We start from the raw sequence: 144,179 nt of genomic DNA on the forward strand, positions 1-144,179 counted from the left end.
AACTAGGTATTGAAGGAACATACCTCAAAATACTAAAGCTATCTATAAAAAAAACTGCAATCAATATTATACTGAATGGGCAAAAGCTGGAAGCATTTCCCTTACAAAGGAGCACAAGACAAGGATACCTTTCTCTCACTACTCCTATTCAACACAGTATTGGAAATCCTAGCCAGAAAAATCAGGCAAGAGAAAGGAAAAAAGGACATCCAAACAATAACAGACAATGCTAAACTATCCCTGCTTGCAGATGACATGAATCTATATCTAGAAAACCCTATAGCCTCATCCCAAAATCTCCTTAAGCTGATAAACAACATTAGCAAAGTCTCAGGATACAGAATCAACATACAAAAATTAATAACATTCTTATACACCAACAACAGTCAAGCCAAGAGCCAAATTAGATATACAATCCCATTCACAATTGCCACAAAAAGAATAAAATACCTAGGAATACACCAAACCAGGGAGGTAAAAGATCTCTACAAGGAGAACTATAGAACACTGTTCAAGGAAACCAGAGATGATACAAACATGGAAAAACATCCCATTTTCATGAATGGGAAGAATCGATGCAGTTAAAAAGGTCATATTGTCCAAGGCAGTTTATAGATTTAATGTTATTCCTACTGAACTATCAGTGGCATTTTTTCCAGAACTAGAAAAACATATTTCAAAATTTATATGGAACCAAAAAAGAGTCCAAATAGCGGAGGCAATCATAAGCAAAAAGAACAAAACTCTAGGTATCACACTACCTAACTTCAAGCTATATTACTGGCAGTAAGCAAAACATCATGGTACTGGTAAACACATTCATATACACACACCCATCCCCCATGGAATAGAACAGAGAACCCAGAAACAAGGCTACATACCTACAACTAAATGATTTTCAACAAAGCTGACAAAAACAAGCAACTGGGAAAGGACTTCCTATTCAACAAATGGTGCTGTGATAACTGGCTAGCCATATTCAAAAGATTGAAACTGGACCCCTTTCTTCACCATATACAACAATTAACTCAAGATGGATAAAAGACTTAAATGTAAATCCTAAAACTATAAAAACCCTAGAAGACAATTTGCCTGTGCCATTCTGGACATAGAAACAGGCAAAGATTTTACGACAAAGATGCCAAAAGCAATTGCAACAAAAGCAAAAATTGACAAATGGGATCTAATTAAACTAAATGCCCATCAATGGTAGAGTAGATAAAGAAAATCTGGCACATTCAGTAACATTACAAATGTTCAAATTCACGCAGCATACGTGGGATCCTTTGAGCACTGTTATTTAGGTGTTACTAATTGTCCTATGGAAGAGAAAGAGGAAGAATTCTTAAATGACAGTTAAAATTTTTTCATTTGAATGCTATGTAGTGATAAAAAAGAAGATATGTTCTTTGCTAGAACATGAATGAAACTGGAAGCCATTATTTTAGGAAACTAACACGGGCACAGAAATTCAAATACCTCATGGTCTCACTTATAAGTGGGAGCTAAATGATGAGAACACATGGACACATAGAGTACACTGTGGAGTATCAAACGGTGGAGGGTGGGAGGAGGGGAAGGATCGGAAAAATAATGAATGGATACTAGGCTCAATACCTAAACGATGAAACAATCTGTACAATAAACTCCTATGATACAACTTTACCTATATAACAAAGTTGGGCATGTACCACTGAACTTAAAAGTTAAAAAGAAACCATCTGAATTTTAGTAAAAAAGAAATTTTAGAAATTTGAATAGCATGAAAATCAGGTGGAAATGACAAAATTTCAAATGATATTTTAAAATTCCTCCTCTTTCTCTTTCTTAGGGAAATTAATAATACCTAAAGGATGGTGCTCAAAGGATCTCACATATGCTTGTGGATTTGAACATTTGCAATGTTACTGATAAATTTTCAGGTCACTAAAATTTGGCTTAATAATTGGTGTTTCTTTGGGAATACATATGACATCATAATTCAAACCAAATTTTACCTAGTGATGTATAACTAAATTAGCATTTCATTTTATTTTGTATACTCACCTATCTGTATTTTTCTCTCTATTTTGTTTTTTTTTTTCAGGAATGTCACAAATTTCTCAGCAGTGACCTGTTTTCATTCCTATTTCATACCTATTCCCATGAAGCCCTGGAGATATTTTCAGAAGCATCTTATGGATTCTCTTCTTTTCCTTCAGGCTTTTCTTTTTACCATACTTATTTACTCCAGGTTTTATTACACTATTATGTCCATATGACCTTATAAGCAATATTTACCCATTCCCTCCTGATTCTCTTGTTAAATATTCTATTAATATTTTCCTCCCACAAAGATCTTGCATATTCCATCTACTCCATGTTTCTATTGATGATGACTGCCATTATTCTATTTCTTTATTTTCATGTTCTTATCTGTGCCTTGGCTTCTAATGTTTGCATTAATTGAAAAATTCTGTAGTAGAAAGGGTGCATCTAGAATTCTCTTCCTTATATTATTTCCTGCACTGACAAAATAACTGTGTACTTGCTGTCAATTAAAGGGCCAATTTCCTGAAAGTGCCACGGTGAGAATTATTTCCCAGACAATAAAACAATCGCCATGGCACAATATACATTATATATATTAGTTCTTTCCATATGCTGTGGGAAGAAGTCCTGGATATCAGCTGGAAGTGTCTTGAATGAGTCTTTATAGAAAGCCTAAGACATATATAACACCTAACTAAACATTCAATGTGTTTAGAAATGTATTCTTCTGCCAAAGTTAATTAAACAGAGGAGAGTTACCTGTGTAAAGGACATCAATCCTGATAACCATGGTTTTCTTGTGCTGCCTTAGCACAGACAAATGATACTCTAGTGAAGAATTTAAATAATTTGTTCCCCAAATGAAGGGAAAGCAAACAAAATGACAAGTTATTTCATGTACATATGGAAAAACAGAAATCAGAGAGTCATCTGAATTATATGGTGAAAGAGTTGGAGAATAGCTCAATGATCCATAGAGCCAACATGTTCACTGTTAACATTGAGTAAAGAAAAACAAGACTTAGAGTTAAAAATAATGTAGAAATTTCATTCCTAACTGTATTAGTGTATATGGCTGGCATATCCAAGTACCACAAAGAGAGTGGCTTAAAAAAACAGAAATTTATTGGCTTATGGGTCTGGAGACTAGAAGGTCTCAGGTCACTGCAACCTACACCTCTCAGGTTCAAGCAATTCTGCCTCAGCCTCCTGAATAACTGGTATTACAGGTGTGCACCACCACACTCAGCTAATTTTTGTATTGTTAGTAGAGATGTGGTTTCGCCATGTTAGACAGGCTAGTCTCGAACTCCTGACCTCAAGTGATCCACCCGCCCTGGCTTCCAAAATGCTACAATTGCAGGAGAATTGCTTGAACCTGAGAGGTGTAGGTTGCAGTGACCCGAGACACACCTCCACACTCCAGTCTGGGTAACAGATTGAGACTCTATCTCAAAAAAAAAGGTACATAAATACATAAATAAATTAGGAGTTAGACTCATTTCAAAAAGCTAGTCATTATTAGAATTAGATGAGGGATCTTTAGAAGGACATATCACTATGCCCCACTCCCAGAAATTGTTGTTTGGGTAGTCATCAGTGGGACTTGAGTGTGTATATATTTTTTAAATTCATTGAATTATTCTTAAATGCAGGATATATAAGAACCACCAGGCTAAAGAAATATGAACTATTTTAATATCAAAGGATCTGTTAGTTTAACATTCCATTATCTCTAACCTGATGCTATTTTCCTATGTCTGAAAGTTTTAAGTCAAAGTTGCACCACATATTCTGTTGAATGTGGTTAGTTCTTCTAAGTTTACTGAATTTACAATTTTATTTTTTTCTTTATCTTTCTCCAAATTCCTTGACTCTGTTATTTATTTAATTTACTTACATTTTACTGTGGATGGCATTCAAAATATTCATTAGTTGGTGCAGCAGAGGTACTGACACATCAGAATAGACACCAGGCTGATTAGTAAAGGTCATAAACACTGAGACAGCAGTCCAACATGTGCCGGCTGAATTTCTGTGAGTGTGTTGTCTCTGCCTGAGACTGGCACTGGTTTCTCATATTACTGATTTATTGATTTTTGAGGGAAAATATTATTTTTGGGCCACAAAACCAAGTAAGATGCCATTTGGCAGTTTCTGCTCCAAATCTTGATGCACCACCCTAAAGAAATTATATTTTTCACAAGCCATGTTTATCTAATTCAAAACTCTTAGGGAAATCTAGTTATTAAAAATAGTTTTAGTCAAAATAGTTCATTTATTTCCAATGGGTGAAACAGGCTACCCATGCCCCACACTGTGCTCTGCTTCATAGATCCTCCTCTTTATATTCACTGTATAATTCAGTGGTGAATGACAGGAGTGAAGGATTTAATGGCTAAGGAATATGGAAACCATTTGTAGTTACAGCTCTATCATCAGATGCAACGGTTTGAAAATTGTTTCAATTCCCTCCATTTTCATTGATATAAATCAAATGACAATTCCAGTTAATCTTTATAAAGTTCTTAGGTAAATTAGATAGGCAGGAGTAGCCTTACAAAAACTATAAAATGTGCTAAGCTTTTCTCTTCTATTCATGAGAGGAATTCTTTTTTCTTTTACTAGCTCATGAAGATATATTAAAACAGTTTTTAATAAGGTGAATTTGAATGATGTACATGTTGGTATAAGGCCAAAAGATTTTGAGAAGTTACATTTTATTGGGAAAATTATGATTCTCTGACCATGAAATCTCTTCAGACTGTTGAACATGGAAATGGAGCAATCTTTCTTTAAAATAGCTATAAAGAGTAAGGAAAGGTGAAATAATACATTCTCTACCAATTCTCCAGGAAAATGTAGACGTACTTTATCTATAAATTCAGCTCAAGGGAATAGTTTAGTGCTATTTCTACAATAGCACTCTGTCACAAAGATCATCAAATCTGAAAGAACCTAGCTAAAATCTCTAAAACTAGGTGCCTTATTGTAGTCTAAAAATGCATTATCATGGATATAAGAATCAAAAATTTCCTTCTGCAGCGTACTGTCCCAAAAAGTATCATTATGGTCCTTGTGACATTTAATACCTAGGAAAACTTAATAATTTTTATAATTCATAATATGCCTGCATCATGAATTAATTCCTTCTATGCAATAATGTTTTGCTGAATCTTTGCCTAGTATATGGAACATTGCAGGTATGTCATATACTTTTGAGTAAATTACCTCTGTCAAATCAGGAAATAATCTGTATTAGTCAGTTCTGACTGATACAACAAAATAACCATAGACTGGGTAGCTTAAAAAGCAAACACATTTCTTACAATGGAAGTTCAAGATCAGGATGCCGGCATGATTCAGTTTTCTCTTTCATAAAAAAATTCAACTTTTATTTTAGATTCGGGGGTACATGTGAAGTTTTGTTATGCGGGTATATTGCCTCATGCTGAAGTTTGGGCTTCTATGGATACCATGACCCAGGTACTGAGCACAGTACCCAACAGGTAACTTTTCAACCCTTGGTGCCCTACTTCCCTCCCCACTCTAGTAATCTTCAGTGTCTATTGTTCCCCTCCTCACGTCAAATGTGTACCCAATATAGAGCTCTCTCTTCTAGGTGGGAACATGTGAGATTTGGTTTTCTGTTACTATGTTAATGTGCTTAGAAAAATGGCCTCCAGCTTCATCCATGTTGCTGCAAAGGACATGATTTTGTTTGTTTTTATGACCTACATAGTATTCCATAGTCTATATGTATATTTTCTTTACTGAATCCAACATTGATGGGCACGTAGGTTGGTTCTATGTCTTTGCTATTGTGAACAGTAGTGCAATGAACATACAAGCGCATTCATTTTTTTGGTAGAATGATTTATTTTCCCTTTGGTGTATACCCAGTAATTGGACTGATGAGTTGAATAGTAGTTCTGTTTTACGTTCTTTGAGAATTTTCCATATTGCTTTCCACAGTGGCTGAACTAATTTACATTTCCACCAGCAGTGTATAAGCATGTATAAGCATTTCCCTTTCTCTGCAGTCTTGCCTGTAATTTATGTATTCATACTTTATTTCAGAAATAATTAAGTTACATGAAAAGGAAGTAAATATTTCCAACTTTAGCAGATAGGTTGGTATTTTCTCCCAATAGCTGTTACCTAATTCCTGCCAAGTGACTCGTCGTGCCCACTATCATGCATTATGATGTACAAAGGGTCACCTTATTTATATATTTCCACTTCTGCTCTTTCAACAAAGATCACTTTCTCTGTGCTAACAAGGCTGCAGTAAATTGCTATTAAAACAAAGTCAGTCTCTTAGTTGCTACCATCTTGCCCTTAGGTAAAGTTCCAGGTACTGTATCTTTGATTTTCTACTGGGCACTGAACTTTTTTGGATATCTTTCCTGGATCTACTTTCCAGTACTTTAATTATGTTTTGCTGAGCTAAATTGGGAAACTATTGTGTAGGAAAGTTTTCTTTTTTTCTCTCTCTCTCTGTCCAGTGTCTTGGTATTTAACTTTCGGTTTTTCTTTCTTGATGTTCAATATTTACTTTACAGTTTAGTAAAACTATAAAGTTTTAGTTAGGGGTGTGTGTGTGTGTGTGTGTGTGTGTGTGTGTGTGTGTGTGTTTGCATGACTTTAAGCCACACCTGATATTTTTTTAATTCCAGTGTTTGAGAGCCTGACCTCAACCAAGATCTTATGTCTTGCTTGGCTAAGAGGTTGTTAAGATGAGCTGGAGTCAGCTAACCTAGACATGTGAAAACCAAATGTGCACATTTTGTTTAGTATTTTTATTGTTTCATAATATTTATACATATTTATAGGGTATGTGTGATATTTTGTTGCATGCATAGAATGGCTAATGATTAAGTCAGGGTATACCTCTAGTATTTATCACTTTTATTAGTTTAGAACATTTCAAGTCCTCTCTTCTAGCTATTTTAAAATATACAATACATTGTTATTGACTATAGATACTCTGCTCTGCTATTAAACTTATTTCTTCTATCTGTTTGTTTACACTCATTAATCAACCTCTCTGTTTCTCTCACCCCCATGACACACCCTTCTCAGCCTCTGCTATCTCTCATTCTACTCTCTACCTCTATGAGATCAACTTTTTAGTTCCCACATGTGAGTAAGTACATGCAATATTTGTCTTTTTGTGCCTGGCTTATTTTACTTAACATAATGACCTCCAGTTCCATCCAAGTTGCTGTAAATGACATGACTTTCATTCCTTTTTTATGGTCAAACATTTGATAGAAATGTAATTAATATAGGCACTATGGAAAACAGTATGAAGATTTCTCAAAAACTAAAAATAGAACTAATATGCAATTCAACAACCTGACTACTGCATATTTATTCAAAGGAAGAGAAAGTATATAAAAGGAATATTTGCACCCCCATCTGTATGGCAGCACTATTCACAATAGCAAAGGTGTAAAAGCAACCTAAGAGACAAATAGATTAAGAAAATATATTATATATAAACAATGAAATATTTTTCATCCAAATGTGTACTTTTTTTTTCAAAATTTGTTCAATGACTTCATTTTGGTAGCTTGGAATTGCCTATGATGGAAGTACTTACATAAGGCATATTGGTAATCAATAAAGATCAGAGCTTTTTCCCTTATGGAGAGCTATTGTGGTTATGAGGGTTCAACCATGAGGTCGGGGGTCTATGTTTACACATATTTTTGATTTGAGAGTCAAGAATGGCAATGCTAGTGCCTTATCATCCTGTAGCCCTGTCTTCCCTAGAAGCCTAGGATATTATGAATATACTTTTATTATATCAAGTGCATTTGTAATATATCCAAAACTAAATTCTGATAAGATGTGTTACTTGGTAGAAAGTTACCTGCAATAAACATTTTGATTTTGATAGATAATTGCCCTGTAAAGATTTTGTACTTTACTAACAGTATAGGAAAATGTACATATATTTCTCAACATTCTCATAAGGGTTTGGTGTTTCCAAGTATTTAACAATTCTGAGAAGTGAAAAAAAATATTCTTTTGGTTGGCATTTCTTTCATTACAAATTATAGTGAATTATCTTATGTGTTTATTAACCATTTTATATTTGTTTCTGTTTTGATGCCTGACACTTTGTTTTGATTCTTTCTCAGAGTTTCCATCTCTCTGCTTATATTATTCATGTGCATGTGGTACTCTTTTTCTTTTAGAACCCTTGCCACATTGACCATAGTTATTTTAAATTCTCATTCTGATACTCCAAGATTTCTGTCGCATCTGAGTCTAGTTCGAATATTTGCTTTGTTTTTCAGACTGTAATTTTTGTCTTTAAGCATGCTGTGTAATTTTTTTGTTGAAAGCCTAACTTTATATAGCAGATAAAAGCAAGTGAGGTAAATAGTTCTGTAGTGTAAGGTTTTACGATTATCTAACTAGGAGTTAGGCTATATTTACTATTCACTGTAGCTATCAGCATGAGAAGCTAAATTGCATCTAATGTTATTTTTTCTATGCTGTTGTTTTTAGGTTTTTCTATAGACTTCTTCTTAAATAGGACTGAACCTTGCAGTTCTTTCAGCTGTAATTCCTTGTTCTTATACTGAATTCCAATTAATGTGATAGTATGTGTTAAGAAGAAGGGAATCATTCTAAAATCCTGTAATGAGATCAGATTTTTTATTGGGCCTCTACTCCTTGGTTGTGAACTTTACAAATACTTCTTGATTTTTCTTCTCACTTAGACAAAACATGAAGTCTAGAGGGGGCTGGTGTTTGGTACTTCCTTTCTGAAAGGTCAGTTAGGTTCTGAGAAAATCCAAATTACTTAGGCTCTGGTAAAATAGTTTTTTTGAAGGATGGACTTTTATTAAGAACAGAATCTTTGGGTGTGTTTCAAAAATGAGTATATGTCTGCTCCTCCTGCCATAAGGAGATTTTTTTCCAGTTTTCTTAATGAGAAGCTGGTGAAGCTCATTGAAGTAAAACTCATGAAAATGTGGCGGCAGCCCATCTACGACTGGACATGCAGGAGTGTTTATCTCCCGAGCTAGCTCACGCTCAGTCTTCAGCAATTGGTCATTCACCTGTTGTTTTTATTTGCACTGGCTCCAGATGTGGGATTCTGCTCCTTGAATAAGTAGTTATTCTCTTTATTTGCCTTCTTCTCCATTTTTCAGGGTACAGTTTGCCCTGTCACCTATACTCTCTGACAGATTAAAGGAGTGTTGTTGATTTTTCAGTTTGGCCTTTTTCTTGTTCTGAGAATGAGGGTGATGACTTCTAAACTTTTTCCATGTTGAGCAGACTATGAGATATTTATTCTTTCAGGAAACTGATTTTTATCTCTTTTAAAAGTATTCTAATGGCTCTAAAACTGTTCTAAATTCTATTTCGTGTATCTAGTGGGAAAGAAGCTTTAATGTGCAAATGAGAAACTTAGAAGTTAGTTTTAAATACATCCTAATTAGGAAGAACTTAGAGACATAATTGGCCAATGTTTGCATCAGTTCCTCTTCTATAAAATAATAGTAATAACAATTTGTCTATTGGCTAAAGTTGATTATGTGTTCTTTTGCTTGATAAATACTAGGTATCAGGATTGAACACTAGTTAGCAAACTAAGGCTTTTAGCCAAATTCAGCTCACCTCCTGTTTTGGAAATTAAAGTTTTATTAAAACGTAAGCGTTCACATTAACCTGTTTATTATCCATGGCTCATTTGTGCTACAATGGCAGAAATTGATAGTTGTGAGAGACTATGGAACACAGTGTCTAAAATACTTATCATCTACACTATCTGGTCTTTTTCCAAAAAAAATATTGCCGATCCCTGGTCTAGATCATATTGAACTTCTTCCACCACCATGTATGTCAATGGTTCTCAGACTTTATCCGAGAGTGATAAAGAGAGTGTATCTTCTTAGAGTACAAATTGCTAGACCCCAACTCCAGAATTTCTGATGAAGTAGATTTTGGATGGGGCTTGATCATTTGCATTTCTAAAATATTATCTGGTGATGCTGATGCTGCTGGTCTAGGAACCACACTTGGACAACTACTGACCTAAAATATTTTATAAAAGAACTACAAATATCTTAAGAAGCTAAATTTTATATGTAGCTATTTTCTCTGAGCTTACATTAACTTGTTTGTTTTTTCTGAGTTCAATTACTCATAGAAAAAAACAAACCAAAAAACCCTCTAAACTCAGGGACAGAGCTGGAAGTACTAAAAAGACTAAACATATTTCAGATGAAATCTTTCTAATTCATTCTGTCTTCATCAGCTGAAGCCAGCATACCTCTTTCTCCAACTCCACCTTCAGAGTTGTCAGCCAGGCAATATTTCCAGCAGGGTACAGCCTCCTAGAGTTAGATGTGGATTAGTTTGTTCTTGCACTGCTATAAAGAAATACATGAAAGTAGGTAATTTATAAAGAAGATGTTCAACTGGCTCATGGTTCTGCAGGCTGTACAGAAAGCATAGCAGCTTCTTCCTCCAGGGAGACTTCAGGAAGTTTCCAATCATGGTGGAAAGCCAAGGGAAAGTGAGGCGCTTCTCATGGCCATAGCAGGAGGAAGAAAGAGAATGAAGGGGGAGGTGCTGCACAATTTTAAACAACCAGATCTCAAGAGAACTCACTATAATGATCCAAGGGGTGATGGTACTGAACCATTCATGAGAACTCTGTCCCCATGATCCAATCACCTCCCACCAGCCCTTACTTCAAATGCATGGGGATTACAATTTGACAGGAGTTTTGGTGATGACACAGATGAAAACTGTGTCAACTTCTACCCTGACTCTTTCCAAATCTCATTCCTTCTAATACAAAATGCCTTCCCAATACAATCATGCCTTCCCAATAGTTACTTAGACTCTTAACTCATTCTAGCATTAACTTAAAATTTTGAAGACCAAAATCTCATCCGAGACGAAGCAAGACCCTCTGCCTGTGGGCTTGTAAAATAAAAAACAAATTAGTTATTTCCAAGATACAGAGGAGGTATAGGCATTGGGTAATATTCCTGTTCCAAAAGAGAGAAATCAGACAAAATAAAGAGGTTACAGGTCTTATGCAAGTCCAAAACCCAGAAGGGCAGCAATTAAAGCTACAAAATAATTTCCTTCGACTCCATATTTCACATCCAGTGCTCAACAGTGCAAGAGGTGGACTCCCAAGGCCTTGGAATTCTGCACCCCAGTGCCTTGCCAGGGTTCAACCCCCACAGTTCCTGTCAAGGGCTGGCATTAAGTGCCTGCAACTTTTCCAGGTGCATGGTGCAAGCTGTCAGTGGATCTACTATTCTGGGGTCTGAAGAATAGTGGCCCTCTTACAGCTCCACTAGGCAGTGGCCCAGTGGAAACTCTGTGTGGGGGCTCCAACCCCACATTTCCCCTCTGCACTGACCTAGTACAGGTCCCCTATGAGGGCTCCACCCCAGCAGCAGGTTTTTACTGGGACATCCAGGCTTTTCCATACATCCTTTTAAATCTAGGCAGAGGCTCCTAAGCCTTAACTCTAACACCATGTGAAAGCCACCAAGCCTTATGGTTTGCACCCTCTGAAGCAGTATCCTGACCTGAGCCCCTTTTAGCCAAGGATAGAGCTGGAGCAACTGGGATGTGGGGAGAAGTGCCCCAAGGCTGATCAGGGCAGTGGGGCCCCATACATGGCTCAGGAAACTATTCTTCTCTCCTAGACCTCAGCACCTGTGATGAGAGGGGCTGCTACAGAGGTCTCTGATATATCTTCAAGGTGTCCCCATCATCTTAGCTATTAACATGTGGCTCCTCTTTACTTAGGCAAATTTCTGCAGCCTGCTTGAATTCCTTTTTAGAAAATGTGTTTTTCTTTCGACCACGTGACCAGGCTGCAAATTTTCAAAACTTTCATGCTCTGCTTCCTTTTTTCTTTTTTTTTGAGACGGAGTTTCACTCTTGTTACCCAGGCTGGAGTGCGATGGTGTGATCTCGGCTCACCGCAACCTCCGCCTCCTGGGTTCAAGCAATTCTCCTGCCTCAGCCTCCCAAGTAACTGGGACTACAGGCACGCGCCACTATGCCCAGCTAATTTTTGTATTTTTAGTAGAGACGGGGTTTCACCATGTTGACCAGGATGGTCTCGATCTCTTGACCTCGTGATCCACCTGCCTTGGCCTCCCAAAGTGCTGGGATTATAGGCGTGAGCCACCACGCCCGGCCTGCTTCCTTTTTAAATTGTTACAGTTTCAGATCATTTTTTTGCTCATACATTTGAGCATAATTAGAAGCAGCCCAGTCACTTTTTAAACACTTTGCTGCTTAGACATTTCTTCGACCAGACATCTTAAATCATCACTCTCAAGTTCAAAGTTCCACAGATCCCTAGAGTAGGGCAAAATGTCACTGGTCTGTTTGCTTAAGTGTAGCAAAAGTGACTTTTACTCTAGTTCCCAGTAAGTTCTCATTTCTATCTGAGACCTCCTCAGCCTGGACTTTATTATTCATATCACTATCAGCATTTTGGTCACAACAATTTAACAAGTCTCTTGGAATTTCCAAACATTCCCTCATCTTCCTGTCTTCTTTTGAGCCCTCCACACTGTTCCAGCCTCTGCCTGTTACCCAGTTCCAAAGTGGCTACCACATTATTAGGTATCTTTTTTGCAATACCCAACTCTTGGTACCAATATTCTATATTAGTTCATTCTCTCACTGCTATAAAGAACTATCTGACACTGAGTAGTTTGTGAAAAAGAAAGGCTTAATTGGCTCATAGTTCTGCAGGCTGTGCAGGAAGCATTATGACTTCTGCTTCTCAGAAGGTCTCAATAAGCTTCCAAATATTAGCAGAATGCAAAAAGTGAGTAAGACACTTCATACGTCCAGAGAAGTAGAGAGAGAGAGAGGGTAAAGGGGTAGGTGCTGCTCACTTTTTAACAACCAGATTTCATGAGAACTCATCAAATGGGGGACGATACAAAACCATTCATGAGAACTCTGCACCCATAACCAATTATCTCCCACCAGGTCCCACCTCCAACACTGGGGATTATAATTAAGCATGACATATGTGTGGGGACACAGATCTAAACCTTTTCAAGATGCTTTTACAGTCTTCTCATTGTGGTGAGAGCAAATCATCTTTAAGCCTGACTTAGAAATCTGTGGATAATAAAGGAAAACTGGAGGAGCTCTGCTTCTGAAGGTAGAAGATAGACAGTTTTTACTTGGACTTCTTCCTTTGTTTCAATATCAAAATTATCATACTATGCATTACATATATATTGTAATTGGGTCGACTACATTTTATGATTATATTTTGTGTCCTATGGCAAATCTTAAAAAAAAAAAATTATTCTAAGATCATGTACAAAATTCATAGAACATTTACTATTGTAGATGCATGATCAGGAGAATAAGACTGAAGGAAAGACCCACAGGAATAATTAGAGGAACATCACATAAAATGATACCTCTTTCTGAATTACTATTGTATGGATGTCACAACTCTTTCTCCACATTTTTCACAGCTCTTTTTCCTAACGTTTTTTCAAACCTATCTTAATCAAACAAACTTAACTAATGGCCTTAAATAGTTTTTGGGAGGCTCCACTTTGGGAGAAAGTGCTCAAGTTAGAAAACAATTCTCCCTTTCTTTTCTACTTATCCTTAATTTTAGGTACAGATAGACATGAAGCTCTGCCAGGAGAGCTGACAAATAAGCCATTATTTTAGGTATTGGTTGGTTAATGTTTAATATGGGAGATGTTTGAAACCAAAACTACATGAAAACCAAATGAACCTTGAATCAGAAACTTATCATGTCCTAATTTTAACTAGAATTATTTTTTAGGCACTATTATAGTGTCTTAGCACTTCTAGAATATGCACTGGTTTGACCTCTTTTCCAGAGTCAAACCAGTGCATATTTCTAATTTTATTTACAATTTTTTCTTTAAAATTAGTTTTGTTTTTGCTATATACTCCCAGTGATGTGGATACTAAAGTTAGGAGGCTGATCATGGTTTTACATATCCTGAAAATACAGACAAAAATACTGACAATTGCTATTCAATCATAGTTTAAAAATTATTAACTTTGCTTTTGTCCCACTTTGATTCAGTTACTTTACAATTATTCATTTATTTGTTTTTAACCATGAAATTACACAGCTTTTTGACTTATCATCTGTACCCACTCCTGAATGAGTTTATTTGGCAGCTCTATGCAAATTGCACAATGTACCTATAGTTTCAATTATTCACTGCCTTCTATCTGTTTTTGGTTGTATCTCATGAATTCCCTTGATGTTTTCCTAAGAAAAATATTAAACTTTTATTATTCTCCTTGTTTCCTTTTATTTATAAAGTAGATAGAGATGGTATCCTAGTAGGCTTTTCAAAAATGCACATAGAAAGTATACAAACTAATGAAATAGGTTTATATAACATTTTGCTACATAAATTGATGGCTCACAAAAGTTAAGATGTATTTAAAGTAGCTAAAAATAAGCTCCTTTTTATATGATTTATGTTAATTTTGGTAAATTTACATTTCAATTTTATATAACAGAGAGAAGACAGTTTCAGTAAAACATTAAAAATATAGCTGAACAAATACATCTATAAATTAGTTTTGGTAACAATTAGTTTTGCTGAGCCAAAATAACTGTACAAAAGTTTGAAAATTCAAATAGCATATTTGATTTCAATAAAATTATTTTGTAATGTCTTTCTAAATAATTAACCTATTTTGCATGTCAGCATCAATCCCTACTATACTGGAATGGTTAATTATCATATCTTATTTCTTCATAAAATTTTTTAACACAAAAATTTTTCAATTGTCATGCATAATCTATAGAATACATCCTTAATTTTTAGGGACTGGGATGTAAGTCTATGTATACAGATTTTCAAACTCCCTTCCTTGTAATCCAACACAAATAGATATCAATATATACATATTATTCATTCACAAATTTTAGGTGCCCAATGTGAAAATTGTTAGTAATTTTGTGCAGTTGTGCAAGCATCACCATAATCTAATTGTAGAATTTTTCCATTACACTAAAGATTTTCATATGCTTTTTTGTGTGTGTGATTAAATTCCTCATTTATCTCTGGCCCCAAGCAATCATTTATCTACTTTCTGTCTCTATAGCTCTGCCTTTTTTAGAAATTTCATGTAATATGCCATATTATGCATAGGTTTTTTTTTTTTCTGATCATCTTCTTTCACTTAACATGGTTTGCACAAGATCTATTCTTACTAAATAGGAAGTCCTTTCCTAGTGGCTTGAATTTTTTCAGCTTTGTCACAGATCAGGGGGTTGTAGATGTGTGACCTTATTTCTGGGCTCTCTATTCTTTTCCATAGAGTGATATGGTTGGTTGATATGTCTGTTCCATAGACAGATATGATTGGTTGATATGTCTTTTTTTGTACTAGTACCATGCTGTTTTGGTTACTGCAGCCCTGTAGTATAGTTTGAAGTTGGGTAATGTGATACCTCCTGCTTTGTGCTTTTTACTTAGGATTATCTTGGCTATTTGGGCTCTTGTTTCCATATGAAAGTTTTCTAGTTCTGTAAAGAATGCCATTGGTAGTTTGATAAGAATAGCTCGAATAAGTTGTTCTGGGCAGTATGACCATTTAATTATATTAATTTTTTAAACCCATTATTGAAATATTTTTCCATTTGTTTGTGTCATCTCTGATTTGTTTGAGCAGTGTTTTATAGTTTTCATTGCAGACTTCTTTCACCTCCCTGGTTAGCTGTATTCTTAGGTATTTTATTCTTTTTGTGGCAATTGTGAATGGAATTGTGTTCCCAATTTGGCTCTTGGATTGGTAAATGGAAAAATCCTCAACAAAATAGTGGCCAACCAAATCCAGCAGCACATCAAAAACTTATCCAAGAGGGTCAAGTAGGCTTTATCCCTTGGGTACAAGGTTGGTTCAACATACTTAGATCAGTAAACATGATTTATTACATAAACAGAACTAAAGACAAAAGACACCTGGTTATCTCAATAGATACAGAAAATGCTTTTGATGAAATTTAACATCCATTCATGTTAAAAAAAACTTTCAATAAACTAGATATTGAAGGAGTGTAACTCAAAAAATCTCAATAAACTAGATATTGAAGGAACGTAACTCAAAATAATGAGTCATTTATGACACACCCACAGTCAACATCATACTGAATAAGCAAAAGCTGGACACACTCCCCATGAAAACCAACACAAAACAAGGATGCCCTCTCTCACCACTCCTATTAAACATAGTATTGGAAGTCCTGGCCATAGCAATCAAGCAAGAGAAAGAAATAAAGGGCATCTAAACAGCAAAAGAAGTCAGACTATCCCTCTTTGCAGACAACATGATTCTACATCCCCATAGTCTTGGTCCAAAAAGCTCCTTCAACTTCACTGATAAACTTCAGTGAAGTCTCAGCAAACAAAATGAATATCCAAATATCACTAGCATTCCTATGCACAAATAACATTGATACCTCTTAATATTATTAAAATGATTTTCTATGATGACTAATGAGGCTGAGCCATTTGTATATCTCTTTTAATGGAGCACTTGTTCAAATATTTTGCTAATTTTATTCTAATAGGGATGTTTATCAACTTCTTATTAAATAACATAGTTTTATATATTGGAGATAAAAGTTGCTATCAGATATATACTCTGAATATATTTTTACCATTTTCTTTGCAGTGTGTTTGAAGATCAAACATTTTGAATTTAATGAAATTTAATAATTTTTTAAAAATTTATTGATTATGCTTTCCACATCATATTAAAGGAAGATTTGCCTACCTGAGCATTACTTAAAGTTTCTCCTATGTTTTCCTTTATATGTTCTTAGACATATAATCCATATTGAGTTCATTTTTTTAAGCCATAAACCGAGTAAGGATGAAATATTTTTAAATGGATATCCAATTTTTCCAGCACCATATCTTGAAACACCATTTTTCCCTTCACTCAAACATCCTGTCTACTTTGTCAAGATATATTGGCTGCACAAGCAAGTAAGAATCATTTCTAAATTCTTTATATTTTTGATCCATCTGAATGATTTCATGCCACTAAGATATTCTCTTCATTATTCTACTTTATAATAAGGTTTAAAATGAAGTGAAAACCCACTAACTCTATCCTTTTTAAAATTGTTCAGCTATTCACTAGATATTTTGCATTTGTATTTACATTTATAATCAGCTTATAAATTTCTACAAATATGCCTGCTGGTATTTTGATAGATGTTTTATTTTATGCTATCTATTAGGGAAGAATTACCATAGTAACAATATTTAATGTTCTAATATGTGAATTAATTGTATCTATTTATCTGAGTCTTTTTTGTTAAATTTATTCTTATTTTATTATTTTTAATATTATTGTGAATGAAATTGTATTCTTAATTTTATTTTTTGTTGCTAGTTAGTGCATGGAAATGCAACTTATTGTATATAGTGGTCAATTTCTGTATTTATTGGGATGAACTTGTAATTTTTATGTTATTATATGTACATATTAATTAATTAATATATTAATTAATGGATTTTCAGTTAGTAAACTGCCTTTGCAATACTGAGTTAAATACCGCTTAGTATTAATTTATGCTAATTTTTGTATGTTGCTAGATTTGATGTGCTTATATTTTTTAAGGTCTTTTATGTTTAGGTTCATGAGAAATATTGATTTAAAATTTCTTTTCTTGAGATTTTCTTTTTTGTTTCAAATTTAGTATAAAAACATACTGGAGTAATAGAAAAAATTGGAAACTGTGCTCCTGTCCTTTACTTCTGAAAAAAGGATTTTGTAGGATTAGTACCATTTTTTAAAAATATTATACACTAAAGTTTTCTGAACTTGGGCTTTAATTTGTGGATAAAAGTTTACTTAGATATTTTTATTTGTTATTGGTCTATTCAGATTATCTATTATATTTTTATTAAAATATAATAAATTTGTGTCTAAGAATTTGTTCATCTTATGTATAATGTACAGTTTTTGCAGAAAGTTTTATTTTCATAATAATTCCATATATTTATTTTAATTTCTGTAGATCAACAGTGATATAATACATTTTGCTCAATGTGAGTGTATATTATTTCTCTTTTTTTTTTTCTTGGCCAATCTAGGTAACGATATATCAGTTTTGATGTTACTTACCAATAACCAACTTTTGGTTCCACTCATTTTCTCTATTGTTTTTTCTGTTTATATTTCATTGACGTCTACTTTGATTTTCTTGTTTCCTTTATCTTCTTTCTCTTGGTTTAATTTAATCTGTTTATTGATGTATGTGCTTATTTTAGTATTTTAAAGTTGAGAATTTGATTGTTAATTTGAGAACTTTTTTTAAAGCTCAAAGTTTCTCGCTGAACACTGCTTTACCTGAATGTCATACATTTTTATATGTTGTATTTTCATTTTTATTCAGTTCAAAATGTATTATGTTATCTCTACTGACTTCTTTGACACATGGGTTATTTAGAACTGTGTAAGTTGCTGAATACTTGGGGATTTCCCAAAATTTCTTTTATTATTAATTTCTAATTTAATTCATTGTGATCAGAGAACATATTGTGAAGGATTTCAATTCTTTTAATTTCATTAAGGTATTTTTAGAGCCATGCATAGTTCTATACTGCAAAATATTCTTTGTGCTTGAAAAAAAGTATATAGTTCTGTTTTTATGTGGAATTTTCTACAAATAACAGTTGAGTTATTTTGATAATGTTATTCATGTCTGTTATACTATCATTGATATTCTGTCAATTATTAAAAATGGTGTATTAACTTTTTCAACTCTATGTTACTTTCTGCTCTTAATTCTGTCAATTTTTGCATTCTGTATTTTAGGACTTGGCTTTTGTTTGTGCATGTTTATAATTTTATAACTTTTTGATTCATTGACGCTGGTACATTGTAAAATATATCTCTGTGAATAGTGCTTCAATGGACATGGAGTAAACCTAAATGCCCATAAATGACAGATTGAATAAAGAAAATGTGGTATATATACACCATGAAATACTATGCAGCCGTAAGAAAGACAGGAATCTATTATCCTCAACAAACTAACACAGGAACAGAAAGCTGAAAGCTGCATGGTCTCACTTATAAATAAGAGCTAAATTATGAGAACTTAGGAACACAAATAAGGAAACAACAGACACTGAGGGTCTTAAACATACACTTAAGGGTGGAGGATGGGAGGAGGGAGAGGAGCAGAAAAGATAACTATTGAGTAATGGGCTTAATTCCTAGGTGATGAAATAATTTGTACAACAAACCCCCAAAACATGAGTTTATGCAACAAACTACCACAAATACCCCCGAACCTAAAACGAAAGTTCAAAAACAGGAATATGTAAATTATCAAGGGGATAAAATGATAATATAAATTTTTAATGAAAGTTGAGAACAAAGTATTTTTATGACACGGATGATTTCAATAAAATCCACTTTTGTTATTTCTAAGTAAAAATCTCTTTGTATCCAATAATACTTCCTGTTCTAAAATATGTTTTGTTCATTAAAATAATTGTTCCAGCTCTCTTAAGGCTACTGTTTGCATCATATAACCTTTACCATAGTTAGTTATTTTTATCATCTTGATTTCCACAAACACTCTTATTCTTCACCTTTAACAGTTTGGCTATGTTGTGTCTATGTCTTTAAATTTATTCTATGTTAGAATTGCTGATGTTCTTAATATATAGATTTAAGTTTCTCATCAAACTTGGATTTTTCTTTATTATTTATTTACATTTTTTTACCTCTCTTTCCTCTCCTTCTGGGGTCCTCATTTAGTATACAGGTATACTTAATGTTGTCTCACAGGATATTTTCTCTGGCATAGAAGTTATCTGTGTCACCTTCTTATATAAAAAGTCACTGCTCAACTATTTTCTCCTCTTTCTTAGAATGTCTCTGATTTTTTTTTTATTTTAGAAACTTAGACATTTAAGATCATATAGTTTTTAATTCTTAATCATAATGTTTTAGTGTTTTAATTTTCTTTTTTTTGCTACTGATATTTTTAACTATAATAACTTGCAAGATCTGTTGAATTTCATTTCCTCTCAATGTGCACCTGTTTTTTACATTCTTTTTATTTTTATCTTAGATTCCTAGGGGATGCACATGTGTTTGCATAGGTTAGTATTCAGTCACAGGTTTGGCAGAGGTTATCTTTCAGTATCTTAATTTAGACATGTTTTCTTTCTCTATCAAAGGATCTCACAGTGGGTTGGAGAGTGCATTCAAGAATTAGGCGTTTTCCAAGTTCATCCTGGATGTTACTTTTAAATAAGCTTTTTTCATCTCATTTGTGTGTGTGCGTGCAACCTCCTAATAAGCCACGAATGTGTGCAGAAATAGTCCCACATGTAATGATCACCTGATATTTAAGACTAATAGCAAGTAATTCATTGAGGGTAAAAAACAAAATTTGATTGACACTTTTCAAAAGAGAGTTAGAAATGCCCAATATGCATATGAAAAGATGGTTAATATTTTAGTCATCTGGAAAATGTAAGTTATAATCTGAATAAGATAACAATATCCATCACTTGAATGAAGAAAGTGGAAAAAAGTCTAAAATCACTAAGTGTTGATGAGGATAGTGAATAACATCAACTCTCATACATTGCTAATATCCATTTTAAATATAAAACACCATGGAAAAGTGAGTTTCTAAAAAAAAAAATTAAAGAGCACTTGCCATTCAATCCAGACATTCCACTCTTAGGTATTTATTTTAGATAAAAAAAATCACAAAAGCTAGTATACAAATGTTCATGGTAACTTTATTAATAGTAGCAGAAATAAAACCAGATATCTACCAAACATAATATTGTACATCTACATAGTAGAATGCTATTCAGTAAGAGAAATAAATATGTATGTATTAGAAAATAGTTGATACCTCAAACATAGATTGATATAAAAATCAATATTCTAAGTGAAGGAAACCAGACTCAAAAACTTACTTTATGATTCCAGTTATATAAAGCTATAGAGATTAAAAATGAATCTATAAATAACAAAAAGGTAATCAGCGATTGCCTGTGGCTAGAGGCAGCAGAAAAGATGGACTGCAAATGGCCATGGAGACAATTGTGTACAGGATGGAAATACTCTGTATCTTGATTGCAGCAGTAGTTTCATTTGACAAGACAAAACTCAGGAAATTATAGATTTTATATAGTTTTTGTATATCTGTGTGCATGTGTGTGTGTATATATATATATATATTTATATATGTATATTCCATGTCAATGCAATTGATAGCATCTATAATTTATACACGTATTATTATCCTAATTATATGGTCTACTTCTCTTCATAAACCTGTTTATAAATTACGGTTGTCCCTCTGTATACTTGAGTGATTGGTTCCAGGACCCCTACATATTCCAAATTCTAAACATGCTCAAGTCTTGCAGTGTGCCCCGCAGAACCTGCACATATGAAAAGCTGGCCCTCCATATACACAGGTTTTGCATCCTGTGGATATTGTATTTTTCATCCACGTTTGGTTGCAAAAATATCACATATTAGTGGACTGGCACAGGTCAAGGGTCAATGGTAAAGACAGAGGAATACTCTTCATGGGTGACAAAGAAAGCAATATAAAGACAATAGGGTCACCTATGTTTTAAGACTTTACAATGCAAAGTGATAGTCCTTCTATGCACAAATAATAAACTTAATCCAGATTTGAAAATTTTAAATAAGTTTGGCTAAAATATATTATATACCATATTCTAAGTATTTTTATTCTAATTTATGCTTCTTAAATGATCATTAAAACCAATTAGATATACTAGTATAAGGATGAATCAAAAAGCAAACAATAAACTTCCATCTAGTTACAGAGCACTGTGGGACTATAAATAATCAAAAAGTGAAATATTATGGTTGAGTTGATTATCTAAGACAAAAATCTAAGTCTTTGCTTTATTTTATATAATTTTTGCCAAGCAAGCATTTTTTTAAAGACTAATTCAGAAGAAAAAAAACAATCAATATGTCATTTTCGAGGATGCAAAATTTATTTATCATTACCTGAGTTTTTGACAACCATCATTACCTGAGTTTTTCACCCACTATTTCAAGCCCTGGAATACAGACAAATGAGTCTGTTATGATTCTTGGTCTCACTGAAGTTAAAATTCAGTAGGGAAAAGAAGACAAGAAAAATCAACTATATAAAAACTTTTAAAAAATCTTTTTCTAAGTGCTCTAAACAGAATATAAATGTGAGAAAGAATGGTGGTAATTGTGAAGTTGAGGATGGCTACTTAAAATTAAGTAGGTATGTACTTTGAAAAGGGACTGCTTCTCTAAGGAGTATGAGAGAGGGTTACTTGTGTGACTGTCTCCAAAAAGATTATTCAAACGTAAGTCATAAATAGCAAGCACAAAGTGCTGGAGGCCAAAATGGGCTACATATACTTCATGTAAAGAAGGGAGTCAATTGAGCTAGAAGGCGTTGGATCAGATTGGGGTGGGGAGAGAAGCTGAGTGAAAAGAGTTGACATATTAATTAAATTGATTTATCAAACAGTATTTTTCCCTAACTAAAATTACTCAAATTCTAGTTCTCCTGAACTATTTTTTTAGCTTTAAAGATAATCATGATGTATTGAAGAGACATTATAAATATACCAAAGAAATAAAAGCTAAAATAAAATTGGAGTTATTGCAAATGTTTTTCTACAAATAATACAAAAATCTGCAATTGTAAAACTCACAAATACTTTATGTTTAATATTTGCCTGTTTGATTTTTTAAATGTTGTTAAAAATTGGAGATGTCCATTGCATTAATTCAAGATGAGATTGAAAGAACTGAATTACACTTTGATAATCTGAAACAATGATGTTATGTATACACGGGCAATTCACACCATCGGTTATCTGGAGCACAAGCATTTTAGCAATCTACAATGTAAGAGACTGTTTTTACTTCAGGCAGAAATTGCTCTTTAGATTTAATTTAAATCTCTCAATAATTTTCTAGAATGTGAGCAAATGTATGTCTAATAAAAGATGCATATGTAAATATAAAGTTTAATTTCATATTCACTGCTCAATTGACTTTGAACTGCTCATATGTTCACCTGCTCAGAAATTTCTGGTTGGCTGATTTGAAAGCTTTAACCTTTGGAATTTATTAAATAAAAATTTCATCCTATGGCACCAAATATCAGATTTAATTAATGATTTTAAAATATTCATTGCCTCAGCTACATTTATAATTTAACTCAATACCCAACTTCTTTAAGATGTTAGCTTCTAAGTGCTTAGAGGCCTAATATTGAAGCAGGAGTTCATGTAATGCTTGATTAGTGATCTTTAACCAGCAGCTGTCTCCTTTCTTCCATTTGCTTTTCATGTTTCAGACCTTTGGAATTTCTTACAAAATACAAATTCACTTAGTAAGTCATATTCTAAAATACATGGATTTTTATTGCTATACCCATTTTATGGGAGAACAAATAAGTTTATTAAGTAAATAATTGAATATATAATCATGTATAAGTATGTATGAATTGGTAACTAACAAAAAGAAACAATGCAGGAAAAGAGTTGATGCTGTCTTTGAGTTAAGTAGTACATACTAGGCATGGAGCTAGGTGCTAAATATGCATTGTTTTTAAAACTAAGAGTTGTTACACATTTATATTGTTATCACATCACATATAAAAAGCAGAGATACATAAAAATTTGGTTAAGCTAAATGAACAACAAAGACAGAGAAACCTGATTCAAAACCTAGTGCTTATGACCCCAGGGATCTACTTTTGTCTTTGGGCCATTTGCCATTAGGTGATTTAATGTCAAAAGCTATGAATTAATTGGTATCTTATTATTAGTATTAGTCTGCTTTGGTTTCATGTACTAATGGATATTAAAAGTTATAATAGCATTGTTCATAAGGACAGTAAACCAGCACTTGCCTTAAGCAGAATGGGGGAAGGGGTCATATGCATCTATGGGTCCCAAAGGGTTTCTTTATAGGGCCCTTTACTTGACCACAATCATCATATAATTATCTTCATTTTACTCATAACTAACTCAATTGAGCAACAGTTTAAAAAAAACAGTGCCACACATCTACAACCACCTGATCTTTGACAAACCTGACAAAAACGAGCAATGGGGAAAGGATTCCCTATTTAATAAATGCTGTTGGGATAACTGGCTAGCCATGTGCAGAAAACAAAAACTGGACCCCTTCCTGACACCTTACACTAAAATTAACTCCAGATGGATTAAAGTCTTAAACATAAGACCTAACACCATAAAAACCCTAGAAGAAAACCAAGGCAAAACTATTCAGGACATAAGCATAGGCAAGGACTTCATGTCTAAAACACCAAAAGCATTGGCAACAAAAGCCAAAATAGACAAATGGGGTCTAATTAAACTCCAGAGCTTCTGTACAGCAAAAGAAATAATCATTAGAGTGAACCAGCAACCAACAGAATGGGAAAAAATTTTGACAAAGGGCTAATATCCAGAATCTACAAAGAACTAAACAGATTTACAAGAAAAAAAAACAAACTCATTCAAAAGTGGGCGAAGGATAGGAACAGACACTTTTCAAAAGAAGACATAGATGAGGCCAACAAACATATGAAGAAATGCTCATCATCACTGGTCATTAGAGAAATGCAAATCAAAACCACATTGTGATACCATCTCACACAGGTTAGAATGGCAATCATTAAAGAATCTGGAGACAACAGATGCTGGAGCGGATGTGGAGAAATAGGAACACTTTTACACTGTTGGTGGGAGTGTAAATTAGTTCAACCATTATGGAAGACAGTGTGGTGATTCCTCAAGGATCTAGAAATAGAAATTCCATTTGACCCAGCAATCCCATTACTGGGTATATACCCAAACGATTATAAATCACTCTATTATAAAGACACACGCAGCACTGTTTATGATAACAAAGACCTGGAACCAACCCAAATGCCCATCAGTGATGAACTGGACAAAGAAAATGTGGCACATATACACCATGGAATATTATGCAGCCATAAAAAACGACAAGTTCGTGTCCTTGGTAGAGACATGGATGAAGCTGGATACCATTATGCGCAGCAAACTGACACAAGAACAGAAAACCAAACACTGCATGTTTTCTCTCATAGGCAGGTGATGAACAATAAGAAAACTTGGGCACAGGGAAGAGAACAACACTCACTGAGCTAGGTGTGGGGGTGGAGGAGAGGGGAGGGGAGGGAAAGTGGGGGTGGAGGTGAGGAGGATGGGGAGGGATAACACCGAGAGAAGTGCCTGATGTAGGCGATGGGGAGGTGCAGGGAGCAGGGGGATGGAGACAGCAAACCACCATGGCATGTATGTACCTATGAAACAATCCTGGAGGATGCAGGATGTGTACATGTACACTAGAGCCCAAAATAAAATTAAAAAAAATAATTTTAAAAAACATATCAATAGGAATACATATTTTAGCTTTTTTTTTTTTTGCCCTTTCCTCTTCTCTCATCTGTATCATCTAAAGATAGTTCTGCCATTTTTACTTAGTGTTTTCTCACCTTAACCTTCTTAGAAGAGTCCTGTCATCAGGAATTTTTGGGGTAAGATTTGGAGAAACTAGAAGAATAGAAGCAATAAAACTAATTTAGTGTATTCTAGATACAGATATTGTGAGATCAAAAGCAGTGTACAAGTTCTGGGCTCATAGAAAGGTAACAGAGGAAGGAGTGGGCTGGGATGGGGTAAGATTAAAGCACCGAGAGAGCCATGAGCACCCAGTGTTCAAGGGATTTTTTTTTCTGGCTTGGATAGTGAAAATCTTTGGGATTTGAGAAGTATGTGGGGAATTGATGAGTTGATAAAGGGGAATTTTAGGAAGTTTTACAGGTGCTCTAGATTATTGCATGACACTCTTGGAAAGGCCACATACCACTAGCTGTATAGCAATGCTTATATGCTTACTTATCTGTGTGTATATATACACACACAAAGAGAGAGAGACTAGAAAGCTGTTGCAGAGAGAGCCTAGTACAGTGAGGCTATATTGTAATATCTCTTAACAGGATTTGTGCTTTAAATAGGAAAGGAAAGTTTGCAACTGTTTATTATTACTGTGGAAGGCCTTAGATACAAAAGGCTAAGGCAATTTCTACCTCATAGAGAAAGAAGGAGTGATAAGATCTATTTGTCTGTCCTAAATTTGGATTAGAGATGCTCAGACTTTTGAAGCTATTTAGAAAGAACAACTGCAGCAGATTCATTATATTATAATGGCCTACTGTCATTTTAGACATAATTTGAGGTGGTTTGTTAAAATACCCTTCTGTCTATGAAAGCTGCATATATAAACCACAATTTTGCATAAAGAACTTACTAAATAATTTATAGCCTAACAAGATGGGAATCTCTTACTATCTTTAAAAAAAACTGTTCCTAATGCAATAACCTTTAATCTTTTAAATACATTATAATAAATGAATTGATCAATTTCCAAATCATTGTATGATCTTGGATTATGTTCTCTTGAAATAAATCCAGCTACAAAGCTGAATCCTGTAGGTTTTGTTCACCATGCTCATAAAAAGATAAAGAGACGAGGGCAATGAGTGACCAGACTACCGAGAAGGGAAAGTAGGGTTAAGTGGAAGTAGGAATGATGTTATATGGAAAAACGTTGAGCAGCCTGAACCAGTGAACTTATCTCTCACAACAGAAAAAGATAATAAAACTTCAACTGATCAGAAAATACTCTAGTAGGTTGTACATTTATTGGATTATTTTCTTTTTTCAAACATATCAAGCAGATGTAAGCATATTAGGATATCACATTTGAAATCAAAGTTACCTCTGGGGTCTTATTTCACAGCTACACTCAGAATACACAGCTTGGAGGGCAGCACTACTTTCTCAGGAATCACACAAGCAGTCAGATATGCAGATGAGACCAGAGATATATATTTGTTTTATCTCAGCCAGTTTGGTCCATTCATTCACAGTCATATAAATCATTTTCAAACAACATATTCTTCAATTCAGTGGAGACATGCAAAAACAGATTGTGAATAACTCAATAAAACAGATACAGTGATATAAGCCTAAATTCAAGACTGGCTTGAAAAATATGTAATAAAATGTTATTATGTAAATAGTTATTAATATTTTTTCAACAGATATAGAAAATGCAGTACAGAGAGCTACATGATTAGTGTATTAAAATAGCATGGATCTTCTGGTACTTATATGTAAAGTACTTTAACAAAGTGACTTAGGCCTATTCTAGAATCTGAAATTATCCTTTCCAAATTGCTTTGTGAAAATACTTTACATATAGGTTCAAAAATAAAACCAAGGATGTAATGTTTTGGTTATAAGTTTCAATATAAAACTAAACACATTTGAAGTAAATGCACACAAAATGGAATAGGGGGAATCCTCAATATCTGGTTCTAGATTTCTTGCTTTTCTATCTTCCTCTCTGCAGCCACACAATACTCAATAGAGACTACCATTCTTGGAAGGTGAGGGTCATGCTTAAAATTCTTAAATATCATGGGGAAAACAAGTGGGAATTCCACTGGCAAAGGCTGAGGAGCTAGCAGCACAAGACATGCTGGCATTTCTTAGATACAGGTAGGAAGATCAGTGGATTTCAAGGTGACCTGAGCCAAAATTGCTGGTTTATTTCATCAGAGAAGAATTGTAAGTACCAGCACGCTATTTATACTCTTGAAAAGATTTGCCTGTTGACATTTTGTGCTGGAATAAAATAAAAATCTCCATCATGTTGAGAAGGAGATGCCTGCTCCACATTCCTCCTGATGGGTTTTAGACCAGAGATGTGCCCTTGCAGAGATAGTAAATCTGCCAACTCATTAGCTACTGGCTCACTGAAAGAAATGGAAAACAAAATGAAATACAGAAACAAGAAAAATAACAATAAAAGAAACTATTTTCTGCTGCCTTTGATTTATCAAATAGTGGTACAAAAGAGAATGAGAATATTCAGAAAGCAAAAGAGAAAAGTGACATAATGCCTTCAAAGGGGCAAGAATAAAACTTTCAGGTAACTTTCAACTTAAACAATTAAAAACAGAAAACAATGTAATTAAATAAACTACCAAGCAACATAAAATTGTATAATCAGTGCTCTGGGCAGAGTTGTGTCCCCCACAAAATCCATATTAAAGCCCTAACCCCAATGTGACTATATTAAAAATAGAGACTATAAGGAGGTAACTACTGTTAAAGGAGATTATAAGATTGGGGTCCTAATAGGATTAGTTTACTTACAGAAAAATATCAGAGAGGGTTCTTTATCTCCTTCTTTCCCCTCATGTGCAAAGAAGTCATGTGAGCACACAGCACAGTATAACAGCAGACATCTATGAGTATGAGAAGAGGCCTCCCATGAAACCTACCTATCTGGCACGTTGATCTTGGACTTCCCGGTCTCTAGAACCGTAAGAAAGACATTTCTTCTTTAAATCACCCAGTCAGTGGTATTTTGTTATTGCAGCCCAAGAAGACTAACAACCAGTGAACTGGTCTCTCCAAATGAAACAAGATAAAGGCATTTTGAAAAAATAAAAACTTGAATTTTTCACTGACAACTATATTTAAAAGGTATTATTTAGGCAAAAATGAAATGAGACCAGTTTAATAATAAGGTAAACAGTGATTTTAAGAATTAACATGAGAAATCTAAATTAGTATTGTCTATGCTAAATAATGTAACAAAATTATACGGATTGAATCTATGTGGAATTAAAACAGTAGGTATGTGCTAGAAATTGCTTAGCTATTCATGCCCCTCTATTTTGGATATACTGCTAATCTCAAAAGACATTTTTCATATGGAAATGCCATGTTTATTTTTCTCATACTTATTCAATACTTTTATAAATTCATCAAAATGCATAATTTTTAAAATACACTTTTATTTTTGAATAGTTTCAGATTTACAGAAGTGAACCTAGTACAGAAGATTCCTATATATCCTACAACCAGATTACCCTATTGTTAACATTAATATGCGACATTTGTCACAAGTAATAAATCAATACTGACAGATTATTATTAAATAAAATATGTAATTTACTCCAATTTCCTTATTTTTTAACCTAATGCTTTTTTTTGTTCTAGGATCCCAATGAGGATACCACATTATCCTAATAATGTCTAAGGATGTCTCCTCAGACCCCTATTGGCTACAACAGATTCTCAGTCTTTTCTTGTTTTCGAAGACTTTGCAGTTTGTAGGAGTACTAGTGAGGTTTTTTTGTAAAATGTTTTTCATTTGAGTTCATGTGATACTTTTCTCATGGTTACAAAGGGGTTAGAGGTTTTGGGGAGGAAGACCACAGATTTCTGTTAAGATTCCTGCATTTGCTCAAGATATTTTTTCTTTATGAGTGTGGTGTTCATTGTAATCTTTGGAATATAAAATGATACATTTGAAGAATGATAAATGTTCAGTTAAAACTTTTGACTCACTACAAAAAGTATGGTATTAGCATAATTCTTTATGAGGAACAAGTGAACATGTTGCGGTGAATAACTGCCAGTGAAGACCAAGCTGGGTGTGTTTATTTCTAGTTATCTTTCCTTAGGGATAAAACAAGCTTGTGTGAATAAACTTTTGCTAGGTTTTTAAAAACCTGTTATGCATTGGAATAGTGGATGCCATTATTTGAAAGATCAATGCTTTCCCAGGAAAACTGAGCACAAAGCCATTTTCCAACAACTTTGTCTACCATTATTCACAAAATAGAATATACAGACATGGCAGGGCCATCGTGGAGGTCTAGACATAGGGTATTCTGTTTAAAATAAATCAGAATTTTTAAAAGAGCATTTGTTTCTTGATTCTCTTTGGACATTAATAATGGAGGTTCTCATTTTATTTGAATCAATTAAATTTTCACTAATTTCAGAACTACCAACTGAAAAGCCATTTTACTGAGCTCTTATTGTGTGTCTCACATTGTGGTAGTCAGTTCTGTGTATCATAGAAAATGAGAATGTGATTTCTATATTCAATAAAAAGAATATTTGGAGAGATTCATTTGATATAGAAAGTAAGTATAAAATGAGATTAGAGAATGAATAATGGGAAGAGGCTTCTGAGTCTAGAATCATCAGAAAGTTTTGATGAAGAAAGCAGAACACTTGCTGGATCTGACTTATATGCCTTGGATCACAGAGCAGAAAGGAGAGGATATTATTCAGGGCAAGCATCATTCTGTGTCAAGGGTAGAATGAGATAAATCATCTTGGAGACCATTAGTCTAAGACCTAGGAGGACCTGAATGGTCTGTGTCAAAGAGCAGAGATTAGCTCCAAGATTTTATTTTGCTTCCTGGGCTAAAAACTGCGCACAGGAGACACATGTAGGAACTCATGAATCATTTTTGACACATAATAGGTCAGTGTAATATAAAACATTACAGAAAACAATGGTCTGAATGATCAATGGCATTACTTGGAGTGTTTTAGATTTATATGTTTAAGTGAAACATAATAGTCCAATGAGTAAAGTTTGGTAATCCTGGAAACAAAACATTTTATCTCATCTTTAATCATAACAGATAGCCCTAAATATTGTGTGTGTGTGTCTGTGTGGTTTTATTGAAAATGAAGTATCATGACAAGTGGCTGATTATAGTTACGCATTTCATTGTGGGAAATATTCACAAAAGGAACAGCATTTCATAAAACCTTACATTAAAAATTATTGGTAAATGATTTGTATAACATAATGTTTTGTAATATTTCCTTAGTCTCAAGAAAAACAAAGTTTCATTGGTTTAGGTGATTATGTGAAATAAGAGAGGATTTGTACTTTATCTCCTCCGGAGGGCTATAGACATTTGTTAATCATGAGTGTTTGAGCACATGGTAAGGTAATCACAGAATTACACTAATAGCTATAGAAATACAATTTAGGAAACTGAATAATAACACAAGCATCCAACTGAAATTCCCACACTGATTTCTTTCTTGTTCATTTGGCACAGTCTATGAGTAAAGAGTAAAACAAAAATTCATGCGAGAGAGGAAAGAGGAGATCAACCTGCTAATAGAAAAAGATGCTTTGATACTTCATGAAAGAGAAGATTAAAACTCCAGCTTTCTCATGGGTGACAAAGAGTGAAGATTGCTGCAACACCCACTGCTCATGTTGTTTGGGGGCTGATTAGAAAGCAGAATAAAGCCAGTGCGGAGACTTTTCTCTGTATGTCTCACAGAACCAGGTATGACTAAACAGGACTGTGAGCTGGCGATGGAGCAGGGCAACTTGGAGCTTGTTTCTCTAAGTTTTATTTAAATCTGAGTTTTTGGCTGAGCAAAACTTTGTGTGAGATAATCCATTTATCATGCAAAGAAGCATGGTATAATGGGCTTGCTTTGCTTATTGTTAGCCAAAATGTGCTTATTTTTTACCAGAAGGGGCATAAAAATATCCCACACCGTCTTTTAGAGGACTAGCCATCAGTAGATCTCAGTTCGATTTTTTGATAGTGGTGGTGGTGGGGTACTCTTGTCTTTCCAGACTTTGTCCAGGAGTTTGACCAAGAAAGCCTTTACTTTTCTCTCAGCTTTACTAAACTTTCCACAGGCTTATTCTTGCCACTAGGCCTCTAATCTTCCTCTCCTTAGACCATTTACTTTAGAAAATTTGCATATTCTTTCTCCGCCCCTTTGAAGGCATAAATCTTTCTAAAAGTCTCTGGCCACTGGTAATCACCATTCCATTCTCCATTTCTATAACTTTGACATTTTTATATTCTTATATAAAAGATAATGCCAAGGGTTTGGGAGTGGGGGAAATGGGAAAATATGAGTCAAAGGGTACAAACTGGTTATATGATAAATTCTGAGGGTCTAATGCACAGCATGGTACTATAGTTAGTAATAATGTATGATACAATTGAAATTTGCCAAGAGAATAGGTAAGTATTCTCACCATAAGCACAAAAATAGTTAACCACATGAGGTTACTAATATGTTAACTGGCTTACTTGTGATAATCGTTTCATAATTTTTCTGTATATGGAAGCATCACATTGTACTTATTAAATATATACAAATTTTATTTGTCAATTATACCTCAATGAAACTGAAAACAATAAAATAAATAAATCAAAACCACACAAAACAAAGAAACAACGCTCTAGATCTGTTCTAACTAATGCAACAGCTACTAGCCACATGTGGCTAAATTTAAGTAATTTTGTAAATTAAATAATCCCATATTTAGCTTTTCAACCTCGCTAGTCACATTTCAAGTACTCAATAGCCACATGTGGCTTTAATATATAAGACAATGCAAATTATAGAATATTTCCATCATTACAGAAACTTCTCACGGGCAGCACGGCTTTAAGAGATGGTAGATCGGTCAAATAGCAAGAAGCTGGGTACCAAAGGACAAAACGGGCAAGCCATCTGCTCATCTGCCATCCCTGCTTACCTCAGAGTGTTGTCTGAAAGACAAATCAACTTCTATTTTAAATCCAAAAACCAAAACAAATTTTAAAAGCCTCTGGCCAGTTTTGCATCCCATGAATAAATTTTCTCAAGCACCTGGGAGCCATCCTTCGAAATGTATTCATGAAGAAAGATAAAGCCCTTATTTTTCAATGTCTTCGGAGTTAGGAGCCTAACAGGTGACCATTTTGCTGTAATGTGTAAAACTACCTTTTGTCATGAAGATAGGTGAAAATTTACCTTTCCTTCTGGTAAAGTCAATTAACATACACATATGGCCTGTGATTCGACTCAACCCAGTTCTTAAAAATTCTTCAGTTATTGGTTTTAGAAGAGTTTAGTTGAGTCTCTTTCATCTCTTCCAATAACCTTGAAGTTTCCCCTGCCTGTTTCAGTGTGTCTGGTGCAATTTTTGCTTTGACAGGTTTAAGGACAGTTGTTGATTTTCGGTTTGTCCCATTTTTCTTATTGTATGGATGTGAGTTATTATCTCCCAGTTTTTTTAATGTCAGAGCTAAAACTAGAATTAATAAACACTTTCTTTTAGCAAAACTATCATCCAACTAGACCTAATTGACACTTACATAGCCCAAAACAGAATACAATATTTCTTCAAGTGCACATGAAACATTCACAAAAACAAATTTTATTCCAACCCCAAAATTAAACCTCAATAAATTTAAAACAATAGAAATAATATACTTCATATTCTTAATCACAAAATAACTTAACATGTAATTTTTAAAAACTAAATGGAAAATTCTCATATATATAGAAATTAAAACAACCTTCTTATAGGTCAAATAAGGGTGAAAGAGAACATTTTGGGAAAATTGAAAATACTTTAAGCTGAATTAGAATGAAAATTTGAAATTTGTGAGAAATAACCAAAATAGCTAGGACAGAAACTAATGCTTGCATTTGAAAAGAAGAAAAGTCTCAGATAATAATCTAAACTTCCAATTTAAGACATTAGCAAAGGCAGAACAAACTAAACTTAAGCAGCAAAACAAAACTCTAATATTGCTATCCAAAGGACATTCTGAAAAAAACTCCTTTTTTCTAATTTTAATCACTTATTCACAGAAGAGGAAAGTAATGCAAGCAAAGGTTCATTTACATAATTAATTAGCCAGTGATGTGAACATAATTATATTTACTCTCCAATCCATTTACAAATACCTGTTCAAGGGGAATAGCAATGCTAAAATACTGCAGGCCAGTCAAAATGTGAATCTCAGTTTCATTCACTGTGGAAAAAAATAAACTTTTAGCCAATTTTATATTATCCCCTGGATGTATAATAATAATGAGCTATTTGACTTCTAGAATCAGTGTTTTTAATTATCTCTGTTAATAGAGATGTATTCAGTAAATAATGCTACATTTTATGCCCCTTATACATAAACATAGCCAATATTAGTTTTTAGTTTCATGACAACTGAGTAATCCAAGTGTCTCCTATTAATTTGTTCTGGACTCACACAGTAAAGTATGAAAAATAACTGGCTAAGAAAATATAGCCAAACTAGCATATTTAAAAGCCAAGATATAAAATGCAATAACATAGTGTTTCAAGATTCCTATACCTTAGAAGTAAGTTGCAAGGCTGTTTATTAACATTCAAATCCCTTATGGTAAAGGAAAACTTTACACTTTTTAAATTCCATGAATATGTAAATCAAATTATACATAATTAAATGAGACTAGAAAATAAACGTGTCGTTTTTATTTTTTCAGTAAAATGTAGACAGAGATTCTAGGCAAAACTGAACACAATTGAAGCAATCACATAAATTTCGTCAGTTTAATGTCTTGTTAAACCATATATTTTCACAGTTTTAAAGAAGAAATTGGAAAATATGTATTGGGAAGAAAAAATAAATAATTAAAAGACAATAAAAATCTAGGTTATAAGTCATTATTTTAGTAAGTTTAAGATGTTTCTAAGATACTCTCCTTATATCAAGAGAAAAGAAGCATTTTTACTGCCAGAGACGGGGAGTCAAAGCTGTAAGAAACCTGTACAAATAGACCTTATTAAAATAAGTATCTTCCTTTGGTCTTCCCACATATTTTACTTTTCTGCAATTGCCATTCTTTCTTTAAGCTAGTATATAAACATTTAGGCATATCTACTTCTTTGGGGCTTCATTTTTCTAGATAGGGCCCCTGTACATACGTAAAAACTACTAAACAAAATTTGTATGTTTTTCTCCTGCTAATCTCTCTTATATCAGTTCCAGCTGGATATCCTAAGAGGTTAGAAGAGGAATTTTACTTTCCCTACAAGTAAAATGAAGAAATTGGTTTAGAGAAAAAAAATGATCACAGTCATTTAGGGCCAGCTTCAATATTTAACCCACATAATTTTCTCACTCTGTACGAACTTATTGTTTCTTGAATAAGTATATGCATAAAGGATTGAAAATTAAATAGCCCTTATCAAAGGCATACAGGTTTTTTGCTCCACAGTAAAATGAAAAAGACAAGCTAGATGATTTCTCAAGGATCTTTCTATTCTCAGACTCTGTGATGTTTTGAATAACCTAACCATCTGAAGCCTATCTGTAGTCAGACAGTTTAAATGATGAGTGCTATGTTATAACTTAGTAACTGCCTCTTTTAAAGTAGATAGATTTAGGTTACTGGAAGATATTCTGACCAAGATGTAACTAATTTCAAGCCAATGAAATATATGGATAAGAAAACAATTTTTTTTCAAATATGTGTTAGAAATAGAATTTTATCTTCAAAGGAAACAATGTGCTATATTCTCTTTAATGTCGGTTAAATAAATAGACTTTTTTGTTGATAGGAAGTGTCTACTTTCATACTAAAATTAGTTACTGAACATTAGTTTCCAATCTATATATCGACATGATTTTAGTTTTTCCTTGTGTTGTCTTATGTGTCTTCCTATTTTCCACATTTTAAATGTGTCCTTGAAGCTTCTTCAAGCATTAGAGGGAAGAGATTAAAATATTGCTATCTAAATTAAACTGACGTTTTGACATTTTTATTATCATGTTACACCAGAAAAGGCATGCTTTCATGAACTTTGGAATGGATGTTTGTGATGTTAAGACTTAAATCATAAAATTATCTTATGTAACCGAAATAACTTTTTGAGACTTGTTGCCTGAAACAAGGGTGGGCAGCTCAAGGTTATAACTGGTCATTTTCTTAATTCTCCAGATAATTAGGAAGGCCTACAGGAGACCTTTGTTAATGCAAATCAAAAGGGACATAACAGATATGTTGAGATTTAAGCTCTTCAGAATTATGTGTTTAAGTATTCGAAAAAGTAAGTGTTGTGAATAAACAGAAGAAAATAACAAATTCAAGTATGAACCCTAAGTTAAAAGCCACAAGATATATTTAACAGCTGAAATGGATTTATGATGAAGCTACTTCTCAAATGGAAAACTCTACACTCCTGGGTGAGTAGCTGCAGTGATTTACTTATCTGTGGTTCCTGTGCTGAGGAAAGCAGATTAGCACACAGAACACATGTATAAAAATACGTGCCAAATTGTTAACTGTGATCTCATCCTAGAAAGTTACTATTTATATTTTATATACTCTGGTATTGTTTGCGTTTTTACCTGGGAGGTTGTGTTACATTTGTGATTCCTTTATTAATTCTACACAACACTTTTTGAAACCCTACTATGTATCATGCACTGTTCTAGGCTTTGGAAAAGCAGTGAACAACAAAATCACTATTTCTACTTTCATGGAGCTGATATCTTGGTAGACTAATCAGAAAACAAAAATAAGTTTGTAGATGTATGGCAGATATTTAAAAACTCAGTTTCAGCAATACTTTATTAATGATAATACAATAATTTTCTAGCTAGAATTATTTTTTCAATTTTGCCTAATCTTTCGTAATTTTTATAAAAATATATGTATTTATTTATCAGATAATCATAACCATAAAATAGTTTTGTTCATTAACTCATTCTATAAGAATGAAATGATCATGCAGTACAAAATTTTAATTTTTTATTTACTTCATCATATGATGAAAGTTATTTTATGACAAATGCTCCCAAATTTTCTTCCTTTTTACAGCCTGAGATTAAAAACCAACCGTGCTAATTATTATATATAAGTCCTTTGTTAATAGTTTTTCTACTATTTGTAACTAGGAAATTTACAGAAAAAGAGACATGGAGAAGCATAGAATTACAGTAAGTCCTTATGTAATCTTGTGGATAGGTTATTGGAAACCACAATTTTAAGCGAAACAAAGTCTAAGAAGACATATTTGCTCATAAACTAGTTGATATAAACAGGACTTAAGTTCCTATGGCATATTTCTGGTCATAAAAACTCACTCATAGGCGGGTGTTGAACAATGAGAACATGTGGACACAGGGAGGGGAGCATCACACACTGGAATCTGTTGTGGGGGATGGGGAGGGACAGCAGGATGTGGGGAGGTTGGGGAGGGATAACATGGGGATAAATGCCAGATATAGATGACGGGGGGATGGAGGCAGCAAACCACCTTGTCATATATGTAACTATGCAACAATCCTGCATGATCTGCACATGTACCCCAAAACCTAAAGTACAATTAAAAAAAAAAAACTCACCAAACTTCTAAATAAAGACTCAAAACTCTTTTAGTATTAAACATTGACATAAATGTGAGCTATACACACATTTTAAAAAAGATTAATAAAGACAAGCTAATTATCTACCCACTTACTCCAGTTCAGGGTCACTGGTGGCCAGAGCCTGTCCTGGCAGCTGAGGCTTCCAGGCAGTAACCAATCCTGGACAGGACACATGCCATCACAGGGCACACTCACCCCTACACCCATGCTCACTCACACTGGGACCATCAGACAGGCCAACTCATCTCACATGCACAGCTGTAAGACACGGAAGGTAAACAGGGTACCTGGAGAAAACCCATGCAGGCATAGGAAGCACCTCCAGACTCCACACAGACAGTGGTCCTAGTTGGAAATGGATCTTTCTTCTCATTAACATTATAATTAAATGACATTGAACAAAACAATGTTATTCAAGGACCTGTTGTATTACATAATCTAAACACCAAGGTCCACTTCTTCTCAGTGTGCAAACATCACCAGGTCTATAATCTCTTAAAATTTCCTGAACTCCTTTAGGGGCTGTTTTCCTCTGATTTGGATCAGAAGATGTAGATGAGATATAGCAAACTGTGTCATGCTGCTCAAATATGGAAGGTAACCGCACTAGATATTGTATTATTTTTACCACGACTGTCATAACAAAGCACCACAGACTGGTTTAAACAAAAGAAAGGTATTTTCTCACAGTTCTAGAGACTGGAAGTCCAAGATCGAAGTACTGGCACAGCTGGTTTCCTTTGAGACCTCTCTTCCCAACTTGCAGATATCTGCCTTCTTTCTGTATGTTCATTGGTTCATTCCTCTGTGCACATGAACTTCTGATGTCTCTCTGTATGTTCTGATCTCTGATTATTAAGGAGAACAGTCAGATTGAAGTAGGGTGGTCTAATGGCTTCATCTAACTTAATCAATTGTTTATAAAGGCCCTGTCTCCAAATACAGTCACATTCTGATGTACTGAGGCTCAGGGTTTCAGCATATGAGTTTTGGATAGTACAATTCAGTCCATAACAGATTTTTTCCTCTCCTCTTCTTTGTCCTCCTCCTCTTCCTCTGCCTTTTCCCGCTTTTCCTCCTTCTTTCTTAGATAAATTTTCTGGTCTAGGAGGGCTGGTAAATTCATTATCTCATAATTGATACACCTAATCCCAACTTTAATTTCTTAACAGAATCCATCCCCATCCCTTATCAACCTACCTGTACCACCCCAACCTCCAAGGCTCCAGTAGAGTCATGTTTCTTCCTAAAAGCCCTCCCATGCCACTTCAGATCCTGCAATGTTTCACTCCTCTGATCTACATCCCCCGGTGCCCTGGCACTTCTCACCAAGAAAATAAGGCCTGGCTTCCTCAGGGGTATAGTACCTCAACTTTACACATGAATTTCTGGCTAAGTAGATCTTTAGGTATAGATATATATTATTTTAAAAAGCATTTCAGAAAATTCTGATGGAGCCCTCTAGACGTCTCATCAGGCACTCATGTACTGTTAAGTCTTGTGATATCTACGGGTGACATATTCATAATTTTTAAATTCTTTTGTTACATGTATTTTTATATTCATATCTTTTTCTTTTTTTTCTTTTTCTTTAATTAGATTTCAAGATAGTGAGAAAAGGGTCTGACTATATGTGTGTGTGTGTGTGTATATATATTTATTTTATTTTATTTTTTTAAAGACGGAGTCTCCCTCTGTTGCCCAGGCTGGAATGCAATGGTGCCATCTCAGCTCACTGCAACTTCTGCCTTCTGGGTTCAAGTGAGTCTCCTGCCTCAGCCTCCTGAGTAGCTGGAATTACAGGCACTTGCCACCACGCCCAGATAATTTTTGTGTTTTTGTTTTTATTTTTATTTTTTTATAGCATTTTAGGTTTTGGGGTACATGTGAAGAACATGCAAAGTTGTTGCATAGGTACACACATGGCAATGTGATTTGCTGCCTTCCTCCCCATCACCTATATCTGGCATTTCTCCCCATGCTGTCTCTCAATTATTTTATTTTTAGTAGAGATGGGGTTTCACCATGTTGTCCAGGCTAGTCTCGAACACTTGACCTCATGTGGTCCACCCATTCTGGCCTCCCAAAGTGACAAGATTACAGGCATGAGCTACCGCACCCAGCCCTAACTACATCTGATATGTCTTATATTTCGTAGCATGTTGCTGAATATTTTTAAATTATGCATTCACATTTTTAGTTGATGAATAAATAAATTCTGTTTAAAGTAGCTGGTTGAATCTCTCACCAGAGATTTTTTTTTTGAAGTAATTTTCTATCTAAATTTAGAATTAAAAAGTCCATCATTCTCTAAATTATGAAAATCACATATTATATTTTTAGTTTTCAGAGAAAGAAATATAGGGGATGGTAAAGTTAGTTAGCTGTCCACTATGCACTAAGATCCACGATGACCTTTACTCTTGTCCCCTAAGCATATTTGTGAATTCTCTGACCTTTTGTGCTATTATGTTCCATGGAATTAATCATTTTAGCAACGTGTCTTGCATCATAAAATAACTGGCTTATTGATTTGGAAGAATATTCATCAAATATCAGCAATCTTAATTCCTTTGCAGGCTACAGTCACACACCATAAAACATGAAACACAAGCAGTGTAATATGTTTTATAGAGAAAAATTGTATCAACAAACTATAAATTACATTATGTAGAAAAGTACTGAGACCAAGATGCAAGGATGCATTTTTTCTTAAAAGAGAACAGAGAACTACAATGTTTTTTCAAAGTCTACTAATGCTCTAGCAACTGTACATAACATGCTAAGACACAGAATATTCCTGAATTAGACCCCAGTTTTCTGGAAAATAAATGAAGTGATCTCTATAAGAAGGGAGGATTCCATATATGAAGGTCAACTGCTTCTTACTTAAGGAGTAGTACAAACTAGAATCCCTCTTTTTTTTTAATTTAAGAAGAGTATATTGGTATAGGTCTATCACAGAAAACAGAAAGTACTTCTGGAAGTTTAAACAGAAGAAACAGAATACAGCAAATGAATTCTGTAGGTGATAGATGTTATCAAAACAAAACAGAGGAAAGAGGTAACTTACAAGATTAGCAACATGCCAAGAGCACTGTTTTCTTTTTTGGCTTTGAGGTATAATTGAGAAATAAAAATTGTATATATTTAAGGTGTACAATGTGATGATTTGATACATGTATATATTGTGAAATGATTACCACAATCAAACCAATTAACATACCTGTCACCTCACATGATTATCCTTTTTATTGTATATGGGGAGAACACTTAAGAACTACTGTCTTAGAAAATTTCAAGTATACGATACAGCATCTCCTCCGTGATTTTATGAATTAAGCCTTTTTAGATTCCACATATAAGTGGGATTATAGATTATTTGTCTTTCTATGTCTGGCTTATTCTATTTAGCATAATATTCAACCGTGTTGTTGCAAATGGCAGAATTTTCTTCCTTTCTAAGGCTGAATAATATTTCATTGTGTACATATACCACATTTTCTTTATCCACCCATTAATCAAAGGTCACGTAGGTTGTTTCTAAATCCTGTCTGTTGTAAATAATGCTACAATGAACATGCAGCTGAAAATATTTCTTTAAGGTAGTGACTTGATTTTATTTGCGTATATAGCCAGAAATGGGATTTCTGGGCCACTCTTCATCTGAAGGAAAGAAAGGGAGAAGGATTTAGTGTTACCAGAGTCTGAAGGTTGGATCCTGTGATGGGAACTGAAAATACGCTGGGCCTATCCAGAGGAAGTAGGACCCACAGACGGATACAGGAGCTTCCAAAGAAGTTCCCCAAGGCAGACAGAGAAAAGAAAACCATCCTGGCTCATCACTTGCTTTCTTACCCCTACAGGCTAAGATTCCAGTGACTCCCATTAGCCAAACCAATCAGAAGCAGGTGACACGAGAGCCTGGGAAATGTGTCCTTCAAGTTTCAGGCTCAGAGCAGAGCAGGAGAAAGGACGAAAAACAGATTTGAGAGCTAGAAGGCTCAGATATGGTGATGTGGCTCTCGGTTTATGCCAAGTTTGAAAATGAATACAAAGCGGTACAAAGACATTGGTGGACAATGCTGGATGGCAGTTTACTTTTAACAGTCCTCACAGCTTATCACTTGGCTTTTACAACAAACACCCTTGACAGATTTTTGTAGTTTTAATAATGTCAAAGAGAAGGCATTTACTGTACTAGGTTCTGTATTTTTTCAATCTTTGTGAACTTAAATTTTGAATAAACACAAGAATAAGCGTGTATTATTGACATAATTTTATAGGTGAAGGTAAAGTTTGTCCAGCTAAAACAATGCATGTCCGGGATTCATTATTTTTTTTCTTGTCTTTGTGTTTTTGTTTGTTTGTTTTAGTTTTCTCAACCAAGTTATACATTCTTCAAGAGAAAGAATCCTCAGAATTTTTAGAGTCTTATATACAGTAGGAATTCTGTAACAGAACACAAGTCTGAATACTTGCCACTTGTGGAGTCCAATTAACAAGAGCAAAGTTTGGCAGAAAGAAAGTGACTTTCTTAACCAAAACTAGTAAAGGAGAAGTGGCTGGATTCTCATCTGAAGCAATCACTTCGATTTTTAGGGGCAAGGCAGGGAATTAAAAAATAAAACTTGGCCGGGTACGGGGTCTCATGCCTGTGATGACGGCACTTTGGGAGGCCGAGATGGGTGGATCACCTGAGGTCAGGAGTTCAAGACCAGCCTGGCCAATATGATGAAACTCCATCTCTACTACAGATACAAAAAAATAAGCCGGGCATGGTGGTGAACGCCTGTAATCCCAGCTACTTGGGAGGCTGAGGCAGGAGAATCCCTTGAACCCAGGAGGCGGAGGTTGCAGTGAACCAAGATTGGGCTACTGTACTCCAGCCTGGGCAAGAAGAGCGATACTCTGTCTCAAAAAAAAGAAAAGAAAAACTCGGTAAGGAAGGCATAGAAGAATAGTGGTGAGTATGTCTGTGTGTCTGACTCTGGTGGCTATTCTCAGTTCCAATCCACCTGAATCTCAGACTGGCATCATCTCAACAGTGGCAGGGTTGTTAATTAGCTGCCTTGAAGTGATCTCTGGAGTTTCGCAGCTGGGTTGTGTATCTGGTCCGTCAAGATTAGCTGCTGGAACTTCTAAGATGATGCATAACTAGATACTAGCATCCAGTTAGATGAATGTGAAGAGTGTATATACAAAGAGAAAGGGAGGGACATGAAGTTGATTTTAAGGTTAAGGAGAAAGGCTTTTGCAGTTTACCTCAAGGTTATATCTTGAAACTCAAACTAAAGAGAAAAAAAATAAGTTTAGAATGCATTTTAAAGTTAAGCTGCCTGTTTACAATTCCTCTCCATTTTGATTCTTGATAACTTTATAGAAAATGTAAAGAATTCTAAAACTGTTTTTACATACTAGTTTTTAATATTTATTTGCTAGTCATCAAATAAAATCAGTCAGAAACCTGATATATAAGACATAAAAGAGCACACCCTCCCTACTTATTTTCCTAAATGTCTCCTCTAAGACCTAGGCCTTCACAGAATACAGTGTGAAAATCACTGATCTAATTAAATATATTACGCAATTCAAGGGGAGACTGAGGCCTAGAGATGTTAAGTACTGAGGATACAAGATCACTCAGATTAACATTGGTAGAAATGGGAACATAGTTTAAGTGTTCTGACTCAGTCTAGTGCATGTTCTGCTATTATTTCAAAAATAATTTTCCATAGATTATAATTCAGTTAACTAATCAGCATGTAATAGCACTTAATGAATTTCTGATTAAGAAATAATTAAATATTAAATATTAAGTAGAAATTAAAATCATATAAGCACGAATATTATTTTGGGTTATTTTTCCTTTATTCTAGCTACTTAGTTAACTCCCAAATTTAAAGGTGGGACCTTACAAATGAACATAAAACCAGCTGTGGGAGGTTAAGTAATGCCTTACCTATGATGTCCATGTTCTAATCCTGGACACTGGCAAGTATGTTACCTTACGTGGTATTAGCTGACACTTTTCTAATTACACTCTTTTTAAAAAAAAAAAAAAAACTTTTTTAATGGGTCTCAAAATTCTGTGACCAATTTTTGGTCAAGTTGTTTACATTAAAACGTACTGATTTTAAAATCTAGTAACTTTGAACTGCCACAAGCAAAAAACCAAAATGGTCCACAAAACATTCTCCTTTCCTTCAGAAGTTTTTGCCGATGCATTGTTATCATTAACCAGTCTTTTACTACTAACTTAAATGGCCAATTGAAACAAACAGTTCTAATTACACTCTTAAAGGGCTTGGTCTGATGATACTTCCTCCTGGAATAAAATGATAAATGTTCCTCTAGAAGAGCTGCTGGGTACAGAATTCCCTAAATCTTGTATCGTAAATTTTCCTATAGCCTTGATATCTGAAGGACACCTTGGGTACATATAAAATCCTTAGTACACACTTTCTTTTATTGAGCTTTATAAAAATTCTACTCTCTTGCTGTCGTGTTTTGCATTTGGGTTTCAAAAAGTTTGTGGTTAGTCAATTCTTTTATCACTTCAAGTTATTTGATCTTCTTACCTACAGTCATTGCTGATTTTATATTCTATAAAATTAAATAATTTTAGTAGAATATGTTTCAGAGATGATTATTATGAGTTGATTTTCTAAGGTAACTGGCAGTCCCTTTCAATATATAGATCAATTTTTTAAACATTTTCTTGGATTACGGTTTTAAATATTGACTCTTCTCTTTGGTTTTGATTCTTCAGGTTCTCTACTAATATTAACATTACTCTTCTTTTTCCCAGCTAGTATTTCTACTACATTTTCTATAACCCATTTTGCTTCTTTTTTTTTAATTTTCATTCTTTTAGTTGTTTTTTCCTGTCTTTCCCTAATGTTCCTATTACATTGTATTTCACTCTATTCTCCCTTGAGCACTTTGCAATTTATTCCCCCCATCTTTTTTTAAATCATTTTTCTTTCATTTATTTCCTGAGTTTAGTTAACATTCTTTGCATTATATAGTTTTTGACTTTCTGATTCAAGGTGATTTTTTATATTCACAAATACTCCTTTGAGTATATACAATTCTCTGTGGAATGTTGAATTATAATTTCCTTTTTCCTCAAGCTTGTCTTTTAGAGGTGGGCTTTCTTATCTGATACATATGCACTTTTATTCTTTGAGATTGTACAATAGGTCTGTGTAAGCCGGACATCACTTTTGTTAATTTTTACAATATTAGTATGTTTTACAATATTTGTAACTTCATAACATCTCTTAGTTTTGCAAAGTCCATGTATTCTGATAGTATTTTATTTAATTGTTTTGGTTCTGGAGTGAGTTCTCCAATTCTGTAATTGACTTTTTTCCTATGAGATTTTTATTTTTCCTCCTTTCCTCTTCACCAACCAACTCCTTTGGCTTTTTGTTGTTGCTGTTCTGTTATTTGTTCATTTTTGCCCCTGCAGAAGCTGTTTTGAAAGCACTCCTTTAAATCATATCTTCCCATTTGTATTTCAAAGTATGCCCATATGCATACTTTGAATTCACTTCCCTGTAATTCATGTTATAAGCTGCCTAAATATATTTTAGTATTTCTAGACGAAGGGTGAACTTAGTATTTCTGGCCACGCTTCTCTTTTTCCGTCTCTTTGTCTCAATTTCTTTTATGCTTCTCCTTACTACATATCCTACCATTTGCCTCATATGGATTTCACTTAGTTTCTCTTCCACTTTCCAGATTCTGTTTTACAAAGTCTAAAAACCACTCTGAAAGACATATTCACCCTAAAGTACAGTGAAAAGTTGAGCAGGCAATTCTTGAATTCTCTAGCAGCTGGGATTTCAAAGAAGACTGTAAGCATTTGTACAAAAATATGTTTTATCTGGCTTTTATGTATATATACTTGGTACAAGTTCAGATCACACCATAATCAGAATGATAAATATTGTCTAGTAGCAATAAATATTCATGAATAAAAAGTGAATTTTTTTGAATATATACAGCATGATGAAAACAATTCATAAACAGTAGCTTGTAATGCTTCCAGAAAGAATTAATCAGTTCTTTTTATACTAATATAGAACATATGTCTATATTACGTGTGTAAATCAAATATATGCTTATTGTAAATATACAAATCATGTAACTTAAATGATTAGAAACAAACATCTTTATATATTTTCACTTTCCCAGATTTAATCTCTTTTGAGAAACATAGATGATACAATTAATGTTTTATGTACATAGTATTCTCACAACTGCTAATTTCAAATAGAAAAATATTTTGAACATGTATTCATGTAATAAAATTTATTTGCTTATGAATTTACATACTATTTCATTAGTATGGTTTACATACTATTTCATTGCTGGGCTTCCAGCTCTCAATTTTATCACTGTTCTCTGTTCTCCTCTGTGCCATAGGAAGGAGAGAGGCTAACAAACTGATATCTGGACTCATTTGCAAATTGACTTCAAGTTAGAGTCTTCCAAAGAGCCGCTGGAAAGATACTGAACATGGGGGAGAAAGAGACAAGCCATTTCTTTTTGGTGTCTGTAAACAGCTTTATAAATGTCAGGTAAGTATGGACTCTGAGGTGCCTGTTCAGGCAGCATGGTTCCAACAGCAGCAGTGACAGGTGTGCTCCGGCATTATCAGCAGCACACTCTTTATGTTTCTCTTTATAGGAGCCACATGTGACTGCGGCTTACTGTGGGTTGCTGCCGTAATGGCAAGAAGTGACAATGTGTCTGAGAGCAGGGCTCATGCTACCTAATAAAGAGGCATCTAGTGGTGTTTCTAACAGCAGCATCACCAGCTGCTGAGACCACATTTACCTGTGGGGGATACCATGTTCCATTTTGCTTCTGTACTCATCTGGAGAGGTCACAGTTTTCTAATGTCACTGATCCCTTTATACATTCACTTTCTCTTCAGAACTTCAACTGTTCTATTTCTTCTCTTTTCCAAAAAATAAACATTCTCTGTAAGTTTTTGTTTTTTGTTAAAAAAATGCCACTACTTACTATACTCTTTATTACTTTTGCAATTTACTCTCCTCTGCTGTTTTCATGCTTACAGGATGCAAAAGTTCATATTCTTTATATACGGATAAATTATTTTTTTAAATGAGTTTAATATTTGATAAAGTTCAGTTATTTAGATTTATAGTGTTCTAGATTATAGGCTCTTTGAAGGCAGAGACTGTGTTTTGTTTTATTTAACAAATACTTATTTAGCACCTCAGTGTGCTAGGAGTTGAACATGGAATGAGACATAACATTTACCATGACCCCAGCTCACAAGCTAGTTGAGGAAATAGGCATACAAACAAAAAAATCTATACAAATAATGTGCAAAGGACTAATACAAATACATATATATACATATATATATATTCACCACCAGTGTACATATTATCTTCCATTCATGTGGAAATATTTATATCAGAGTTGTACACATTCACTGGGGCATTTTTCTAAACATAGGGATGGGATGAGGAGAATATTTAAGTAGTGTTTTGCTGCTAATTTCTTTTGAACTGTGTCTCAAACTGTGTCATTAGTGCTTCAAATCCTTGTATAACACCAACCACAAAGAAGGCAAAAAAAGTCACGTTTTTGAATTGCATCTTTTATATATTTTCTCCTTCTAAAAATGCTTTCTCTATGTACTTAATGTGTAATCGTCAAAAGTAAATGTGTGTATACTACTTATTAAGAAAATGATTGTACTAATATTCTAATATTATTTTCTCTGAATCCTTCTTCTAGTTCTATGACTACAATTAGGTAATTTGTATTTTATAAGATCAAATTAATACTTTTAAAATCCAAAATATACACATTCTCTTTGTGAAAATACATATCATTTTTATTTTTCAGCATGGACACCAACATATAACATATCATATGTATAATAAATGCATCATATATATGATATATATTAGAAATATGTTTCATATATATGACAATATTCATTCAAGAGATTCCCCATAAGTAGATTTTGTCTTTACGCCCATTTTTTCTTCTATAAAGAATGTTGAAATTAATATACTTAAACATGAATCCTCAGCTGATCATTTTAGTAGAATAAATTTTACAAAATACACAATTGGTGTAGAATATAGATATTTTTATGCATGCTGTCATATATTCTGCTCACAATGCTGACACAGTTTTCTCCCTTCAATATAGGGCACTCTATTCAACTACACTGATGATACAATGTTGTTGTTTTTAATCTGCAATATTTCAAAAATATTAAAAATCATGGCTGATTGATCTAGGAAGAAATGTGATATTTTACAATTTATGACTTAAAATCTAAGATTTAAAATATTTTATAAAATTAGATTTTTCTGTTTAATAAAATATAAACTTCAAGGATAAGAGTTCTGCTTCCTAGGTGCTTTCCTTGGCTGAATTGTTGAGCTTATTTAGGCAATCAGGCTTATAAGTTTCTAGAATAGGTGGGGAATAACAACTATCACTCTGTATAAAATATTTTTAACATTTATTCTGAAGATCTTCACATTTTCTCGCTTCAGGGTGCACTTAGCATGTCAGTAATGTTTTTCATAGAATCCTTAAACCTAAACAAACCCAACAGTTTATTTTTAAAAAGTGGTTAGTTCCAACAACTGGATAAATACTTATGTATTAACTACTGAGCATGTACTGATCACCGCACAACTTTTCAAACCTTTGGAGTCCTATTGGACATCATAACGCATTTCCTATCCCAGATAAACTTTCATATGATACTTGGGTTTGTTTTTATCAAGCAAACTGTTAAAATTGAGCTTTGCAAATATATGTCATTATGAAAAGTAGTCAATATTGAAACTATAAACTACCTCAAGATAGTAGCTATGCTCTGTCCAACAAAGGTAGTTCCGTTTCCCTTGGAAATGTAAAATGCTGCAGAGCACTCTGTTTACTTTGCTGAGTTTTTCCCAGGTGCCGTGACCTATAATTTGAGAACATCAAGTTTAGAGATTTTTGGGGTTTTTTTGGTTTTTAGTATTTTCCTGAAGACTGAAGTACTTGAAGGTTAATGCCACACTTGATTTCGTCAAGCAATTTGCTCCACTTGGAGTGAGGTTACTGTCACTACAATAAAAGCTTTCTGAAGGCCAGCAATTTCTACCTATCAATTTTTGAGAATTGTTCTTAATATAGATATCTCTGTTAAATCTAGCAGGCTTTATTCCCATTATATTTTAATAGCCTTAATGTAGTCTTCCCTTAAGTGCTAATGGTTCCATGTCTTCTGCTCTATATTGTACTGAGAGGCTCTCCATATCTTTATGTCTTTTAGTTTACTTTGAAACCTAAAACTTTCTACATTATGCTCTTCATTCAATTATCAAGTTGACATATTTTGTAATAATGGAACAGATGTATTTGCATGCTTCCTTAGGGGTATCAATTGGAGATAAAAAACCTTCATATAAGAACATTTACAACTAATCTTCATTTGGTTGGCTGTCTTTTGAAGAAATTTGGGATATAGTGTTCGTTTTAGTCAGTATCATACTCTCTTAAGTTTCAAATATCAAAAACTTCCACGATCATAAATTAAACAAAGGTGTGGAATATTATCTTTATTCCTTAGTTTCTATTTTATGCACATTACAGAGAGTCATGTTTACAATGGATTTATATTATCTAATTCTAACTACAGAAACTTTGGAGTCTTTATTATAAATAATAGTTTTGACATTGCTGCTTGTATAAGTTTCTTTGGGCTGCTGTAATAGTACCAAAAATTGGGTGGCTTAAAACAACAGAAACTCTGGAGGCTGGAATTCTAACAGCTAGGTGTCAGCAAATCAATGATGTCTCTGAAACATGCAGGGGAACCCTTCCTTGCCTAGTCCAGTTTCTAATGTTTTCCTGGCAGTCTTTGGTGTTCCTTGGCTTGCAGCTGCATAAATTCAGGCTCTACTTTTGTTGTATCATAGTGTTCTTCCTTTAAGTCTCTGTCTTCACATGGCCACCTTCTTGTAAATCTATCGCTCATATTGAACTAGGGATCTACCCTACTTGTATGACCACATTTTAACAATGGAATGTACAAAATCCGTTGATTGATAAATCATGTAGGACATACAATAGAATAACGTTCATTCAGTGTGAGTGATAACATAGATACACATGTATTGACATGAAAAGTATCAAATACATATCAGTGGAAAAAAGGTACTTGAAAACAATAATGTATCTATTGTTAGCACACACACTAATTCATATTAAAAATTGTCAATACATTTGCCTACTACATTACCTAACATTTCTGTGGTAAGATTGCGGGTATTGTAATTTTTCTCCCTTTGTTCCATCTTTGAGTTATAGTATGTACAGGAAAAATTTAAGAAGCACATGTTTTCAACATCAGTTATATTAGCTACATGTTGGACTGGACTTAACATGCTGTACTGTGGAAGACAGTCAAAAATATATAACATAATTTTTTTATATGCAGTTGAGTCTGTCTGAAATTAATAAAATTAAGTGTTTTCTCATATAAAATCAAATGATAAAAATCTAGATCATTAAGATGTTATAATGATTAAATGGTAATATATAAATATAAATAGATAGATAGATAGGAATACATATATGTTTAGAGATGGTGTTTCACTATATTGCCCAGGCTGACCTTGAACTCCTGGACTCAAGTGATCTTCCCACCTCAGCCTCTTGAGTAGCTGGCATTACAGGAACCTAGAAAAGTATTTTCTAATATGGCTTGTAAACAAATGTTAGTTCAAACTTTTTTTTTTTTACACCCTGGTTGAGAAAGTAGTAACACATTAATTAAATCAGTCCCCAAAATTCATTTCGGAAACATGTATAAATCAACATATTAATTAGTTTTAAGAGAAAAACAGTCTCAAAACCAAGAAAAGATCATACAGTGTACATAAGAGTTCACAGTATAGAAGAAAAAGCCTTGAGTTAGAAGGAATCAGACTTAAGGCTCTAACATCTCTGTCTCTCCAAGCTCTGTGGCTCTTTCTTTTCCTCATAATTCCTTTTCATCTTTTATGCTGGCATGATATTGATGTATCCAAAGGGAACCATGATCAAAATTTAAAGACAAAATCAAAGCAAATAGAAAGAGAAAACTATGGGAATAGAAACGCAGTATCTCTATTCATATATTTCTCTCTATATAAAGTAGTTAGATACAGAGGTAGAAATGAAAAATAAATATAATAGAGATAAACTTGATTACAGATTGATTTGTAAGAAATCATCTTACAAAGAGTGTTATATTTCCAAAATGCTATCATGGCATCTTGGAACTTACAAAGGATGCCTTCCATATATGTGGCATTCTGTTTCTTTTTTCACATTAGCTCTTCTTTTTCTAGTTTTATTTATTTTTAATTTTGTATTGTACTTTAGGTTCTGGGGTACATGTGCAGATCATGCAGGATTGTTGCATAGGTACATACATGGCAATGTGGTTTGCTGCCTCCATCCCCCCATCACCTATATCTGGCATTTCTTCCCATGTTATCCCTCCCCAACCTCCCTACCCCCACTGTCCCTCCCCTAGCTCTGCTACATCTCCTTTTCTTTCTAAAAAATTATATCAAACAGCTTTAAAAATTATATTAATTAGGCTTAATGAAGTGCATTCTCTTGTCCAAAACTGTTGCATTTTACTAGCATTTAGAAGTAATTTTTCTAATTACTGCATAGTTTAATCGTCAGGGCCATGATTCCTGGAAGTTAAGTGACATTATTTCTCTCCAATAACCAATAGTATTCATTTCTGAATTTTTACTATGTGTTACTTTTTCCATTTTTTCTCTTTCTTTTCCTTGCTTTCCTGTTTTTGCTTCTTTCTTTTGTTTGTTTCTAGTATGGGAGACTAATTTCCACTGTAGAGCTGCCATGAGCATTAATGAAACAGGATGTGAATGCTTGCTTTTGTGTAACCAGTGCTAAAAACATGCAGACAAGTAAGAATTCAGTTGAAACTACAGGAGGGGCCACATTTCATCTCATTGCCTTTCTTTTTCTAAATTTTCCTCAAAAGGAGACGTCAATAAGGATTTGCTCTTTGTATCATGGTGGAGAAATAGGTTTACATGAGTCTAGAAAGAGTAGACTATTGCCTCCCGGAAAACGCACAGTTCTTCCAACTGACTCCTGTCTGGATAAACTGCAGTGTTTGCACTAAAGCCGTTAGTCTTTTGGGCTGCTCTTAATCAATGACTGCATATGCTGGAGATAGTTCAGGAACATTCCTGTAAGATGTGGAACTCTCCTGATGCATAACTTAGTTTGAGAATTCCCCATCAGTTTGGTATTACTCAGGACTGCAATACAGCACTTTCTGACCAATCTTTTTTAGTTCCCTCTCTTCTCATAGGTGTCAGGTCTGCATTAATTCTCAAGTCTCTTCATGCTTATTTCTACATCCTCTTTATTTCTCTGATATTCCTTCTGCCCAATCCCAGTAAATATTGCACATATCTAACACTGTCTTGGCATCTGCTTTTTGGAGGAACTAAATTAACACATTCCTAAATTAAATTATAAAGTCTTATATTATAGAAATAGTGTATTTTCTTTGTATATGCCTCTCTGTATATGCCCAATGCCTTTTTCATAAATTCTACGTGACATTATAAAAGTAAACAACTCTCATTTACATAAGAAATTTTGCCATGCAATGTGGACCAAGAATAAGATGTTTATAATGTGTTTTAGTTAAATTAAAGGGTCATTGAATTTTCTATGTATCAATTTCATTAGTGAAAACTTTTTTAATCTCAAATTTTAGCTCTCAAACTATTAGGGTAGTCATTAGCATCACTCCGCAATGGCCACTTTTCAACATTGAACATTAAATTTACACTGTTGTAAATTTACACTGAGGTAAATGTAGAATTTTAAATTTGTTTTACAAAAAGTAAAAACAAAAAAATTACCCTATATATCCATAGATGTGCTTTCCTGCAAAAGCTTATTAAGATTTTGCTTATTATATTTTACAGTAAATAGGACCAGAAGGAAATTCCAAATCTATACCTATTCCCACACCATTTCTGGGTTATGAGTAAACTTGAATGAGTAATGAAGTTGGCTTTTTTCCTTCCTCGATAATCCTGTGACTGAGAAGACACCTGAGAATACCAGAGCTTTTCGGTTTGGTTTTAGGTTTTAGAATGTGCGTGAGAGAAAATTAGGGAGTGTGAGGATTAATGAAGTGACATTTACAAAGGCTTTCTAGCACGCTTGCTGTACTTTTGACTCTCCCAGTGTCCCAGAGGTGACTTGACTTTGCTTTCTTAAAACAGGACTTCTGGCTCTCTTTTCCATCTAGACTCTTTATCAGTGCTCAGCTCTGGGAATACTTTACTGGGTCCTATCCAGAACAACCTCAGTGTGCCACATAATTGTTTCCTTGAACTGCACGGAGAGCAGTAATTGTGCAACATTTATGGAGACTGCCAAGTGAGATCTGTGTGCCAGAAACAAGATAAAAGATTCCAGAGCTGCTTTATGTTGTTTCCAGGTTTCTGTAGCTTCTTACAAAGCGTTTTATTTGTTTTTGCCCCCACAAAATACCTACTTTAAAACAGCATGAATAAAACAATAAATGTGTTACACAGTCGTATGACCTTCCAGTGTTAGAATATGGCAAATAAATAACTTCGACCTTGATGTCTAAAGACAAAAGCTCTGAAGGGTCTCATCTTTAATGTGAAGTTATCTATTGTGAGTTATCTCCAGCTGCCTTGTATAGTTGCTATGATTCAAAAATAAATGGTTTCTAATATCTAGAACATTAATTTGTGTTAAGTAATATGTTCAGCACCAATTGTGAAAAAGGTGAAAATATAATTTAGATCAGAATGGAGCAAATATTAAATGTCTGAAAGTTGAATAACATCATTCTTTAAAACTGTGATATTTATTTGTATTTTAAAATACTAACAAACTAGAAGTTTGCTATTATAACTGAAACCTTTTGTTAGTCGTGCTTCTCTTGTTGTTTTGTAAAAGGTTGACTTGAACATTGAAATTTTGTACAAGACAGGTGGATGACGTTTGTGATTTTAATCAATGGAGGCATTGATAAATGCCACTTATAGAAACATTCTAATTTGTGTGTGTGTGTGTGTGTGTGTGTGTGTGTAAAAGCAGAAAAACAATATTCCCAGTATTAGAATATAGTTGACCCTTGAGCAGCATGAGGTTGAACTGTGTGAGTCAATATATACACAGACAAACCTTGTAGCCTAAAAATATTGATTGTTTTTAAAGTTAGGTATGTTATAAATGCATAAAATATGCATAGATATTGCCAGGAATAGTGGCTCATGCCTTTAATCCCAGCACTTTGGGAGGCTGAGTGGGGGCGAATCACTTGAGGTCAGGAGATTGAGGCCAGCCTAGCCAACATGGTGAAACCCTGTCTCTACTAAAAATACAAAATTAGCTGGGCATGATGGCACATGCCTGTAATACCAGCTACATGGGAGGCTAAGGCAGGAGAATTGCTTGAACCCAGATGACAGAAGTTGCAGTGAGCCAAGATTGCACTCCAACCTGGGTGACAGAGTGAGACTCCATCTCAAAAAAACTAAATAAATAAATAAAAATAAATAAAAATGAAGTATGTGTAGATAGTACTATCTATTAACATTTACTACCATAAAATATACACAAATCTATTATGAAAAGTTAAATATTATCAAAACTCATATGCATAGACACTTAAGAGCATACATGGCAGCATTTGCAGTCAAAAGAAATGTAAAAATATGTAAAGATGCAGTATTGAATCATAACTAAGTAAAATTAAATGTAGTACATACTATATACTACAGTCATAATTTTAGAATGACTTTCTGTTGCTAGTGAGGTGAGCTAAATTGTTGTGAGTATCCCCTAAAATGCTATGTGATGCTAATTGTCTTCCTGGGAACATTGCGAACAGTCCATCTTTCCAGTGAATTGCATATCACAGTAAAAATGATCTCTTGTCGTTCTAGCATATGTTTTTCATCATGTTTAGTGCAATACCATAAACCTTGAATAACACCATGGACTTACGCAAACTGCCACTAGTGATTCTGGAAATGCTCCTAAGAAGCAGAGAGAAGTCAAGACGTTACATGAAAAAGTTTCATGGATTGATATGTAGCGTATATTGGGGTCTGCAGCTATAATTGCCTGCCATGCCAAAGATAAATGAATCCAGCCTAAGGACCACTGTATAAAAAAGAAGAAATTCATGAATCTCTAGCTGCAGGTATGGTAGCATGCATGAAAACCTTGAACTTTTTGTGAAATACATTTTTATCTTATACTGAAAATGCAGCATTTGCAGGATGGCCGGAAGCAAGGCATACCTGTAAATTCTAATATGATGTCAGGAGAAGTGAATATATGACAACTTAAAGTAAAAGGAAGGTGAACATTCTAAAACTGAAGACTTTAATGCCAACAAAGGATGGCTTGATGATTTTAGAAAGAGGTTTAACTTTAAAAATGTAAACATAATAGGAAAACCAGCTTCTATTGGCCAAGAGACAGCAGACAAGTTCCCAGATGCCATTAAGAAAATCGATAAGGAAAATGGATATCTGCCAGAATATGTTTATAATGCTCATGAAGGTATTCTATTCTGGAAAAAAAAAGCCACAAAGCACATTTATTAAGAAACTGAAGTGAGCACCAGGATTTAAGGCAGGAAGAAATAGGCTCTCTATTCCTTTGTGCAGATGCAGTCAGTTTTATGATCAGAACTTCCCTGTCTGGATTTGTTTCATTAATGCTTTGTCGCTAAATTCAGAAGTACCTTGCCAGAAAGGAACTTCCCTATAAAATTATTTTAATATTAGACAATTCCCCTGGCCATCCAGAACTCCATGAGTTCAACACCAAAAGCACTGAAGTGGTCTACACATCCCCAAACACTTTGTCAGGTAGTCACAGGGAACTTTAAGTCTCATCATACATGGTACACTAAGAAAAGGATTGTCAATGCTGTGGAAGAGAACCCTGATAAAGAGAACATGGTGAAAGTCTGGAAGGATTATACCATTGAAGATTCCATAGCTGTTATACAAAAATCAATGAAAGCCTCAAAAATAATAAATTCCTGCTGGAGAAAACTGTCCTGATGTACATGTTTCATAGGGTTTATGACAGTCAAAAACATCATGAAGGAGATTGTGCATATGGCAAAAAGGTAGAGGGTGAAGGATTTCAAGAAATACATGTAATAGACACCACACCAGAGGAATTAAAAGAAGGTGATCTGTTGGAGATGAATGCTTCCAAACCAGTGCCCGAAGATTAGGAATAAGATGTAGAAGAAGCAATGCCCGGAAACAAATTGACATGAAAGAATATGGTAAAAAGTTTCCAATTATTCAAAACCACATTTGACTTCTTTCATCACATGGACCCTTCTATGATTTGGGCACTGAAACTAAAGCAAATGGTGGAAGAATGATTGGTACTATATAGAGTATTTTTAGAGAAATAAAAAAGCAAATATAGCAAACATAAATTATGATGTATTTTCATAAAGTTAAATTGAGTGCACCTGCCTCTCTTGACTCCCCTTCCACCTCTTCCACCTCTTCTGCTTCTGTCAGTCCTGAGAGATTAAGACCGACCCTTCCATCCCCTTTCTCTTCCACAGTCTACTCAATGTAAGGGTGGTGAGGATGAAGATATTTATGATCCACTTCCACTTAATAAATAATAAATACATTTTCTTTTCCTTATGATTTTCTTAATAACCTTAGCTTTCTTCTAGCTTACTTCATTGTAATGCAATACAGTATATAATGCATATAACATACAAAATATGGGTTAAGTGACAGTTCTGTTACTGGTAAGGCTTCTGGTCAACAGTAGGCTATTGGGAGTTGTTGGAGAATCAAAAATTGTGCTCATATTTTCCACTGGGGAATCAAAAATTGTGCTCATATTTTCCACTATGCAAGGGCATTATTCAAGGTAACCCTAACCTCCACCCTAACCTGCAAGGGTAATTCTGTTTGAATGACTTCAAGAGTTTGCTAAGCTCTTGAATATGAGTTCTTTAAAAATCCCCCTGCATAATTAGAAACATACTTTGTAATAAATATATCATCTTTTGAGGGTAAGTTACTTATTTTGTTCCCTAAGGGCATTTTGTTTCATGTTCTGCCATTTATGTGTTTGTGTATACATCTTTATGTATGTGTGTGTGTATATATATGCTTATATGTATATAAAATGTGTTTTTAATATTATTTTATGGTGACTGCACTTAGTTGTACAGAGCTTTGGGAGGCAGCACTTGCATGTGCATATGGAGTTATGATAGTTTTCAAGGAAATGGAAGTAAATTTGTTGCAAAGAAGCAGCAAATATATTTTTAATTTTTAATTTTAATTAAAGGCATAATTTGTTAGGAAATTTTATTTGTTATTTGATTATTTAAACAACATTTTTATTAGATTCCTTTCATAGTATATATATTCTTCTTGAAATATATTAGTTTCAAACTTTTGATTGCTACCAATAAAGCAAAAGTTTTAAGAGTAGAGTATGTGTCCTACTTGCCTCTTCATTTCCTGAAACATTAGGCTTAGCAATCCATTTGCTGTAAGAACATAAAAATAAAGAACAAACTTAATGGAGTCAAATTGAATTGAAATTGGAAATGGTAAAGTAGAGAAAGCAGGATCTAAGGGTACCTAAAATTCATAAACACCAGCAAATATCTTTCCACATTATAGCAAATTTTCTCAACTCTGGATACTCTTTTTGGATGATGTATCTAAATGATCAGACCCAATATGAATTAACATGGGAAAGACAAAGACATAAGATATCAGGGTTTCATTCTTCTGACCATGAGTGTGATCATACCTCAGAAATACTTCAGTTTTTCTATTTTCTTTATATTTATAATATATACTAGAGTTGGCTCATGCCTGTAATTCCAGCACTTTGGGAGGCTGAGGTGGGCATATCACTAGGTCAAGAGATAGAGACCATCTGGCCAACATGGTGAAACCCCGTCTCTACTAAAAATACAAAAATTAGCCAGGCATGGTGACACATGCCTGTGGTCCCAGCTACTCGGGAGGCTGAGGTGGAAGAATTGCTTGAATCCAGGAGGTGGAGGCTGCAGTTACCCAAGATTACGCCACTGTACTCCAGCCTGGCAACAGAGCAAGACTCCGTCTCAAAAAAAAAAAAAAAAGAAAAAGAAAAAAGAAAGAGAGAGAGAATGCTTTATATTCCTCTGAGTATATACCCAGTATTGGAATTGCTGAGTTCAACAATAGTTTTGCTTTTATCTCTTTAAGGAATCACCATACTGTTTTCCACAATGGTTGAATTAATTTATCATCCCATCACCAGTGTATAAGTGTTCTTTTTTCTTTGATACCTTGCCAGCATATTTTATTTTTTGATTTTTAATAATAGCCATTCTCAGGGGTTGTTAGATGGTGTCTCATTGTGGTTTTGATTTGCATTTCTCTAATGATCAGTGATATTGAGCTTTTTTTCATATGCTTGTTGGCCACATGTATGTATTCTTATGAAAATGTCTGTTCATGTCCTTTGCCTACTTTTAAATAGGGTTGTTTGCTTTTCTCTTGTAAATTTCTTGAAGTTCCTAATAGATGCTGGATACTAGACCTTTGTCAGAGTCACACTTCACAAATTTCTCCCATTCTGTAGATCATCTGTTTACTCTGTTGATAGTTGTTTTTGTGTGAGTGTTTTCAGTTTGTTTTGTTTTGTTTTTTGCTGTGTAGAAGCTCTTTAGTTTAATTAGATTTCATTTGTCAATTTTGGCTTCTGTTGCAGTTGCTTTTTGTGTCTTTGTCATGAAATCTTTGCCTCTTCCAATGTCCAGGATGGTATTGCCTAGGTTGTCTTCCAGGGTTTTTATAGTTTTTGGTTATACATTTAATTCTTTAATTCATCTTGATTTGATTTTTTTTTTTTTTTTGAGACTGAGTACCCCTCTGTCACCAGGCTAGAGTGCAGTGCCACGATCTCGGTTCACCACTACCTCTGCCTCCTGGGTTCAAACAATTCTCATACCTCAGCCTTCTGAGTAGCTGAAATTACAGGTGCATGCCACCACATCCAGCTAACTTTTATATTTTTAGTAGAGTCTTTAGTAGAGTCTTCACCATGTTGGCCAGGCTAGTTTTCAACTCCTGACATCAAGTGATCCTCCTGCCTCAGCTTCACAAAGAGCTGAGATTATAGGCATGAGCCACTCTGCCTAGTCAAATACAACTTGAGTTGATATTTGTATATAGTGTAAAAAAGAGATCCAGTTTCAGTCTTCTGCATATGAATAGCCAGTTATCTCAGCACCATTATTGAATAGGGATTCTTTTCCACATTGCTTGTTTTTGTCAGCTTTGCTAAAGATTGGATGGTCTTAGTTGTGTGGTCTTATTTCTGGGCTCTCTACTCTGTTCCATTAGTCTATATGCTTGTTTTTGTACCAGTACCATTCTGTTTTGGTTACTGTAGGCCAGTAGTATAATTTGAAGTCACGTAGTTATGTCTCCATCTTTGTTCCTTTTGCTTGGGCTTACTATGGCTATTTGAGCTCTATTTTGGCTCCAGATGAATTTTAAAATAGTTTTCTCTATTCTGTGAAGAATATCACTGAATTTGGTAGGAAAAGCACTGAATCTGTAAATTGCTTTGGGAATTATGGCCATTTTAATAATAATGATTCTTCCTGTCCATAAGCATAGGATGTTTTTCCATTTGTTTGTGTCTTCTCTGTTTCTTTTTAGCAGTGTTTTGTAATTCTTATTTTAGAGACTTTTCACCTTCCTCATTAGCTATATTCTTAGATATTTTATTCTTTTTGTGGTAATTGTGAATAGGATTCCTTTCTGATTTGGCTTTTGGCTTGGCTGTTGATGTATAGGAATGCTAGTGATTTCTGTACATTGTTTTTATCTTGAAACCCTGCTAAAGTTGTTTATCAGCTGAGGGAAATTTTTGGCCAGGACTATGAGGTTTTCTAGATATAGAATTATGTCATCAGCAAACAGAGAAGTTAATTTGAAATCAAATAATCCTCATAAATAATGTTTTAACCTTTTCTTAACCAAAATATTGTAAAAGATTCTTTTATTTTCACTATAAAGTAGTATTTACATCATTTGAATGGAGATCTGTGAACTGATAAAATTGATCCTCATTTTTTTTATTGTACTTTAGATTCTGGGGTACATATGCAGATCATGCAAAATTGTTGCATAGGTACATTCATGGCAAGGTGGTTTGCTCCCTCCATCCCCCCATCACCTATACCTGACATTCTCCCCACGTTATCCATCCCCACCCTCTCTCCTACTATCCCTCCCCTAGTGCCCCCCAATGGACCCCAGTGTGTGATGCTCCCCTCTCTGTGTCACTTAGGTGACTCAAGCCATTGGTTACCTTTAGTGAACTGAACTATTTTAAGCATGACAAACAGTAGTTTGGTATAGTTGAAAGAACTTGTTTAGCTTTGACATTTTAGGGAGTCCAGAGCTAAGAGAATTCTCCTAAATTCATGGCTGAAATATTTCCATTACTTAATTGCACATTTGCCCTTTGCCTAAATTTGGAGATTAAGTTTACTCCCTGGGAACTGCATCTTAAGTTAGTAACAAGTAGAACTTCACCATCTAATATTTTCTTCCATTTTATTAAGTCAAGGACTTCTATCCTGATAAAATATGCAGTTTCATTATGCTCCTTTTTAGAAGTTTTTACTTCATAATTTGGTTGTGTGTGAGGATATCTGTATTTTTTATTAGTTTCTCAAACTACAGCTTTACAGTGTGCATGAGGTTGCATGCTACAAGCATTTTTAGTTGCCTTTTTTCATCATGTCGACTGCAACAAACAATTTCTCTGTCTTGAAAAAGACAATCTGTCATGGACCTGAATGCTGGCTGATGATAGCAACAGTAACAAAAATGAATAAATGATGCAGCCTCTGTAATAACTCCAACTACTCAGAATAACTTGAAAATGGCTTCAGTTATAATATTTGCTTTCCAAATGTCATTCTTTGATATAAATATTCATAACCATAGATCCTTAAAGAACCAAAAAGACTTAATATCCCAAGCAAAAGAAAAGGATAATGATTTCACAACCATGCAAAATTCAGTACAATGGATACAGTTTAATGCACAATAGAATATAGATTATTGAAGTTTTTTGTGAAGTAAGTCCTCCCCACTCCACTTTCACCTTTCTTTATTTTTTGTGTTTTCCCTTCTAACTAGCTGTGTGTGTTAGTGTGTGTGTGTGTGTGTGTGTGAGCGCGTGCACGCACCAGGGGAGTGTCTCTGGTTTCTGTGTAAGTTGTCTCCAGCCTGTATGTACACAAGGAAGAGATATTAATCTTAGATAATTTGGAAATATTCTGTGGTTTCCTTTTCTGAGTCCTTAGCAAAGGCAAAACAAAATGAAGTATAAAGAGCTAGAGATCCATAGTCTGCCTTGAGTATGATCAGTCTGCATGTTACCAGTTCCCAGAAGTGCTCCTGTTGATGTTTACATGTCTTTCACGTCTAAGTCATAAGTTACCTGTACAAAAGCCTAAGAACAAACCACACTGAAAGAAGCCAGCCAAACTCCCTGCATAATTGCCATGCAGAAAAAAAGTCATTATTTCCATTTGTGTGAAATGTTTCTTTGATTTCCTCCCTTATAGTATGAGGTGATTGGGCAAATTAATCTGCAAATCCCTTCAGGAGCAAACATTCTAATTTTCTTTTAAGAACTTCTATTGTTACCTAAGAATATCTCATTAAGCTTTACATTTCCTAGAGAACAGGAAGGCAGTAGATGATAATGAAATAGGAAAGAAAAAGATTTCAAAAGTTATGCTTTTACTAATGAAAATAAGATGTTAAGCACACTTTTAAATTAAGCATTTTCTTAAATTTAGGATTTGAGCATCAGTTTGATTTTCTTTCTGGAGGCTGTTAATGACAATTTCTCTTCTATGAGTAGGCAGCATGAATGCATTGACATTATTAAACCTGTTAAAGCCTATTGCCTAATTCAGAATTTATCTGGTAAGCTGACTAAAGAATAATTTTCCTTTTGATTAAATTACATAGAAAGTTATCTCTTAGAGTTTTAATATATTGAGTTTCATTTTTATTCAAGACTCTTAAACAGGATGCTTTTTGTAGCCTCAGGCAGATATATTATATAACAAGATGAATAGTAAAATCAAAATTTTGCCATATATTAAAATCCAACATGTTTGAAAATGCTTCATCGCCTACAATTCTCCTGAACTAAACACCATGGTGGATGTTAAATTTATATTCCTTTAAATTCTAATTCGTGATTTTCAAATGAAACCATTTATTGTATTTTAAAACATGCTTTCCTTGTTGTATGTTAGGTATTTTTGCAATATGTCACTAAATATGTTGAAAGACTTAAGATTTTGCAATTAGTAAACATTCAAGCAATACGTGTGGTTTTCTTTATCTCCTAAGATTAGACACTCTTTTAAACCCTAAAAAGTCAATTCAAAAATTGTTACAATAGTATACAATGATTTATATAAAAAGTATTCGTCCTTTGGCACTGACATTTTACTTCAAAATATGTTAATGTTGCAGGATGGTGTATCTATATCTATCTATATTATAAACTTGGAAAATTTTAATAGATATAGCAGTACATAATTTTAATGGTACTGTAAATAGGTATTGATGAAATAACTTGTAGTTTCATGTTCATTGAGGTTCTCTTTATAGCTGGAATAAAAACATAGAAATTTTTGTAAATTATATTTTTTAAATGAGAGAATTTTCCTTGTAGATATAAATCTATTTCACTACATTCCATGTTTAAGTGTGCCATAATAAGTTTGCACCATGACTTAATGAATCATTTTGCTACTAATAGACATTTAGTCTATCTCTAAGTTTTTAAAAAAGCAGTATAAAAATGCAACGTGTTTCTCCTTGCACAAATATTTTTTAAGAGAGTTTGAGAAAGCATTTCTGAATGTAAAATTATGCATATTTTAAACGTAACAGATACTGTGATATTGCTTTCCAAGAACACTAAACCAATTAACAGTCCTTTGACATATTCATGAGGGTTTTTTCATGACTTGGCTAATTCTGGACTTTATCAAATATATCAGATGTATCTATTTCTCTTCCTTTTTATTTTGTAGTCTGTTGGAGAAAAGTATATAATTATTTTTGCTTTTACTTTTCAAATGGCATGTGAGGTCAAATATTTTCATATGTTTAAAAGTAATTTTGATATACTGTTTTGTGATTTTCCTGTCCATAAATTTTTCAAGTTGTTTGGTTAGAGTTTATCTTATTTTCTCCTTTCCATTATTTTTCTACACATTCTTTATTTCAGATATATGTTTTAAATACTTTCCAGTCTGTTATTAGTTTTTAAATTTGTTTCTGACATATTTTGTAATACAAAAATGTTAATGTTATGTAATCAAAGGCATCTGTCTGTTTTGTTATAATTTTTTTCATCTTGGGACTTGTTATGCAGGTCTTTCTTAGCCTGAAATTATAAACATATTATATTTTCTTCTAATATTTTTAAAGTTTTATATTTTATATTCAGTGTCTGAAATTTATGTATGTTATATTACTAGATATAGATTTCAAACCCATTTTTCAAGATTAATATCCAAGTTTTATCTTATCAATTTTTGACTTAGCTCATATTTTATATTTAATGCCAATTTATATGTGGTAAGGTATACTCTTTTTGGTATGTAGTACTGTGAATTTTTACAAACACTTACAGTTCTTTAGTCTCTACCATAATTAAAATATAGTGCAATTCAGTCACACCAGAAATTCCTAACTGGCCTTTTGTAGTCCAACAACTGTCAAACACTCAGTCTTTGGAAACTCCTAATCTTTTGCTATTCTTAAATTTTTCTCTTCCAATTTAGCATACAAATAAAATCAAATTGTGATATGTAGGCTTTGAATCTGGCTTCTTTAGATTAAAGAAGGTAGATTAAACTATCATAATGTATCTGAGGATCATCCATATTATCACATGTATTAACAATATATTTATTTTTCTTACTGAATACTATTTTATTTTATTGATGTACCAGAGTTTATTTATTCATTCTCAAGGTGACAGACAATTGGGTAATTTTCAGTTTGGAACAACTATGAATAAAATGTCTAAATATTAGAATAGAGATTTTTGTCTGTTGATTTTTATTGAACTTGGGTAAATAGTAGCAGATTGTTGGACTACAGTAAGTAGATGTTTGATTTTATATGAATGTCCTTTATCACCATTCATATTCAACATAGTATTGGAAGTTCTGGCTAGGGCCATCAGGCAAGAGAAAGAAATAATGGGCATTCGAATAGGAAGAGAGGGCTTCAAATTGTTCCTGTTTGCAGATGACATGATTGTATATTTAGAAAACCCTATCATCTCAGCCCAAAATCTCCTTAAGCTGATAAGCAACTTCAGCAAAGTCTCAGGATACAAAATCAATGTGCAAAAATCAGAAGCATTTCTATACTCCAATAACAGACAGACAGCCAAATTATGAGTGAACTCCCATTCACAATTGCTACAAAGAGAATAAAATACCTAGGAATACAACTAACAAGGGATGTGAAGGACCTCTTCAAGGAGAACTATAAACCACTGCTCAAGGAGAACTATAAACCACTGCTCAAGGAAATAAGAGAGGACACAGACAGATGGAAAAACATTCCATGCTCATGGTTAGGAAGAATCAATATTGTGAAAATGGCCATATTGCCTAAAGTAATTTATAGATTCAGTGCTATCCCCATCAGTCTACCAATGACTTTCTTCACAGAATTGGAAAAACACCACCTTAAATTTGGCCTGAAACCTAAAAAGAGCCTGCATAGCTAAGACAGTCCTAAGCAAAAAATAACAAGGCTGGAGGTATCACACTACCTTACTTCAAACTATATTACAAGGCTACTGTAATCAAAACAGCATGGTACTGGTACCAAAACAGAGATATAGACCAATTGAACAGAAGAGAGTCCTCAGAGAGAACACCACTTATCTACAAACATCTGATTTTTGACAAACCTAACAAAAACAAGCAATGGGGAAAGGATTCCCTATTTAATAAATGGTGTTGGGAAAACTAACTAGCCATGTGCAGAAAGCTGAAACTGGATCCCTTCCTTACGCTTTATGCAAAAATTGACTCCAAATGGATTAAAGATTTAAACATGAGGCCTAACACTGTAAAAACACTAGAAGAAAACCTAGGCAATACCATTCAGGACATAGGCATAGGCAAGGACATCATGACTAAAACACCAAAAGCAATGGCAACAAAAGCCAAAATAGACAAATGGGATCTAATTAAACTTAAGAGCTTCTGCATGGCAAAAGTAACTATCATTAGAGTGAACCAGCAACCAACAGAATGGGAAAAAAATTTTGCAATCTACCCATTGACAAAGGACTAATATCCAGAATCTGTGGAGAACTTAAATTTACAAGAAAAAAAAAAAACATCAAAAAGTTACAAAGGATATGAACAGACACTTTTCAAAAGAAGACTTTTATGCAGTCAACAAACAAATGAAAACAGTTAATCATCACTGGACATTAGAGAAATGCAAATCAAAACCACATTGAGATGCCACCTCATGCCATTTAGAATGGCTATCATTAAAAACTCAGGAGACAACAGATGCTGGAGAGGATGTGGAGAAATAGGAATGCTTTTACAGTGTTGTTGGGAGTGTAAGTTAATTCAGCCATTGTGGAAGACAGTGTGGGGATTCCTCAAGGATCTAGAAATAGAAATACCATTTGACCCAGCAATCCAATTACTGGATATATACCCAAATGATTATAAATCATTCTATTATAAAGACACATGCACACATATGTTTATTGCTGCACTGTTCACAATAGCAAAGACTTTTAACCAACCCAAATGCCCATCAGTGATAGACTGGATAAAGAAAATATGGCACATATACATCATGGAATACTATGCAGACACAAAAAAGGATGAGTTCATGTCTTTTGCAGGAACATTGATGAAACTGGAAACCATCAATCTCAGCTAACTGACACAAGAACAGAAAACCAAACACTGCATGTTCTCACTTATAAGTGTGTGTTGAACAATGGGAACACATGGACACAGGGAGGGGGACATCACATACTGGGGCCTGTGGGGTAGGGTGCTACATGAGGGATAGTAGGGGGTGGGGGGATTGTGGAGGGATAGCATTAGGAGAAGTACCTAATGTAGATGAAGGAGTGATGGATGCAGCAAACCACCACGATGGCATGTGTATCCCTATGTAAAAAACCTGCGCAATCTGCACATGTACCCCAGAACTTGAAGTATAATAAACAAATTGAAAGAAAGAAAGAAATTATTTAAAAGATATTATTATTAAAAAAGAAAGATTTTATTTAAAAAAAAAGAAATACCTTAGTCAAACTCTGCAATCTACAATATCTAATATGCCTATTTTAACCATAATTAATTTATCAAGTTTTAATCATTTGTGCATTTTGCATATTACTTAAGAAATGTTTGTCTAACTCAAGATTACTATGATTATTCTCCTATGTTTTCTTCCAAAAGCTTAATATATTTTGATCTATGATGCATTTGGACTAAAGTAAGTAAAGTGAATTTTTGTATTTTGTGTGAGGGAAGGGTCGAGTGTCCTTTTTTAAGCAATACAAAATAAATATTTGTCTATCCAGTTGTTCTAACGCCACTTATTGAAAATATTGTTTTCTCCCCGGTGGAAACTTTTCCAAGGAGAAAGAGGATGAGAAGGAGGAGGATGAGGACAATGACAACAACATCAAGATGCCTGTGGGTGTATTTGTGGGCATTCCAATGGGGATGACCCTGTTCTGTATCTTGATTGTGACAGTGGTCACACAAAGGTACACGTGGTGATAAAAATGCATAGAACTAAATATGCCCATATGCTAGCCTACATGAGTTCATTTAAAACTGATGAAATCTGAATAAATTAAGTAGATTGTATCAGTGTCAGTATTCTGGTTGTGATATTTTATTATAGTTATACAATATGTTGTCATTGGGGAATACTAGGAAAATAGTATAAGATACCTTTCTGAATCATTTCTTACAACTGCATGTGACTTTCACATTCACCTTTTCAAATTATCAAAAAATAGAAAGCCAAAATTCATTTCAAAATATTCTAAAAGTGAATACTTCTCACAAAAAATAACTGGAAATCCTTAAAATAAAAGCCAAGGATTATATGAACATAGTGACCATAAGATACATAGTAGAATAAAACAAATTTCCTGCATAAAGACCTCTTTAATAAACAAGCAACTATTGGAGGATAGATTATGCTACTGTCTACTCAGTAATCTCATTTGCTACACTAAGCTTTTTATCTCAGTAGAATGACCTAAAAGGAACAGTACAGGGTGAAGAGGTCAGTAAGAATTAGTTAAAACTTTCATAAATCAGGCTAATGACCAGCTAAATTCTATAAAAGTAGAAATTTACTTCACATCTCCATGCAACATTGATTATTTGACTCTCCAGTCAATTAGTTCAAATAATATATTCAGTAAAAGCTATTAAACTAGTTGTGCATGTAAATAAAATGAATAAAAATCCAATTGCAACAGAAAAGTAATTAAGATACTAATTAATTAGAATTCTGTCTCTCTTACAATTATTAAACTTATAATTACTTTGAGCAGAAGTTTCTTTTTTCAGGGTGTCTATAAAGTGCCTAGAAAAATAACTGTACAATGAGTTTCCATGATAATTTTTTAAAAAAATTTTCATATCAACACATCCAAGAGGCTACTATAGGAAGGCAGATGATCATTCAATACAAATTAAGTGTTCTACCATTCAAAAATGTTTGAAGATGAAGTGAGCTCCCTTTTGAAGATAGTAGGCTATCCTTTTCTGGATGTGTTCAATCATAGCAGTTGTAAAATTTTAACTGGAAAAGTATAAATTACTTTAGACATGTAGATTGTATAAAAATGTACTTACAGAATACTCTAAATCTACTAAATCTGGCTCCAAACTACATTTGAAAATGATAAAAAAGAAGCCCCGATGTTAGTGTTGCGGCTCAGAATAGAAGCCAGGTATCCTGAAACCATCAATAGACCTTGTTAATTGTCCTTTTCTCCCTGAATATTAGCCAACATTAAGTCTCCATTTCATATACAACTGTTCAGTTCCAAAACAAAGAAAAAGAATAAAGCAAGAGTTATAAATGTAATGAATGATTATTAACAGTTTTCATATTTCCTTCCTCTTTTTTTAAATTCGCTATTAATTGCCTCCCCTGTCAGGCACTGTACTTGAATCATTACAGACAACATCTCTTAATTTTCATTCACAACAACCCTCTGAGGTTTGTACTAATTATTCCATATAGCAGATGAAGTAGTGAAGCACAGGAATGGCAAATGGGCCAGAATGGCATAGTATATATATGAAAAGAGGACATAAGTTTTTTTTGTTCATTTTACCATGTGTCAGCAACCTAAAAGGAAGCTAAGGCAAAATTAACATAAAGTTTATTTGGGCCAAGGTTGAGTACTGCAGCCCAGGACATGCTTCCAAGATGCCTTGGGGAGTGTATCAGAGAACAAAAGAGAGATTCAGGTTTTTGAAGAAAAAGGGATAAATCAGAAGTGGTGGGGGCAATTACAAAAGTTGTTTGTCATGAATTCTCATTGGTTTACAGAAATAACATTGCTTAATGATTGGTTGTGTATTGTTGAACTATAAGGTGTATGGCATTTTATTGCTACTTGGCATCAGTTGGTCAAGAGCCCACAAAGTAAGTGGTTTCAAGAGGTAATTATTTTAGCTCAAGGGGTGTGACAAGAATGCCGTTTCATTCCAATGCCTCTCTGGTCCTGATATTTTATGCGGCTCAAATGAAAAGTTTATTTTCTTCTTCCTTCATTTTTCACACTTTTAAAAAGCCGGGCTACAAAGTAATTTTGTTGCATAGTTTTTGGTGAATTTAAAGATGTATGCATCCTATGATGTACAACTTGACTTTTGCATCTGTACTTTAGGTTCGCTGTTGCACATGACAGATGTAAACAATTGTCTTTATGGGTTAAAAATTTATTTAACCTATAAAATATTGCATATCACATAGCAGAAAACTACAGTGCACTTAAACATTACTCTCTTTCCCTTCCTCTTCTCTCCCTTCTTTTTCTCCCTCTTCTACCCCACACTCTATTCTCCTGAGATAAGCTTGTGTGTACTGTTGGAAAATTTCTCATAAAGCCTACAGACAGAGATAAATTTCAGAGAAAAGAAATCTAAAGGCTAATATAATAGAAGGCCAGGTATCTATGGCAACATCAACAAAAGGAGCTTAATTCCACGTGTAAAAATGTGGAGATGTGAGAAATTGATTTAAGCATGTTTACAAACTGCCAATATCAATAAAAACCTGAAAAATGAAAACATTACTTCAGGTGATGTACTCAAAGCAATTGATGCGGTTAAATTATAAAGAGAAAGGTAAAAGGCAAAACAAAGTAAGATGAGAAGATTGTTTAAAGGGCTATAAGTTAAATGATTCACTCTCCCAACTCAGCACACTTAATACTCTTAGCATATTTTCTTAAACTCTTGCATCAATTTGTCTAAGGCTCTGAGGATTTGTTGAGTGCTTCTAAGAGATCTTGTAGGAGTCCGAATTAATTATTGTGGTTATTAATCCTTAGGTTTCCAAGGAATATGTTGATTACTTCCCAAAACCAAATAAAAGTATCTCAACGTTCTATGTTAAGGAATAGATGCAGTAAGCACCACATTTTGGCTTGCTATTTTCCCATTTAGCAGAATGGAATAAACAGTTGTCAGACTGTTTTCCTAAGTACACATAAACAGTTTCATCCCCATAAGCCACATGTCTAAAATGCAATGTCACAAGTGCTGTTCTTCACACTGTACTCTGCATCTCACATTTTTATTTATCTCCATTTGCAGTTTCAGTAGTGCCTTTTGTTAAACTTATGGGAAATGCTGCAAAGAGATTACTTGCACAAACTTTATTCAAGAAATTTTTTAGAATGGCAATCAATAAATATCAGGAGACAACAGATGCTGTAGAGGATGTGGAGAAATAGGAACACTTTTACACTGTTGGTGGGAGTGTAAAGTAGTTCAACCACTGTGGAAGACAGTGTTACAATTCCTCAAGGACCTAGAAATAGAAATTCCATTTAACCCAGCAATCCCATTACTGGGTATATATCCAAGGGATTATAAATCATTCTATTATAAAGATACATGCATATATATGTTCATTGCAGCACTGTTTACTATAGCAAAGACCTGGAACCAACCCAAGTGCCCATCAATGATAGAATGGACAGGGAAAATGTGGCACATATACACCATGGAATACTACACAGCCATAAAAAAATGATGAGTTTGTGTCCTTGCAGAGACATGGATGAATCTGGAAACCATCATTCTCAGCAAACTGACACAAGAAGAGAAAATCAAACACCACGTGTTCTCACTCAGAGGCAGGTGTTGAACAATTAGAACACATGGATACAAGGAGGGGAGCATCACACACTGGGGTCAGTTGGGGGTGTTAGGGGAGGGACAGTGGGGTTGGGGAGGGTTGGGAGGGGTAACGTGGGGAGAAATGCCAGATATAGATGATGGAGAGATGGAGGCAGCAAACCATCTTGCCACGTATGTACCTATGCAACAACCCTGCATGATCTGCACATGTACCCCAGAACCTAAAGTACAGTAAAAAAAAAAAAAAAGAAATATTTTTATCTTAACACAAAAGAGAAAGAAATTTGTGAAAGTGTCATTTCTGGGTTCCCTTTTCTCAATGGAATTTGACAGGCCATGGAATTCAGAATATTTATTTATTTTGTTGAGGTCCTTAATTTGCTCAATATTGTTAAAAAACCTCACCTTTTATAAATATTGTACACCTTGCAGAATACATTTGCCTAGATTATGTGTTTGAATTTTTACAGCATACCTGGGAGGTAATCAAGGGAGTCATATCTGACGCTATAGAGTTTAGAAAAATGATGCTAACAATTATTGGCTTACAGAACATGTGGCAGTGATAATAGAGTCATAAATTGGAACCAACATTCTCTTTACTCCATGTACAATACTCTTCCTATGAACAGTACCTTGCTTTGCATGAAAAGCAATGTCATAAGCTAGTGGTGTGTAGAGTAATGGCCCTTCAAAGGTATTCACTTCTCATCTTTAGAATCTGAACATGTTACCTTCCATGATAAAAGAGACTTTGCAGATATCACTGACTTCACAGACTTAAAATAGGAGGATTATCCTGGATTATCTGAATAAACCCATTGTAATCACCTTATAAGGGTTTCCTTATAAGGTTCTTAAAAGAAGTTTCTTATAAGGAAAGCAGGAGGTAGGAGAGTCAGATTAGAGAAGATATGACAATGAAAGCAGAGATCTGAGTGACATGGGGCTGCAAACCAAGAAATCCAGATAACTTCTAGACATTGGAAAGTGCAGGAAACTGACTCTCCCCTAGAGTGTCCAGATAAAAACACTTCCCAGCTGACATTTTAATTTTAGCTTAGTGGTCCATTTTGGACTTCTCACTTCTGGAACTTTAAGAGAATAAACTTGTGTTGTTTTAAGCCCCTATGTTTGTAATAATTTATTATAACAGCAATAGGAAACTAAACAATCTCTTCAGGTAATACTTCTTTTCTTTTGAGATGGAGTCTCCCTCTGTTGCCCAGGCTAGAGTGCAGTGATGCGATCTTGGCTCACTGCAAGCTCCACCTCCTGGATTCAAGCAATTCTGCTGCCTTAGCCTCCCGAGTAACTGGGACTACAGGCGCCCACCACCACACCTGGCTAATTTTTTGTATTTTTAGTAGAGACAGGGTTTCACTATGTTAGCCAGGATGGTCTCGATCTCCTGACCTTGTGATCCTCCCACCTCGGTAATACTACTTGTAAATTCATACATCAGTAAAATTTTACACTAAGTATCATATTATGACTAGGAACTTGCCCCTTAATTGCAACCAGGAAGAAATCAAACCTAACAATTTAATCTTCTTGATTTATTGTTTTATAGTGTTTTTCTTTTGTTACTTTTCACTTTTTCAAATTTTTGTTTCATTAATCATATATAAGGAATGTGTTTTTCAAATTCTTAGTCAATATCCTTCTAAATTTATGATTCCTTCTGAGTAATTTTACAAAAAGAGAGGATGATCATTTCATTATTGCATGACATATTAGTGAATTATTTGTGCTCAAAGAACCTCACTATCAGCAGAGGCCAATATGGCATAGGATACCAAAAGCCTTATTGCTGGGTTCTCTCTCTGGTGAGAATTATTACTTTCAATAAATATTGTGACTATAAATAAGTATTGGCTTATTTTAACTGCTCAGATGAGTTTGTTTATGGACCATATTACATTTTGTCTATGTATGAATTAATCTTGTCAAGTAGAAATAATCTTGGTCATATGTGTCTAAGGATACTAATACAATGCTATTCCTGTAAATTTTTGCCATACCCCTTTTGTTTCTGACATGAGTTGTAGGTATCAAGAATGCTCATGCAATTTTCTGGCTTCAAAGACAGGCACGTTGTCTGAGGTCAACATCTAATTGTAAAAAGCCACTCAATCTACAGTTTAAAGGTACTCTAGGATAGTTCCTGGAGGGGACAGCCTTATTGGCCTTATCCTATTCCCACAACAGGTGTGAGCAACTGCACCAAGCTCTAGAGGTGAGGAGTGAGTGAAAGGGAATTTGGGGGTTTCTAAATGTGTTTTCCAAATTGTTTGGCAGAAACAACACTGTGTTGCATTATATTTTTATCAATGGCGTGTGAGAAAGTGTCTGCCCATTTTAAAACTCTTATCTGATGGGGAAAAACATACTGTTGTAATTTGTGCTTTTTAGTTAATAAAGTTGGATATTACCAAAAAAGAAGTATTCCAATATTTACTGCAAAAATTAATAGTACATTTAAAAATAACTAAAAGAGTACAGTTGGATTGTTTGTAACACAAAGGATAAATGCTTGAGGGGGTAGATGCCCAGTTTACCATGATGTGGTTATTACTCATTGCATGCTTGTGCCAAAATATCTCATGGACCCCATAAATATATATACCTACTAGGTACCCACAAAAATTAAACATAAAGTTAAATAAATAAATAAATAAAAAGATAATAAATAAATGATTATTGATTAGACCATAGAGCTAATCTCTGTATGCCTGGGTCCATATTCTATTTATCATGAATTGAGAAAGAACATTTGTAAATTTTTTCCAAAGAATCTAAAGAAGGATGAGGAAGGGGACATTCAACATCACTGATAATTATAAATACCTTCCAAATAGTTAAAAAGTTCAAGTTCTTTCCTTACTCAGTCACTACGAAACAGTACTTGATTTCCTCTCAAACACATTTTGTTGAAAATAAAAGACAGTGTTTATTAGCTCATAAACTGTGTATATCCTTCAAGCATTTAGTGAAAAACGCTGTGTTAAATTATTCTGTTTCATGCTGTTTACCTTCACTTGTCTTCTGTACTTTTATGAGATCACTGACTACTCTAAATCAAAGCATTTAAATAGTCACACAAATATCTACTCACCTACTCACCTGCATTTAAATAGTCACACAAACATCTACTCACCTACTCACCTGGAATTCATTATTATTTATGTTGAGAGAATAAGGAAGCCTCTGTATTCATTGACATTATGATTTATAATGCCTTGAGGAATGAAAAAATTACAATAATTTAAAGCTATTACTGATTGTCATTTTTAAAATGCAGACTTCAACATTTTTGTGGGTAATATCTCCTCTTTTTTCTAGCAACAGTCTTCGCAAACTTTAAATGAATGAGTAAAAGAAAATTGCTTGTCTATTCACTGCCAATCTTCCAATTTTCCCATTCCCAGATTGACAGGATTACATTTTATAATTTTCAATAAACCACCAAAGCATATGACTCATGATATTAATCTTAGTTATATGATCAAGAGAATGAACGCTTGAGTATCAGGTCTCTGTAACATAAATAATTCACACTAGAAGAATAAACTTTCAAAGTTTATTTAAAAGTGCATGGCAAATCAAATTATACTTGTTACTTAGTGCTATCAAAGAGAGAACAATGATAAGATCAAAATTGAAGCAAGTATTGCAAGTCCAGTCTTGCTTACATCTTGACATTCCAATTTGTGATTTTTGTCACTATGTTAAAAAAAATGGAAAATTATAACTCTGAACTAGGCTTTCTCTAAATTGGACATAACACTAATCCATGAAGTAGTGTACTTCAAAGCATAAAAACATCTTTTAAGTATGTAATCCCTGATGTGCATTACTTACTAATTTATATAAGATGTTTAAATGCAGATAGGTGATTAAGAAAATTGTTTATTCAGATAATTTGAGTTAAACACATCTCTCAATTAACTAGCTATATCAGACAACATATTCTCTGTCCACATTCACTCAAACTGTCTACATTTAAATTTTAGTTTTCAAATAAGAGCATAGCTTAAATAATTTGATTAGCTGTTAGTATAAATTTCTCACTCCAAATTTTATGTATGAAATACCTTTTAAAAACTCATTATATACATGTAACTTTTATCTTGTCATGGTTTCTTTATACATTTTTAGCTACAGATTAAGTATAGTCAAATATATAAATAAATATGTTATACTAGAAATTTTAAAGTAGCTATAGAACTTTTAAATATACAATGTATTTGCACAATCTTTGCTACCTCTCTCTTAGTTGTACAATTTAGAAAATAAGCAGGTCAGAAACTAGGCATATGCCTATAGTCCCAGCTGCTTGGGAGGCTGAGATGAAGCTCATATAAGCTCAGGAGTTTGAGACCAAACTGGACAACACAGTGAGATCCAGTCTTTCTTAAAAATATTGAAGAGCAAATAAGCATATAATTAACGAAACATTTTGTTAGCATTCAGACAAATGGAAATATATAATTTTAATAGGACATGTACTTTTCTGGACGGGACATATGTCAGCAATCAAATAATAATATTAGCAACACAAAAAGAACTATTCATGAAAAAATATTGACATGATGAATTTTTTAAAAATTACAATCTTCTGCTCTAAAAAATCTGTTATAGGATCAAAGACAAATGTAAGACTAGAAAGCAAATATGTGAAAAACACATATCTGATAAAAATCTTGTATATCAATATATACAAAAAACTCTTGAAACTCAAAAGTAAGATTAAAAATAACTCAAGTATTGGGCAAAAGACATGAACAGATACCTCATGAAAGAAGATACACAGATTGCAAATAAGCATATGATAAGATGATTAATATCATTCGGCATTGGGAAATTGCAGATTAAAACATCAGTGAGAGAGCACTGCACACCTAGTAGAACGACTAATACTTCAAAAACTAACAATACCAAATACTTGCAATTATATGGTACAATAGAAATTATAATTCATTGATAGTGAAAATGCAAAATGGGACAGCCATTTTGGAAGACAATTTGGCAATTCCTTACAAATCTAAAACTTGTTTTACCATATAACCCAGCAATCACACTCCTAGGCAGTAATATGAAAATTTAAGCCCATGCAAAAGCCTATACGCAAAGATTCTATCAGTTTTATTCATAATCATCACAATTGAAGCAATCAAGATTTTCTTCAGTAGGTGAATGTATAAAAAAACTGATATATCCATATAATGGAATATTATTTAATAATAAAAAGACAAGACCTTTTGAGCCATGAAAGGACTTACAGGAAACTCAAATGCACATTTCTGAATGAGAGAAGCCAGTCTGAAAAGATTATATACACTGTGTAATTCCAATTATTTGAAATTCTGGAAAAGAAAACTATAGAGATAATTAAATACTCAGAGACTGATGAAACACAGGGCAGTTTTAACAGTGGTAAATTATTCTGTATGATGCTGCAGTGGTGGATACATGATACTACACATTTGTCAACCCTGTAAAATTTCACTGGACAAAAACTGAAACTTAATGTATGCAAATTAAAAAAAAGTCATTTAGGAGAAAAGATCTAAAATGGAATGCAAAGTGTTATAAAAGAATCTGTATTACAAACATGAAGCGGCATTGCTGAAAATAGGACAGTAAACCTGCTGACCTTAGGAAGTTTAGAAATGAATGGCTTCTCTAAGTCTAGAGGCAAAAGATACTGAACATAATGTATTGCATTGCTAATAAGGCTGTTTCTTACAAGGTGTGGTTTAAAATGATGATACTACTATACATGCATAGTAAAATTCAAAAATTAAGTAAATATATTGTAAATGGTGGGAGCCAGGTTTCTCACCACTGCTGTGGGAATTTACAAATTACCCAAGGGAGTAGTATAGAGTGATCAACTTGGTTAATGGATTAGAGCTAAAGACATTAACATGAAGTAATGTTTACCTTAACACAGATAATAGCTGTGTGTTGAATAAAAGGAACCAGGATTTTCTGGAAGAGTGACTCAGTGTCATCCCAGAAATGTACAAATTGAGCTTGGAGTGTCTTGTATAGCCAAAAAGTAAATATGTATGCACAAAGACACATTGATAGGGTATGCCAAAAAACACAGGAGCAAACTGAAAAGGCTCTCAATGGCCAAAGTTGACAGAATTGGAGCAAGGAAACAAATAAGTAGAACTAAACAATAATCTTCAGTATAAAATAAACATTTGTATGTCTATATTGATATAAATAAATTAATAAATAAAAGTGAGATGCAGTTTAATTGATATAAATGAATTATAAATAAAAGTGAGATGGAAGATTCACTTTTTTTCCTTTTTTTACCAGTTCTGTATCTTTCATGGAGAAGAATTACAAAGAACTTGTATAAATACTCTGCCCTCAGGTGGGGAGTTTAACTCTTTATTTCCTGAGAGTGGGCTATGCATGGTGTGACTTCCTTCCAAAGATGGAGGTATGAAAAGATGCCATGGGATAGAAAAGTAACCTTATGGTGAAAAAACCTGACAAATCCTTCCTCAAACACATCATTAAGGTCAACATCAACAACACTAAGAATGATAAATTATATTGGTAATACCCTTGATATGATGTAATGAATATGTTGAATATGTCAATTTACCTCTGTGGTTTTTCCCTCTTAAATCCATAACCACAGTATAATTATGCGAAAAAACATTAGACAAATTTCAATGAAGGAGTATGCTACAAAATACCTCGCCAATATTCCTCAAAACCATCAAGGTCATATAAAACAAAGAAAGTTGGAGAAACTTTCACAGTCAGGAGGAGCCTAGATAGACATCATGACTAAATGTAATGTGGTATTTTGGGTGGGATCCTGAAACTCATAAAGGACATTAGGTAAAAAACAGGAAAATATGAATTAATTGTCAATGCTAATTAATAACAATATATTATATTTGTTCATTAATTTTAACAAGTATACCAGGTAAGATGGAACACATACACGTATTATTGTACTTGCCACATTCTCTTTGTAGGAAAAAGTCCTCCATAAAATGTTCTTCCCTTCTATAAGAAGTTTTATTTAACTTTGGATCTCTCTATTTTCTTTCTCCCAAATTATTTTTATTTTATGTATTTACCTGTTTAGTCCTCCTTGATTTCAGTATGGTTTTTCATCTCTATCTGATCCCAGGGACTTCAAAACTGAGAGTTTTCATACGTATTCCTGTGACTGTGGCACTCAGAATCCAATTTTCGTCTAGCTTCTGCTATACGATTCTGTTTTTCTCCAAGGCCACAACAAAAGGACAGAGCCACTCTGTCTCCTGAACATCGTTTCATCCAGGAAGATCAAAGCAAGGGACAGAAAATATTTCACTTCTCCAGAAGGAAAATTTGAACACCTTTGCCATTAGCCAAGTTTATTTCGACCCAGAGTGATATAAGTCATAGGGCTTTACTGTCTTCAAATATCTGGAAAGTTGTTGCCATGACTTAATCACCAAAAAGAACAAGAATAAGACAAATAAGGAAGTGCTCCTTGAAGGTTTAATATAGAGAATACTTTTTATTTTGTAATAATTGATACATTTTTTCCCCAGAACAATGGTCTTTCTTACAAGGAATCATGTCCCTGTCCCTAGACATATTATTAATGATACAATAGAATCATATGTAAAAAAAAAAAAAGATTTAAGAAAAAGATTCTGAGCAGATTGAACAAATTCGCCAGGTCAATGATCATCAAATTGTATTCTGGGGAACCTCACAGTCCTGTTGCAGGGGATGAAGCCAAGCTTGCTTCTTTCTCTTGGATCAGAGCTGCTGCACTTTCTGTTTTATTATTGGGGTTCCATATACAATCTTATCTGAAAATAAAAGTTTCATTGGCAAAGTAAAGTTATGACTCACTGGGCTTGCTGACTTTTAAATGCCTTTCCATCCCAACAATTGTGTGGTACAACTCTAAGTGTCCATGATTCAATGCACCATATAAAATAGAAAAAAAATTAAAAGGTAGAATTGCCATTGTTTCCAATGATCATTAATGGCTGTTAAGTTTATAACTATAATTAAATAAAAATGGTTAATAAAGTTTTGAGACAGTATGGTAAATGCACTATCCAGGATAAAGGAAGCTTTGGCTAACCTGTGCCTATGTGTCTGGAGAGAAATGAAGATTAGCAAGAGATTACTAAATTCATAAAGTGCAAAAAGGATTTCCCAAATACATATTTATGTGCAATTATTATATAGAAACTCAACATTTTACTTACGATATATTTCATAAATATTCAGATCTGTTGCAGTTCAATCGTTTAAAAGGTGTTTGTTTTCAAAGAAACCATAACAATATTTATGGTAAATAAATTTTCTTATAAACAGAAATGCTTTACAGAGCATTACGCATTTTTTAACAGCAAGATCTAGATCCCCTTTAAAGTCTGAAGTATTAAAAACTATACTTTCATTTTGGTATATTTGATGAATAGCAATTTCCATATGAAAAGCCATGCTAGTGAATTTCAACATGAGTAAAATTCTCAATTTCATAAAATGAAAACATCAAATACTTAAGTATATTTGTCATAAGGAAAAAATAAGCCAATAATTTGACTCAGCATTTGTTGAGTAGAGATAACATAGATCAAGTATGTAAGCCAGTTTATCTTTTTCTTTTTGCCATTGGTAATATGAGATATTCTCAATTGCATTTCAGCTTCTGTGTATTACAGAACTTACACCTCTCTGTGACTTCAGATAATTAAGAATCATATTATGATAATATTCTGTGGTCTTTTACCATTTTTTTCCTGTGGTGAGAACACTTAAGATCTACTATCTTAGCAAATTTCAAGTGTACGTTAAAATATTAATATAGTCTCTACACTGTATATTAGATCTCCAGAACTTATTCATCCTATATAACCGAAACTTTATACCCTTAGACTAACATCTCCCCATTTCCCTCACCCCAGCTTGTAGAACTACCATTTTACTCTCTGCTTCTATGAATCTGACTTTTTTTAGGTTTTGCATATAAGGAAAATCACGCAGTGTTTTTCTTTCTGTTCCTGGCTTGTTTCTCTTAGTATAATGTTCTCCAGGTTTATCCATGTTGTCACAGATGGCAGAAGTATTTTAAAAGTGGAATATTATTTCATTTTGCACACACATACATGCCATGTTTTTCTGTCCATTCATCCATTGACAGACACTTAGGTTGTTTCCATGTCTTGGCTATTGTGAATAATGCTATAATGAACATGAGAGTGTAGATATCTCTTCAAGATAATGATTCCATTTCCTTTGGAAAAAAATATATATGTTTGCTTTTTGATAACAGCCATCCTAACATGTATGAGGTTATATCTCATTGTTTTTTATTGTATATATTTATTTATTTATTTATTTATTATTATCATTTACAGGATCTCACTCTGTTACCCAGTCTGGAGTGCAGTGGCACAATCATGACTCACTGCATTCTGGACTTTCTAGGTTCAGGTGATTCTCCCACCTCAGCCTCCCAAGACTACACCAAAAAGACCAACTAACTTTTTTTTTGTAGAGATGGGGTTTTTGCCATGTTCCCCAAGCTGGTCTCAAACTCCTGGGCTCAAGGTATCTAGCCACCATGGCCTCTAAAGTACTGGGGTTACAGGTGTGAGCCTCCACATTCAACCTATTGTATATATTTAAGGTGTACAACATGATTTTTTTTTTAATTTTGGCTTCAGGGGATACACGCTGTGGATGTAGACATCCCCAAGGCACATAGTTGTGGCTAAGTGGCATGATGCTGAAGTTTGGGCTTCTATTGTTCCAGTCACCCGAATAATGACCATGCTACTCAGTGCATAGTTTTTCAAACTTTGGCTCCTTCCCTCATCCCATTTGGAGTTCCCAGTGTCTATTGTTCCAATCTTTGTACCTGCATATGCTCACTTATAAGTGAGAAAATGTAGTTTTTGATTTTCAGTTTCTACATTAACTAACATAGAGTAATGACCTTCAGCTTCACACATGTTGCTGAGGAGGACATAATCTCATTCTTTTATATGGCTTCATAGTATTCCATGGTATATATGTACCACATTTTATTTCGGGAGGTGGAGACTTTTAATTTTCTTAAATTTCAACTTTTTTTTTAGATACAGGCAATACATGTGCCGATTGAGAGTAGTGCATGATTCAAAGGTTTAGAATATGGATCCCCTCATCCTGGTAGTGAACATAGTACCCAATAGGTAGTTTCAGAACCTGCCCCCACCTCCATCCACCCTCTAGTAGTCCACAGGGTCTACTAGTCCTCTATTTCTGTCCATGTGTGCTAAATGTTTAGCTTTCACTTATAAGTGAGAACATATGATACTTGGTTTTCTGTACCTGCATACATTTGTTTAGCTTTGTGGCCTCCAGCTCCAACTATGTTGATGCAAAGGACATGATTTCATTCTTTTTATGACTGCATATTATTCCATTGTGTATATGTACCACATTTTCTTTATCCAGTCTACCACTGATGGGCACTTGGGTTGATTCTATGTTTTTGCTATTGTGAATAGTACATCAGTGAACACGGAAGTACATGCATCTTTCTGGTTGACTGATATATTTTATTTTGAATATAAACCCAATAATGGGATTGCTGGGTCAAATGGTAGTCTGTTTTAAGTTCCGAAAAAATATCCAAACTGCTTTTGACACTGGCTGGACTAATTTACATTCCTGCCAACAGCATATAAGTATTCTCTTTTCTCTTTTCACTCCAGCATTATTAGCATCTGTTGTTTTTTGACTTTTTAATAACAGGCATTCTGGCTTGTGTGGGATGGTATCTTATCATGCTTTTGATTTGCATTTTTCTGATTAATGATGCCGAGTATTTAAAAACTATGTTTCTTGGCAACTCGTATGTTTTCTTTTGAAAAGTGTCTATTTATGTCTTTGCCAATTTTTTAAATGGGTTATTTGTTTTCCACTTGTTGATTTCTTTAAATTCTCTATGGCTTCTGGGTATTAGACCCTCACTGGATACATAATTTGCAAATATTTTCTTCTGTAGGTTTTCTGTTTACTTTGTTGATAGTTTATTTTGCTGTGCAGAAGCTCTTTAGTTTAATTAGGTCCCATTTATCAATTTCTGATTTATTGCAATTGCTTTTGGGGACTTAGCCAAAAGTTTTTGCCAAGGCTGATGTCAAGAAAGGTATTTTTTAGGTCATCTTCCAGTATTTTTACAGTTTTAGTCTCACATTTAAATCTTTTGAGTTAAATTTTGTATATGGTAAAAGGTAAGTGTCCAGCTTCATTCTTCTGTATATGGCTAGCCAGTTATTCCAGCACCATTTTTTGAATGGGAAGTTCTTTTCCTCATTGCTTGTTTTTGTCAGCCTTGTTGTCAAATAGTTGTTAACATTGTCAAATGATTGACACAATGTCAAACAGTTGTCACAATGTCAAATGGTTGTCATTGTGTAGCTGTATTTCTGAGTTTTCTATTCGGGGTTTTTTTTTTTTTTTTTTAACCAGTTCAAAACTGTTTTGTTTACTGTGGCTTTATGGTATAGTTTGAAGTTAAGCAGTGTGATGCTTCCAGCATTGTTCTTTTGCTTATGATTGCTTTGGCTATTTGGGCTCTTTTTTGGTTCCATATGAATTTTAGAATAGTTTTCTCTAATTCTTTGAAGTGTGATGTTGGTAGTTTTGTAGGAATAGCATTGAATCTGTAAACTGCTTTGGACAGTATGGCCATTTTTATGCTATTGATTCTTCTAATTTATTATTTTATTAAAAAATATCAGTTGGCAGGTTCTCAAGGCACATCTATTGGATTATTTTAGATAAACATGATTCATGAAAGAGCCATGAAGATGGTCTGAATTGCAGCAAGCAGACTATATTCCTGGATTGGAGGAATTAATATTGTTAAGATGTCTATACTAACAAAAAAGATGTACAGATTAAATTTGATGGCAATTGCCATCAAAATTCCCATGACATTTTTTATAGAAATAGAAAAACCTGTTCTAAAATTGGTATGGAGCCACAAAAATCCCCAAATGACTGATACAATCTTGACAAAAAAAAAAAAAAGAGCCAAGTTGGAGACATCACACTTCTTGATTTCAAATTACATTATAAAACTATAGTAATAAAAGAAGTAAGGTCCCCTCAGGTAACATTTTGTCTTAAAAAATACTCCTATAATACGAAAAAATGTCTTACTGTTATAGTTAATTACCATGAGTTATCTATTTGAGCAATTTAATTTTTGCTTAATTTATTGCTAGCTTTTTTAAATAATTAATTGTGATGGAAGATGTGATCACAAAAAAAGATTACATTTGACATTTTGATGTCTAGTAATACATCTGTTTAGCACTTATTAAGTGTGTACATTTGAGCCAATCGCTTAATCTCTAAACAAAATTTGTTCATTTGTAAAAAAAGGACAATAATAGTTTCAGATTCATGCAGCTCTTAGAAAATTATAGAGACATAATACAAGTAACGTAGCGACCACTGAATCTGGCACAAGGTGTGTACTAAATAAATGATGCACCTAGTCTTGTCTTATTTTGTATTACATCATGGATAAAATACATACAACCATCACAAAGCTCAAGCACTCATTACTCTCATGGACAAATTTATTAATTTTTATTTTTATTTTTTGAGATCGAGTTTCACACTGTTACCAAGGCTGGAGTGCAGTAGTGCAATCTCAGCTCACTGCAACCTCTACCTCCTGGGTTCTAGAGATTGTCCTGTCTCAGCCTCCCGAGTAGCTGGGATTACAGGTATGCACCACCACAGTTGACTAATTTTTTTTGTATTTAGTAGAGACAGGGTTTCACCATGTTGGTCAGCCTGGTCTCAAACTCTTGATCTCAAATGATCCACCCCCCTTGGCTTCCCAAAGTGCTGGGATTACAGGTGTGAACCACCATGCCCAGCCTGGAAAATATTATTAATAGTAGTTACTTAGTTGTTATTAGAGACATTATTAAATTTAAGACAATATTTTAATATATACAAATGCCCATATGTACTTTGTATAACATGATTGCATTTTTAAAAGAAAATATATTCTAAATAACTTTACTGTGACTATATTAAGCTATAATTTAAGTAACACATAAAAGTACATTTAAATAGCATTTGCCTAACTATAACTCAATCTTAATATTCATAATGGTCAGAATTATTGTACATAAATGTAGCTTTATGAATGCAGTTATTTGGATTTAATTTGCATATGAGCACTTTTACATAGTAATTTCAAATGTTCATATAATAAAGAAAAGGAATACATTATTCTCTAACAATTTTAAATAAATATTCACTTATAGGGTTAATTTATTGTCAAGATATAAACAAAAAATACATGTGATTATCTAATGAAATATAAATATTATAATTATATGTCAAGGATGCTGTGGGAACTCCCAGCAAAGTAGACTATACATCTATACTCCATTAACTTTGGTCTTGGTTACACAACTTGCTTTAACCAAGGAAACCCACACAGACATGAAATTGTGCCATGCCAGGCAGGAACTTTGAAAGGTGTTACATACTTCATTTGCCCTCTTGCATTCTGCTATATGCTACAAAAAGAGCATGTCCCCAATGACTGCTACTTATTTCACCTTTGTTTTAGAATCAGAGATACATAGAACAATCCTGAACCCAAACCTAGCATACTGCACCCAAGTCACAAGTTGATTATCCAATTAATGGCAAAAAAATACTGTCACAGCAAAACGACTAACAGAGATAGGATTTCGTTTTACTTTTTCTTCATAGAGGGAGCCATTTTCTATCAGGATGACATGGGTAAGCATAATAAATTAAAAAGTATAAAAATAGATATAAGTAGATACCTATATAAAAAAATAAAAACTACTCTATTCACATTAAAGACTAGTTTTTTACAAGTCAAATTTATCATGAACATTTTAAGAGAAACTTGAGGTTACTTGCACTGCTAAAACACACTGCTGCACTTTTTTAACAAAGAGCAGCATACTTTGAGGACATCAAATACATGTGCTGTTCTCATAATACGTACAATTAGATAGTGGAGTTTATAACAACTGTTACATGTGCTTTAAAACTTCACCTATGAACACCAGTTAGACCTGGATCTTTATCTGATAAATGACTTCTTTAATTATGGAAACTATATGCAGTTATTTTTCTTGGATCTTCTCCTAAAACTTCCAGCAGGATAGGTGGTCAAACGTTGCTTGATGACTACAGTTTTGACATATTGATATGCCTTTATTCACTACCTAGCTTCTTGGTTGTTTGAATCATTTAATATATTGAGTGATTTCAGCTCCTCTATTTTAAAGTCTTAAAAAATATACTAGTACTAGAGCAGTCTATTGAGGGAAGGAACATACCTGTGTAACAAACCTGCACATTCTGCACATGTACCCCAGAACTTAAAGTATATTAGAAAAAAAACTCCAAAGACAATTTTCCCCTTCTCTTCATTTTTTGTAGTTCTTTTTTGTTCCAGTTCTCTACCTTACCTTATCTTCTAAAATCATTTCGATTTTCTTAACTATTTAAGTCATGGAGAGCTCTGGAAATTGGGCTAAAGGCATTGCTGCTTATGTAAGAGATGGCATAAATTAAAAGACATAGTAGAGCTAAAAGAAAATTACTGATTTACTGTCATGTTAAAATATACACAGTGAGTCAAAGGAAATTAATAAATATCTAATGTGTCTTCTATCATATTTGCCTGATTTTATTTTCATAAAGATCATTATCCATGAAGGTAGATACTTTCTATAAAATGATAATGCTCATGTTATGATAGCATTCTGTGGGTCTACCTTCCAGAATACTATCATAACATGATCATTATCATTTAATAGAAAGTACCTACCTTTTTTCTTAATAGAAAGAATATACTTTCTTAATAGAAACTCTAACATGATAATTATCTAATACAAAGTATGTTCTAGGACATTGCACTAAATATAGATATTAGGAACAGCTACATTCTTTTGTGGTAACAAACAATATTATCAGTGACTTAGTACTATAAAAATTTATTCTCATTTGTGAAAAATCAGTGCAGCCAGGTAGGAGTTTCCCTTCACCTTCTAATGGCTGCTTTCCATGGTTTCTAGGATTGTCAAGGCAGAGAAAGAGAGAGATGGAAGGGAAAAAGAAACATACTAACTTATAAATGTGTCTGACTAAAGGAAACATCATTTTAACTCACATTCCCATTCCAGAACAGTCATAGGGTCCTGCACTAACTTTGATTTTGACTTCTCAATACTGTCATACTGTCAGTCCAGAAAGTGAAAATCATCAGTTGAACAATTAGAATTATCTTCACTAAATGATAAAATATGCTATCTTTTTAAATATATTTGCATTTCTATGAATTTATTCCCATGATTACTAGTTGGATGTAATCCCAGACCTCTTCTAAGCTAGGGCTGCAATTTTGTGCCTGTCACCATATTTATAATCATAGAATTGTTGGGAGATTATTAAAATATACTTCCAGAAACAGATTAGTTAATTGTTCTAATTGTTCCATAGTTCTATAGTGGATAAGTCTATGCAAACCTGCCCCTAAACTCCAAGGAATCTGAGGCCAAAGAAAGGGGCTGACAAATCCAGTTTCTTAGAAAGATGCATTTACGGCCGGGCGCGGTGGCTCACGCCTGTAATCCCACCACTTTGGGAGGCCGAGGCGGGTGGATCACGAGGTCAATAGATCGAGACCATCCTGGTCAACATGGTGAAACCTCGTCTCTACTAAAAATACAAAAAATTAGCTGGGCATGGTGGCGCGTGCCTGTAATCCCAGCTACTGAGGATGCTGAGGCAGGAGAATTGCCTGAACCCAGGAGGCGGAGGCTGCGGTGAGCCGAGATCGCGCCATTGCACTCCAGCCTGGGTAACAAGAGCGAAACTCCGTCTCAAAAAAAAAAAAAAAAAGAAAGAAAGAAAGAAAAGAAAGAAGCATTTAGTAGGGACTTACAAAAGAGGACACGTCTGTTTCTTTGGTAGCAGTGAGACAAGGTGGTGAATCCCCATGCCATTATCCTGCAGACCATAGGAGAGGGGTAGTTCAGAAGGGATGTGTAGGAAAATTGAAGTACAATAACATCAAGGTTATTAACCTAAGGGTAGGATTTATGGTAAGTGCCTGCTCTTACACAAGGAACAATAGATGGACTGAAATCTTAGGGCTCTTCCAGAAACAGGGGTTAATCAGAAGCCATCATGGCAGATTAGCTTCCAAAATAAGAGTGGCTTTGGTCTCCACAGCCATCTTTATATAACTTGAGAGCATTTAGCCCCACACTGATATTTGCTCTCAGACAAAAATTTTGAGAAATTCTTTGCCCTGGTGGAGAGATGATTTTCAGGGTTGGGTAGGTCATGATGTTCGCAGATGCATTAGCTTTTCCCATGTAATCGAAATAGGAATAAGTGTGAATGTTATCGCAGATATTATTAGGCTAATTGAAAGATGTAACATGAAAGATCATGTAAAGATGAAAATTTAGAAAGAAAAATAAGAACACAGGTATAAGCAAACAGAGGCAAAAATGAACAGTGATAGCAAGAGGAAAAGGTCAGTAAGATGAATTGAGCTGCCGAAGAGCTGAGAAAGTTTCACCATCTCTAACAATGTAGCAGCTTGACAAAGACTTTTCAGGCTTTCTCTTTTTTTTTATTTCTTCCTGTCTTTGGTTTAGTTCTGCTTTGTTTTGTTTTTGTTTTTCTCTCTTTCTTTTCTCATATTATAGTCTTATTAGCAACTATACAGAAATATTTTTAAAAATTATCTTGCTTTAAAACAAACTTTGAAAGATGAGCTTAGTCATCAAATTTAGAACTTTATAGATTAATATTTAGTAAGAGGTTTCAAAAGCCAAACAATTAAAAAATTTCAAGTATCTCCATAATTATTTCTTTCCCTCTCATTTTTTGACCCTGACCTCCTTTCCTTCAGATCCTCTCCCTTTCTCACCTCCATAAGAACAATTGAATGAACATCAATGAGACACTTTACTTACTGTGAGGGAGGAGACAACAAAATCAGGCCTTTAATCTGAGCCTCCAGAAAAATAAAAGTTGGGTTCAGGCAGGCATGTGCTGCACTGCTGCATCCTGAATGCTGACATACTTAATCTCTCTATTTTTAGTGACAACATCCAAACTAATTTTAGCAGTTGATAAAAAAAAAAATGACTTCCCACAACATTACCATTAGAGCATTTTATGGTACCATAAAAGAGACACTAATTACCATAGGAAGTCAGGGACAGCTTTATATTTTTCCCTCTAAATGACATAAACCATTGTAAAGTCTAGAGTTAGTATTATTCTCCTCATAAGTTTTTTTTTTTAGATTTAAATACAGATTATTTTCAAGCTCATTTTGCAAAGGCTGTGTTTGAAGAATCATGAATGACAAAGCTATGCTACAAATATTTCTTAAATATTGATAGAAGGAATTTATTTAAGTTCCAAAACAAAAATGTTCATTTGTGTTAAATAATCATGAGAAGGAGTTTCATATTCAGGCCTCCAATTTTCTACTTGATTCCTTATTAAAAACAAATGAAGCTTTGCAAAATATGGAAGGGATTAAACAAGGCAACTTCCAATTGAATATTTCAAAAGTTGTTTTCATACTGCAGGCACTGAACCTGGATAGGAGAGGTTTTATTTTATTGAATAAAATCATGTTTAAAAATTATAAAATGTACTTTTGACATACTAATAGTTAAATTCTGTAAGGTCTTTCATATCATAAAACTTTTAATAAAATCAAAAGGAAAACAAATCAGCACTATATACATTACAGAGCCATTAACTGTAATACTGGCTAAAACCAAGATATGTTCAATCATGGGCTGAATACAATCGTACTTTGAATACAGTTTGTTGTTTCCTCTAGTATTTAATCCTATTTTAAGCAATTTCAGATCAATATTTCTATTTTATAACCAAGCTACAATTTGTCAAGTTGTTATACTTTACCACAGACTGTGCTGAGCTCAGTCATTAAATAGTCACTTAAAATCATATAATTAGTAATGATTAACAGAGGACATAGATCCACAATTTTATCACTCAAAGTGCAGCCGCAAAATAGAAAAAAAAATAAGTAAAATAAAAGAGGCTCAGCATAAAAATTTAACTGTTAGCCTGTTTGCTAGCTATAACAGTATTTTTAAGGCATAGTCCTTATAAAAGTATCTTAAAAAGAGACAAAGTACAGAAAAAAACACTGCTATGTGTCATCAGAAATATTCTACATGTTACTCCAAAAGAATTCTAGTGTTCCTTAAGAAAGTAAAATAGTGAAAAATAAGAAATTTCACGCATTCATTATATGCCAACTATGTTCCAGGCACTATGCTATTTGCTTGGGATTCAAACATAAAATGCAGTCTCCTTGCCCTTAAGGAGCTTGCTTTGGGAGTAAGCAAGAAAATATACACACAGTTCTAATTCAATTTAGTAATGATTATTAAGCAAGTATGTAAGAAATGTAGAACAGACTAAATACTTCTGAGCTTTAAGCCTCCACTTTTTTTTAACTCATAATGGTTTCTTTTATATTGCTTTTGAAGATATGAAGATTACTACAAAAAATGTAACTTTCCTATGAATTATTATTTCTTTCTGAAAACCCAGTATATGTCTTAATCAAGGTAAGGTTTGGGAGAAAACAAGAAGGAGAGTGTGTCTGTGTTCCTGTTCTATGAGATTATATTGCCATTTTTTTTCTATTTGGCCTGAAATTAAGTAAATTGAAAGTGTTCATTGGGATGACTCATTGAGCTTTGTAGGATGTATAATCTACATAAACTATCTCGAAAAAGATAGTATGTAAAGGTAAAATACAACCTACATACCCTTAGGACCATACACCTTAGCACCGAGACTTGCCCATGGGCTGTGTCTATTTCAGGTAAGTATTCCAAATGGATGCATGAAAACCCTGAGTATTAGGCCCCCAGTTACTGGGCGTACCCTCAGAAGTATGTCCCTATGAAAGATCTACAAAATGAGGCCAAGTTTTCTAAAGAATTCATTCACACTCAGCTCAAAGGGTTCACAACCTCACTAATTTGGGTTCAGAATGCCCTTGGAGGATATATCTGTTCATTTCACCCTTCCCTTTTGGAAAGAATGCAAAAAGATCCTATAAGGCTGTAAAAGAAGTCATCTTCCTTGGTAAATGCAGCTCAGGATATATAAATGTTAATTACTGCAGGAAAAATATTCAGACGGAAAAATGTTCCTTATGTCAAATTGACCCCAATTATTTCCCTTATTATTTCATAAATCTTACTTCAATATTGAGGAATTTTATACATTGTTACACACATTGTTCCAAACAGTGAATCCTAGGATCCATTTTCCCATACTCTCATATTCTAACCCAATTTGTTCCCAAAATAACTTTTCATGATTCCCTTTGTAGTAATGTGACATACTAGATGACTTAAAAATTAACCATGGATAATAGAATCATTAAACAAACAAATAATATTTTGCTTTAAAACTGTCTTTCTGCACCTTCCATGGCCAGTTTGTCCCAGATTATAAAGACTATTCTATTGTTAGCAGTCTTGACATAGTCAAACACTGCACTCAAAAACATCAGTCCCTCATCAGGCCTGGATTTCTCATTTCCTTTCTTCCACTTGCTGGCCTCAAACTAGGGGATACTATTTCATATTTCATCATTAAGGAATACTCCTTGTATTAAAAATAAAAACACTCTGAAGCATCTGTGCTCAAGAAGACTGAGACAAATTTTCACTCTATATCACACATATTCTTTCCCTGATGTCCTGTTTCTCGTAGGAGGAATGTTCCCATTTATCCCCAACCTCCACGTAATTGTTGGAATGACAGATTTTAACCTCCTGAAGAGCCCTGCCCTAGGAGTTTGGCCTTCCTAACCTCACAGAAATCGTGTTCATCTCTATCAAGGGGGATTAGGAAGAACATTATTATAAGCTTTTCCAAAGATTCCAACTCTTAATAAAACTAATTAGTGAAGATCTAAACTGTCCATGGATCAAAAAGGAAAAAATTACTATCGTTACCAAGCAATCAATGGGCTCACTTCCCAGTGTGCATAGAAGCCAATACCATGACACTAGCTTTTGAAAAAAGCAAAGCTATATTGCTACTTGTCTGGCAAAGAGACAGGAGAAAAGGCTGAAATCTTTCTGCCCTATCTGGAATTTGGATCAGGTTTCATAAGCATAGGATAATGAGACACGATCTGATTAGACCCTGCAATGAGGTGATGATATCAGGAGGCATGATCTGACTGGCTCCTGCTATGAGGTGATGCCAGAGCTTGATCTGATGGAATCCTGGATCCTACCAGGGAATGATCCTTCTTCTTAATTCAATCCTTGCTCTTCAGTCCAAACACTTAGGATCCCCTTGTGGTTGCACACTTGGTCCATCTGAGCATGCTCAGGTTATATGACCTTCAACCTAGTGGTCCCAGGCAACAAAAGAACAACTCACAAGTTTGCTACATAAAAATTGAACCAGATTGGTCTGGTGCAACTAAAAATTCCTCTTGAGACATTCCACTCCTCATTCTTGAGAGGTTTGGGACAGAGATCTTCTTCTGCATCTAATTCCTGCTGACTGGCAGCACTGAGTCCCTTAAAGTTATAGGAGTGAAACTCTCAGGCTACTGAATTCAAATAAGTTTTGGGGTCACCCATTGTTGCTTGAAGGGGCTGGAATTGTTGTTCTCATACAAGCTGAAGATGAAACTGTTGGAGCCTGGAGGGCAAGGAGTTTAATATCAATTTAAATATATAAGAAGCAAAAAATACCAGGAGAAAAATGGCTACGAAAGACCCCAGCAAAGGAAGAAACTAAGCAAAGTAAGGTATAACACCCTTGATGGCATTCCAAACCTCAGTTGAACTACTCTTCTGGTTGAAGGGTTTCTGCTTGTTTGAATATTTCCTTTAGATTAACCTCTATTTCTCTGAAAGTAATATTTACTCAAGTGCAACAAGAGGTATTGGTTATTGGTGAATGCATATACCCCTCCTTGTTCTGTTAGTAAATAGTCCAAGGCCAATAGATTATGGAACACTACAATGGCTAGCGAAGGAAAAGTTCCCTAGTATTAGCTACCAGAGCCTCAAGGGTGACCATATGGTATGAAAAACACCCCCAAGGAGCAACCAATCCCTCGGCAAGTCTAGCACCTGTCAAGATTAGTCCAATGGCCGTTTGGGGGCTTTTGGGGAGCTACTATGGTGGCTGTTCACATTATGGAATGTAACTTAATGGACTTGAGAAGGCTTACAGTCAGTGCACCGTGCTAAGTATATAATCTCCATAACACGTTTGGTATTTTCCCTTTTCCTGAACAATTTAGATAAATGAAGCTTATTCTCCTAGTCACATTGCTTTTAAGGGTGAGGTCTACACAATTCCCAGACTGAGAAAGGCCCGTTTGAACAACAACAGCCTTGAGCAGAATTTTGGATCTCTATTTTACCACCATAAAGTTAATATTTCCATTCAAAAGATAACCAAAAGCCCATCCCATCTAAGTCTGGGGATGTCAATGACATATCCTACAATGGGACAGATTATTCCCACTACTTATAATACAGAAGGATTTTACTATTTCATTGCCTTACATAGACCAACAGCAGTAAGAACTAAAAGGGCCAAGCAGCATAAGGGAAAGAAGGAATCCATTTTAAGGTGTTATATAAAGGAATTCAGCATCAACTTAGAACCCAGACAAAGTGTAAGAGGGCAAAAGCATAAGGATTCCTACAAGGATGACAAGGATGGTTAGTATATCAGGAAAATGGCAAGAGGACTCTATTATTCTGTCCTCACACTGCTATAAAGAACTGCCCAAGATTCTCCTGCCTTCTTTATACAGCATGAGAAAGTCTCTATCCCACTTGTAGGACATCAACAAGCACCAGGAGATACTTAAATCCTACAGGAGCCACAGGGATAACAGTGAAGTCAATTTGCCAGTCCTCCTTGAGCATGGTTCCCCTGAATAGTACCACCTTGGCCAAAAGAGATATGGGAGGTCTAGTTTAAGCAGTGTTTCTCTGATAATAAATGCATTGGTCAGCCACTTTATCTATGATTTCCTTTAATCCTGGGGTCCTTATGCCTAGCCTCTTTGCCACAGTGTGAGGAATCTTGGGCATGCTTTATATCTCAGATTTTGGGGTACCCATTTCCTGCCTCTTTCATTTAGGCCCTACCCCTCTGGGTGGGAACCCTAATGACATCTCTTTTACATGGCTTCCTGAAACTCCACAGGGGAGTATTTCAGCTTATATTCATGAAGAGTTATTGAAGAAAGTGGAGACATGTGGATGACTTCCTCCAAATAATAAACGTTGTTGCCCTTTATTATTTCAGCCCCTCCTCTGCTGACTCCAGCAATGGTCTACAGCAATCTACCTAGGCATTTACACCACCAACAGCAGTGCCAATATCTCTGTCGCAAATTTGATTTCTTTTTTATTGGCATTTAAATAGTTCCCCTTTCTTTCCAAATTGTACCATGAGCATGGACTACATGTCTTTTGAGTGTGTATTAACAGTCAAGGCCTGGTTCTTTCCTAGTGCTAAGGCTTTGATTGAGGCTATTATCTCAGTCTTTTGGGCTGAGGCCTCTAAGGAGAAGCTCTTGGTCTTAATGGCTTCCGGCAGGGAGATGACCACATATCCTGCCCTTCTTTGGCCTCTTTCCATGCAGCTACTATCATCTACAAACTATATGTCTTCCAAGCCAGGAAGAGGACATTCTGCAAATCCTTTCTTCCGGAATATTTCCTCTAGCATGGCAGAGCAGTTGGGGATTATGCTAGGATTAGGGGATCTTGGCTACTGGGAATTATGGTAGCAGGGTTAAAGGTTTAGCATGTATACTCCCAGATGTTGGGGATGTCTACCAATAGGGCCTGATATTGTGACACTCTGCTGCTTGTCAACTAATGACGTCTTTTGGTCTCCCATACATTTGTCACTTGGTGGGGGACCTGAAGAGTTGAATCTTGGCCCACTGTGAGCTTCTTGGCTTTCTGGATAAGCATACAAGTGGCAGCCACTGCCTTAAGGCAGGACCCAAGCCCCTTGTCAAACCATCAGGTTTTTTAGAGAAGTAGGTCCCTATCATTTTCACACATCCTAGCATTTGAGTCTGTCTGAAAGCTGTTTCTTACTCTTCAGGGATGAAGAGAAAAAAGTGGCTCATTTAAGCTCACAGTCCTAGTGTCAGAGCCTCCAATACAAGTTTTGTTAGCTTCCAACAGACCTGATCACATTGGCCATCTCATTCAAAAGGGTTAGTGTTGACACTCTGAAGTTTTTCATAAAGCAGCTTTGCTATGAGCTTAAAATTTGGAATACAGATGTAGCAGAATCCCACCATGCCCAAGAATATGCACAATTGCTTGCATTTTCCAGGAGAGGCCAAGTAGCAGAGAACCAATTTCTGTCTTAGGGAAGGCTTGCTGCCCCTGAGAAATAACATACCCCAAGTACTGGACTATCTTTAAAATCTGTTTCTTTGACAGCTTATAGCCCCTCTCTGCTAGAACATTCAGGATTAGAATTGTAATTTTATCAGAATCTTTCTTAGTGAGTCTGGCCATGAGAATATTATCTACTTATTGGTAGAGCCATGCCCTGCTCCTATGTGCAACTCCCATAGATCCCAGCTCAAGATTCCTCCCAAAATAGTTGGGGAGTTCTTGGAACCCCAGAGAAGGACTATCCCATAATACTGCTGTCCTTAATACATCATAGAATCTTTTCATTGAAAGGGAAATAATTTCTGAGAGTCAGTACTTAGAGGGACACAAAAGAGAGCATATTTGAGATGTAGCACAATAAAGGTTTTTGTCCCCTGAGAGGCTGGCTAGAGTGCATAGGAATTGGGCACTGTTGGGTGAATGTCCTGAATAACACTGTTGACTGCATAAAGGTCCTGCACAAACCTACACTCTCCTGATCCTGATTTCTGAAGAGGCAAGATAGGGGTGTTGTATGGGAATGACAAGGCCTGATCTGCCCCTGGCATGAGAAGTTTTCTAACATGAGCCGTATTCCTGTAGTGCTTCAGGTTTCAGGGGAAATTGTTTTACCCTTGCTGTTGGGCTGTTTGGTTTTAACAGTATCTTTACAGGTTCTGCTATGACAGCTCTTCTTACTTTGCCCTCTAACCATACCTCAGGATTCTCTTGTGCTAAAGTATTATATTAGGGTTTTCTAGAGGGACAGAACTAATAGGAGATATATATATATAGAGAGAGATATATAAAGGATATATACATATATGTAAAGGATATATATATATATATGGGGTGTGTGTGTGTGTCTATATATATATGGTATTTGGTATATATATATATATATAAAGGGTACTTTATATATATGTATGGTGTGTATATATATATGTGGTATATATATATATGCTCCATATATATAGTATATATATACTCCATATACATACAGTATATATATACTAAAAGTTAAATACTACTTTTAAATACTATATTTATACTCTCTCTATGTATATTAAAAGTTAAATACTATAAATATATATATATATATATACATACTAAAAGTTAAATACACGCCTTTTTTAAAGCTATACTATTTCTGACTGTAGGATCTATTATTCACTGCTTCTTCCCTCATCATCGGCAGCTTTGCACTCATAGGTATGCCTTTCCTTACAGGTTTCTACTCAAAAGATCTAATCATCGAAACCGCCAACACATCGTATACCAACGCCTGAGCCCTTACAATCACTCTCATAGCCACTTCCCTTACAGCTATATACAGCATTCGCATTATTTTCTTTAACGGGATACCCCCAATTTACAGCTCTTGCCTTAAATAATGAAAATAATCCCCTACTAACAAACCCAATTAATCGCCTAGCAGTGGGTAGCATTTTCACTGGGTTTCTTATTTCTAATTGTGTTCCTCCTGCTTCACACCCTCAAGTTACTATACCATATTAACTTAAACTAACAGCTTTAGTGTAACTATTTTAGGGCTCCTTCTAGCAATAGAACTTAACCTCATAACCAATAATATAAAATTAAGCACCCCAGTAAAAACTTTCTACTTCTCTAACATACTAGGCTTTTACTCAATCACTACTCATTGCTTAAACCTCCATTCAAGCTTAACCAGAAGCCAAAACTTCGCCTCGATCTTACTAGACCTATTTTGACTAGAAAAATCCATGCCAAAAATAACAACACAAACTCATATTTCAATTTCTACAACTACATCAACTCGAAAGGGCCTAATTAAGCTCTATTTTTTTGTCTTTCTTTATTCCACCTACTCTAGCACTACTTTTAACAATTTAACCCCCACGCCAAGTAAGCTCAATAGCAATATGCATACCCATGAACAACGCCCAGCGAGTAACTAAAACAACTCAAACACCGTAATTATATAAAGCAGCAGCACCCGTAGGATCTTCATGAATTAATCCCGGTCCTTCATCCTCATAAATTATTTAACTCGCCACAGTCTTATAATTAACAGTAACCTCTACCGTTTTATTAGGATCACCACCTAATAAAGCCACTATAGTTATCTCCATCATTAAACCTAACATAAAAACCCCTAAAATATCAGTACTTGATACCCATGTCTCAGGGTGTTCATCAATTGCTATTGCTGCAGTATAACCTAAAACAACCATTTTCCACCTAAATAAATTTAAAAAACTATAAGCCCTATATAAGACCCACCAAAGTATAGTGTAATTACACAACCCACAGCACCACTAAAAGTTAACACTAATCCACCATAAATAGGTGAAGGCTTAGAAGAAAACCCCACAAACCCTATCACTAAAATAATACTCAATGAAAATAAAGCATATGTCATTATTCCCACATGGATTATAACCATGACTAATGATATGAAAAACCATTGTTGTACTTCAACTATAATAATGACCTCCCCCCGTAAAACACATCCACTAATAAAAATTATTAACAACTCATTCATTGATCTCCCCACACCATCTAACATTTCCTCTTGGTGGAATTTTGGCTCACTTCTCGGCACCTGTCTAATTATTCAAATCACCACAGGCCTATTCTTAGCCATACACTACACACCAGATACTTCAACCGCTTTCTCCTCAGTCGCCCATATCACCCAAGATGTTAACTATGGCTGAATAATCTGCTATTTACATGCCAATGGTGCCTCTATGTTCTTCATCTGCCTCTTCCTTCATATGAGCCGAGGCCTATATTACGGATCTTTTCTTTTTCTGAAGACTTGAAATATCAGTATCATCCTTCTACTTACAACTATGGCCACAGTATTTATAGGCTATGTACTCCCATGAGGTCAAATATCATTTTGAGTGGCTACAGTAATTACAAACCTTCTATCAACCATCCCCTACATTGGACCTGACCTTGTACAATGAATTTGAGGCAGCTTCTCAGTAGACAAAGCCACTCTTACAAGATTCTTTACTTTCCACTTCATTATTGCAGCCCTAGCAACTATCCTTCTCTTGTTTCTACATGAGACAGGATCAAGTAACCCATCAGGAGTAACATCGGACCCCGACAAAATTACATTTCACCCCTACTACACAACTAAAGACATCTTCAGATTAATTTTTCTCCTCCTATCCCTAATAAGCCTAAACTTGTTTACACCTGTTCTTTTAACCAACCCAGATAATTATACACTAGCTAACCCCCTCGATACCCCACCCCACATCAAGTCAGAATGATATTCCAAACAACAAAGCATAACATTCCAACCAATTACCCAAACCCTATTCTGAACCCTAGTAGCTGATCTACTTACACTTACATGAATTGGAGGTCAACCAGTCAAATATCCTTTTGTAACTATCGGCCAAACCGCATCCATTATATACTTCCTTATTATCCTTACCCTAATTCCCCTCTCCTCTTTAATAGAAAACAAACTACTTAAATGATAGGCATCCTTGTAGTATAATTTAATACCCCGGTCTTGTAAACCAGAAATGGAGAATATCTACTCCCCAGGACAATCAGGTAAAGAATATCTCATTCTACCAACACCCAAAGCTGAGATTCTAATATTAAACTATTCCCTGAGTAATTAACTAATTTTTGTATCATTGAAGGCTTTGCCATGAAGTACTTTGCAAGTACATATAATATGATGTCTTCATCCTTGTTATGTAATTAGTACATTACTGCTTGTCCCCATGAATAATACATAGTACTGCAAATGCTTAACTATACATAGCACATTAAACCAAAACGTGCATTAAAACACTACAAAACATGCTCATAAGCAAGAACTGTAATCTCACATCAAACTATAATACATTTGAATTTAAACAGTACATAAAGAACATAACAAATGCATGGATATCATTTAACACATAGAATCACTGATAGTACCTTTATACATTGCATTATTGATCGGACATAGCACATCACACTTCGACAGTCCTCCCCAACATGGATATCCTCCACCATATTTTGGTCTCTTAATCTACCATCCTCTGTGAAACCAGCAACCCACCCACATCTGCTGCTCTTCTCGCTCCGGGGCCATATAGACAGGGCTTGGTTATACTGAAACAATATCTGGCATTTGGTTCATACCTCAGGGCCATATCATTAAGATCGCATATACGTTCCTCTTAAATAAGACATCACGATGGTGTGGCACTATCACCCTCTTAACTCAATCACGGGAACACAACGGGCCTTTAGTAATTTAACATTTGGGTGTATTTAACTTTTAGTATATATATATATAGTATATGTAGTATATATATACCACATATATATATACACACCACACATATATATAAACTACCCTTTATATATATACACACACACCAAATACCATATATATATCCCTTTATATAGTGTGTGTGTGTGTGTGTGTGTGTGTGTGTATATATATATAAAGGGTAGTTTATTCAGTATTAACTCATGCGATCACGAGGTCTCACAGTAAGCCATCTGCAAGCTAAGGAGCAAGGAGAGCCAGTCCAAGTATCAAACTGAAGAACTTGGCATCTGATGTTCAAGGGCAGGAAGCATCCAGCATGGGAAAAAGATGTAGGCTGGGAGGGGCTAGTCTCATCTTTTCACATTTTCCTGATTGCTTTATATTCTAGCAGTGCTGGCAGCTGATTATATGGTGCCCACCCAGATTAAGGATGGGTCTGCCTTTCCCAGCCCACAGACTCAAATGTTAATCTCCTTTGGCAACACCCTCACAGACACACCCAGGATCAATATTTTGTAGCCTTCAATTCCATCAAGTTGACACACAGTATTAACCATCATGAGTCCACCCCTTGTCAACTCGAGCCTATAAATATCTCCTGAGATCATACATAATCTTCAAATAAAGACAATAATAAGGTCATAATTATTCCTAGCATAATACAACTATCCTTCATACAACTGGAAACGCACGAATCCCCAACCCAAATACTGCTACATAAAGTTAGCAATACTTAAATGCTGATGTGAAGTCAATAAATCTTATGTCACATGACAAAGGAAAGAGGAATGAGAAATGAAGATATTTTCTTAGTTCAAGTATATGCATACGCAAACATGTTTTCAACAAAGAAGGACGAAATATTCATATCAGTTACAGTCCTCGTTTTTGCAGCTGGTATTGATGACTGGTCACATGGTTATAGCTGGTATTGATGACTACCTTCTTCTACTACCCATTCTGTATTCCCTTTGCCTTCAGCAACCACCTCAGCAGGTCAGCAGGCCATGGTTTTTTTCCTGGTGGAGTGACACAAACCTTCATTCCTGAAGGGTCTGGCCCATTTGTAGTCCTGCCTGGATTGGACTGTTGTGGTTTCCCATTGACCTTAATCTTATGGGACATGGTAATACCAACAGACACCCTAATGGATCTCCTGTATTCCATCCATACCCTTCCTTACCTTCATTGTGAAGTAGTAGACTAATTTCATCTTGATAGTTCAGGTCAATCACTCCAGCCAACACTATAACTCCCTTCTTAGCCTATTGACTTGAAGGAGCACAAACTGTCAAGGTGGCAATCTTAACTTCCAGTTTAATGGAATAGTTGTTGTGTCTCCTGGTGGCAGCATTCCTCCCTCTGGAACTAAGACCTCTAGCAAGAAAAAAGTAAAAGAAAAAACAATTTGAGAATCTGGCAAGTCCCAGAAACACAATAGATTCAGAGAAACTCTAGAGCTGTAACATGGTCAACTAAGATTTATGAACCGAAAAAGGAAATCGATGTACAGAAAGCAGAAGTGAGGTATGGAAAAATCTGGATTGGTTACAGCTCGGGCTTTGCCTTATTTGAACATGGTTTGAGCAGATAGCCACCTGTGAGTGAAGGATGACTGCTGTGACTGGCTGAGACTTGGCTGTTGTTACAGAAGCATACTCCTAAGTTAGATGTTCAGCTTGTTTATGTATAGAGTTAGATTGTGGTTCCTGCATAAAAATTTAAGTATGCAAGTACAGAAGCTTTCTCAGGCCAAGTTTTAGTTTGATTTAACAGTGATACTGGCTAATTCTCCAAGTTCCAGCATCTCCTAGGACACAACTTAAATCCTCTTAGCTCTTATAGTGCCCTGAGAAGCTGATTTGTTTCATCAACAGTTTTTCCAGGCTGGGCACAGTGGCTCACACCTGTAATCCCAGCACATTGGGAGTCTGAGGTGAGTGGATCACATGAGGTCAGGAGTTCAAGACAAGCTTGAGCAATATGGTGAAACCCCATCTCAACTAAAAATACAAATCTTAGCCAGGCATGGTGGCAAGCACCAGTAGGTCCAGCTACTCAGAAGGCTGAGACAGGAGAATTGCTTGAACCCGGGAAGCAGAGGTTGCAGTGAGCCAAGATCGCTCCACTGCATTCCAGCCTGGGCGAAAGATTGAGACTTCATCTCAAAAGAAAACAACAACAATAGCAAACAGTTTTTCCAGAATGCTAACTCTAATTTCTGCTGAACAAACTTCATTTCTCACCTTGGTTTCTGGTTAGTTTATTTGTTTTTTGCAATATTGCCAGCTTAATCAAAACCAATGTTTCCACACTGGAAAACAAGAAATTGGAAGCCATTAAATATGTCAGTCACAAAGAGAAATCATAAAAGCAGAAAAAGTTCCTAGGAAATTGGACAATTTATTTTAGGCAGAACACAGAGTTAGTAGGAAAATTCTGTGGACATAGTAGCCTTAGATTTGAGGCCATTTTCAATAGAGTATGAAATATTAAAGACTAACCCATGGGGTCATGAAACATGATAATTTGTAATGAGCAGTGAGAAAAGTAATAGGTATATTGAATGGAAAGTGTTTTTAGGCAGTGAAATTGGCCTAGCCTGAATAGAGAATTGTTACCCATTTGGGGATTTTGTTCTAGACAACTTAACTTTAATACCTGGGATGAGAGATATGCCATGAAATAACAAAATATGTAACTGCAGGGCAGTAATACATCAGTAAAAGTAAACACAAAGTAAAATAGAGTGATATTAAAACAAATTTGCCCAGAGCTCAGTATTTAAATAAATATTCATGGAGCAAACGTAATTTATAAGGCAACAAAATGAGAGTAATATATGTAGAATAAGACTAAACAAAGAATAAAGAAAAAATATATAAACATTTTTGTAAAGAGGTTAGCAAAGGGCTATAGGTCACAAAACTTATTTAGAGTAAAATAGAATTTTTAAAGTCAAATTATTAAAAGTTAAAATAGTTAAAATAAACTCACTTAAATGAGCACATGCAATGATATGGAAACTGTGTTGATTAATAATTATTGGTTGCTATCATGAAATGCATTTTATGTTTTTTCCAACAACAATTTACATATTTTTTAAAAATCTTCTATTTCTTTATATTTTAAGATTTGTTCAGGCAAGTAGAATTTACAAATTAAAAGTTACTTTAGTAAGAATTTAAAAGGAAAAATATATTAGCACACTAGTTGACATTTCTATTTTTGAGAATATAAAGCATTGAGATGATTTATTTTAAAAATAAAATATATGATTGAAGATTATTTAAATAACAGCTGTTATAATGGTAAAATTATTTTTTGAAGTCTGTTTAATCTTTGTGTATTATCTATTTCAGCAAAATAAAATTGTGTTTCTGGCTGGACTGATTGATTTGGTAAGAATGGCAGGGTAGCTTTCTATAATAATTACTAGGACTGAGAAAACAATATCCCAAATGAAGACCTCAGCATCAGCCCCAGAAGCAATTTTTTTTTCCTCTGACCTTCTCCTGACCTCCTGTCTCTCAGTCCCATTCTCCCCCAAAGCTAATCATAAAAGTTAGAATCCCTTTTCCCCAAGTTGGGTGGTGTAAACCAGAACCTCTTTTCCCCAAAGCTAGTCATAAAACTTAAAAATGTTACTCTAACTGTCCTTCTACCTTATCTTTGTAAAAACTGGCCATAAAGAAATTATCTGACCTTCCTTGTTTGAGTATAGGTCATAAGACCCCCATTCCAGAGAGGGTCCTGCTCCATACCCAGAAGGAAGAAATGCATGCTCAGAGAGGCCAAGAGGAGTCTGGACAGAAAGCCCTTGCTGAGTTTTCCCATTCGGTCTGTTAGCATTCAATCAGATCCCTTTTTGTTCAATCATATTTCTACATGGATGCCCAGACTTTGTTGACCCTAAGCATAAAAATGGATAATGTCCCCTGGATCTTTGAGTTTTTATTCTAAAAGTTCCCATGTATACATGTTGCATCAATTTGTATGCCTTTTCCGCAGTTAATCTGTCTTTTGAAAGTTTATTTTTCAGCAAATATTCAGAGGTACAAAGGGAAAGCTCTCCCTTGGTTCCTAATTACCGAACATGTTTTAGTTATTTCTCAGAACTTCATCTTAAAAATCATGTATTTTTTATCTATATCATTATAGGTATTTATAAAATGTTTCATTTATTTTCGTTTAAAACTACATTAAGGAATGAAGCAGAGTGGAGACTTCTATATCCCTTAAGAATGTACAAGAAGAAGGAAGAGATTTGTGCCTGTGCAAATAACAATATCTTACAGCAAGATATTGTTGGAGAAATATAGTTAAAAACAAAAAAGCTTCTCCCAACCCAGAAAACATCTCTATGAAGTAAAAGAGAGAAAAAAATTATTACTGAATGACCATCAAACCAAAATGTAATGTTCATGAAAGGCAATCTGGCTAAGAAATTGAAAGCAAAATAAACAAACAAACAAACAAGCAAAAACACCTCACCCCTTTTATAGCTAGGTAGATACAACCCATTACACACAGGTTTTGTGGATAAACAATAGCTTGAGTCCTCAAGTAAGAGGACTCAACATCATTAGTCATATGTAGTTTGTCCTGAATTTAGTAAATTTGGTGACAATTTTTGTTGTCTATTTGGCTTTATCTAAAGGAAAAAAATACTCACATTTTTACAACAACAAAAAAAATAGTTTTGCAATTTAAAGCAAGACCCACAAGGGAAGTTAGACTCCTAACCTTCCACAGAAACTAAGGGATAAGGGGCCCTATCTTCTCTGTATGTTTATATCCCAATGAGATGGTTCTCAGGTCTTGGAGAGAGCCATTCCTGAGACATTAAACTGACAAGTGGTATATTTAAATTTTTTAAGGATTTGCACACATTTCAAGAAAATAGAAAAAGAACTTACATGTTTTAAAAGTAAATGCTCTCAGAAAAAAAAGGCAAAGAAAAATCTCTTCGCTTATTTTCAGCAGAGAGAACTAAGCCTCTTATTTTTAATTTGTATTTGCCCTTAAGGTGCCAAGTCCTGTTGTATGCTCTGAAGCTCCACAAAAAAATATGTAAGCACTGCCCTCAAGAAATTCACATTTCAACCAAGTAATAGTTTAATCTGATTACTATGTTATTTCTTTGAAGTTATAACATATTATAACATTAGTAGAGACTGACAAACATGAATATTGTGGATATGGTAGGGCATTCAACATCTGTTTTAATTGCTTTTAGTGTGTCTTTGAGAACTACAGAATCTGTAATGCTAAAAACTATATTGTTCACATTCCCTTGCAGCTATGTTTGTGAGGGAAATTAGGTTCCAATAATTAGAGGGCTCTATGTTTAAGCAGTGGCTGTCTTTCTCTGCTTTAGGTATTGTGACTCACAAGCTACTTTGCAGAGGTAATAAGGTTGTTTGCAATGGCATATAGGTGTGCATGTTTGTTGGCATCGTGGATTTCAAGAGGCAGATACAGTGGAGGAGGCAGGGTTTGAAGCTGTAATTTCCTATGATGGATGAAAACTGGGACAATGTGTACTTCGATCTAACAAATTTCATGGCAAGCTTCTGATTCTCTACCTTAGTGGAAGCAGCATTTTACCTTGAACACCAGTTAAGTGATCTTGTTAAAAATGACTTTTCTCATGGTCCAGGGTCACTTTACCAGCACCTTCAATGCTTATCTAAGACACTAATTCTGTCTATATTAATTTCTGTTTAAAATATTTAGGATAGCTTTTGGTTTCTGCAACTTAGTCTCTGGTCTTAAGCTCAGTTGTTTTGTTTGTTTTAATCAGTCTTTTGTGCACTTAAAACCCTAAAACAGAGACTCAATAATTATATAGAGAAAAGAACTATCAGTCCAAGCAGATTTTCTTGATGTATTAATCCAGGAGAGAATAGTCAAAACCACCAATATTCTTAAATAAATTAAATTTATAATTATACATTGTATTTGTAATTTTAATATATGCCAAATATTTAGGCTTATTAAAGCCGATGACTGTCTTCTCTTTACAATGTTTTACATATGTAGATTGGCAAATATGATATGTTGTGATCAGAGATAAAAATAGGAATAACAAGTAGAAATTGAATTCTTTTTAATGTATTTTTTAACAATGACTCAGAGTGAAAAAAAGCAAGTAGATCAAGAAGTTTCAAGTAAATCATACTGTCCTTTCATTTATTTCATTATTTACAAAGTAGTAAGAAAAAATTTTGCATCATAAGACTTTTGTCAATTAATAAGCTCTTGACTATAGCTTATGACATGACAACATTCAAATACAAAAGATTTTAAAAATTCAATACATAGTTTTTAAAAATTAGCTTTAAGTACAAAGAATAGAGAGAAACTATAGATTATGAGAACCCATTTCTTCTTTGTTCATATTTTTCTCACATTACTACTCTAAAATCAGGGGTGCCATATAATGTATTTTGTTGTTTTGTTATTTTATTTGCAATGAGGAAAGCCTCTACATTTTTACATAGTTGATTGGTTAACAAAGAGCAACTCATTGATCAGACGGGGTTCTAGCACACCTTTTTTCTGAGACAAATACATATGTATATTCCATGATCTCAAAAAAATTTGAATACTGATGTTTATGGAATACAGGCATATTGCTGATAAGTACATTTCATTTATAAAACTTTTATTACATTAATGTACAATAAAAATGTCTGCTACAAATTTTATGGTAACACCCTTGGGATCTTTGGAGGAGCTTGCCAATACCTGCTGTTCCTGACTTATCAATAGCTATGTTCCAATAGTTCAATCATAAGGAGCTCCTTGAATGTAAATGAACATTATTATAAACAGAATATTAGCATTATAAATTAAATCTGTACTACTGAAATTCAAGTAGGCTGCTAAAATGACATTCATGGGTTTTCTGAGGAATCAAGATATTATTTTATTATACTGATTTTACTGGAATACTTCAGAAATTTCAATTTGTCCTGTGAGAAACTGAGACTTTCCTCATATTCCTTATCTTTACTAGTGGAGTGAAACTGGACTATAGGAATTTCTCTAATTTCTTTCTTAAATATATATGACACATAATATTCCAATCTTTTCATCAAGATTATTCATGGGAATCCCAAGAAATTGCCTACATATTTTTTATAGTGAATATCACACTTTAAAGAGAAAATAAAACCAGAAACTGAGAATTTATGTCACTCTTAAGGGCTGTAAATAGAGATAGGCAAAGCAAAGCAGTTTAAGGCTGCCACAGGTATTACTATCAAGGCTGAAAGCCATCCAAGGATGTAATAATAAACAATAAATCAGAAAATCAAACTTAGAAAATTTAGAATACTCAGAGGCATGAATGTTTGACTTCAAGACCAGCCACTCAGTTTGTATTGGCTCTTGGATGTTCATTTATTCAGTCATTCAGCAATTATTTATTGATAATGTCTCAGTAAAAATGTGTTATAGAGTACCATAGGGAGATGAGCATAAATCAGAGGAGGACACCTATAATGGAAACTGTGTCAAAGATGGGAGATTAGGCTAGGTATGGTGGCTCATGCTTGTAATCTCAGCACTTTTGGAGGCTGAAGTGGGAGGATCACTTGAGCAGGTGTTGAAGACCAGTCTGAGCAATAAAGTCCAGACCGCTTCTTTACAAAAACATTTTTTTAAATAAACTGGGCATGGTGGTACGTGCTTGTAATCCAGCTATTTGGAAAGCTGCAGTGGGAAGATTACTTGAGCCTAGGGAATCAAGGCTGCAGTAAGCCATGGTCACATCACTAACCCTATCTCTTTAGAAAAATAAAATAAATTATGAGGGGATTGGGATGGAAAGATAAAGAAAGAGTATAGTATGTGCAAGCCATGAGGAAAATTTTGTCAAAATACACAGTTTCCTCCTAGTCTACCCCTAATCTGTTATAACCGCTGGAGACAGATACTAAGCATATGTTTTTATGATAATCTCTGACAATTCCTGCCTCACTCCCTCCAGAAGCACTATCTATGGGAGCTAAAATAGTGTCTATCACATAGTAGATGTTCAATATTGAATTTAAGATATTAATATGTTGTTTGTGCCTTTTAAGGAGTTTTGAAACAGGGTTGTTCTTCTGTTTATATTCTCAGCCAATTCTACATTTCCCTTTAACCAAAAGTAAGTATTCATCTTATACTATTTTTAAATATTAACAAATATATATAAGCAACAATAAAAGGCAGTTCAAGGCTAGGATTAACTTGTTTGCAAAAAGAAAAGAGCTTCATAAAGTTTTGACAATTAATAAACATGAATAAAAGAAGAAAATGACACCGAGAAAGTATATAATAAATGAAGAACAGGAGGAACATGAGTATCCAGAGAAATAAAGCCTTGACATCCCAAAGAAAGATATTATTAGAAAAGAAGAGAATTGCTATAGAAGGAATGCTTGTATCTTCTCAAAATTCATGTGTTGAAATCCTAACCCTCAAAGAGATGGAATTAGGAGGTGGGGCCTTTAGGAGGTGATTAGACCTGAGGTGGGAGCCTTCATGAATGGATTAGTGCCCTTATAAAAGAGAACTTGGAGAGCTCCCTCTGCCCATCCTCCATGAGAAGACACAAGGAGAAGAATCAGGGAGAAGGTTCTCACCAAACAGTGGATGTGTCCAGTGCCTTGATCTTGGATTTTCCAACCTCCAGAACAGTAAGATTAAAATTTTTATTGTCTATAAGCCACTCAGTATGCCATATTCTCTTATAGTGGTTTGATTGGACTACAACAGAAAGAAAGAATCAATGTAGAATCAATTACTTCTTTTATGTAATAAAAATTTTTGAAATCTAAGAGTGGCTTAGGGCACAGAGTCAAATTTTCCTATTATTCAACAAGCATATGTTAAGGTAGGAAGAAAGTAGAAGAACATAATCAATGTGTAATGGTTAGGAATCCTGGTGAGGTTACACTTTTAAACACAGTGTTCATGGAATATTTTCTATGAAGGAGAAACCTGAGTAAAGACCTGAAAAGATATTTAACAGCATCAACTAGCAGTCAATGATCAAAGAATACTTAATCTATTATTAAATATTACTTTCATATTCACCATCATCAGCAAGCAAAGACATATTAGTAATTCATTATTAGCAGGTTCATCTCTTCTATGCTTATTGGGAGATAATGGAGGAAGAGTTGAAGAGAGAAAGAGTGCAAGAAGAGATTAAGTATTATAAAAATAAAACAAAAAATAAAACTACAGCTGTTAACCTCTATATAACAATGCATATTGGTTCTTGAAATATTTATTATTTTTGCATCTATTTGAATCAGTCAACTACTTCTGTGCAAATAATGCAAACTCATAAAAGTAGAATTTTGAGAACACAATTCTTGGTTATCTTGAACTTTCATGAAGATTATGATAATCTTATATGGTAGAATACAGTACTATAACATAAATACAGTACTATTTTAAACATAGGGAAAAGAGAAGCCTCTGAATTTGCAACTTCCATTTAAATAATAACTAACTAAGTACTAATATTTTTAATTTATCTCTTTTGGTATTATTTAAAGTTTTTCCATATGCATGTATTATATTTGAAAATAATCTTGTTCATTTGAGAAATTTGTATATAAAGATCCATAAACCTTTGTGCAAAGTAGGAAATCATACAGGGCTCTGTTAGTTAAAGACTTCCACCTTACACTATTGTTCCCTGTCTGCCTGGCTAGTGATATTGTGGAGTATAATTCTTTTTATTATCCTTTCACAGATAGGCAAAATATATTTATGTATCACTTTGCCATGCAAATATTCCATACTATGAAGTCTGTTCTGTACCTTTTATTACTTAGTATATCTCAAAAAAATTACATACCAATATGAAGAGAGAAACCTCATTTGAATGTCTGCAAAATATTATATCAATTATATGGATTTTACATATGAATTGTAGTTTTAAAATTGAATTCTCTACTTGGTTTTGCAGCGAACCAAGTGGTAATAATAGAAAAATGTGGTTAATGACTAATCAAATCTGCAAATAAACATGAGGCCTCTAAAAGAACTTGTAGCATTTTTTTATATCTCCCCTGGTAAGTACATGCAAGTTACAGTTAAAATGAAGCCCACTCTTCCATCCTGATTGCTGCGTGAACAATGTACTACTTTACACAAAGGTTTGCTCAGCTGACAGCTCAGATTTATAGAAAACTGACAAAAAGAAACAAGTTCCAAGCAGCCCAGTTTTGTTTCCAGCCCACAGTGCTGTTTAGTCACGCTTGGCTCTATAAGCCTCACAGAGAAAAGCCTCCACAGTGGCTTTATTCAGCCTTGTTATCAGATCCCAGACAACACTAAGCAATGCAGTAATCTTCACTCCTTGTCACCCATGAGAAAGCTGGAGTTTTAATGTTTTCTTTCATGAAGCACCCAAGTGTGTTTCTTTCAGCATATTGATCGTCTCTTCTCTCTCTTAGTGTGGCTTTCTGTTTTATTCTCTATCCATAGACTCAATATCAAAAAAGAGGAAAGAAATCAATTTGAGAGTACAAACCAGATATTTCTATTATTTTTTAAATCTAAATTGTATTTCTGTCGGTATATTTTCTGAATTATGGTTAGTGCATATAGTGTTTCCAAACACTCATGGTTAACAAATGTCTGTTGCACTCTGTAGGAAATAAAAAACAAAGGCTCTCTTACTTCATATAATCCACAGAAGCAACATAATTCTTTCACAAGGAATGTATGAAATTTTACAAATTCTTTATTGAAAATTAGCCTCTAGTGTTTTTGAAAATGAGTATACTTTCTTATAATTTCTACACTGGTATGTCATTAAAATTAACAACTTGTTTTGATAGTTCTTTTTTTAAAAAAATATACTTTAAGTTCTAGGATACATGTGCAGAACATGCAGTTTTGTTATATAGGTATGCATGTGCCATGGTGGTTCGTTGCACCTATCAACTCATCATCTACATTAGGTATTTCTCCTAATGCTATCCCTCCCTTAACCCCTGGCCCCTGACAGGCCCCAATGTGTGATATTCCTCTACCTGGGTCCATGTGTTCTCATTGTTCAACTCCCACTTATGAGTGAGAACATGTGGCATTTGGTTTTCTGTTCCTGTGTTAGTTTGCTGAGAATGATGATTTCCAGCTTCATGCATGTCCCTGCAAAGGACATAAACTCATTCTTTTTTATGACTACATAGCAATCCATGGTATATATGTGTCACATTTTCTTTATGCAGTCTATCATTGATGGGCATTTGGGTTGGTTACAAGTCTTTGTTATTGTGAACAGTGCTACAATAACCATACGTGTGTATGTGTCTTTATAGTAGAATGATTTATAATCCTTTGGGTATATACCTAGTAATGAGATTGCCGGGACAAATGGTATTTTTGGTTCTAGGTCCTTGAGGAATCACCATACTGCCTTCCACAGTGGTTGAACTAATTTATGCTCCCACCAACAGTGTAAAAGTGTTCCTATTTCTCCACATCCTCTCCTGCATCTGTTGTCTCCTGATTTTTTAATGATCGCCATTCTAACTGGCATGAGATGGTATCTCATTGTGGTTTTGATTTGAGTTTCTCTAATGACCAGTGATGATGAGCTTTATTTCATACGTGTGTTGACTGCATAAATGTCTTCTTTTGAGAAGTGTCTGTCCATCTCCTTTGCCCACTTTTTGATGGGGTTGTTGGTTTTTTTCTTGTAAATTTGTTTAAGTTCCTTGTAGATTCTAGATATTAGACCCTTGCCAGATGGATAGATTGCAAAAATTTTTTCCCATTCTGCATGTTCCCTGTTCACTCTGATGATTGTTTCTTTTGCTGTGGAACAGCTCTTTAGTTTAATTAGATCCCATTGGTCAATTTTGGCTTTTGTTGCTATTACTTTTGGTGTTTTACTCATGAAGTCCTTGCCCATTCCTATATCCTGAATGGTATTTCCTAGGTTTGCTTCTAGGGTTTTTAAGGTTTTAGGTCTTATGTTTAAGTCTATAATCCATCTTGAGTTAATTTTTGTGCAGGGTGTAGGGAAGGGGTCCAGTTTCAGTTTTCTGCATGTAGCTGGCCAGGTTTCCCAACACCATTTTTTAAATAGGGAATCCTTTCCCCATTGCTCGTTTTCATCAGGTTTGTCAAAGAGCAGAAGGCTGTAGATGTGTGACGTTATTTCTGAGGCCTCTGTTCTGTTCCATTGGTCTACATCTCTGTTTTGGTGCCAGTACCATGTTCTTTTGGTTACTGATAGTCCATTTTTAAGGACTGCCAAAAAATGTGTAAGGACAGTTGATAGGACTAAAGATGAGATAAAGATTTTTTTTGTCTCTGGGATTACAACATTTTATTTATTGAACTGTTATGTTTTACTTGAATATGTGAACTCAAACCACCCCATATATGCAAAGTTGTTGTTTTCAGTGATGTCTTGGATTAAATTGATGTGCTACTTGTCATAAAAGGTTAACGAGTCCACATATGTCACACATGTCCTCTTCTGAGTAGTTTCCAGCCTAGAAAGGAAAATAAAATCTTAGAAAAAAAAAATCTCTTGTCTATAACATAGACCATTCAGGCCCTTCCAGGTCCTAGTATAATGGAGTTAAAGATTATTTATCTTATTCCAACCTCCATAGAAATTGATCCTTTCCCTGAATAATACCTTTTCCTCTCTTCTGGTGATCCAAGGCAAACTTTAAGTCAGACCTAGCAATTTTCTGGAAGCTTAATGAGGACTTTCGTGAAAATAAAAAACTTCTGATTGCTTAATTCTTATGGAGAGAGGGTGGTGGTGCTCACACTTAAATTCTTCTCAGCACCCCACCAAATTTTCAAGTAAAAGTCTAAGAAAGAGCTCTGCTTAACCCAAGCAGGGTAGAGGAAGAATAGCCATTTTGAAGCAAAGACCTCCTTCCTCAATCAAACCTTTTTTGACAACTCTAGTCATGAAAGCCTCTTTCTATTATTCATTCTCTGAACTCATTTTGAACTTCATGTTTATCTCAAGCAATTTAACAATGTATTACTAAATTTTCTGAATTGTACACATTTTCTTCAAACTACTGTGTTTTATTGGAATACAGGAAACATATTTTATTTTCTATTATATAGTGACTACCACAATTCTAGTCACATAGTAAGAACTCAGTAAATTCCTGTTAATTTGATAGTTTCAAAGCGAGTGAAGAATGGTGACTTCATTATTAATATCTTAATGTTCAAGGACCAAATACTACTGTAAAAATTTTAATTTTATCTTTAAGTAGAGCACCTACCCAGGAATCCTGCTATGTATTAAAAATCTATATTTTAAAATTACTATAAACAAAGTTGTAGATAGACGGCTTTGTGCTCAGTTATTCTGGGAAATACTTAACATTTTCAAATAATGTATTTACTTTTCCAATGCATAATAGGCTTTTTAAAAGCTACTGCCAAATATTGTTTATATTATATTGCTTTGTTCCTACAGAAAGCTGATGTTTAACTAGAAGCAAATATGTCCCACTTGGTCTCTGTTAGCAGCTTTTAACCGAAATCTGTTCATTTGATTCCTTGAAAAGAATTAAGCTGATGTCATGCTCTACAGTAAATCAAATGTTTTAACTGAGTGCTTTACTTTCTGCTCATATTCCAAAGATTACAATAAACCAACACTCAAAAAGTCTTGATCATATTCAGAAATCATGCTTTCTACTATCTTACCTAGATGATTGTTGCTAAAACATTCTGGAGAAACATGAAAGCATCTAATAAATTTGTGACAATTTAATGGCCTAACTTGATTGGACTTTTGACATTCCAGGATATGGATTGTGAAGGTCACTTTAATATGCATTCTTATAGCAATCCTTATTTTTGTTATATTTATCATTTTTGTTATCTTTATTGTATACAGTATGCATAAAGATGGATTTGATATATTTATAATTACTTATTTAATAATTCTTTTCCACATTAAAGTTCATAAGGGCACAATTCATGCTTGTTTTATCTTTTATCTTTAATGCTTAACAGTTACCTGCACAAAATAGGTTCTCAACAAATATTTGTTGAAAAATAAATGAAATGAGAAATTCTGATGTAGACTCCAATTGTAAAGAGCGTAGAAACATAATTGCCATCCTTACAGCAAGAAAGTACAGAAACTGAAAGTCAATGACTTTGTGGGCCCATCAAAAAACTGAGATCGTAGAGCAGATTGCCACTCCAGTCTGGAGAGACATACATAACCAAAAAGATGCATATCCAACAGACACCTGCTGAATAGAAGCCACTGAAGCCATAAACTGGTAGGAATATTTAAATGACATATTTGACAAGTTTCTGTAAGCTTAATGAGGACTTTCATGAGAATAAACAATTTCTAACAGCTAAATTCTTATGGAGAGAAGGTGTTGGTGCTCATACTCACATTCTTTCCAGGGCTCCACCAAGTTTTCACAGTGAAAGCCTAAGAAAGAGCCCTGCTGGACCCAAGCAGGGTAGAAGAAGAATAACCATGTGAAATAATAACCATATGAAACACAGGCAGAGAAATATATGTAACAAATGACTTCACCAGAACACAATTCTGAAAACATATCCCAAATAGGGAAAGGGAATACCTGCCTTCTTCAACTTCCTCCAGCCTTCTTGTCTTACAGTGGGGTCAGAGGGGAAACACAGAGCAAATCGAGAATGAAGACTCAAAAGAAATAGACTTGGAACAGCACAGGAAAACAAAAGCCAGAGGAGAATGGAAACATGACTGAAGGCTGTAATACCAAATCACAGGCCCACTAAATTAGAATAGTAAAGAATGTTCAACCTCACCATATCAAACCACCCCACCAATAAGCACCAGTATAATAACATGATATATTAGTATAATATTAGTATAATACTAATATGTTAATGGGAGGAAAATCTGAATGTGGGATATATGGGAACTTGCTACTATCTTCTGGACCTTTATATAATTCTAAAACTACTCCAAGATAAAAGTTTATTGTAAAATTAAACTGACATCACACAAAAAAAGAATGGAGCAAGCACACTAAGTTTATTTGATGTATAAACATAGCAAATTAGAATCCCCAGGGACAAATACTATTCACTATCACACCATAGATATACTAAAGCCTGCTAAGTTATTGATGGCTGTCAGTTTTCCAGAAATTTTACCTCGTCCTTCACCATTTTTCAGTGATTATAGAACTTAATGCTGGTCAGGTTCAGCTTCACTATTCACTACATGCATAACCACAGGCAAGCCACTGAATGCCTTCATCTTTCCCTGTGCCTGTTATGAGTTGTACAAAGTAATATTAGTATGACTTTCCTATATATCTACCCTTCTCTCACCTTTGAAGTAGTGCTGGGAATTTTAGCCTTGTGTTTTGCTGCATTGTCTCTCTAATCACATCAGGGAAACTAACAAGTTGATTTTATTTCTCCTGGTTAAATACCTAAAAGTATAATTGCTGGGATGTATGTTAAGTGTATATTTAACTTCTTAAGAAACTGACAAACTGATTTCCAAATTGTTCGTAGCATTTACATCCCCACTGGCACTGCACAAGTGTTTCAGCGGTTCCACATTCTTTCCAACACTTGATATGGTCAGTATGTTTAATTGCAGCCATTCTTATTGGTGTGTATCATACTGCATGTCCCTATTGATTAATGTCACTAAGTATCTTATTGTATGATATTTAATCAACGTTTCTTTCCCAAGATATAAATCTCATTAGCTACCATGGATTATTTGCTTTTATATTTTGTTGAATTTGATTTGTTAAAATTGTATTAGAATTTTTGCATCTATGTTCGTAGTAAATATTAGTCTATAGTTTCTTTTCCTGTAATGTCTTTATCAGGTTTTGGTATCAGGATTACCAGGATACTTCTGCCCTAATGGAATAATTTGAGAAATATCTCTCCTGAGATAAGAGTTTAAGGGTTACTGTGAACAGTGCCACAATGAACATACATGTGCATGTGTCTTCATAATAGAACAATTTATAATCCTTTGGGTATATACCCAGTAATAGGATTGCTGGGTCAAATGGTATATCTATGTGTCTAGATACTTGAGGAATCACCACACTGCCTTCCACAATAGTTGAACTAATTTATACCCCACCAACAGTGTAAAAGTGTTCCAATTTCTCCACATCCTCTCCAGCATCTGTTGTCTCCAGATTTTTCAGTGATTGCCATTCTAACTGGCGTGAGATGGTATCTCAATGTGGTTTTGATTTGCATTTCTCTAATGACCAGTGATGATGAGCATTTTTTTAATATGTTTGTTGGCCGCATAAATTTCTTCTTTTAAAAAGTGTCTGTTCATATCCTTTGCCCATTTTTGATGGGGTTGTTTGTGTTTTTCTTGTAAATTTGTTTAAGTATTTTGTAGATTCTGGATATTAGCCCTTTGTCAGATGGGTGGCTTGCAAAAATTTTTTTCCCATTCTGTTGGTTGCTGGTTCACTCTAATAATTGTTTCTTTTGCTGTGCAGAAGCTCTTAAGTTTAATTAGATCCTATTTGTCTATTTTGGCTTTTGTTACCATTGCTTTTGGTGGAGTTTTGGTCATGAAGTCCTTGCCTATGTGTATATCCTGAATGGCATTGCCTAGGCTTTCTTCTAGGGTTTTTATGGTGTTAGGTCTTATGTTTAAATCTTTAATCCACCTGGAGTTAATTTTTGTATAAGTTGTAAGGAAGGGTCTAGTTTCAGCTTTCTGCACATGGCTAACAAGTTTTCCCAACACTATTTATTAAACAGGAAATCCTTTCCTCATTGCTTGTTTTTGTCAGGTTTGTCAAAGATCAGATGGTTGTAGATGTGTGGCATGATTTTTGAGGCTTCTGTTCTGTTCCATTGGTCTATGTCTCTGTTTTGGTTCCAGTACCAAGCTGTTTTGATTACAAAGACTTGGAACCAACCCAAATGACCATCAAAAATAGACTGAATAAAGAAAATGTGGCACATATATACCACGGAATACTATTTAGCCATAAAAAAGGATGAGTTCATGTCCTTTGCAGGGACATGGATGAATCTGGAAACATCATTCTCAGCAAACTGACACAAAAATAGAAAACCAAACACTGCATGTTCTCACTCGTAAGTGGGTGTTGAACAATGAGAACACATAGACACAGGGAGGGAAACATCACACAATGGGGTCTGTTTGGGGGTGGGGGCCTGGGGAGGGATAGCAGAGGGTAGGGAGATTGGGGAGGGATAACATTAGGAGAAATACCTAACGTAGGTGACGGATGGATGCAGCAAACCACCATGGCATGTGTATACCTATGTAACAATCCTGCAAGATCTGCACATGTACCCCAAAACTTAAAGTAAAATAAAATAAAATAAATAAAAAGAAGGGTTAAAGCAACAAATCCCATGAGAATTTTAAAACCATATATTCACAAATACATCTATTCAAGAAGAAAAAATTTCCAATTATCTTCAGTAAAAGGTTAAAATCCAAGGAGGAAATATTCTGTCAGTTATGTCACTACATTACTATATTATAACATTTATTCAGTAATTTAAGTTTTTTATGCAATAATTATGTTTTATTTTTATTAACCAATTATATACAAACTGGTAAGTATAGCATCACACTATTATGGAACTAGAGAGATTTGTATAACATTCCTAGGCATTCAAAGTGCAGGGCCCCATTACTGCTGAATCCAAGGTGAGCTCAGTTTTGAGCGTGGCTAAAATCCCAGATTTGAGCCAAGGAAAAACTCTGAAGGTAATTATTTCTTATTCTATTATTTTTTTATTCAATGCATTAAACTTAAACTTCCAGTAGGAGAGAAAAAACTTCTCCACATGTGAATCTATGAAAGTATCCTGCAAAATGTCTTGAAAGAAGGTTGTGCTAAATACATGTGTGTTAGAACAGTGATTGATGTCCTGCTAGAAAAACTTGTTAAAAGGTTTGTTTGAGGAATGTGCATATTTTACTGTGTTGCCCTCTCCCTAATCGATGTGCTCAAGAACATGCCTCCTGTTCTAATTAGTCTTCCCATAGGATGTTCTATATTCTGTACTTCCTCTCTTTATACCTTCTACATACAAATATTCTCTCCATTAGATACTGTTTTTAAAAGGAATTTAAATTTCACTGTAGGTTAATAATACTTATTAACAGGTAATATAGTTTGGTTGTGTCCTCACCCAAATCTCGTCTGAATTGTAGTTCCAATAATCCCCGTGTGTCATGGGAGGGACTCAGTGGAATTTAATTTAATCACAGGGGAGGTTACCTTCATGCTGTTTTCATGATAGTGAGTTCTCATGAGATCTGATGGTTTTATAAATGGCTTTTTCTCTTTGCTCAACATTCCTCTCTCCTGCCACCATGTGAAGAAGAATGTGTTTTCTTCCCCTTCTGTCGTGATTATAAGTTTCCTGAGGCTTCCTCAGCCACGTGGAACTGTGAGTCAATTAAACTTCTTTCCTTTATACATTACCCAGTATCAGGCAGTTCTTTGTTTAGTTTTGTTTTGCTTTGAGACAGAGTCTCACTCTGTCGGCCAGGCTGGAGTGCAGTGGCCTGATCTCGGCTCACTGAAGCCTTCATCCCTGAGTTCAAGTGATTCTCTTGCCTCAGCCTCCTGAGTAGTGGGGATTACAGACCTGGGCCACCATGCCTAGCTAATTTTTCTATCATTAATAGAGGCAGGGTTTCACTATCTCAGACAGACTGATCTCAAACTCCTTTTAGGCAGTTCTTTATAGCAGCGTGAGAACAAACTAATACAACAGGTAAGCTTTTTCTACCCTGCCAAAAAAACTCATGAGCTTCTGTGAATAGATAGTATTACATCATCAATAGATAGACAAGAGATATTTGGAGCATTGATATCTTTCTGAATCTAATGAAATTATATGATTTACTTATATTCACTTATAAACTAATTAACATATTTTTTCAACAATTTAATGTTTACAGTGTCAGCCATGTATGCCAATTATTCAACAGCTGAATGCTAGACTGTGTAGACCCTGGTGATACTATTTACTTTTCATCGATAAGAAAACAATGAAATTAACTTTTCACCAGGAGCCTAAAACGAATGGGTAGAGATATATAATAAATAAGTAAATATATAAAATCTAATATATCCATAATGTGATGAATACAATAATTAAACAAACAGAGATATAGGATAATCAAAAAGCTGGAGTGTGCTAATTTAAGACAGTGGTAAAGAAAGTTCATATCTGAGAATATTATATTTGTGCCAAAGAAAAACATTAACTACTCCAAAGGCTTTTCATGAGGTCATCCTTCCTTTTGATTTGTTGTAAATTTGTCTTCAGAAAATTTTCTCTCTTCACTCATTTATTTAAATATTTGTTAAATAGTACTTTATACAGAATACTGGTTTGAGATGCATAACAGAAAGCAAAAATTTAACCAAATGTTAAACGTTACTTTTTAAAAATAAATTATTAACATTGTGTAACATGTGAGCCATGAGTCATTTATATCACTGTCAATTGCTGGTCTTGTCAATGTTCCATCTACTATTGAGAAGCAAACAACTGATGGGGTACCCTGTCACCTGAGCAAAACATACACCTGATTTCCTGTTTTCAGATGTTTCTTCTCTTCATTGACACATTATTGCTTCAAATCATCAGTGCACTTTTGTAGGAAAGAGCAGGTGCTCTCAATTTATGATGTCTCTTAGAATCTTCTAAGATTCTTGTTAGAAAGAACATTTTCAAAACTTACCTCACAAAAGTTATAATTTAAAAGATTTCTAGTGTATTCCAAGAAACTCTAGTTTTAACAACCACCAGAGGTGATTTCAATGTAGAGTGTACTCAAAATGCATCGATAAAAATTGGTTATGCCATTTTTCACCTGATTATATCATAATTACTCTCTTACTGTTTTGGCATGGCAGACAGTAACTATTTATTTATTTGTTTATTATTTTATTTCAATAGTTTGGGGAAAACAGGTGGTTTTTGGTTACAGGGTACGTTCCTTAGTATTGATTTCCGAGATTTTGGTGCACCTGTCACCTAAGCAGTGTACACTGTACCCACTGTGTAGTCTTTCATCCCTCACCCCTCCTCCCATCTTTCTTCACAAGTCCCCAAAGTCCGTTATATTATTCTCATGACTTTATATCCTTATAGCTTAGCTCTCATTTATAAGTGAGCACATGCAATATTTGGTTTTCTATTCCTGAGTTACTTCACTTAGAATAATGGTCTCCAACTCCTTCCGAGTTGCTGCAAATGCCATTATTTTTTTCCTTTTTATGGCTGAGTAGTATTCCATGGTGTATATATACTGCATTTTCTTTTTCCAGTATTTGTTTGCTGGCCATTGAAACTGTTGCCATAATTTTGCAATTGTAAAATATGCTGCTGTAAACATGGGTGTGCAAGTGCCTTTTTCACATAAAGACTCCTTTTCCTTTGTGGATTTTCTTGTGGGATTGCTGGATCAAATGGTAGTTCTACTTTTAGTTCTTAAGGAATCTCTGTTTTCCATAGTGATTGTACTAGTTTACATTCCCACCAGCAGTATAAAAGTGTTCCCTTTTCACCACATCCATGCCAACATCTATTTTTTTTTAATTATGGCTTTAGACAAAAGAAATAATAAGCAGAGTAAACAGGCAACCCACAGAATGGGAAAAAATATTTGCAAACTATACATCTGACAACGGACTAATATGCAGAATCTACAAGGAGCAATTTGTCAAAGAAAGTTTTAGTTCAATAGATTTATGGGTACAAGTGCTTTTTGGCTACATAGATGAATTTTATATGGTGAAGTCTGAAATTTTAGTGCACCTGTCACCTGGGTAAAGATACCAACTGTTTAAAGACTTCTATAGAAAGTCACTCTGTAAATAGAACTTTGCAAGGTAAAAATACAGAGAAAAATGGTTGGGAGAAGTGACATCTAACAAGATTGCATGTTTGTCAGAAAGCACAGCAAGTGCAAAAGGAGTTAATGTCTATGAAAACAATGCAAAAGAAATGTGAAGAACTACAGAAGAATACAAAGAAATTGGAATAAGAAGCAGTAAACCTTGAAAGTCATACAGAAATTAATATGGTAGAATGTGGACAATTAGGACAGTAAAAATCAGAGATTAAAGAGAGAGCAAGACAGGAAATAGTAGAAAAATTAAATGAAATCAATCATCTGTTTTACAGAACTAATGAGAGGCTAGCAGAAGTCAGTACCAAACTTCTCGAGGAGAAAGAGCATAGCAGATCTTTATTCACTAATCATACTGCAAGACAGTCCTAGAGTCATCGTCTGTTGGAAATCTTAGTAATAGGTTTGGGCTCTACAGAAAATATATTCTAAGAGAAAACTTAAATATCTCTACTTCAGGCCCACAGACTTCAAACAACAGCATCAAGAACTACTTCTTGAAGATGCAGCAGCAGTTGCAAGGAAGTACAACTAGCGAACTAAAAAGAAAGATGCTTCTGAATTTGAATCTGGATCCTATACACCTTCTCCTCTAGGGTCTACTGATGAGTTGGATTTAAATCAAGACCTAGTTTTGAGAATAGGTAGAGATTTTAATCCAAAACTATATAATATGAAAGATAACATTTTAATGGGATTTTTTTTTAAAAAAAATAATAAGTCCATCTAAACCTTTGTGGTTTTATTTTATTACCCTAACTATTAAGGCCATGCCTCATTCCCAACTACTTGGAGGGAGGATGAACATACAAGTTTACAGAGCGCATTTCCTACATGAGCACCTGAAATGGTCTTAGCTGAACCAATACACTCCATCCAGATCTGGTCATGTCTGAATGTGAGAGTATATCAGATTCCTTACTTATTTTTCTTCTTTAGACTTTGCCTTCTCAAATATACATTTTTAATTCCTATTAATAAATGAAATTTTTCTGACTACTGTGGCCTAAAGTACATTTTATGCAATTTCTATAATTCTAAAAGAGTAAAACCTTACATTAGAATTGGCTGGTCCCTTTAAAATTATTTAGTTTATTCCAAACATTTCTAAAAACCAGGGAGAATAAATAAATTGTTTCACGTAACCCATTTAATTAGTGGCCCATCTAGATTATCTTCTAATTCATGAAATGATGCTGTCTTGGGCAAGCCATATTTACTAATAGAGCTCGTATTTAATACAAACAAGGTATTTCACGTTTTGGGTTCTTTTTTCTTTTTATGACATATCTTAAATTAATTTGTAAACTGCTGCAGACCATGGTCAAAATTTCCTCTGTATTCCCCTCAGAAGTGACTGACACATAGTGGTTACTCCAAAATGAGATATATCACATTCTTTATTTTCATTATTTTTTCTTAATAGAAACCCATATAGAAACCTGCAATATAAACCCATATGCATAAACAGAAAAAAAGAAGCATTAATTGGAAAAAGGATAAAGAGAAGGGAGAGGCAGAAAAATGGGCATAAGGAAAAGCTACCAGACCAAGCTAAGCAGGTTGCCTTGGTAACACCACGTTCAAGATTTTTGTTCTTTTTAAAAGCTTCACATTTCTGATAGGATATAGATCACCATCTAGTGGTTATATTTCAAATTCAAACAATCCACACTTTTAGGCTCAATTTCAAACACAACTAAAATGTGGCACTTTTGTTTGTTGGTCTTTGTTGCTGTTTTAGCAAGATGCAACTATCCAGTTCTGAAATACATACATAAAGACTCAGTGACAGAGAAAGAAATTGTTTTGTGTGCATGCACACAAAATTAGTTTATCAAAGGTTTTTTAAAAATTACTATTTGTCATAAAAGACCAATCAAATGAGATTTGCTTAAAACTTTTGAAGAATATGTGCATCATATCTAAAATTACAAGTGTATTATGTCAAATATATAAAAGTATAAGTATATGACACATGCAGAGCTCTATTCATAGAAAGTACCCATTTTGATGAATTTGCATTGATTAATTTATACTACAGAGAGAAACAGAGAGAGAGGATGGAAAGAAGGAAGGAAGGAAGGAGTGAGGGAGGGAGGAAGGAAGGAAAGGGACAGGAAGGAAGGGAGGCAAGGAGGGAGGGAGGAAACGAGGAAAAATAGAGAAAAACACTTTATTTTGTAGAAATTTGATTTATTTGCAAGGGAGATGGAGGTTCAACTTTATAAATACTTTTTTCTCAATACCAGTAATACTAAGCATGCTTTGGATATTAGCTACCCAAACATAAGTATAAATGAAAGACTATACTCAAAGTAAGAGTTATTGTATTCTAAAGATATACTCACAACAAAAACTTGGTCAAGACTATTCATTTTATGAATTGAATTCAAGCATAGTAGTACTTTGTTTTTGAAGTCTATGTAAGCTACGTATATTCCAATATTGTCAAACTCTCTTGCATCTCTTAAATCTTAAAACTCTCTAAAGCTTTGGGGTGAAGATTTTCATATATTATATTTTAGTTTCAACATTTCAAGAAGTTTTTTTATATCACATATGTAGGAGCCAGGCTAGAGAAATACCAAGAGCTGGAAGAAAAGAGGTCTGCAAAGATGATTTACACAAACATCAAGATTTCAAATAAAGTAGTAAGCTCTTGGCAATTTTCCAGGATATTTTCTCTCCTTGTAGTGTTCATTTCACCATTCTTATCCAAGAGAAGTCTTTTTCATTCCACAAAACTTAGAATCACGTGCAAAAAAAAAAAAAAAAAACTTTTAGCCTTCCATATTTTTTCCATGTTCGCGTTAGCAAATATGAACCCCTTTGTCTCTCAAGGATCTCCAATCCTAACTTCTGAGAGACTTTGGAAAGTTCTAGAGATTTGTATTCAATTGGTCAGGATTAAGCCTATATATATATATATATATATATAATTTCTCCAGAGACCCCAAAACATGGACAAAATTAAGAATATCTGCTTTATATTACCCCTTTCATGTTATATTGCAATCATGAGTTTATGTTTTTGTCTGCGTCCACTTGATTGTAAATGTTTTCATGGACGAAGAGTTATCTTGTCATTTTTACCTATAGCCCTTAGAAGATTGTTTGGTATATTAGATTCCATAAATATGAATGGTATTAGACTAACATAACAATCCTAAGAGGACCTTAGGTTAGTGTAGGAGATGAATATTTTGGAATCATGGATCCTGGGGTTGAGACAGTCTCCTATAGGGTTGATGTGGTTTACTTCTGTGTCCTCACCCAGATCTCATCTTGTAGCTCCCATAATTCCCACATGTTGTGGGAGGGACCCTGTGGGAGATAACTGATTCATGGCTACAGGTCTTTCCTGTGCTGTTCTTGCGACAGTGAATAAGTCTCAGGACATCTGGTGGCTTTAAAAACATGAATTTGCCTGCGCAAGCTCTCGCTTTCCCTGCTGCCACCCACCTAAGATGTGTTTTCTCCTCCTTGCCTTTCTCCATGACTGTGAAGCTTCCACAGCCACATGGAACTGTGAGTTCTCCATTTAACCTTTTTACTTTGTAAATTTCCCAGTCTCAGATATGTCTTTATTAGCAGCATGAAAATGAGCTAATATAAGGATGTTGTTAGAAAAATGTGGAGGGAGCTATAAGCTTGGGAATCCTAGAAGTGATGCTGGTTAGCTGAGATAAAGGCTGAAAATACTGGTGAGAATTGAATAAAAAAACAATAATTAGGGAGTAATTTGCTACACTTTTGAAAACCAAGTACAAAAAGGGGAATGACATTAAGATGGTTAGCTGCCACTTTACCTCACCTAATACTAATTTGTGCTAAGAGATGCCTCTCACCTGATTATGTACCTGGCTTCTCAATTCTTTCATCATAAGACCTTGACAGAGAAAAAAAAATAACCAAGTGAGAACTATAGGTCCAATAGCTATCCCTTCTACCTACCACCAGCATGTGGGGCACCAAACATAAGGAATGAAATGTTCAGAATGAGACATTTTTAATAATACTTTATTAAAAGGGAATATGAACACGAAATCTGAAACTTCCTCATGTTACTAAGATGCATGGTCACTTGATATTTACATGGGCTAACTAAATTATCTCACTGCTGAGGCTCAGTGCAATCAGGTTAACAATTTTTTTTATATTTCTTTTTAAAGTGAGAATTTTTCTAAACTATATTAAATATGCTTTTATCTTACCAAACCTTTTATTAAAAAGGATACTAGTACTAACTCTTCTAATACCTCATAGTGTTAACTGGTGGTTACCCAACTTGTTTACCGTAATATATTTTCAGCTTCTTTAGAACAAGTTCTGTGTTTTATATTTATTTGGTGCAATATGGCCACATCCACCACTAACCTCCACATCCTTAAAGTAACTAACATTAAAAACTGTGCTCAAAGCATTTGTAGAATGATTAATAGGCATACTTCATTGACTGTTCAGTAACTGTCTCCTGAAATCACTAATTCAAAAATAAAATCAAAATAGTTATTTATACTAATATATAGAGTGATAGTGCTGAAAAGGCATTGCCTTCAAGATACAGAATCCTGGAAAATTAGCCCCAACTTGCAAAGATTGGGAAGAAAATGGTATCTTCAAGCAAATGACTTTAAAATTAGGGCCATCTATCCCTTCATTTAAGCAAGAAACAGAATTGAGACCTTGGGAATAAAGGTCAAATGAAGCAAAAGAAGTAAAAGTATAAGTAAAACTTATAAAATGCTATGAAACTTTCACTGAAATTTGAAAGACCATGAAGATGAAGATGTTTCTTAAGACTTTTATTGATTTATTGAACCTGGTTTTTCAGAGCATTAGAATGATATATTAACATTCTATGTAGCCATTTTAGAAAAAAAAAAGAAACTAACATGGAGAAAACAGCTCCCATCACTAGCCATCAGCCATAGGAATGTTAATAATATTTTTATATTTAATAATAATGTTATAATAATAATGGTAGCATTACCTGAGCTCTTAATATTTAGCATGTTGTTTTAAGTTCTATGTGGCCATCATACACTACTAATAAAATTTCTGAAAACGTGGTACATTTTGTTAGCCTGTTTATAGATGAGGAATTTCATTCTTCCCAGAGTAAATAATAATAATAATTATTATTATTTTTATTGCATTTTAGGTTTGGGGGTACATGTGAAGAACATGCAAGATTGTTGCATAGGTGCATATGTGGCAGTATGATTTGCTGCCTCCCTCCCCTTCACCTATATCTGGCATTTCTCCCCATGCTATCCCTCCCCAAGTCCCCACCCCCCCACTATCCCCCTCCCCCCAACAGACCCCCATGTATAGTGCTCCCCTCCCTGTGTCCATGTGTTCTCCTTGTTCAACACCCGCCTATGAGTGAGAACATGTGGTGTTTGATTTTGTGTTCTTGTGTCAGTTTGCTGAGAATGATGGTTTCCAGGTTCATCCATGTCCCTACAAAGGACATGAACTAGAGGCTGCTATGTATCAGAACTTTTCGAGGGCTAGAGAGTTTGCAGTGGTTAAGTTTCACTTCTTTCTTCCATGGAGCTTAATTTTTAGTAGGGGAAGGGTGAAGAAAGAAAGAAACATGCAAGCCAAGAAAAAAATAATAGAGACAAGTACTATACAACCAAACTGTGTAATTAATAACTAGTAACTGACTGACCAGAGGAAGACCTCTTTGAGAAAGTGGCTTTTAAACTAAGATGTGACTCTTCAGACAATATAAAACCTGTAAAGATAAGGAAAAGAGTATTCCGGGGGAGTAAAAGGTGTGAGAAGGCTGTGAGAAAAGGACCGAATGTGGTACCTTTGAAGAAGAGGACAAAGACCAGCATGGCTGCAGAGGATAAAGGGAAACGAGAAATAAGAAGAGGACAGAGACGTATACAGAGACTAGTCATTTAGGGATTTTACAATAACATTCAAAGCGTTGAATTTTATTCTAATTGTAAAGGTTGAAAGGGGTAGTATTGAGTGGACATAATATATAATTTTTTTAAAATTTACATTATACAGAAGCAAGAGTGCAAATACATGCCCAACTGTATAAAAACTACTGAATTTCCACAAAAGGTTCATATGCACAATCAGTGCTTAGAAAGTACTGCTCTAAGCTAAGATGGTATGTTTATTTTCATAAAATGTTTATTAATCCAGGATTTTTACTTGCTTATCTTTATAATGTCATAGTTTAAGTTGAGGAGAAAACACTTAAACTGTTACTTAGTAAGTGTTGTAATTATTGGACTCTACAACTTTTAATATTCCTGCATATTTTAGTGGTACTCCAGTTTATCCTTAGAAATCAGTGAGAGTCAAAGAAAATATGTACAGGGATATGACAAAAGGGGAAACCAGAAATAGTTTAGGAGTTCCTCTCCTCTCTTCTTGAACACATCTAGGATTTGAGTAATTTTCCAACAAAGAATGATATATCATGGAGCTGCTGAAATTCCATTTCATCTTGACACTACACATCAGGGACTGAAGGCTTATGGTGAGTGACTTCTCACTGCAGCCCATGGCAATGTGAATAGACCCTCAGCCTTTCTCATCCCCAGTAGGAACAAACATATTATTCTCCCTCCCTTGGCAATATGAATTTGTATCTGGAAAAAGAGTAAGCAACATGTTATTTTATATATGGATGTGTTTCTTTTATTGTTTTTAATGTATGTGAAAGGTATTTGCTGAAGGAAGATGTGCGAATATGTAAAAAACACATTATGCCTGTGCTAATGCTTTAAAAGCAAAGAAAAAAGTGAGATAACTATTAGAGCTTATTTTCTGAGTGTAACAATATGAATTATAATCTAACAATCATAAATAACATTTTGCTATTACCCATGTAATCAGGAAATGTTGTTACACAGTTTCTTAAATGATAAGGCCACTGAATTTTATTGCTTTTATCACCTATCCTATCAAATAGCAAAATTCCACTTGGCAAAATTAGATTCTTAGATAGAAATATAATGGGAAAATTACTGTACCAAAAGCCATACTCAAAGGTATGACCCAGTTATGTCCAGGTAAATCATCTTAATATTACATTATAATTTAATACTTCTTATATTGAAATTGCTGATTTAACTTTGAATGTAAATCTTGAAGACAGATATAGAAATAAGTTTAAGAAATTAAAAATCAAACTATAGCACTTATTTCCCATGAAAAGATATATTAATTTTATTGCATTATGGTATAATGATGTGTTATTCCATAAAAGAAAATGTTCAATTGCACAACATGTATGAGTAATTGTTAGATAAAACACAGTGTGTATTGCACTCTACCACAGTGGCATCATTATATATTTTCATAGTTCTAAGACTTTCAGAAAGGATTTTTAACTATCATATTGTTACTCTGTCTACATAAAATTCTATGTGATCCAATTGAATGTATTGAGTATTTACTATGTGTTGTAACTAAAAACAAATGCATAGATAAGAAAGAAAGCCTGGATAATTAAAGAGTTTGTTAATTATACTATGTTCCCAAAGTTTGATTAAAGTATTGAACCAGAATTCAGTAGATAGCATGTCTTGTTGAGTATGGATTGTGTTGGCTGACTCTCACATAGATGAATTCACAGAGATACCATCGCTGTCAAAGCAGGATTTAGGAATCCCAGTATTGGTGTTATTAAAGAGAATTCCTATATCTCTGTGGAAAGCAAGAAAGTCTGACCACACTAAGAAATTCTTATTAAATTTAAAAATTTGATGAAGGCATCCAATTGCCGTTTTTAAATTGCTAAATAAAATATTTGAAAATCCCTGCTGTTCTGTGTAAATGAGCAGAAAACTCAGGGGAACATGTCATACGCTTTCCAAAAATTTCCTAACTCAAATTTACTATCCTTAGAATGGTAATATTATATATTTGGATAAAACTGAATCTAGTTACTACCACTCGAGAACAATGATAATTTAATAAGGATGGTGAAGTATATAAGCTTGTTATTAATAAAATTTTCCAGGCTCTGATACTAATACTGTGAAAAAAATCATTAAAATTTTAAAGTATTTATTAAGAATTTAAAAGAATGGAATATATTATTTGTTCTATCTTGTCAATGACCCATATTTGGAATATTGGTATTTGCTTTATTTCAGCTTCTTTTATCTATAACAACTTATACAAAAAGCATTCTAATTTATTTGTTTCTTTTAAAGACCAGGCTGTTACCCAGGCTAGAGTGCAGTGTGGTATGATTATGCCTCACTGCAGCCTCAATCTCCCAGGCTCAAGTGATCCTCCCACCTCAGTTTCCCTGAATAAACTGGGACTGTAGGCATGCACCACCATACCCGGCTAATTTTTTTTTTCATTATATTGCCCAGACTGGTCTCAAACTCCTGAGCTCAAGTAAGCATCCTGCCTTGGCCTCCCAAAGTGCTGAGATTACAGGCAAGAGCCACCATACCTGGCTAAAAAAAAAAAAAAAAAAAAAGCATTCTAATTTAGAATAGAGAAAATAATCACACAAAATTATACCCTATCCAGTTTTAGGTAATGCATGACCAAGCTTTCTGATTAAAGACAAACCCCAGCATCATCTTTGAATTCTCCCTTATCAACTATGGCTTTGTGTGCTCAGATACCTCACTCTCTTTGTTGTGTCTCTGATGCACCCTTTGTTTCTTCCAGGTTTTCTTCACTGATTTCTTCATCTTCTTCTCTAAACACAGATATCCTGGGGATTATTCTTGAATACCTTCTGTGTCTACATGTACTCCCTAAGTGATCATATATGGTTCTTTGGCTTTAAATAGTAATTATTTCTGATGACGTCAAATTTATTTCTCTGACTCTCTTCACTCCAGTTCCGTGTACACATCAGCGCTTGGTATCTCCACCTACATGACCAATAGATACCTCAAATTTGCCACTTCTGAAATGAAACAATTAATCCCACACTCGCCTCTCTTACAAATCTTTGTCTTACTTTCCTTCTTACCTCAGTAAATAACACCAAAAATCTTCTAGATATTCAGAACAAGAACTTTGGAGTCATTTTGTTTTTTCTTTCACATTTACATCTTAATTTAACAGCAGATAATATTATAAAAACATATGCAGAATCCAAATACTTTCCACTATTTCCACTGCAACCACCCCAGCCCAAGACACCATTGCATTTACTAGGAATATTTTTAAATACTCTCCATATTTCCACTCTTGCTCTTCCATAGTCCACTTTCCACGAAGAAATCTGAATAGGCCGTGAGCGGTGGCTCACGCCTGTAATCCCAGCACTTTGGGAGGCCGAGGCGGGTGGATCACGAACTGAAGAGATCGAGACCATCCTGGTCAACATGGTGAAACCCCGTCTCTACTAAAAATAAAATTTAGCTGGGCATGGTGGCGCATGCATGTAATCCCAGCTACTCAGGAGGCTGAGGCAGGAGAATTGCCTGAACCCAGGAGGCGGAGGTTGCGGTGAGCCGGGATCCCGCCATTGCACTCCAGCCTGGGTAACAAGAGCGAAACTCTGTCTCAAAAAAAAAAGAAAAGAAAAGAAATCTGAATAATTCCTCCTCATAAGCTATTTCAGAGTGTCATTCTGCTCCAAACCTGCCAATGGCTTCCCACTTTACCCAGACTAAATCCTAAGTCTTATACGACAATTAGACAGTTTTTGCTTTACAATTATGCTCATTTCTCAGTACATTATTTTTTCACCATTTTAAAATTGCAAGCTCATTGACATGATAGGAAGGCTTTATTTTTTATTTATTTTTATTTTTTTTTAAACAATTCTTAACATGTCTTCATTCTAGGTATGAGAGTCAATACCATTTGGATGTTGGGTTTAAGTACAGAAGTCACAATCTCAATGTAGATGAATCCATGCATAACAACCTCAATCTCTTCTGCAGACTGTTTCTCCTCAGTAAAATCAAGGCACCAATCCATCATTTCCCAGCTTCCAGAATCTCGTGGCATCTTAGCTCTGCGTCTCCCAGGACCTGCAGATCACAGGGCAATGGAAGCTGTGACAAAGTCACGGGGGGCGGGGATACCGAGATGGAAGAGCGGGACAGCAGAGATGGATAGGAAGGCTTTAACTTCTATTTTATAATTGAATGGAAACTGCATTCAATGAGCTGCACTTCTTCACCTTTGCCTCCTTCATCTTTCTGAAATGAGAAACATGATTAATTTTTCTGCTGTCATACCCATTTTGTGAGGGTGCAGATAATAAGAATTTGTCCAGCACTGTCTTTTAAGCCTTAGGCTATTCGGAATCAACATATAGCCACAACTTAAATTACTCTGTTAGAAAATATAGCTCCATCCCAAAGAAAATACCATGATGGAGGTTTCAGAGGACACAATTTCTTTGAGACTGAGAAAGCCACAACACTTCAAGTATGGATAAATCTTCTCTTGGCAGAAACAAGAAGACCTAATTCAAGGTCAATGTTAAGCAAAGGTTCTACATAGCTAGAAGTTTTGATATAATTAGCTGTAACTCTACTTAAACTACATTTATTATCATCAAAATTATTTTTCAAGGCATGACATGGAAAAAAGATCAAATTAAATTCTCATGAGAACATTTTGTATGCATACTAATTCTTTCCATTTATTTTGTACCTATGTTTTTAGTATTATTTCACTTAGTGTGTGATTTACACACACAAAATAAGTTTAAAAATAATTGAATACACGTAATGCACAAGTAGTACTCTTTGAAATGGATTATCATTAAATTTTGAATAGATAATATACAAATATAGCTATCTAGCAAACCATGCTTTTATCAAAGACTAAAAACAAAGTACTAGATTTTCTTTTGCATTTTTAACTAAATGAGTTATTTGAGAGACTATTAGTCATGGTTTATGATCTGGTGTGTGTGTGTATGTGTGTGCATATCCTCAGTTCATAGGGACACTAGAAAAATTTTAATTAATTCCTTTAAGATAATGCACAGGTAAAGAAATATGAAGGTAAAGATAGCAGAGAATTACATGACGTTATATGCATTAGAGTGAAATTTTCAAATGCAAAATAATAAGATGCCCTACTTCAAATAGCTTACAGAGAAGAAAATTTTAGTTTTTATTATAAGTCAAAAGTTCAGTTATAACTAAGATTTTTACTTTTTTTTGGTCACAAACCAACTTACCTCACAGGAAATATGTCTGCTATGTAACTCTAAGCCTATATCATATTCTGTCAGCAACCACAGAAAAAAGAGAGAGATCTTCCCCTTCCAAAAGATATCTATAAAATCAGGACCTGTGGGAAGCTGGCCAGAAGTAGATCAAGAGCCCTTTCTGAAGCAATCACTGTGCCTAGGTGACGACGAAATATGTTAAAAAATAATTGAATAATTGATTGACTCGGGTCTGATCATAGTCAGACTCTGCCATAAACACTAGAGCCAGAGTGAGAAGAATGATTCCCTCCCAAAGAAATCAAGATTTTGTTGTGTGACAAAGGAGACATAGCAATCAAGTAGGCAGAAGGAACATGTTAATTCCGTAAAAACCTGCCACATTCAATTCATGTACAATTAGAGAAAAGGTGACTTTATAGGACAACTGCATAAGCAAGTGCAGGGTAAGCTTGAGTAGAGTAGTTCACACTTTTCCATTTTGATCAGGGTTACAAGTGGCAACTTTGACTCCCTGAAGCATTCTTCTGTGTTATGCCTGGAAAGAGGCTGTAATTTTTTTTCCAAGCACCAGCAGGTACTTATTATGGTAATAGAGGCCAATTTCTGAGGCAGAGTAAAAGGAAGAAAGAGAAAGAGACTTCCTTATGTTCTCATTTTCTTTGTCATGCATCGTGTGTGCTTATTTGGGGATACTAAAACAGAATGAAAGCATCCAGTAATCCATAGAAAATCTGCCATCCTATTATAAAAGTTATTATCAGTATTCCTATAAGTTGTGATTTCTTAAAATCATTTGCTCATTATAAATATAGAGTTAGGTCTTTTTGTATAGAGGTTGAAAGTACAGTTGAACCTTAAACAACACAGTAGTGAGAATAACCAATTAGTCAAAAAAAAAAAAAGAATCAATTAGTCTACACAGCCAAAAATCTGTATATAACTTTTCACTCCACCAAAACTTGACTACTAATAGTCTACTGTTGATTAGAAGCCTTACTGATAACATAAACAATCAACACATATTTTGTATGTTACATGTATTATCTACTGTGTTCTTTAAATAATATAAGCTAGAAAAAAGAAAATGTTATTAAGAAAACCATAAGGAAGAAAGAATATATTTACTATATATTAAGTGGAAATGGATCATGATAAAGGTCATCCTGTTGAGTAGGCTGAGGAGGAAGAGGAGGAGGAGGCTTTGGTCTTGGTGTCTCCGGGTGGCAGATGCAGAAGAGGCAGAGGAGGTGGAAGGCAAGGCAAGAGACCCAAGCACACTCAGTGTAACTTACAAAAATACATTGGTTTTCTTTGTATTTGCTTTTGCATTTCTCTATAAAGCTTCTAAATGGTACCAATCCTTCCACTCTTTGATTTAGTTTTGGTGCCTGTATCTTAGAAGGCTCTGTGTCATAAAAGAAGTCAAAAGCGGTTTATGTATAATCAAAATCTTTCTCCAGATTTTCCAATGTCAATTTGTTTTCTGGCATTGCATCTTCTATGTCTTTTCCTCTCTGTCTGGCACTGGTTCGGAAACACTAATCTCCATCTGTTAATTCCTCTTGTGTCGTGTCTACTAGCTCTTGAATTTCTCGAGGATATGTATCTTGAAATCCTTCATACCCTACCTTTTTTTATTTTTTGCCATATCCATAATCTTTTTCATGATTTCGTTGATTAGCTTTGTCATAAATCCAGTGAAGTTATGCACAACATATTGATATAGTTTTCTACAACAGGAATTTACTCAATTTATTGTTTTAAGATTTATGTTTTCAGAGCCTTTTCCTAGAACAATGATGGCATCTTCAAAGATGTAATCCTTTTAGACTTTCATTATGTTGTTCTCTCTGTTGGGATCTCTTCTACAGTGTTGACAATTCTTTCTACAGAGTATCACATGTAATGACCTTTAACGGTCCTTATGACTCTCTGATGTAGAGGCTGAATTAGACAGACTGTGTTTGAAGGCAAGGAGACCACTTTAACATTTTCAGTGTTGAACTCAAGAGTTTCTGGGAGGTCAGAGACATTGTTCAATATCAAAGGAACATTAAAAAGCAGTCCTTTCTATTTTTAATTTATTTATTTTTAATTATAATTTAAGTTCTGGGCTACATGTGCAGATCATGCAGGATTGTTACATAGGTATACACATGCCATGGTGGTTTGCGGCATCCATCCCCCCGTCATCTACATTAGGTATTCCTCCTAATGTTATCCCTCCCCAATCCTGCCACCTCCTGCTATCCCTCCCCTAACTCCCCCACCTCCCAACAGGCCCTCCCCAATCCTGCCACCCGCTGCTGTCCCTCCCCTAACTCCCTCACCTCCCAACAGTTTGTGGTGCTCCCCTCCATATGTCCATGTGTTCCCATTATTCAACAGATAATTATGAGTCAGAACATGTGGTGTTTGGTTTTTTGTTCTTGTGTCAGTTTGATGAGAATTATGGTATCCAGCTTCATCCATGTCCCTGCAAAGGACATGAATTCATCTTTTTTTATGGCTGCATAGTATTCCATGGTGTATATGTGCCACATTTTCTTTATCCAGTCTATCACTGATGGGCATTTGGGTTAGTTCCAGGTCTTTGCTATTGTAAACAGTGCCACAATGAACATAGGTGTGCATGTGTCTTTATAATTGAACGATTTACAATCCTTCAGGTATATACCCAGTAATGGGATTGCTGGGTCAAATGGTATTTATATTTCTAGGTCCTTGAGGAATCGCCACACTATCTTCCACAATGGTTGAACTAATCTACATTCCCACCAACAGTATAAAAGTGTTCCTATTTCTCCACATCCTTTCCAGCATCTGTTGTCTCCAGATTTTTTAATGATCACCATTCTAACAGGCTTGAGATGGTATCTCAATGTGGTTTTGATTTGCATTTCTCTAATGACCAGTAATGATGAGCTTTTTAAAATATGTTTGTTGGATGCATAAATGTCTTCTTTTGAAAAGTGTCTGTTCATATCCTTTGCCCACTTTTTGATGGGGTGTTGGGAAAACTGGCTAGCCATATGCAGAAAGCTGAAACTGGATCCCTTCCTTACACCTTATGCAAAAATTAACTCCAGATAGATTAAAGATTTAAACATAAGACCTAACACTGTAAAAACCCTAGAAGAAAACCTAGGCAACACCATTCAGGACATAGGCATAGGCAAAGACTTCATGACCAAAACACCGAAAGCAATGGCAACAAAAGCAAAAATAGACAAATGGGATCTAATTAAACTTAAGAGCTTCTGCATAGCAAAGGAAACTATCATTAGAGTGAACCAGCAACCAACAGAATGGGGAAAAATTTCTGCAATCTACCCACCTGAAAAAGGGCTAATATTCAGAATCTACAAAGACCTTAAACAAATTTACAAGAAAAAAACAATAAGCAGTCCTTTTTATTTATTTATTTATTTTTTTAATTAATTTTTTTTTTTTTGAGACGGAGTTTTGCTGTTGTTACCCAGGCTGGAGTGCAAAGGTGCGATCTCGGCTCACCGCAACCTCCACCTCCTGGGTTCAGGGCAATTCTCCTGCCTCAGCCTCCTGAGTAGCTGGGATTACAGGCACGCGCCACCATGCCCAGCTAATTTTTTGTATTTTTAGTAGAGACGGGGTTTCACCATGTTGACCAGGATGGTCTCGATCTCTTGACCTCGTGATCCACCCGCCTCGGACTCCCAAAGTGCTGAGTCCTTTTTATTTTACCAGTAAGTTAATTCCTGAGTTTAGGGACAAAGTATCAAATTGAGTCAACCCAGAAAAACAGTTCTCTTGTGCAGGATTTCTTTGTATGCAACAAAAAGACTGGTAACTGGTATTTATCATTTCCCTTCAAGGATGAAGGTTTAGCACCTTTATAAACAAGGGCTGTTTTGATCACAAACCTGACTGCCTTTGCACAAAACAGTAGAGTTAGCCTATCTCTTCTTGCCTTAAATCCTGTTCTTGTTTCTCTTCCTTACTAATAAATGTTCTTTATGGCTTTTTTTTTTTCTCTTTCTAGAGTTAGACACTTTCACTTGATTAAAAACCTCTTCAGGCAGCTATACTTTCTCCTTAATCATTTCCTTAATAATGCCTGGGAACTTGTCTGCTATCTTTGGATCAGCAGAAACTTCTGCTATTTTGACATTTTTCTAAAATTATCAAACCATCCTTTGCTGGCATTAAATTATTCAACTTTAGAGCTTTCACGTTCCTTTTGCTTTGTTATTTCCTAACTTTGCTTTTACGCAAATCATATTAGTACTATAGGTATGGGGCTGTAATCATCTATGCATGAGTCGCTCATCTCTTCAGTAAATTGCATATCGCAGTAAAAAGTGACCTCTTGTGGTTCTCACATATTTTTCATCATTGTTAATGCAATACTGTGTACCTTTGATAACACCGTAAGACCCATACAAAGTGCCGTTAGTGATCTTAGAAGTCTCTCAAGAAGCAGAGAAAAGTTATGTCATTATAAGAAAAAGTTGAATTGCTTGAGGCTCTGTCATCCAGCTGTAGTTCCCTGCTGTTTCAAAGAGACAATTAACCTTGTAAACAGGCTAAATGAACTTATAGTATTGATAAATAATTTTCTTCCCTATGATTTTCTTAATTTTTTCTTAAAATTTTCTCTAGCTTACTTTGTTGTAGGAATACAGGATATAATTCATATAATGTATAAAATGCATGTTAATTGACCTTTTATACTATCAGCAAGGCTTCTGGTGAAGAGTAGGCTATTAGTAGTTAAGTTTTGGGGAAGTCAAAAGTTATACACAGATTTTCAACTGCATAGGGGGTTGGCACCTCTAATCCCTGCATTATTCAAAGTCAACTGTAATTTAGTTCTAAAAATTAATATGACAAAGCTGTAACTTTAATATGTGAAGGTGAAGGTTCTCAATTTCAGAGTAATTTAAAAGTAATATGAGTTTTCTTAATAAAATAATATTAGATTACGTAAGAGTGCAGATCTACTGTCCAAATCCTTCAGTCTATTTCAAGAGCTACAAACTAATCAAAACTTGTTAATTGTCTGTGTAATTACTACACAACCAAAATTTATGGAGGTTCTACATGGTTACAGAAAGAGACGGACTCTGTTTCCCAAAGCTTGAACAAGTAGATCTGTTAGACAAATTGTACAGAGAAACCATTTGAAAAGAATACAGAGCAGCATATAAAAAGGGATGCATTGTATAATTCAAATAGATGAACACCAGCATTTTGAAAGGACAAAAAAAAACACTTTCCTATAAATGTTATTCATCCAAATCTTTTGCATTCATTTCCACTTTGTTTCCCTTCTGCTCTTCTCCAAGTCACTGATTTTCAGTGTGATCTATGGACTCCTGGTCATCTTGACAACATTTCAGGAAGTCTAGAGGTCAAAACCACTTTTTTATTAATACAATTATGTTATTTGTTTTTCTTGTTACATTGGTATTTGTACTAATGTTGCAAACACAATGGTAGGTAAAATCAATGGCTTTTTAGAAGTGGCAACAAAGTACACTGATAGTCATTTTATTCTTCACTGCCATGCACTGTCAGAAAAAATACATAGCAGTTGCACTTAAGAGTGTCCTTTATGACCGGTCAAGGCTGGACAACATAGTAAGTCTCCATCTCTACAAAAAAATGTTAAAAAAATTAGCTAGACCTCATGTCACATACCTGTCACCCAGCTACTTAGGAAGCTGAGTACTCTCAGGAAAAATAAATAGATTAACCTGGGCATCATAGTAAAACTCCATCTCTACAAAAAATGTAAAATAAATAAATAAATAAATAGGCTAGGCCTGGTGGCCACACCAGCTATTTAGGAGTCTGAGACAGGAGGATCCCTTGAGCTAGGGGTTCAAGGCTACAGTGAGCCATGATCACGCCACTTCATTCCAGCCTGGGTGACAGAGTGAGACTATCTCAGAAAAAAAAAGAAAAAAAGAATGCCCTTTATGAAACAGAAAGTTTACTTTATATTTAAAATTTAATTAAACCTTAGCAATGAGTACATCTTCTGTGTGAGAAAATGCAAGGTACACACAAAACATTTCTTTCTATAATGAAGTACAATGGTAATCCAGAAGAAAAACATTGTGTGATTAAGTTTTGGGTTGCCTTTTTATTTCATGCAAAATGTTTACCTGATAGAATGACTAACTGATAGACAAATGATAGTTATTCATACTTAGGTATTTGTCAGACACTTTCTCAAAATTTAATGATGTGAGCCTGTAATTTAAACAACTGATGATACTTGTTGCCAATGATATTTGAAATTTCAGTTGAAAATTAGAATTTCAGAAAAATAATATTCATCACCATTAGCTTGACTGTTTCCAGTTCTTAAAGGCTTTTCTGATGAGATCAGATATAACAAACAAAATTGTCTAAAATATTAAATAGTTACATGTGTCAGTATTTGAAAGGTGAAAAACGCAATGGCTCAGTACTTTCCAAATGACCAGTTAATTATGTTATAAAGTCACTTATTGAAAAAGGATCTATTTAAAGTGCAAGATGATCAAGGAATTTTGACATAATAGTGTATGAAAAGTTTATTGATGTATTTTCAGATTTCACATTAAAACTAAACTTTAATGAACTCTGGCTTGTTAAGTTTTGGTGTAGTGTTAAAGAGGAATATTAAGGGTTATCTGAAAAGATATTTAAAATACTCCTTCCTTTTCAACTCAGATCAATGTGATGCCAAGTTGTTTTCATAAACATCAGCCAAAAGAAGATTGATTTGGATGCACAAGCAGATATAAAGATCAGGCAAACACTGAAAATATTTACAAAATGGTAAAACAATGTTACTACTTTGACTAATTTTTTTAATTTGGAAAATATAATTACCTTTCCAGCAATGTAAAATATTTCTGTAGTAGCTTTGTTACTGATATTTTAAGTTAATTAAAACTACTAATTGTTAAAAAATTGTATTAATTTTTAATATATGTAATATGAAGGAAAGAAAAATAAGTAAAATCTTTTTGGATTCTCAATACTCTCTAACAGTGTAAAGAGATCCTGAGACCAAACGGCTTGAGAATAGCAGCTCTAGGTCTGTATATTCATTACACACTAATTGGATGATTACAGCAACCTCCTCAAGTGTTCTCCCTGACTTCATTTCTTATTTCAGTCTATCCATGATGTTATCAGACTGTCATTTCTAATTGGCACAACTGATACTATACTCACGAGTAACCAGCCTTTTAATAATGACTCTCTGTTCATATAGGAAACAGGCAATCTGGGTCTGGTGCCCAATTACCTCCAAAATTCACTGCAACTTCTTTGAATCACTGTTTGACAGAATAGCCTACCAAATTATATCTTTGTGTTGCCCTGTGCCTGTTCATCTTTAATGCCCTTCCTTCTTTCATCTCCTGTCCAACACATCTCTCCACAGACATTCATCTTTTCTACTTCAGGACTTTTGCAACTGTCACTTTTAAGAAGGCTTTCTTGCTGTTCTTCCTGCCCACAGAGAAAACCAAATCGACCAATTTTTCTTTGGAGCCTTCTTTTTCTTCCCATGTTTCTACTGTGATACTGCTAATCGTGTCCCCACTATACACAAACACATAGATAATTGAGCTCCCCATAATTCTAAGGAAACAAAATTTTGCCGACAATATTGTCATGAGCAGATTGTGGTTTTTGGTTGCTGTGATTCCTGTCTAGCTGGATATATATAGTTATTTAGATTACGGTATTTAAGCCACAAACCCAAACTTTTGTATTATACTCTATAAACCACAGTTAAGCCTTGCCATCTACTTTCCTAATAGACTCTTTGATATTCAGCATACTTTTAAAAACAAACACTTTTCAGACTTCTATACGCCTTTAACTAAGTTCTGGTGTGCTGAAATATTTGTTTCTGTCCATTCGGAACAACTTTGTAGTTGCTTTTGGAGAGCGTATTTCCTGCTCATAAATCACTCAGTCATAGCCAAAAGTACCACCCTTTGATACTTACTTTCAAATGATTATTACTGAGTTGTTCTTATTTTAACATTGAAGAAATAAGTATTTTTAAGCCACTGCTAATGACAGAATTAATTATATCACTATATGTAATTATCAAATGGTACTTTTATGCATTTAATGCAGGTGCTGATAAGACATGTTTTACAGTCACACTGAGAACTTTGCATTGTGAGGAAGGCAGCTGTCATATCTTCTCTAAGTAGCATTGTAAAATACGCCCTATCCTGGATATAATTGTTTTATATTATTATCTGAGTGTGTCAGAGATAAACTGAAGGAAGTTCAGAATAAAAATAAAACTAATAAAGGAACTGAAAGGGAAGCTTTGAAAGGAAAGTTGGCTGATGCATATTAAGAAAAAAGTGGAGGTAATTGAGTTGTTTTGTTTAATAAGTAGAGGATTTAGAATTATAAAGCCCATGTCTCTTATATTATCATGTCAGAAGTACAATTTGACAGGTCAACAATCTGGCCTCGACCCACTGTTGAAATACTGAAAACTATATATTCTTTACCTGTAGATAAAGGTAAAAAACACCAGGACATAATGCTTTAAAGAGAATAAAAATAGCACTACTCTTAGAAAGTTTACTTAAAATTGAGGGAGAATTTCAGATTATGGTTTCCCAGAAGGATGACAAACGACTTCCCCAGGCAAACATTGTGTGAGGTACTGATAGGACCTGAAGATTTGATTTAGAGAAGAGGATGTTCTTATAGATCTTTCTAAATCAAAGCTAAGCTAAGGCACATCTCCTGTCTCACAAAGAGCACCCCCTCTGTGAAGTTTATTGGGTATTTTTCTGACCCCATTAATCAAGTTCCTGCTATACCTTGATTCTGTTTTCCAGGTTTCTTATAAACTCTAATGATTTATAGAGATGATAGTGGGAACTCTCCTCACTACTGTATTCTAAACTGAGACCATACGATAATTGAATGACTCTCTTTTCACTACAGTAGATTGGGGGCAGAGGTTTAGAACTGATCCTAAACTGTTTCTTTTTCTTCCTTTCTCTCAGAATTCAACTGATGGGACCACCCTGGTAGGGAATGGAACAGTTAGAGGGATACAGACCCCACTTATCCTCAAATATATAAAGAAACCTTGCCCCAAACTGTGTAGTGAATGGAGAGGATCATCAGAGGAAGATATATGAGCTAACTGTAGATATCATAAGTGAGAATCAGAGAGAGAGAGAGAGAGGAGAAACGGGGATGAGAAGATGTGGGACCATACAGAAACTATGACTGTAAACACATTACAACAGTAGACCTTTGGTAATAGTAGACTTAATAGAAATTAGTTTTTCAACAAATTTTTCTATATATTTACTTTCTTTGTTGCTTTTTTTTTTTTTTTTTTTTTGAGAGGAGGAATCAATAAGAGAAGTAGAGTGAGAAAACAGATGTAGTTTTCCCAATACTATTTCCCCTTAAGAATGGAAGTTTAGAACAAAAATCATGTCATGGAAATAAGAGGAAGAAGAATCAAAGTATCCCTCCTGCCTAAGAACATTTATGCTGACACTTCTTAAAAGCAGTAAGGAAGATGTCCTTCAAGGCTACAGCAAGAGAGAGAAATTGAGCTCAACTCTGAACACAAGGAAAAGTGGGATTTTATAGCCAGGGAGTAGAGCTAAGGGGTCAGTAAATCTAAAATTACTAAGAGAAGACAGAGAATAGGGAGATTCTTGCTAAACTGACTCAACAGGAGTCTTGCTAAAAGCAAACAAAGAACTTAAATATTAAGGGTGTGGGAAGAACTTTATCAGCTCTCAATGGTAGGTGATTCTTGCTAAGCTTAGTAAAATTCTTGCTAAAACTATTTTTGGCAAAGATAACAACAAAAGTCCAAGATTGGGGTGTACTCAAGAACAAGGATCATAGAAGACTAACTAAGGTTTGGTCAAGGATAATGTCTTTGTTATTCTCATGAGAATCTTTTATTTTGGACTGCCCAGCATGCAAACACACTACAACCTGAAAGTTTAATGAAATTATCAAAACTATAAGAAGCTATGTTAAGAAAATTGGCTACCCGTCTGACAAAGGGCTGATATCTAGAATTTACAATGAGCTAAAAAAGATTTACAAGAGAAAAACAAACAAGCCCATTCAAAAATGGGCAAAGGATATGAACAGATACTTTACAAAAGAAGACATACATGAGGCCAACAAACATATGAAAAAATGCTCATCATCACTGGTCATTAGAGAAATGCAAATCAAAACTACATTGAGATACCATCTCACGCCAGTTAGAATGGTGATCATTAAAAAATCTGGAGAAAATAGATGCTGGAGAGAATGTGGAGAAATAGGAACACTTTTACACTGTTGGTGGGAGTGTAAATTAGTTCAACCACTGTGGAAAACAGTGTGGCGATTCCTCAAGGACTTAGAAATAAAAATTCCATTTGACCCAGCAATCCCATTACTGGGCATATATCCAAAGGATTATAAATCGTTCTACTATAAGGACACATGCACACGAATGTTCATTGCAGCACAGTTTACAATAGCAAAGACCTGGAACCAACCCAAATGCCCATCGATGATAGACTGGACAGGAAAAATGTGGCACATATACACCATGGAATATTATGCAGCCATTAAAAACGAGGAGTTCATGTCATTTGTAGGGACATGGATGAACCTGGAAACCATCATTCTCAGCAAACTGACACAAGAACACAAAATCAAACACCACATGTTCTCACTCATAGGCGGGTGTTGAACAAGGAGAACACATGGACACAGGGAGGGGAGCACTATACACGAGGGTCTGTTGGGGGGAAGCGGGGGACAGCGGGGGGGTGGGGAGTTGGGCAGGGATAGCATGGGGAGAAATGCCAGATATAGGTGAAGGGGAGGGAGGCAGCAAATCACACTGCCACGTATGCACCTATGCAACAACCTTGCATGTTTTTCACATGTACCCCAAAACCTAAAATGCAATAAAAAAAAAAAAAAAAGAAAATTTGCTATGACACAAATAAGATTTATATTAAGTTTAGGTTAGAATACAAGCATTAAATAAAAATTTTATATGACTTACAAATAAATATAGTAATATTATTTGAAATTACTGTTTGAAACAGAATTGTACACACTGTTTTAAACAGAATTGTGTTCTGCCATCAACACAACCTGTTGGTAAGTGTCTATGATTACCTCTCAAGGCTTTTTTTTTTTAGTGATATTGTACAGCAATTAAGATCTTAAAACAGGCATAAAACTGACTCTGATGAGTGTTATCACTCAGAAAATAATGTATGTTAAGATGTGCCATAAAGCATTAAGACCTTTCTGGTGGCAATGCTATTTCAAAGTTAAAAACTGATCTATCAGAGATTTCTGCCTTGACACCTTGAGTTTAGAAAATAAGGACTTATGGTAAGAAGTTGCTGGCTTTGCTACTTATATCATCATCCTACATAATTCATGCAATATCAATAGGGATATTTTCATCCTGTGTATATTTCTTGCAAGTTTGATCATTGTCAAAGGTAAAAAAAAAAAAAAATGCTTTTTTAACGTTTTTAAAATCTTTTGTTGCTAATTGAGTATAACATACAGAAGACCCCATAACAAGGTCCCAGGCAAGGTCAATGACATTCTAGGCTTTCTGAGTAGCTTCTTTTGGTTTACTGCTGCTTTTTTTATTGTGAGATAGATCTTTGCTTTTAGTGTTGCCAACACAGATGACAGAATATTGCTGGAGTTGATAACATTACAGTCTGTTCTAAACCACCACTGAATACTCCTCACAACACCTTTCTCCTCAGACTCTGTTAGCTATGGCAGAATAAATCCAAAATGTCAATTTAAATTGAGCAGTTGAAGGTTGTTAAATTATTACAGTATATTTTGCATTTTTCAAAGAGGAGAATGCTTTGTGAGTCTTTCGTTTCATGGCAGTTATAAGTTGCTAGCATTCAAACTAGCTTAGTTCATGCTAGATGAAGTCTTGCATGTAAGAGGAAAATGACTTTTCACATAATTTTTAAAAGATTAAGCCAGAGTTCTAAACATAGGTAAGGCACTTGATAAAGAAAGAAAAAAGAGAAATAAGAAGCAAAGAAAGGAAGAAAGAGAAGAAGGACGGGGGTAAGGAACAAAGAAAGAGGAAGAAGAGGAATAAGGGGAAGGAAAAGGAGAAGGAGGAAAAAGAAAGAAAGAAGAGAGGGAAAGAAGAACCCAGGTTTTCTCACAAAACTAAAAGATTAATCTTAGTTCATGCTAGATGAAGAACTTACTAAATCATTTACTTTACATATTAGAGCAAAGCTAAATGTAAATTTATTTTGTTTTTAGTTTGATAGATGTAGTTGCTGAATAATTTATCTTTTAAAAGTTTCAAACTTTCTGCAGTTTCTGACAGATGTAGTAGATACTACACTACCCATAACACCTCTTCCCTTAGAACGGAGACATTCTTCAGCTGCTACAGCAATGGCTGATGGTAATGGCCATAAAAAATTTGGTGACTAGAGTTTGTGACACAGAGTAAATTTAACAGATGTTAAGCTCTCTTTCTGTACTGTTTATTTCAATTGACTCTTCCAATAACTTTCTGAAACTGGCTTATTTCATTTAGCATACTGTCCTCAAGCTTGATCCATGTTGTTGCATATTTCAGAATTTCCTTCTGTTTTAAGGCTAAATAGTATTCCCTTGTAGGTATATAGTGCATTTTTTTTAGCCATTGATCTCTTAAGTGAACATCTATGACTTTTCCCACATCTTAGCTATTGTACTTAGTGCTTCAAACAATGTTTTGATTTTCATCTATTTGTTTTCTTCCTTGTTTCAACAATTCAATTCAACAAACATTTGATGATAGTCAACTGGAATATAGACTAGAGAAATACAAGAAGAGTAGAGCCTAATTTTCTTTGAAGGATGATAATGTTTTGTAGAAAATGGAAACTGAGTTATGACTTCTAAAGATAGATTCTGGAGAAACTTCCAAGTGTGTTAGCATGAGGGATGACATTCCAGAAAAAGAAAGCAGAGACAATATATTGAAAAAGTTCTGAAAATTTTTCATTGTTTTAAACTAGAATTACTACAGACTTTTGTAGCTGGAAAGCATTTTGGAGTTCACTGATTCCATTAGTCTACCAGTCTGTGACTAAAGTCCCTGGAGTTGGCAGAAGTGATGACTCCAGATTATGGAAACAAAAGAGTGGTAGATTATGTTTCATAAAAATATATTATATTAAAAATAAAATGTTAAAACAGTCATCTTTTTAATTACTTTATTTTGCATATAAAAAAGCAGCACAATGGCAATTTTATGTACACAGAAATCCTAAGCAGAACAGGAGAACTTCACGCTATAAACGTCACTGTTAGGCCACATTTATTGATGCAATAGAATTCCATGGGAAAAGATCTGTTTTCCAATAATTTTCAAGAAAGAGAAAATAAATGTCCTTTCAAAGTCAAGTGCCACTATGAGAAAGACAAGGAAAGTTAATTTTCCAAAACCATTTCATATAAAGGATAAATATATACAGCTCAAAACACTAAAATTTACCAATATTAAGAAAGAAATAAAGATCTGACCAAATTACAATATTCCTTACACTGAGAAAATAAATTTCTGAATGTTATTATAGAAACAGATTTATTATCTACCTTCAAAAAATATATTCATTATTTATATTTTGAAAGACAATAAAGGCAGGCATACTTTATAATGAAGGTTAGCAATGAAAGAAGACTTCAAGACTAAAAATTGGAAACTGAAAGAATTCTCATGCATTCTAAAAATAATTAAGTTGGCCCAAATATATGATTCAGGAAAATTTATTATGAAAGCATATTGAGTTTCTTTTTTCTTTTCTACTTGTAGTGGCTGTAGATTAAGCATTGTAAAAGATTCAAATGGTTAAATTAATCAAATAAAATATATGATTTTATTTCCTTACTAATTTGGCTAATGAGTTTGGACTAAATTGATTTTCTTCAGATCAAAATACATTCAGTCTTTGCTGCTCAGTGTTCTCCCCTTCCTGCTAGAGACTGGCTTATTCTGTAGCTACGAAAATAATAGTCAGAAGCAAAGAAAAAAATAAATTCAAGCTTTCTTTTAAATTTTGCATAAAATATAAAATGTTGGCTTTTGAAAGATAAATGTTCAATTATATAGATAGCTCTTTTTAAAAGCTGGCTGTTTCAGGTTTAAAAATATTCAATTATTTAAAAAAATAACCAATAACTGTATTTTGAATTAAAAAAAATATTTAGAGACTCCTCTTTTAAAAAATTGTGGTAAGAATTCTTAATGTAATTCTACCCTCTTATCAAATTTTTAAGTATTTACACCATATTATTTACTACAGGTAAAATGTTGTACAGCAGAACTCTAGAACTTACTTATCTTGTTTAACTGAACTTCGTGCTTCTCGATTAG

Source organism: Aotus nancymaae, unplaced genomic scaffold, assembly GCF_030222135.1.
Source record: "Aotus nancymaae isolate 86718 unplaced genomic scaffold, 86718_ANA_hifiasm-v0.15.2.pri h1tg000014l, whole genome shotgun sequence".
Lineage (NCBI taxonomy): Eukaryota > Metazoa > Chordata > Mammalia > Primates > Aotidae > Aotus > Aotus nancymaae.